The sequence below is a fragment of the Nipponia nippon genome, unplaced genomic scaffold, assembly GCF_047370975.1.
Source record: "Nipponia nippon isolate SJK-2023a ecotype South Korea unplaced genomic scaffold, ASM4737097v1 scaffold_2, whole genome shotgun sequence".
NCBI classification, from domain to species: domain Eukaryota; kingdom Metazoa; phylum Chordata; class Aves; order Pelecaniformes; family Threskiornithidae; genus Nipponia; species Nipponia nippon.
The window spans coordinates 16165294-16292553 of record NW_028262336.1 but is presented as its reverse complement, the minus strand read 5'-3'; the positions used below and the strand labels follow the sequence as shown (position 1 = coordinate 16292553).

Here is a 127260-nt window from a genome sequence, read left to right as displayed (position 1 = left end):
TTCTTCCCGGCCTGCTCACAGAGGTTTTTGTTTGCTGGGGGATGTAATTTCCTGTTTGTTTATAAAAACAAAGAACTGAGGCGCTGGCCTGCTCTCTAGTAACTTGGACGGTTATCTCCTCTTTCAGTCCCTTTGCCACGTTAACTGCAAAATTGGTGCTCTCCTTGTGTGCATTTTGCTGTTTGCTGCCCAGGCTCCCTTCAGGCTACCTGATTTTCTGCTGTTTGGTGGAGCCAGATCCATGTTACGCATTTCTCTGTGTGGGGAGCCTGTGGAGCCTATGCACAGTTTTGGGCTGCTGCTACCGCACAAAATGGCTGGTTTAGGCTTTATTCTAGTGTCTCCAGCGCACCTTGGTCTTGGGCATGCCTTGGCTTGGGCAAGTTTGTTTGCTCCCACTAGCAGGAAGTGCGCGCTGCGTTCGTAACCAAGCATGGTTATCAGACTGGATTTTAGGTTGGACTTTGTTATTCATGCTGTAATGCTTTACAGGAGAGAGGGTGTTGCCTGATAGGAATGAAACAAGACTCTCCTAAAATTGCTGAGGAGAACTTTCACCCTCTAACCACAGTTACCTGAGCTCCTGCACAGTAGGTCTCTTTGCCGAGCTGCAGCCACAAAGCACCTGGGGGACACTTAGTCCTGTCCACACTGAAGATCTCTGAGCTCCCAAACCACAAATGAGGCTGAATCCAAAAGCAGGACTGAGAAAGGGCTGCCCAAACAAAAAGACTGTCTTCATCTGTCTTTACAATACCCTCATATGCCTGTTTGTTCTTGCTGCCTGTTTCCGATCATTCTGCTCTACCTCCTCCTTTGGCCAGCATTCAAACACATTTTTTCTTCACTGGAAAATATCACTGCTGTAAACCAAGACATGTCCTTTAAGTCAAATTCAGAGAACAGGTTAGAAGATCTCTCACCCTTACTGGTCAGCTTCCGTCATGCTGGTTAAACTGCTGATTCTTCATCAAACTCTAGTCCTGAAGCTATATCCCCTTGTGCCTCTTAAGCCTTGCAGTGGCGATCCCGATACGTACACATGGATGTAGTCATGGGTGCCAAGTTCACTGTACGCACAAGGCCACTGATTTTGCAGGAGCCCCAGTTCCTGTTTGCTCTGTGCTTCCTATTCCTTGTGCTCTGTTGCTAGTTGAGGATCACTGATCTGGGACCTGAATTACAGTGCTGAAAAGTTACAGCAGTGACTTGATGATTTTCGTTACGTCCTTGGAAAGATTTTCCTTACGACTGTCCATTTTGGAACTCCCTATTGCCCCTACTGTAACTGCCAGATACCAGCACCTACTTCACCACTGCTACGCACTGTTATTCACACGGGTGAAAAGAATAGGTAAACCCCTGCTATCCTGAGCTGTGGTGTGTGATATTCTCAACAAGCGTCATCTCACTCTTCTACTTTGTATTTAGTAAGAACCACTTTCCCTCCAATATAGTCAGACTTCCAGACAGAAGGGGCCACTGTAACCCATTAATCTGACCCGTATACACAAGCCGTAGATTTTTTTTCCCAGCAGCTGGATCAAAGTGAGTTTGAAAGACAACACATCTTGTCTTAAAGACTCCAAGTAATGGCAAGTGCCTTACTCTATCTACTAATTTATTTCAGTGTTTAATTATCCTTGCTGCTAGGAAATTGCTTCTTTCAAGGTTGAATTTGTCTAACTTCAACTTCGAGACATCAGAACTTGTTATGCCTTTGTCTACAAAACTGCACACCCATCCCATTTTCATGGATAAGTAACTATACATGGTGCTCCTAACACCTCTCCTTGCTCAACTGAATAGATTGTTTTCTTTGAAGCCTCACATTATAAGGTTCGGTTTCAGCCACTGCAGCATTTTTCGGACTCTCCAATGTTTCTAAGTGCTTTTTGACTCACAGGCACCCACCCTGGATACAATGTCATTGTGGTCTATACACACATGCTGTGCACAGAGTAAAAATCATTTCTCGGTCATTGTTTGGTTTTCCCCTTCTCACATTCCTAAAAATGGAATTAGACCATTAACCGCCTGCACTGCACAAAAAGTTTGTGGAGTCCATTACCCATGTTGGATCCCCAAGTCTCTTTCTGCATCTGTGTTTTCTAAGAGAGCATCTTTATCCTGCCATTCATCACCAATGTTCTTCCTTCCTCACTACATGGCCTTGCAGCAGGGTGTGTTAAAATACGTTTCATAATGTTGTGACAATTTAAGCAGGTGTTTGAGATCCCTCATTCAATTTGAGAACCGTTTCTCTGAGGCTGATAAATCGCCAGCATAGATGACAGAAAGAGCAGGCCTGAAGCTGACCGCTGTGTTAGTCTACCTTCTCCTTCAAAGCCTGTTTTCTTCTCTTTTTTGTGTGTCCTACTTTCAATGGATTGTTATATGTATGTGATTATGTCATTTTTCCCCCTTGCCAATTCCATTTTGTATAGTTCAGCTATGAGAGCCAGAGTGAGTCAAAAGCTTTCTCCGAGTATAAAGTCGAGACAAATATCTTCCTCTGTTTTTGTGCTTTCTCCATGTTTATTTATGAGATGCAGAGTAAATATGTGGTCAGTTGTTTGTTTCTCAGGAAGGCATCCCATTTGACTTTCAGTGTTTAGCATGTTGTTGTTGTTGGGTAGATACCACATATAACTCATTTATTGATGATGCTGCAGAAACGTTTGCCTACGTTTCTTCATACCTAGATTTCTGCATAATGCATAGGCTGAAGACATCTCTCATTTGCGGGTAACTAGATTAGCCAACAGAATCTCAGGGCAGGATTGAGATTGAAGGGTTATATTAAATAATAAGCATGCACGTATCTGTATGAACATGAACACACGCTGATCCTAAAGAAACCCCTGTGGAACCACTCCCTACTTGCACCATGCCTCCAACATACACTTGCTAGCTTTTGCAAAGTTTCTCTCGTGACAAACATGGATAAACAACTCTTGTTCTCCCCACCTTGTTGCCTGAGCATCAGAGGACAAAAGCGAGTCAACTGCGTAGCAGGCCCGCATACAGCGTGGAGTGCATGGGTAAAACAGCCTTCACAAGTCCCACGCATCTCCGACCAACAGCAGAAGGACCCACCCTGACAAGGACCCGGCACCCTGTTTAGCGGCAGGGGTTGCAAAAGTGCTGCTCACATGCAGTGGAGATTGCTGGCTGCAAACCTTAAGCAGGGGAGAAACCTTTTGGTCCCATTGCCTTACCTACGTGAGGCCCCTTGCTGCTGGTGTGTGGCAGCCGTAAGCTCTCCACAACAAAGGAGAGGGATAGGCAGACTGGCAGATAAGGCCATGCTCAACTGCTCCGTCAGCAACGCACCAGCCACTGAGGGCAGGAAGGGGACTGTCAGCGGCTTCCAAACCGCTTGCGTGAGAACCCTGGGGAAAGGGAGCCACAGTGCAAATGTTGTTCTGGAGACATCTACGTGGGAACGTGCCGTCTCGTGTCTTGGCTGCTCATTAAAGACCCTTTTCTCAAGAGCTAGGGATGTTATCCCTAGCATGCCGGCCAAATTCCACGTTGCTTGATTTCATTCTGCCTCTAGGTTCCCTTTGTATTTCGGAGCGGGCACAATACTCGTCTTCATTTCCTCTCCTCAACTCTTGTTAAATTCCGCCTTGCTCTATTAAACAGCTTGCATGTTCCAGCCAAGGGGCTGCCCCATCACGGTTGTGGCTGACGTGAGCCCTACGCCCTTGAAGCTGTACGGTCGGTTTTGTGAAATGCTTCCGAGCATACCTGGATGGAAAATATATGCCCCCCTGTCATTCCTCTCTCAGTAGTTGAACAGAAATATGAGCAATAGCAGAGAGCTCACAAAGAACTGTGAAAAACTCAGCTTACCCATTATGTATTATGCATTAAAACCTGTCTCTATTGAGCTGTCCAAGATAAAGTCCTACTGGCATTTGATCAAAAGAGTAGGAAATTACCTTGATTTGTCCTGGCTAGAGCTGGCTGCCTCATATAAAAAGTATTTGTGAATAAATTATTTGCAGATTGATGGGGGAAAAGTGAGGAATTTATTTGATGAATATTGTTCAGCTGGCTATTGAGCTAACCAAATCATGAGGAAAAAATATTGGTGAATGATTTATTTGAAAATCTAGTGGAAATTTGACAGGAGAAAATGGTCAAACAAACTATTTGCCACTATTATTCAAATTCCAGTAGACCTGGATAGTGTTCATGCACTAGTAAAGCACACCCTGATGCTTCGAGCCGTGACCCTAAGAAAGGTATTGGAATATGAATTCAAATCTTCAAATCTACACTCACCTTCTCCTTAAAAGAGATTCTCCTCAACCACAGCCCAAAAGATACCTATTAATGAGCACAGAACAGATTCTACATTTGCAGGTATTTATTCTTATTTATTATGAAGACACGCTGGAAACTATCTTGCCTGATATAATAGCACTGAAAATTGAGTACCTTTTACTCCTCTACTGCCTCCCTTCAGTGGATCTCTAAGCACTTCACAAATTTCAATGGGTTTAATGTTACAGCTGTTCTGTGAGGCAGGAAAGCATAACGAAATCCAGGAAAAGTAGGAAGCACACACCGCGTGCTACAGGTTTCTTTACATCATAAACTCTCAGACTTCATGAGCATTTTTAGACTAGACTCCTTCCAATAGAGCACATCATTTAAAGACTGACTACATTTTTCAAATCTGGCTGCCTGAAGTTTGGTTCCTAACTACTTAAGCACTCATAAACAGCTGCTTTATATTATATGCTGAGCTCTCGTTGAATTTGATGGAATTTTTGAGCACTAAACACATGAGGAGAAAACCCCATGTATCGTGGTATTTCATAGAATCACAGGAATCATAGAATCATTAAGGTTGGAAAGGACCTCTGAGATCACCGAGTCCAACCATTAATAACAAAGCATATTTCTGTGCATACGTATAGATTTAGCAGCCTACCTCTAGATGCTTGCCTGCATGATGGTCTACAGGTTAGAGCCATAATAACTAAGAAACAGGCAGGTTGCAGAGACCTGTCTGTGGCTGTGGATTGTGTATCCGTGTCACTACACCACATGAGCGAACCACATGCAAAAAAGTTACCTAACCTGTTATGCAATAAATGAGACATCCTCCTACTTCATGCCTCTTTTTTGCACTTCCAGCAGCAGGGCTGCAGTCCCTCCCTCGCTTTTTGGTTAAAATTGTGAATGCTTGCTATCCAATACGAGGGGCTGCACTTCAAAGCACTAGATAGGTATTAAAGATTTGGTGTTAGATGTTATGGCAGCTCCCACTATGGGATGAACAGTAAGGATAAAATCAACACCCTATTCAAACTATTGGACATTTTCTTGTCAACTTCAGTGCAAACAGGATTTGATCTCTAGTACCAAACTGAGCATCAGCAACCAAAGAATTAGTGAACAGAAAGTATGTGCTAAGGCAGTATACGACAAAATTATCCCCCAACAACTTGCTGTCTGAACTCCTACAGAAGTGAATAATTAAAGAACTGATCTAAAAGATAGATATTTTTATGTAAGGAGGACTGAACATCAAATTAAAGATCTGCCCTCAGCTTAAACACAAACTATAAAACCGGAAATAAATATTTGTATGATTGCTGTTGATCATTAGAGGCAGTTTAAAATCCAGATTTACTTGGCATGATCTTTCTTCTCTTCCCCACTGGCATGTCTCCTCTCTCGAACTAGGAAAAATCAAAAGGAGTCAATTTTGCTTTCAGGTTTTCTCTCTTTCTGCGTTGTGACTGCAAAAAATCATAGGGGAGGATATTGCTCTGTTTTAAAGGAACAGTTTTCATTAGAAACAGAGAAGGAAAACAATAGAAACATTTCTGTTGGCATTTGTTTGTTTTTATATGGATTCTCCTAGGCACAATTGAAGTCAGGAGGGAGGGCAGAGTCTCTACTTCTAACATGAGCAGGTACAATTCTCGCCCTGCTCCAAATTCACCCTCTTGGTACAGTCCAGTTACGCTCCATTTTGGGAACTTGCTTTTTTTCACTAAGGTCAATCTGAGCTTAGCTCTTCTTTGTGTTTTTTACCTGTGGGACTGCTGTCTTCCCACATCAGAAACAGGCTCAAATCTTTTTCTGACCTTGATTGCAATGAGTAGGACATCCATGCGATGAGGATAAATCAGATTAAATCAGAAGCAGTAACAGCGCGTTTCTCTGGCAGGTCCCAGTACCTCACATATTGTTACCTTCTACTACACAAGGTGCATAACCCAACCTTGACTTTAGGCTATTCTGAGACACAGAAATTACAGAAACAAGAAGCTAGGAGGTCTATGCCAATGCGAGACTGAAATGCTACACACAATATACACTGAGCTGTCACCTATTATCCTGAGTTGATTTAAAATAACCTGTAATCCAGGGATAAGAAGGGAGCACCATAGGATATGGCAAATCCTTCTCATACAGCAAGACAGTGTTGTCACTAGACCGAACCATGAAAGAAGAAACATGCTGTCTCTTCAAGAGAGGACTTCTAATTTCTTGAACACTGTGGCTAAAAGAATCTTTCTGAGGGCATTTACATTAACAGGAGTTAATTAAGAGATTAGGCTGGAGCTGGTGATCATGACCCTGACAATGTGGGCACATTCTTTATTAACGAGAGCCTAGAAACAGGAAAGAGGCATGATATGAGCTAGTGCAGTCACTGCATCCCAAGGAGCGGAGATCTCAATCCAAAGGGCGATCCAGAAGTCAGTCTTCCAGGGGTCTTCCCTCCCCCTGATGGGACTGGAGGAGATAATATGAAGAGAGCTTTGTGTTCTCAGACAAAAACCAGGGAAAGTCAATGAAGTCTCAATGTGTGTTTTTCAGGTCCATTTCTAACTTGCAGTGCTAAGCAAAGAGATTAGAGATGCAAAATACATGCAAAATAAAACCAACAGAAAAGTTCAATGACAACTGGCAAACTGAAACCTCTGCTTTTAACAGAGTTCCAGAAACTAACTCCAAGAGCTTGATGCACAAATAATAAAGGAGAGCAAAGCAACCTGTGTACTTCTTTTATTTCCAGTCCTTTTAGCATCCTAATAGTCCAGCATCTCCTGCCTATTGCAATTTGCTGTCTTCCCTCTGCTTTGTTTTCACATCGGATGACCAGCTAACTAGCTATTGAGCCAGCAGAGGGGGAAAAAAAAAAAAAAAACCAAAAAAAAACAGGTCAAAAACTGCAGATGACTCAGTGTTTGTGCCCAGGGGACATCAGATAACAAGCTGTTACAGTCTGTCTGCAAATCCACTGGTTGGCTTGTTATTCTTGAGTGTCTACATAAGGCCTCATTGCTTCTAGTTTGGCACTTTGCTCTTGACCCTGCAGCGTTTTGGGGGTATCTGCAGCACAAAAGGCTCATCAGTGCATCCAGCAATTCTTCTCTGAGTCTTGGAAAACAGTCAGGGAAGCAACTCAAGATGATGACTTCTCAGAGAAGCTGTGTCTCACCCCAGACCTTCAGATGAACCATCAGCTGGGGGCTCCTGCAGTCTGCTAGGACACTGCTCCATACATCTGTGCCTTTGCAAATCTTGCATCCTTGAGGACATTCACTTTTAGAAGGCGCTCCTGTACTGGCAACACAGGGAACGTGTCTGCCCATCATGTAGTTCACCAGGACAGCTGAAAAAAAACCATCACAAGGTAAACTACAGCACAAAGTCTCCTTGCCTACTCTGCGACCACAGGGACTGCAAGCAAGGAAACACATTCAGATTCAAATCACGGCATATAAAAGTCTCACTAATTTAGACCCAAGAGACTTCAGAAGAGGGCAGATTTTGGCTCTCTGTGAGAAAGCAGTGTCTGCATATAAAGTCACTGGAAAATGTCCAATAAGGCTACATATACTGCATCCCTCAAAATAAACTTCTGTGACTGGGGAGTAGTTGCTATTATTCATGAATTGGATGTCTTATAGCAGAATAAGAAGGTTTGGTAAAACCAGCATGAATAAGTACTATTAGCATTGTTTTTAAGAGACCTTCGATCCAGCCTTTGCACAGATGAGTGAGCAAAACCAGGCAGGGCAGGGCAGGTCTGCACAGGGGCTCTGGCTATTTTCTTCTGTCCCCAAGGAAATCAGCATTTCTCCGTCGGTGGAAGGGATGACAGCCTGTGCATTCCCCACAACTCAGACTTCCCACGGGCTTTCAGACCAGCTCTTCACCCACCACCATGGCAGCAATGCTGTGGAGCAGTGTCTCCTGCGAGCGAGACGATCCAAGAGTGACGGGGCTTGAAGAGTGAGGAAGGACTAGTGCAAAAGGATGTATCACGGCATTTCCAGAGCTTGTCACGGAGGATCAGGGCAGCCGGGTAGCCTTGGAGACAGAAATCGAAGGTGTGTTACGGGGATTTACATGCTGTTTTTGGAAGCCCTGTTTCAATTTAAGATGATTAGCAATATCTGTGAAAGCCCTCAGGAAACTGACTCCTTTACATTTTTATAAAGGCATCAGACAAGGCAGAGCCCCTTTCTTTTAGCAGGAATTCCCTAGTCAGTGGCTGGAGAAATGTGTTGCTTTTCTCCTTGTTGAGACTAGGCAGCTGCTGTGTTCACTAGATTATAACCCAGGCTTCATGGGAAGATTTGATTTAAGGCAAGCCTGGCTGATGACTCTCTGCATGTAAAACTTCCAAACAAGGAGGAGGGAGCAGCTGCAATTACAGTTTTCAATTGGGAAGTGAGAAAATAGAGATAATTTCCGTTTCTACAGCAATGTGAATAATTATCAAAAAGAAAATGGTTGACTGGCAGCTAGAAGCCTTGCTCCTACTACCTAGAGCAATGGGCCAGTAACAGCAGCACAGATGAAATGCCTGGAGGGATCCACTTCTAAATGTTAAATCTCCTTTCCCCATTCTCATGTTTGTTTGTTTTTCATGCTCACTTACTTGGAATTTACGTTTTTTCCCCCAGAAAACACTGTGTTTTACAAAGTTTGCACATGGATCTCTCTTCTGTGATTCCATGTTGCCTCTGCTTCCACCTCAACAGCCGATCGAACAAGACTGCAAGCCATTCAGGCACTAAGCCTCTATTAAACCCTGCATCCGTTTCTAGATTAAAAGCAACAGTGTTCATTCTCAAGAACATTTGAAAACCAGCCATATTTAGCAGGTGATGGGCACTCCCCACGAAGTGGCTTTCATGCAGAGCTAGTCTTCTGGTGCTGTCTCAGACAGGGACTCGTAGCAAATTTCATATATCCGCAGACTGACAAATCCATGGCAATAGCCTTCTCATGTGTTAATAAAATGCCAAGCCAATTCTGGAATCACCTTCTGGCATATGAATCTGGACTTATTTATCTGAATGTTGCCAACGCTTCTGCTGCCACCTAAAAGAAGGTGGTGCCCCATGTGACGAACACCAGCTCAGCTGAGCTACCTGAACACTGCAGAACGAGAAGTCCAGTAGTGCTCAGCAGGTCTCACTGAAAATCCACTGAAACCCACTTAGCTACCAACACTGAAAATCCACAGGATCTGAATTAGAATGATCAAGCAGTCAACTTTAAAACATCAGTACAATCTGCTAATGAGCCCACGGGCTCTCAGAAATAATGAGCATTAAAGAAAAAACACCCTTCAGAAAGGAAGGTCTCACTGATATCTTACATAGCAGGTAATGCCTTCTGCATTTCTTGTTGAGCTTTTGTAGCCAGTCTTCTCCGACTGCTCCCGTCAGCACATGTTGGAGCACATCTCATGCCTATTCAAATGAACAAAAGAGGATGCCTCGTCTTTCACTTTCTCCTTCCTCCATACTGCAGGGAATTACTGCTCTTCTCTTCTCCATTCTGCTTCTCATGTGGAGAGAGTCATCTTTAATTTTTTATTGCAGTAAAAATAATACAAAGCTTCATGAATGAAGCTGGCAAAATACAGAATAGGGCTTTACTCTTCATGCACAAAGATAAAATGGTAACATAATATTTAATCAGGGAGTGAAAGAAAGAGAAGTGAGTTCATTAACTTTTCCCTTGAGTGAAAACTCCTGTTTTCATTCTTCTTTTATTTTTATTCAAATAATTTGCAAGAGAACACCATCCGTATGCAAATGCGTATGTGTTCTCAGAATACAGCTTTCTTTTATATAGACGATCATGAACTCACTCCAATAAAGGGAAAGAGTCAGGATTTTTCCATAGAAATAATTGGCCAGGCAGCCAGCAGTAAAAGCTCTATTAACCTCCAATTATCTCTTCCACATTCCTGAGAGCTTGTATACTTCAGTGGACAGTGTTTTACAGCACTGGACATCACAGATCCAAATTGCTTTTACCCAGGTTAATTTCCCGCCCGCAGAAGAGGAAGAAGCAGCTTTTGCATTTAATTCTCCATGAAGCAAGATTCATGGTCTTGAGACCTTTGGCGGCTCCGTACTGGCTCTGTGAAGACCTGCGTCTTCACTTCTGGATGCCAACAGGAGCTTTGGATTTTGCGCTTAGAGGAGGGGCTGAAGGACAGACACAGAAGGACAAGGGAAGGGCAAACAGGCTTTGATGTTGAATGATGGGCAAACATAATTCAAAAGATGACGTTTGAATTGTGCCCTCATGGACCAGAGACCTGGAAATGGGAATGCGATTCATTTTACAACCAGGGGCCAACAGCAGGGGAAAGGCTCCGGGTGACAGCTTCCAGCCACGGTTTGGGGGAACTCTGAGCCTTGGCACGATGGCTCACCTCTACTCCCCTGACCTGTTTAACAACCACCCGTTACCAGCTTCCTGACTCAGATCAGGCATCAGCTCTGACTCTCGTTAGGCATCCTCACCATGGGAAGACATGCTCTTGTCGAGCAGGCATTCCAGTTAAAAGAAGGCACGCGAGAAAGAACAGCGAAGGTTAGCAATAGGAGTGCCTGTTCAGAGGCACTGATCTGGACTGTCCCACTGGGCTCCACCCCGACAGCTTCCCCGCTGGACCCTGATGGCAGCGCACTCCAGCCCTAAAGCACAGAGCACAATGACAGCACCGAAACAACTCCAGAGTTAATACGTCCTGAAGGTATGCTACTTTGAGAGGAGCCTGTGTTGTGTCTCTTCCAAATGATCCCTCTTATGGGTGTTGCCTCCAGATACACCCACTTGGAAAGCAGTTTGGTTGAGCGAAAGTTTTTAAAGAGATGCAAACCCGATCATTAAAATAACCTAAGCAATTCCCACACCCCTTCTGTGACATAAAAAAAACGTACTTGTCTCCCATCACCTGGACCTGTTATTTCTGGATTCTTCCTGCTGTTGTTTCCTTTTAGATAACTGCATTATCAGAAGCCACTAATTTATGAGGAGCAGATGAAAAACAGGAGAGCCAGTCCCTTCCTTGAAGACATTACTTCTGTCAGATTAGTATGTGAAAAACAACCAGGAACTTCTCAATGAATCTTTCTGGAATATTTCCTAAGCAGCTGCTGATTCTTTCTGAGTAATAACAGAAAAGAAATCTGAGAGGAGAAACTGCAGCTGCTGCCACAACAGAGAGAGCTTATTATGAGACATTGCGCTCTTTTGTTTTTTTCACTTCATTTGTTTGGGTTTTGTTGGGGTTTTTATTTTTGCCAGAGTGATGAATTACTATGGAAAATCCACACCAGGAAATTGATATATACCCCCACTGACAGGCAGGTTCCCGTACAACTGCAGATGATGTCAGCTATTTTGGTTAGTAACAATTTTGTCCCCTGTGGCATTTCCATTCCCTTGCTACTCAAGGGAATTTACTCAAATTTTGCGCTGGAGGCACCAAACTGGGATTCGAGTGATTTGCCACCAGTGCCTGCCTCTTTCCAGTGCACGCTGGCTCAAGTTATCTCCATTTACAGTGCCACAGTGCACCATAACCATAGGTATCTTCTTATCTGCCTCCATGGTTAATGTGTTTCAATACTATACCTTTCCGAGAAAGGATCATATGTGCATTGGATTTTTAGGCCCTATTATAACACAATAACTGAAAACAGGGAACAATGTCTGCAGTAAAATGTGATTCCCAAGGCTGCACTTAAGGCAACCTTTCAGTCCTTAATTACCCAACACGGAATCAGAGAGGAAAGAAAGAAAACCCAGGAAAAAACGGAGCTCCAGGCATCTGCTCCCACAGTCCCTGAGGAGGAAACCCGAGCTGCCAGCCCGGAGTCCACCACCGCGCCCCGCTCCTCCTGCTCGGAAAGCGCGGGGGTCTTATGCTCGTCTTATACCCCGGGCCAGTAGGAACCAAGAGATTATGAAATGCGATATTCTCAGGGCAGACCTAGCCCAGCACTACCGAGAAAGGAAATTCAGAAAAGCTCAGCTTTTTGAAAAGAATTACCAAAGCTTTTTGAGTTCCACAAAATGCTACTTTACATTTGCATTACAAAGCCACATGACACTGAGGCCAAGAACCAAAACGAGGAGGAATACCTCATATTGTAATATAGATGGACTTCAGGTGGCTTCGGGCATGCTACATGAAAGTGAGGAAACTTCTAGTCACCAGCAAATTTTGCTGAAGCACCTCTGACATCCTCCAACCTCCTCCTTCACTGTCAAGCACCTAAATAAAATAAATGATACCGTTGAGCAAGTAGGTTATTTACCCCCTTAGATAGTCCATGCTTTTCTCCACCACGGTTCACTTGCTGTGCAAGCTCAGTTAGGCATTTGTCAAGTCCTTTCCAAATCTGGAAATACTGATGTGTCACAGAAATATTTCTTTGTTCAGGGGTTACTGAGTGGATTAATTGCAGTAGCTCCTCAAAGAACAACTTAATCTGCATTAGCAACTCACCTGCTTCTCAGTGCAGCTACCATGCATGTGTTGGGAAGGATGGATGGGAAATTAGGAGGTTGAAATCATTTTTACTCTTCATGTCGCTCGACATGTCTTAAGCAACTTGCCTAAATGGCTGGCAAGTATTTGCCACAGCGTAGTTAAATGCATTATGAAAGCAAGTCAACAGAGAACCTCAGGCTGGTTTGGGGATTTTTTTTTTTTTAAACTTTCTCAGGCAATCAGCTAGACCATATCCTCCTAAGCAGCTTAGTCCCTAAATTATTTGTCGATTTAAAAAAATGTAGTTTTAACCAGCAACGTGACTTTGCAAACAGTCCATTGTATGTCTTGGAATCAAAACTGCTCTGTGACACAGACATGTTTCATTATTGAGTCAACAAGTTTCAATTCCATATGGCTTCAGTTACAGGAAAACTAACCGGAGCCTTTCTTTTCTTGCACAAAAGCATCGTCAGCTAAACTCCAATAACAGAAGCTTTATTTCAGGCATGTGCAAGGGCTGGAAAGCGTCTAATTGAATCTGATTTGATAGCTTTGCCAGTTTTAAAAATTAGTGTGGATTGCCATTTCTTCAGATGAAGGGAGGAAAAAAATAAAAGAGGCCAGATTCTGAGCTAGTGCCTGGGTTGATGACCTGGTCCCATTTTACAACTAGGAAAATAGTAGTCCTAGAAGGGTGACTCCCTAGGGATGTGACAGGATGGTGTGTGGGTAAGCGGTGAGAGTTATGGACCGGCAAGCAACTCCTCTACAGATCAGAAGTGAATGGGAACACCGCAGCACAGGGGTTTTGATAAATCCGTGCTCCTGATTTTGGCAGCCATGGGCTCTCAGTTCTGCTGGCTCTGACACCAATGATCTTCTCGTGGAGGCAAAGCCATCCCTAGAGTCCTGTATGGGATCACAGCAATTCAGTCTTCCTCCTGCAGCTTGTGGTCCTCAGCCAATGCCCACTCAAGTCAACAGGAATCTTTTTGTTGACTTCAAAGCATACTGACTAGGCCCCAATTTGTCATTAGATCCTTTGAGTGTAATTAAAGCCATATTGTGTACAAATGGAGGGTGAACACTGTTCCTAGGATGATGCATTTCTCTACCATTGCTTGGTTAGTAGGACTGATGATGATAATAATACCGGTAACAGGAACATCCATTTTGCCTGTGCTGTGAGCCTGCCAGTAGCTTCCAGGTATTGGGTAATTTAAGGAATCATGGCCTTGCCTCAGTCCCAGCTTTACAAAGATTCACAAGGAGAGAAGTCTAAACCTTCGCTGCCTTTGGCATCCCTTCCCTTAATTGCACGGTCCCCTTCTTTTCACTAGATTGTCTCACTGTTGCTTGAGCCCTGGCTGTAAAGTAGGACATTTCAAAAAGCTTGGTGCTAGGAGCCACTCTCTTGCTGAAATGTGACATTATTTGTCAGGGAGGCAGCGCGGTCCTGAGGAAGGGAACTGGGACCCAGATCTCTGAGAGTCAAACAAAATCTTTCTGTGGAGGGAAACGAGGTCTGAGGAGCTCCCTGCCTACAAGCCCAGTGTCTGCAAAGTTTCACCCCAGCTCTTTCCCTGATGACTCTTACTGTTTTTGACAAGTTACCAGGCAATCGCAGATCAAAATCAGAAGCGTAGCCCCAACTCCAGCTGGCAGTGCCTTAACTGAGACTGGCAGCAGCTGGTTTTTCAAACCAGTGAAAAGGTACAAGAACCTCACCAACGTATTGCTGGGAGGGATGGGGCCATGCCTGTGGCTCTGGCAGCCATGAAGCATCGCAGCTGTACGGCATGCACAGCCAAGTGTGGAGACACACATGGGCGAGTCCTGCTTTCAGGTCCTCCTCCAGTACAGAGGAAGCACCGTGGCAGCTCCTGCCTTCTAACCAAGAGGCACTGTCGTTGTTCCGCTTCTCTCCATCAGCCTGCAGGATGGGGTGACAGCAGATCTATGCATCCTTCCTCCTGCTGTCTCATGGCAGAGGCTGCAAGATGCTATTCCCGCCCTTGGGGACTGAGCAGCGTGCCCATTCCCATGAAGGACTGCTAACGCGTCCTGTGCTGCATCTTTTTTAGCTAGAACTGCCTGGGTACAGTAAAACGTGATAGGCTGTTCCAGTTGCTCAAAGTTGTATCTGTGTTTAATCAGGCCAGGTGCCCAGCTGTCTGCTAAAGGAAATCCTTCTGGAAACCACCGAGATGGGCTTTTCTTTATGAAATCTCATTACTGTGATAGGTGGTAGCAGTGTCTATTATGCAGGTTGGCATTATATTCAGTTTCTTCTAACGCTTCCTGACTTTAACTGGCTGGGCTGACATCTTCTGTGAGAGGTCTTGCCTCGGGCTGATGGATTCCTCAGCCTTTTGTACTACATGCTATTCAAATCCGGTTACTCTAGCCCTATTAATTTCCTCTTATGTCCTTCTGTAACACCATTATAATGCTGAAGTGCTTACAGCAACTCCTGCATTTATTATCACCAGCTCACCACCTGATGGGAAGAGGCAGTCATTTCTGATACCCTCTTTGAGCTGCCTAGGGTCTGCCTACCCAGGGACCAGCACGTTAGCATAGCATTCAAGGTTCAGTTCTCCATCACTGCAGAGATCAGCACCCCTAGGATTTCAAGACGGGCACTGGGAAACAAGAGCACACAGAGGCAGTGAATACCTGTGAACGCCTGGTTGAAGTGATGTCCGTGATATCCCACAGGCACATGGCAGCGGAGGCAGAGAAAGTCCAGCTCTCTGAGACAGCACTCCGATGTCTTGCCAATGAGACAGTCTCTTCCTTCAGCCTCCACCTCAATGACTACACGCCTTCCAGTTTCTGCAACAGAAGGAGTATAGGTCAACTGCAACAACCTTCTCCTTCCTCATGTGTTGCTGTTCAGTCCCTCCTCAGCTGCAGTCTGTGCACTAAGAGAGGCAGGGCTCCAGGGGCTACAATAGCAGGCGAGTTAAATGCTCATAGAGCCCAAAATAAGATTGCACAAGGCAACAATTATTCTGGCTGTCCTTCATTGCCTTCCTGTTTGTGGAGGGCTTGCTTTTGCAATCCTTAGCATTGTTCTTTTAGCATCGTTGTGCCGGGGTGCGTGCGTGAAAGATGTCTAACAGAAGCTGGCCATCTTTTGTAAATAATTCTCAGTGGTAGCTTGGGGCCATATATGCCAGGGTAAAGCCTAGGAGACAGGCAGTGGCATCCTTGGGAGGCCTGTCCCTCCTTGGGAAGCCAGGGTGATGGAAATCTCAGCTCTGCTTCCTGTGAAACTCCAGCTGAGATCAGGCTGCCAGACCCCAGGCCCCCAGGAGAGGTGCTCATATTTTAGAGCTGCCTGGAGAGTGCCTCGGATGTGTGCCATGGCTCTCCTCAGGGTCCTGGCCGTGCGGATGAGCACCCACTCAGAGCAACCACAGATGTCACCTGGAGCCAGCGTGTCCTCCTGCACAGAAATCAAGTGCAAGGAGGTGAGGACCATTAATCTCTTCTTACTGAAAAGCTGAGACATGGCCAGGATGGGCAATTAAATTCAGGTGCCAAAAAGACCTTAGGCTGAGATAATACAGATGTGGCTTTTGGTATCAGAGATCACATGCCCAAGAGTACTACTATTTATCCATCCTGGCATCAGGTAGCACTGGTTTTAGTATTTAAAACAATGTTTCAAGCCTAAATTCTTGCTGCAGCCATGAAATAACATAAATGGAGGCTCCCGGCTGACATGCAATCTCTTCCTCCTCCTTCCACTTGTGTCATGACTGGTCCTACTTTATCAAGCCTAGCACCTTCACCTTCCACTCAGAAATGCCAGTCGGGATTTTTTACACTTATAAAAAGGCATGAAAGCGGATCTCACAGTCTATCAGAGCATGTGGTGCTCTTTATCCTATGAGCCCATCTTCACTGCTGCACTGAGCAAAATGGGCAATTCTCCTTCTGCAAGCCAGCTATTCAGATTTCAAACAGGTTGTTTTTTTTTTTTTTTCCTGAGCTGCAGTTATTACAAGCTCTGCCTTTTACAGGCGTGTTGTTGTGCTCGATCAGAAATAGTGATGCATGGCCACTGAAGGTTGAGCCCTGTGTTTTGCTAACGCTTTGGAAGACGATGCCATCTGCAACATGATTCGGATCAGTGGTTTAGTGAAATTTGGTTGGCAGGGAGTTGTTCACCAGATTAATGTTTCAGAAGTTTTCGTGCTTCCAAAACGATGCTTCGTCTTCCCTCTCCCTCTGCTATTTTCTTTCACATCTCGGTAGGTAGGCCCTGTCAGATGTCACGGGTGCCTCGTTAGCATGTCTGTATGAGGCAGGAAATACAGTCTTTGCCAGCAGAAAAACATGATGCACAGCTTAGAAGGGTGCACAGGGATCCTGCTCCTGATGCTTTGAGCAGGGCATTGAGGTGCCACCAACGGGCACACAGCGAGCATCCTCCCCTCAGGCACCCCATCCCCACGGCATCCCAACACAGAGGGGATCCTCAGAGCATATGCAGAACACAGTGTGGAAAGAAAATTTCGTTCTTTCTTGAGAACCAAATTTTGTCCATCTGAAGACCACCATGGCGAATTGTCATGTGCCTCTGGGATGTGCCCCATTTGCATAAGTGAGAAGAAATTGAAAACACCTTTGATCTCAATACCATGTCAGTACTGTAGCTCCCTACATGCATCGGCCTCTTCTGGTTTACAAGCAGCTAAAGTAAGCTCGACACTCATGTGCAGAGATGGACTTTGCAGACCTTCCTTCAGGGCAGGACATCCCACCACTTTAGGTGCTGCTCAAACACCTACAAAGCCAGTAAAGAGCTCACAGCCCTATGAAACACCTCACAAACGTATACCAGACACTTTAGACATGGGAAATAAAATTCTGCAGTACTGTTGCGTGCACCTCTCCCCAGCTGTTTTCTGAGATACGTTTTTCCATAAAATAGCTCTTGCGGTGGCAATTTTCCTCAGCACGCAAAGGTGTCTGCTTACAAAGTGCCAGCAGTGTCAGACACCCTTCAGAGCTGCTACAGCATCTTAAGGACATGGGGGTTGTTTTGAATTACATCAGACCTTCTCTGGGTAAAACCACCTCCATATAGCATTATTTGTAATTGAGAAAAAGAGGTTAGAATAAATTAATTCTCATCACCATTGCAGATCTTCATAAGCTGCCCACTGCCACGGTAATTGAGCGCAACAATTAAGCAATAAAGACAGTTGTTTCTGAAGTACTTTGAACATCATAAAAATAGTTTTAATGGTTAAAAACCAAAGTGCTGGGAGCCATTACTGTGACAGCTCTGCAGACGAGAGCTGCGTCCCAGCAGCGAGATGCAGTAAATTCACTCGCAGCAACAGTGGATCACTTTCGAAAAAATAGTTAGGTAAACCAGAACATTTTCATACCTGTACATTTCTGGTTTGCTGTTGATTGGACAGTGTGTCTGATCATTTCGTGCGGCAGAGTGACAAATAACTTAAAAAATTATTTCCTTGAAACAGTTTGGAAATATACCTGTTCTTGCCATATATTTCATCTGGGAGGCAATTTTCCCCTGCCCTTCTCCACATCAGCCTGGAGTTTCTGTTAGAAAGATGCGGTAATACAGAGAGACATCAGCATCATTCACTGAGTGAAAATACTGAAACAGCAAACAGTTTCTAAAAATAAAAATATAGTGAATATGTCTTTAGGTCTCTAAGGCATTATACGGTGACTAATCAGAGCAGTTTTCCTACGAAAAAGGGACAGAAGCAATAGAGATGGAATCAAATTTAATAGTACAAAATGCGAGGTCGTGCCCTGAGGGAGTAATAACGAGAATTTCTGCTACCAGCTGGGAGCTCATCAGTTGGAAGTGACAGAGGAGGAGAAAGACCTGAGCGCACTAGCCGATCAAATGACTGTAAGCTGGCAATAGCATGCAGATGTGAGAAAGACAAATGTGAACCTAAGACATGTCAGATGAGGGATTTCTAATAGAACTAGCAAGATTTTAATGCCATTGCAGAAGTACAGAATATTGTATGACCATATAAAAGATGAATTAATTTAAAATTGCCTTTTCTGCGCCTTTCTCCCTTAGGATGACCAGGGGAGGAGAGAGCTTTCTTCTACAAGAAGAGACTAAATGAGCTTGGTTTCTTGAGTCTAGCAAAATGCAGGCTGGGAAGAGATATATTTGTTGCTTACAAATACCCCGGAGGGAAGTACCAGGAAGAGAGAAGAGCTATTTGAGTGAAAGGGCAGCGCTGGCACAAGAACAAGTGCCTATAAATTTGCCAGGAATACATTTCAGCTGGAAATTAGAAGTCCAAGAAGTGCATTTCTGGGATTGCCTTCCAGGAGGTTTTATCGGGACAAAAATCCCAACTTGTTTCAATGCAGAGGTGAGGCAGTTCTTTACAGATACCATAGCTACCCCAAACAGCAGGGGATTGGGCAATATGATACAGAAGGTCTCTTTCAGTCCTATTTTCCACCCTCCTCACATGTCTATCTCATTCAACAACCTAAGATTTTGCACTGATGGTATTCAGCTACCTTTGAGCTGTCAAAGCTATCTGTTTTTCCTTGTTTTGCTGACTAGAAGAACTCACAGCCGAGGTCTGGTACTGTCCCCTGGCTACTTTCTGGCCCATTTGTTGTGGAAATTGGTGACGACAATCCCAAGCCTGTTTCTAATGGACGCATGCCACGTGAGTCAGACTATCCACCACGTCTATGGGGGAATGGACCAAAGGCTCCAAGCTGCCTGCTGCACTGAGATCAGCTCTGCTCCTGCCCAGGGTGGAGGGAGATCATTTATTATCCAACCATTACTGCTGTTGCACGTAGAGACCTCACTCCTGCAGTGTGAGGTGCTACACGAGCACATCGTAAATGACTCTCTGTGTTGAAGAGCTAGAGATGAAGCTTGGGACAAAGGCATGGGGAAGGGTGGAAAACTGCAATTTGCAAGTGCCAGGTAGATGATGAGCAGCAGCTCAGAGCAGCTTGCTTGGCAATTCCCCAGCACTCTGTGCAGTGCTCACTCTTGTAAAGTCATCTGAAATCCCAAAGAAACCCAGGCCAGAAGCAAAAATTAGGGTGAACAGGTATGGCAGAGGATCAGGTGGTAGGGGCTGGGTGAGGTTAGGCACATGGCATTGGAGTCCTCATTTGAGACATTGGTATAATTGAAAGCTGAGAACCTCAGCCTCAGCCCCATGGAGATTACCTAGATAGCTCTGAAGATCAGTATGCTCTGGCCACCCCAGAGGTGCAAGGAAGTTTGTCCTTCCTCTGCCTATAACAGGAGACTCTAGGAATCAACAGATGATCTCAGAAAGTATCTAGATGCAAAGCATTAGATAAGGAAACCTTTTAAGTATGTTTCTTTGCTTTCAGACCTTAATATATCAGCACTGACCTTTGTTTTCTTTAACCTTCTCCCTGGCATATCATGGCCATCAGGTTGCAATACCGTTAGGGTGGTTGTTCTTTTCATGTAGCACTGTAACTTTATGCAGCAATTTGTCACTGCAGATAAAACATCTTTGCTGTCCCAGGCGGCATGCAAGCTGAAACAGGCATGGCATGCAAATTCAACTGAAAGTTAAGAGTTCAAGCAGGCGGAGGAGTGTGGAGGAGAGGAAGGAAGGGGGGAGTGCTTCAGGAGGATGATTTTGCAGAGGACTGCCAAGGAAGAGGAATAGTGGATGCACAGGCCAGAGCAGGGAGTGCTGTCCAGGCACAAGAAACGCAGCACAGAAGGGCAAAAGTGGGAGCAAGGGATGCAAGGAGCCATATGGAGAAAGCCTAGAGAAATGCAAGGGAAGGAGGTTGGAGGAGGAAGTTAGAGAGAGCTAACAACACTGTGTATGCACTGCAGGGCTCTGAAAGGAGGAGAAGGTGCCCAAGGGCACTGTAGATAAACACAGAATGGCTGCTGCATTCCACCCCAGAGCCTCCCCTTCATTGCTAGGCAAATGATCATATGTACACACAGATCTACAAAGCATTTGGAGACGCTTCAAGGTGAAAAGCACCTATAAAATGACTTATTATTGTTGACATTAAGAAGCTGTGGAAGTCTTCACTCGGAAATGCACCTGGGTTTTCTCTCTTCCCAGCACAGATGTTATTCAACTGCAGATCTGCACAGGAGTTTCTTAAGCGCATATCTTTGTATTTAATTTGGCCAGTTGGTTTGGGTTCACAGCAGCAGAGTCCTTCCTGTGTGTTTGGACAGTACACACATAAAGCCCTTACTCTTAGCACATGTATACGTTTAGTTCAGTTTCATACTCCAAGCACTAAGCAAACCCTCAACAAATGCTGTCTTCAAAAACTGGCCGTGCACCCACACCAGTCAAACTTTCCATGGAGTCAGAACCTCAGAAATGCCTCACCAAGAAGGAAACATTGGCCTGGCCTGAACTCGTTTAAAGAGAGGAGGGAAGAAAGAAAACACATTCATCAAGTTTTGTCTAGTCTCATGATAGTGGCCTGAAACTCAGCCTTCTACTTTTGTTAGATTTCATACCCTTGCTGACCAGCTACATCTTACTCCAAAGCCCTACATGGAAGCAAACGACATGGAAGTACGACTAATACAGTAATATTATATTATATTATTACAGTAATATTAATTATATTCTTACTGCATCCTTACGGGTACAAATGCATCCTCCTGAAGTGAGCTCCCTGTCCTCAGTGCCCCTGAGGAACTCGGGTCTCCAGGGGACCTGGTTTATGAAACGAACAGGGATGGGGCAGCCCTTCTTCTCAGCAGGGCCTCAGGTAGTGCAAAGCAGCTCCTTCCCTCCCTCTCCTCCCATGAGAAGGGAATTCATCAGAGAAGTTGTGCTGCCCTGCAGCAGGGCGGGTGATGAAGAGAGAGGCAGGCAGAGCGCGCTGAGCAAGGCATTTTCAGGACATGGGTGCAGGAGCAGGGAGGGAGCCACAGGGCAGCAGTGCAAGCAGGTAGCTGGCTGTGCATGGCTCCTTGCACACAAAGAACCTTGAAAATCTCTGTAACTGAGTACCCAGGGATAGCCCAATGAGCACAGTGGCAGCTTGTGCTGCTCCGTCCCTCTACTGCTCTTGTGACTCCAGGCTGGCTGGGAGATAATTAAAGTTACCTTTAGGCTGGGGATAGGAGGAGACGACTGCATCAATGCCTTGTTGTTGGTGCTATCCACTGGGGAGCCCACTGTGCCCTTGGAGAAGCCTCAGCTCTCCAGGGAAGGCAGTTTTTTTCTGTAAAGGGGCTGTGTCGGGGCACAGAGCAGGGCTTCGTTTTCAGGCAGGCTATACTTGAATGATGCAGCGCAGAGCAGATGTCCAAGAGACAGCCAAGAGGTGGGACCGAGGCAAGGCGCAGAGAATGAGTCACCCACTGCTGAAGCCAAGCAAGGGCTGAACATTGAACCAAATTGTATAAGGCAAGAACAGGGCCAGAGCAGAGTGGGAAAGAGGTCATCCTAGCAGGGAAACGACCAGAGAGACAGAAGGAGGGTGAACAATATCAGAAAACTGCAGGAGAGCAGGACACAAGAATGACCACACTTCACCACTGGTGGGCAACCAGCTTGGCACGCTGTCTGCAGCAGTGGCCAGGAGCAGACGTTTAAGGAAAAAGTGCAGAAAGGCCAGGAGAGGCATAGAGTGTGACTTTCCCCAGAGGACCCTCCAGGCCTCTGGCAGTCCACAGTGTAGCAACTCCTCCAGCCAGGGGCTGCGCCTGCAACTTTAATAGCCTTCAGGGACCTTTTCTCCTCTGAACCTAATTGCTTTGCAAACCCCTCTGTGCTTTTGGCCTCCATCCTAACTGGCAGCAGTGAGCTCCACAGCCTGAGGGCGCACGGGGGGAAAGCACCGGGGAGGGAGGGATGGAGGAAAGCTGCTGAGAAGTGAGGGAGGATGGAGGGGATCCTTCTGGGAAAGGATCCATTGCATCAGCCAGTCCAACCGTTTGCACAGCACTCCTAAAATGGCAAATCGAGGTCACATCACTGTGGTGCACTCCCAAGCTCTCATGCCAGCCCCATGGAGGGTGCAAGACATCAGCAGTGCATTCGAGTGGACTGCCCCAAGCGTAACATTGTCAAAAAGGAAACTATTTCTGAGGAAGAAAATGCCAAAACCAATGACTTTCAGCACCAGGAAGTTTCTTTCTCCTCCAGAGGCACGAGGAGCCTGCAGTCCCCACGAGGCCAGTCCGTCCCTGAGAGAAGAGCTCCAGGCACTTGAGCAGCCTGCACTGGAGCTCCTTTCTGGTCACCTCTGCACTAATCAGTGTTGGAGAGGCATAAACCTGCCCTGGGAGCAGCAAGAGGAGAGGAGAAAGGCTTTTTTCCCTCAAATGGTAGAGCATTTATTTTCCCCTCCAGGAAAGGGGCACCAAACGAAGATATTCTGCCCATTAAGAGAGAGAGGGAGAGAGGAGGGTGCAGGATTTGAGTTAGAAAAGAAACTGGTACATTACAGCAAGGGAGGCTGCAAGGCCACAAGTGTAAAAGAAAAAAAAAAAAAAAAAAAAGGCATTCAAAGCCTTTACAGCATCCATCAAAGCGATAACGTTATTGCATGGTACGTTTATAGCTCCCTTGCAGCCACGACAGCAGCTTTTCAGTGGGGCTGGGCTTAAAACGAGACCAGAGCCAGTTCTCTGCTGCTCCAGCACCAGCAGACAGGCCTTTTTTTTCCCCTGTGCACAGACGTTTCCCAGCCCTTAGCAGTGACTCCAAAATTCATTTCACCCTTTAATTGGATTTCATGGAGGAGAGTGAGGCGCAGAGCGGGGCTGGCCGGGGCTGTAGGGGTGCCTGGCGCCCATCAGGGTGGCAGCAGATAAGGAGGGTTGGGACGGGGCCGCTGTGGCGGCATGCTACCTTGTGGACCCGCGCATATGTGGTGGGCTCGGTGGCTCCGCTGGCCAGGAGTGCAGCAAATGCCCTATTTCTGGTGTCAAATTTCAGCCAGCGCAAGTTGCTTCCATTTCATCGCACTCAAAAACGGCTGGGCTTAACTAGGTCACATTTCCTAGCCGTATCGGAGGCGAAGGCTTGTCTTGCTTGAGTGATTTAACCACTCGAGAAGAATTTTACGAAGTGGTGCAGTGAGCACCTGTGTTGAGCGATGACTCCCCTTGCCTTGCTCTGGAGGAGTGAAAAAGACCTGTGCAAGGGACCAAATATTGTTTACAGCCCCACTTCTTTAAGATCCTACGTTATGAACAGCTCCTTTTCAGTGTTACAAATATATGCATCTCTGAGACGAGCTATTTCCAACTCACATTTTTCTCTGTTAGCTGCCAAGGCCCAACCTTTGCACGCTGTGTTTATCCGGCAGCCGTCTGCACCAGGCAGCGAAAGCCCCGCGCAAAGAGATGCTGCCACCCCGCTGCAGGGAGAAGACCGAACCTCAGTCCTGGGTGCCGACGGGTAGGTGGAGAGGCAAGGATTAGCAGGCATTTTGATGAAAACCCCAATCTTCTCTGCCTCTTTCCCCCAGCTATGTTGGTGACACAGCCCACCACCTCAGTCCTCTTGTAAAGAAGTCAGAGGTGGTGATGGCTCCCACAAGCTGGCTGATGGCCTCGTCTCGCTGGGGGGGCCACTCACCTGCCCTCCCAGCTCAGCATCACCTTCGTGCTGTGGCTGCTAGCGTGCCTCAGGGAAAAGCTGCAGGGAGCCTCAAGGGCAACTCGTAGGAGCTGCATGGCGGTACCTGCCATGCCAACTCCTAACCCCGACACAAAATGTGAATGTCTCTGTGATTCACCGGCACGTCCAGTCCTACCCTGAATCACGCTGGACTCTTGGCGTGCACAGTGCATCTTGCACCATCTCATCCCCCAGGCTGATGATGCACTGCTTAAAAGTGTCCATCCCTTTGCCCACATTAGCCATTTTGTTCATCACTGTCAACGGATGTCTCTTTGATTGTGGCTTATTTAGGAGGATAAACTGATTTGTCTTTATTTTTCAAACACCTCACCACAACCCTCCTCATACAAGTGGGAACAAGACAGGTGCTATTTTCAGTTTCTCTGCCCATTTTCTTTGCCCATTTTTGTTCCTCATCTACCTTACTCGTGCAACAAGAGGATGACTCCAGCCCATAATTCACCTGCTCTGCTTAGACAACAGAAAGGTGGTATTTTCAGCATGGGGTTTTTTTTATCCTGTTCTTTATATAGCCAACCATTTTGTTGTCTTTTGAGACGGCTGCTGCAGACTGAGCAGATGTTCCCACTGAACTGTGTGCAGTGACACCCAGCCTCCCCCTGCCGTCACCCAGGCGGCTGCGTTCAATTGAGAACCCTGCGAGGCAGCGGCGGCGCGGAGGCAGCCTTCTCCAACATGTTTGTCAACAGCGAGGTTCGCCTGTCCCTTCGCCTACCTTGGGTAAGTCCCGACGGGTGCCTGCACAGTCTTCTCTAACCTAAATAATTTCATGCCATCTGCAAAACTTGCTGCTTCGCTGCTTCCCCCACTTTTTCAAGTCATTAATAAATATTAAGCACGAGCAGCGGGCTCACAGCTCACTGCCCAGCCTGCTCTCCCCAGCCCCGGAGGGAGAGCGTATCCCCATCTCCTTCACTCCCACCGCCTGGCCCGCCACCAGCGAGACCCCGGCATTGCCTCCCATTGCCCCCCATGTCCCCACCTCGCTGTGGGGTGCTCCAGCCTGCACACCGCGGCTTTGCTGACCTGGAGGGGTGTTTTGGCCCCCAGTCAGCCAGCGTTTCTAAAAGCGAAGCGCAGGTTGCCCGACCTCAGCTGGCTCACTCAGCTCCTCTGCATTGCAAAGCACTCAATAATTCACAACGCTAAATGGCCCCTTTGGTTCAGACCAAGCTTCCTATCCCACGGGATGCCAGACACGGCACCACCAGCTCCTGTTACCAGTCCTGTTCTACAGCCAGACCAGGACTGCAGCACACGACAGGGGCCTCCAAACTGAGCTCCCGAAGGTCTTGAGGTGCTACCCAGCCCTCTGAGGATGCTGCTCCCCTTCCCATGGGGAAGGAAGCAGTGGGTTATTGAGGGAAACAGCATTCAAGTGGTCCACAGTGGTGAAGCAGCCCACCCTGGCTCTTGGGGGTCACCAGCGGGGCACCCACCTCCACTCCACACACCAGCAGCCTCCGCGTAAAGCCCAAGAGCAGGACGGGTTTGTTTCTTGCCGCTCCCCTCCGGCCTTACCCCCGTTTCTGCTTGTCCTGCCAGCCATTCCAGCAGCATGCTCTTTGCCTCTAACAAGCACCAAGGAGCCGTGGCACAGGGTCTTCTGTCCCTCTCCAAGCTTTGCAGGGGGGTCAGACTGGGGCTCTGCATGCATTTTGCACAGCCCACGATACGTTTAACCAGACTTGCCACTGTGCAGGGAAATCAGCCACTCATGCAGACTGCAAAGCCTTGTTCAGCTGCTCACTTTGAGAGCTTAGTCACACAAAAAAGTACCGTGCATGGACAGTACATGACTTTAAAGCAATCAAAATGTGCTCAAAAGAAAGCCAACTTTGCAGGCATAAGCTGAAAGAGCTCTTCGTAGCAGAGGTTACTTCCCTGCCTAATTTCAGCCTTTCATTCTCCCAGGTTTTGGCCAAAAGGCTGCTAAGAACATCCCTCCTTTCTTCCTGATGATTGGTCAAACCATGTGTCTTCACATTTTCCAGAGAAGGGAACCTTTCCGCACAGACCCAGGCTGGAATAGTGACCATTGCTTGAAAGATGAACATTTTGAGCAACTGGGGAGCAGAGTGTTAGAGAGAAAACGAGTGCCCCGGCTGCCCCTCAGCACCCACCACTGCCGTGCCCTCGCAGCCTGCCTGTCCTGCAACAGGGCACACCGCAAGCCACTCGCGGGGGACATCTTTCTCCTTGGAAGAAGGACTGAGGATGCAAGCAACAGTAAAGCCTGTTTTCCTAAACACAGAAGGGAAACAAAGGAGAGATTTCCCATTCACTGTTTCAGGCTCGTTTCCCCTAAAACTCTCTAAAGTGATGCTACAAGCCCTTCTTTGATGTTTGCTTGCATCCTCCTTTATCTGCTTCTGTGATATTTTTCTGGCTTTTCTGCACAAAATGATGCAGCTCCCTCCCTTGCCCCACACTGGCCTCCCGTGCATACACCCAGTTACTGTTGTCTCTGGTCACAACTCTCCTCCCATAGCTCAAATACCTGACCCACCTTTTGTACCGCTTGCAATTTGGATAGCAGCTCCTATCATTTCAGCTGTATATTTCATAAAGGGAATGTGTTTGGGGTTTTTTATATGTATCTTGAAAGAGAGTGGCTATTAACAACAGCTCTTGCTGACTTCCCTGCTGCATCCAATTCATTCTTAAATAGCACAACTAGCAGGACTAAAATCTATATAAAAACAATGCATGCTACCCATTCCTGAACGTCATGGTCTGAGGTTTTCTGTTGCTTTAACGTTTTTTTCTAAGGTAGGGTCAGGAATGGAAGAAGAGCTTCTGAGAAAGGGTTTATAGATATTGTGTTATTTGCATTACAACTACAAATCAAACAGGAGAGAGAGAGAGAGAGAAAATGAGTGAAAACTCCTTTCTTTTTCCAAATCAATTTGTAATGCAAAGGCATTCATTATTTCGGAGTAATCTCTTTCTTACTATTAGACCTCGCTATCAAACTTTTCCTAGACACATTCCTCCTCCATTGGTTAATGTTCATCAGATTACTACTAATCTTATCACAGACTTCGTGGCACTCTTTGGAGAAAGTCATGCCCCCATCCCAAGGCCCCCCCGTTCTCCACTGGTGACGGGCTGATGCTGAACCTGAATACAACTGGTAATGCTTTCTCCAACATAGATTCAGATCTGATGGCACCAAAATCTTCATGGGCTCATCACAGCCTGCATAGCTGGGAGACCTTATTGCTCTCTACCACTACCTGAAAGGAGGTTGTAGCGAGGTGGGGGTCGGTCTCTTCTCCCTAGTAACAAGTGATAGGATGAGAGGAAACGGCCTCAAGCTGCGCCAGGGGAGGTTTAGGTTGGACATTAGGAAAAACTTCTTCACCGAAAGGGGAGTCAGGCATTGGAACAGGCTGCCCAGGGCAGCAGCGGAGTCCCCATCCCTGGAGGTATTTAAAAGAAGGGTAGATGTGGTGCTCAGGGACATGGTTTAGTGGTGGACTTGGCAGTGATAGGTTAACAGTTGGACTTGATGATCTCAAGGGTCTTTTCCAACCTTAACGATTCTGTGATTCTATATAAAACACAAAAAAAGAGTGACCAACCAACTCTTCAAGCAGCCAAAAGGTTTCATTTCAGTACTGTCAAAATGAAGCATTTGGAACAATTTTTCATTCCTTTCTAAGCCAGAAAGGCTCAAATCCTCATAGATGGAATAAAGAAAATGAAATACACGGCTTTTCCTCTTCACTTTGCCATGTTTTAAGTTAGTTCATGTTTTCTTAATTTATTGTCCTGCCAGGGGGTTGCCAGGAATTGCCAGTTGCAGCAGACCCTGCTGAGTTTCCAGAGCGGAGGAACGAGGCACTCACAACTTCCCTACCCGTGGCGTCTGCTGCAGTCCACACTGCCCCATCCAGGCAGCCGCCCAGCCTTCTACCAGTGCTTCTGCCCAAAAAGTGCCGTTCTTAATTTTCCACGGATGCTCTCTGCATTACCAAGATCCGTTCCCTGCGTGGGGAAGCCCTTTAGCCCATGCTGCGCTGCACAGAAAACTGTTTCCTGGGCAGGGGTCTGAGCAACGCAGCCTTCTGCACTTTACCAACGGGTTATTTCCACCAGAATGCTAATCTAACCTAGCAGCTTTGCTGGCCTTTTCCTCTAGAAAAGGCTAGCAGTTTGTCGAGACGGAGCTGGCCCCGGGATGGCTGAAGCGCACAGCGTTGTAGGTGCCGCCCCACAGACGCATCATCCCTTGCCCACTGCAGCAGAGTCCTCCTCTGCCCTCTCTGTAGCCCATAATCACCCAGTGCTGCTGCCAGCATCTGAATTGCAAGTTTACAGGCCGACTAAATTGCCGTTCGCTCCCCACAGATCTCATTCAGCATTTCCACTATCACCCTCTGACTGGATATCCGTTTCAGATTAATTGGCCCGAAGATGGGGCAGCCTGCATTTGTCTGGATTGTTTCCTGCCCAAGCTGCTAACCTCAATAGATATAATTTTTTTAAAGGGAACGTGTTGGCAGAGCATCAGAAAGGAAAACTCCCTGATGGTGCAATTATAGTTTAATGTGTAATAGCCATCCGGGAGACGCCGGGAAAGCCCAGGTGTTTTGGGCGTACAAAATGCAACTCACTGCTACACACAGAAAAAAACCGAAAAGCCCACAGGAGAGGACTTTGCAACAGCCAGAGGTGAATGGACTCTGTGTGAACCGATAGCTTATTTCCCTCTCTGCCTTTGACACCGTCAGCAGGGAAGGCTCACGAAGAGGAATGTAGGCCAGTGCAGGAAAGGCGGGGATACCTGCGGGCAGGGAGAGCCGTTCCTCCTGGCGATGGGCTAAGCAAGAAAATAACACCAACTCGCCCTGATCTTCAGTTCGGTGACATTGATGGAGGGATTAATTCTAACTGATTGACCACAACTTTACACTTCATATTGCTGTCACGTATGATTAAAGCTGATCAAATTGCTCACTGCAGATAAATCCTCCGACAAACACAGCCCCGTTACCTGTCCCTGAATTATCAGCCAGCAGCCTGTCTACTTACAGACGGGATTGCTTTTCGGATGGCTGTGGCAAGCAGTTTGCGTGAAGGCATTTTAACATATGGCTTAGTTGGGACCCTTTTGCTGAGAATATCCTGCTCCACACTCACTGTTTACCTTATGCCATTGGTCACGAAAGTCATCCTGTACCGCTTCTAGCTAGGCGCCATGCTTCATACACGGGAGAAACGTCCTCTCCTCGTCGCAAGTTATTTGCAATCATGCCGAATTGTTCCACGAGCCTATTATGCAACTGATAGGGCTCTTCAAAAAGGCTTTGAGAATAACGCCAGCCTGAGCATTCAATTATATTTATTCACATTACTCTAAAAGATAGCTTGCTTTCGTGAACATCTTTGTGGGTAGAAAATTTTTTTTCAACAGAGTGTTTGGGAATAAAATGGGTCACAATCGCTAAGGAAGACAGTCTGCATGTTTTATTCACAAGCACATTTTGTGAACGTTTATTGCTACATACGGCCAGCTCTAGTGAAGATGGACATCCCTAGTTTTCCTTCTCATTTGCCCTCCCTTGGTTCTTATTTTTGTCTCCATGTATTAACTGCAACCTATTGACATTTTCAGCTATTAACTGAAGAAAAAAAACAAAAGAGTTTCCCAGAAACTATGCAAAAGAAAAAGTTTATTCCCTCCTAAACCTTTTCCTTAAATTCAATTATATTGCTCTCATCCGCAACAGGCTAATGGCCATTTACAGAGTCCATATCAGATGCAGCCACACAGTTTCTGCTGAGCGAAAATTTCTCTGGAAAAATGCCACTTCATTTACCGGCGAGTTGGTTTGCTCAGTGCATCTCAGCTTTGATAGATTTTCACCAGTTACCATGCAGGATTGCCAGGATGAATCCCTGGCCCAGCAGCGGTGCCAGCCCTGTCCCTGCCTTGCGGGGAGCTGCCAGGGTCCCTCTCTGGCACTGTCAGCCCCAGGAGCTCTCCCAGCCATTTGGTTTCCCTGGCCAGGTAGCAGCAGCTGGGGTCCTGGGGACAATTTCTTTGTGCTGCGTGCTTACACTTCCAAGTTTTGAGGCCATACCGAAATGTTGGGAGACACAGTGTCGCCCTGACCAAACGCAACCACCACTGTTTCTCCGGTGGCTTTGGGCACCAGAAGGACTTCTTACAACCCCTGCCACAGAAGACTGGAGAAGACCTCCTGTGTTATGGGAGCCCAGACTTTTGCTCTTGAAAGGTCTTGAGCCTCAAGCTTGTCACATCAGCATGTTGGGCTCAGTAGGAGAAAACAGACCAAGAAAATATCAACCAAGCCGGGGGTGGGGAGGGGGTCAGAGCCTATCAATCAAGAAACAGAACGGAGCCGATGTCATCCTCCCCTAGAAACCAACGTCAAGAGCGAGGGATGGAGGGAGCGAGGACGCGGTGCCCTGGATGAGGAGGAGGAAGAGGAGAGGTTTCTGCCTTACCCAGCTCTCTTCTCTAAAGGCTGTTCCTTTCATCTGCTTCAGAAAGGTCAGTATGGAAAAGGAAAATGATTTTTTAAAAACAGCTCTAAGATAAAGGTAAGTACTGCTTTCCTTGAAGGCAAAATAAAAAGCCTCACTTTATTTTTTCCTCCTCCACTTCCTTTTTTTTAAATAGTCCCTTGACTTTTACTTTATGTTACTATCTGGGGAAATATTCTTATCTGTGGGGACTTTTTTCAATGCTACTGCTCTTGGAGTCAGCATCTGATGTAAAGCACACGTGTGCAAGGATGGTTGCATGCGAGCGTACCAGTTTTCCACGCAAGCAGTGAGAAACAGACCCAGACGGCTACAGGCACAACAGGGCCAGAGAAACCATCCAACGCCCCCCCCCCCCCCCCCCAGGTGGGACTGATCTCGCCTCGGGTACTGTCGCCGCAAGGGCTGCGGGGTGGCCATCGCGCAGATGGACACAGGCGGGTCACTCTGCTGCTACGTCCCCATCCAGTACAGTGGGACCCCCAGAGGTCCCCGTGTGGTCAGGCGCCACCGAGCACACTGAGCGCCCCATGCACCACGGCCTGTCCCTCAAACAGGCCACCCAGCATCTCCTTTCCATCGGGTGCAAGGGAAGGAGACAGACTGGCAATGCTCCTGCAATTAAAAACGCAACACCCTCCCGCCGCCCCTTCTGGATGAAGGGCTGCGAGCATTTCGCAAATCTTAATTTGTTAAGCAAGCCCCACAACTCTTCTTTAAGCTACTGAATTATTATTTCCATTTTACAGGCAGGGAAACAAGGATGGAGCGAGTGAGGGTGTTTGCGTGAGATCCCATATGTTCTCCATTACGAACCATTGTGCTTCCTGGCTGCAGCACGACCTGACTGAAGTGCTAAATAACATCCAACATTTGTTCCCTTCGTACGTCGAGACCAACCAGTAGCAGGAAGCACAGTTGCAAACTCATGCAAACCTGGGAGGTCTGGGTCCCTGAGAGCACGTGTTCAGAGACCCAGAGAGAAGAAACGCCAGACACATTAACCTTCTGTGCGACAAGATACACCTCCTACCAAGGGTTTGACAGGGCATGACTGCTTCTAGCTAGCAGGAACATTTGTTTTTTAAAGAGGCAGTTTCTAAGCACCTTCCTTTCTTCCCCTGGCTGCAAAAGGGTGGGAGGAGAGATGTGTAGGACACCATCAGGAGAAGGGAGCAGCAGCAGCAAGGCAAAACCACCACCCGCATGAAGCTGTGGGACATCAAAGCAGGCCTCCTCCCAGCTGCTCTGCCTCTGGGTCCACATGTGCCTGCCCCACACGCCACGTTCCTACCATCCTTTCATCAGGGGGTCAAACCAGCATGCAATGCAGCCCTTGTGCTTCCCTCAGTGCACTGACACATAGTCACTGCAGAGGGGGAAGGAGGCAATTATTTACCCAGCCGAAGCAAGGGGAGCACAAGCACGATGACAGGCACAGAGCACGCCGTCCCAGCCAGATACAGCAGAGAATGGCAAAAGCAGCAGTGTTTTCCACAATGAAGTGAGGGATCGTGCCTGGATGAGCACCACCACCCTTCTGGAGGGTGACGTGGGCATCCAAGAGTCTGGATGCGATCCACAGCCAAGCCAAACCTCTGACCCCTCTTACATTACTGCAAAAGTCCTGCTAAATCCCAATAAACCAAGATTTATTTCCAAAGTTTCTCTACTCAGCAACACACCGATGCCTCACAGTCTACCTGCTTCGTTTGGGGGTTCATTGGGGCTTGGACTGGATGGCTTCCAGGGGGGTCCCTTCCTGCCTAAATTAAGCTTTGATCCTACAGTTCTCCAATTTTCAGGGAAGAGGTCTGAGCCAAAGCACCACTCAAGCGACAACACTGCTCCTTCCAGAATAATCACTTTTATTCTCGGTGCTTCTTCCAGGGAATTGTTCTTGGTTTCAGCTTGAAAAAAGAACATCCCTGTGGAGACACAGCTGCAGCTGTGTTAACATGGCTGGTCACTCAGAAACTTCTGAAGGAAAACAGGACCATTTCCACTCACTTCACAAAGAGGATGCTGCCTCACCCTCTGCTTTGAGTCTCAAAGCCATGGCAGTGGTATGAGGGAGGGCTTTCAGTGTGTGAGTCCAGATTACCCACACACACACATGCAGAGCCCAACTGGATTTCATAAGGAGGCTAAAAAGCTGTGGCCTCCCCATTAGCACCAACCAATCACCCTGCTTAACGCACACATTTCACAGTATCTGTAGCCACATCCAGCCCAGACCCCAGAACATAGATTATCCTTGAAATAACGTTTTCAACCTGAATCACATCCTCATGATTCAAGAGATATTTTCTCTCCTTGGGTAGTCTGGATGCTTATCTGTCACACAAAGTCAGTCCAGAAGCAAAGGGAGGAGCTGTGCATCAGACAGCACGTGCGACTGCCTGCTTGGTGGGTTTGTGCCTTTCACTGTGAAGATAAGACTGCAGGCAACAGTAAGCTTGTGCAAAGTCCCAGCCAATGGTTACAAATAGAAATACACTGCGCTATCAGCCTCCCGGGGCTCTGGGGTTTCCAACATCCTTTTCACAAGAGCTGACATGTATGGCTCTTTCAGCTCGCCTTGGAGGTCACTCCTCAAAACGTGGCCGAGTGCCACTCACCCACATCCAGCCCAAGCCGCTCATCTTCTCAGCCACGAGACAAATAACACGCTCCAGCTCTGGCTTGCCTTTCTCCTCTGTGTCTTCTGGGCTAACCTCTCACCTTCCCACTCAGAACAGCTGGCTCCATCCCAGCTCACATGTTTCCTAAGGACATTCTGGGGACTGTACCAATTTTCCACTAACACTGCACTTTCTTTATGCCCAGAGGTCTCCAGGTCAGTGAGTCGCTGGGGATGGGGAGCTGGAGCCATTGCTCTACACAAGATACATTTGGCTCCTGTCTTTGGTTTGGCTGGGAACCCTGTGCAAGAGGCAAATGGAGCAGCGGGGCAAAATGAGCTGGAGATGCTCCACACCATGGCAGCACCGCCTGCAATCCCCTGACTTGAGCAGATGAGAGAGCTCACAGAAAAATAAAACAACTTACACAAAACCTGGCTCTGTTAGACATAAATATAACTGTTGTGACTCACCACAAGGTTGCGATGAAGGGACGAAAAGAGGGAAGCGAGTGGAAGTAGTGCCGGTGTCGCTGCTCTGAGGAGGTAGGCTGTCCTGAGACGACCATGCAGACAGGCAGCACAGCTGCTGGACATCGCTTCCTGCCTCACGTCTGTTCTGAGCAGAAAAGAATAAATAAGAAAGGGCAGAAAAGCAAAGAGCATGTGACCAGTTGAGGACTCTAACCCCAGTGAGACAGCCAGGAGACTGAGACCAGCAGGGGAAGAAAATTGGTTCAGCATCAAGGGGGCTGCTGGCACAGCACTGCTGGGACAAGCCAGTGGAGGCCAGCTTCTCAGTGAGATGTCTTTGAATGTATTTCATCCAAGGGTCTGCCAGCAGTGTCACTCTCAAGACCTCAAGGCTGTTTAGAGCAAGGTGCTACTGCCCTCAGGGGCACCACAGAGCCTGGCCGTGCCTTCCCCAGGGGAGTCGAAGAGGCATCCTCAAAAGCAGGACTCGCTCCCTCCCACACCAGGTTGCACCACACCTCATCCCTTTCAGCTGAGTTCGCACCCATTCATCCGCCTTCAGCAGAGCCTCCCACAACACATGGATACATTTGGGGTCAACATAGACAGAGAAGAGGGATAGACGCTTGGCACAGCTCCATTTGCTGGGTATCACCTTAGTCCTGGGACGGGACACTGCTAGCATTCAGGTACACAAATACAGAAGCTATTTTTGCACCAGGCAAATCCCACAGAGCCAACACATACCTCTCAGTACCACCCCTGCACACCCTTACAGCCCCAGTCTCCCAGGCTGAGGTCACTCACTCTGAGCAGCAGGAAGCTGTTATTTAAATGCAGAACACACCTGGGAAAGCACCTGAAATCTGGCTGGGGCTGAAGCCCGTTCCCTAGGGCGTGGGCCTTGCCCTACTGCAGAGGCTGGCAGTCTTGAGGGTCCTGGGCAGACCAGGCAGCAGCAAAGTTGCACAAAAGCTCCCCAGGAACGGCTGAAGAGCAGTGCTGAGCACTCAGCATGGGGGTGAGGGGAGACTTTCACCACCTCTCCTTCCCTGATGCTGCAGTGCGGCACAGCCTGGCCACCTGCCCCTACTCCAGCAATCGGCACCCCCTACCACGAGCTGTGCTCTCCCAAAAGCTCCAAAAGCTGCAAGCCTTTGCTGATGCCAGCAAGCCACCCTGAAACCCCTCCTGGCTGCCCGAGAGCCCACATCGCTCACCCCCGCCACTTGTTGCACCCCAGCTTTCTGCTGCTCCCTCAGCTCCTCCAGCATGTGAGCAACCCAGCCGTCAAACAAACGGGGCGGCAGCGCATCGCTCAGGGCCGAGGTGCGTGGGCGAGCCTAGGCAGGCTGGATGTGGCCACCCGGCCTGCCCTGGCAAGAGCAGGGTGTTTGCAAGAGCGGTTGTCAGGGTTTTTGCCATTGCAACAGTGATGGAAGAGATATTGCACCTCCCGAGAAGGAGCCCGGTCCCTCGCCCTGGCAGCACAGAGCGTCCCACCAGGGGGAAATGTTTTGTCAAAATGCTGCATTTTGTACCCTTAAACTGGGGTAGGGGGGGATTCACTGAGAGAGCACACATGGAGCCCGTTTTAACAAGCCACACGTCGCCCCAGGAAAAAGCCTTGGACAAACACGATTTGAAGCGGCTCATCTGCAGCACCTTGCAGCTTAGTTGACAGCCTGAACAAGCAGGAGAGACAGGCAGTAGGGAAAATACAGTCAGAAACAAGGGGGGAAAAAAAGACCAGAGGAGCAGAGACAGCCTAACAACAAAGGCTTGTCTGTTCCAGAGAAAGGAAAGTTAAGTGTGGGCATGTGTGTCTGTGCAAAGAAAATGAGCACATTTATACTTGGAGTTCTATGGGCTATGTGGAAAAGGTGCCTGTATATATACACAGTTTGTCGTATGAATTTATTAGAGCAGTCGATGTGTCTGTGCTTAAAAAGTGGAGATGTACATGTAAGTGTGAGTTATATGTGGGTTATCTGGGCACGGCTATAGAGCATGAAATGTTCATTGTGTGCATGCACTGACTAAGAGAGCAAGGCGCTCACCTGAGGAAGGGAGTTGCAGGGAAGTGATGCAATTAGGGCATAAGCATATACAGCAAAGCCACGCAGCAGAGCATGTAAAAAGCATTTGTTGGTAGAGATTTCATGCTTGAATCTGCAAGTGCCCATGAGAAGTGAGGAGGAAACAGCGCATGTTTGGGGGCTGGGGGTGAAAAGAGTGCATATCTGCACACATGAGACAGGGAAAGACCGTGGGATACTCGCGCTCCCAGAAGGGAAGCATGGCAGGGATGCTGTGCTGTGACTGAATGCATCAAAATTCACTCTGAACAAATCCCGGGAGCTTTATAATCTGGTTGATACTGGTGTTGCACCCCGCCACCCCTCAGCACAGCTGAGCTCTGTACATTTCTCAGGCCTGGCACCTTTGATTTGAAGTCTGATGTGCAAAATCTCTGGCTTAATGTTTTCAGCCTTTGGAAAACCAGGCTTTTCAAGGAGCAACATCCAACCAGTATTAGCACAAAGAGGGCCAGCATGTAGTGGCATCTCAAAAAGGCAGCCAAGCCTGGCGCTGCTTTCAGCTTGACATTCTTGCTTGCTGAGGTGGGGTGTTTTTTCCCTTCCTCCAAGCCCCACTGTGGTTTGAACACAGGTGCTGCTTTGCTGAAATCTGCATATTTTAGGGAGCTTTTCAGGGGGAAAAAAAAACCAAAAACAAAAAACAAAACAAAAAAAAAAAACCAAAACAGATCTGGTTTTGGTCCCAGAATTGCTGTGTGGTTACACTATACTTGCATGTGCCCGTGTGTTTTGCGGATGAGCACATTGCCGGGCGCGGGCATGGGCATGTGTATGGAGAGGGGGAGAGAATTTGGGGTGGGAGGGGAGGGGAGGGGAGGGGAGCGGTGGCTGGATGCAGGCGGGAGAGGCGCAGCCCGCTGCTGCCCGCACGCCGAGCGGGGCTTTGGGCGCTCTCCTTTCATCCCACAAAGCAGCAAATTCCCAGGAAGCTGAAAACGGCTCTCAGGGTTTGCGCAAAGGGCGGGGGGCGGGGAGGAGAGGGAAGGGCCCAACAGCAGCCACAACCCTGCCCAAAACAGTTGTTTTCAGGTGCCCTCTCCTGGCCTTGCCGGGTTTCTCCTCGGGTCGGGCCGGAGCGGCGGCGGCTCCCCCGCGGCGGCCGGGCAGGGGGCGGCTCGGCGGGGCGGGCCAGCCCCGGGCGCCCCGACGCGATGTTCTGCCTGGGTCCCGGCTGCCCTCTTTGGCACAGCACAGCCACCTTTCGGCAGCTTTCACCCAAAACACACTTCTAGGAGCAAATGTGTTTGGGGCCTCTTTTTTTTTTTTCCTGAACTCCCCCCCCCCCCCCCCCCAAATCATCCCCATGTGTGGAAAGGGAAACCCACCAGGACCTTCCTCTACTCGCCATCAGCCTCGCACCGCCGAGCTTCTGCAGCCGCTGTAGCTGGCCCTGTGAGCTGGAATAGTTAACCAGGGGGCAGGGCGTGCTTTTCACAGCAGAAGAGAATAAGAGAAATTAAACTAGGAGTCCTTTAGAAACCGAACACTTACTGTACTTAAGCAGATGTAACCTGTCAATTAATGTGCTTCCTGAAAAAGACTAGGAGAAGGGTGGGAAGGAAGGGTAGAGAAGGACAGCATGAATGGGGACCAACAGAGACACACACCTTCATAACTGTATTTCCTTCGGGACACCAAAGATCACCCTCCATCACACAAGAACAGAAGTGTTTCAGAGATAGAAAGATGAAGGATTTCAACCTAAACCACGAGGAGCCACATAAAGAGGACAAGGGGTAATGGGTACAAATTGAACTGGGAGAGGTTTCATCTTGTTATAAGAAATAAATTTTTTACAGTGAGAAACCAACCACTGTCACAGCCTCCCCAGGGACCTGACGGAGTCCCCATTGCTGGAGGTTTTCAAGATGCGACTGGACAGGGTGCCAGATAATCTCATCTAGGCTGCCTTTCCCACAAAAAGGTTGGACAAGATGATCTCAGAGATCCCTTCCGACGCGGGCTGTTCTACGGTTCTATTTAGAATACGGTTAAGAAATCCCTGCATCTTTAAAAACAAAAACACGCCAATGCTTCTCATTTGGGAGACTGCTTTCGGTTCCCTGTTGCCCCCTGCTCAGGCTGTGGTTTGCATTCCAGTTCCTCCACCAGAATTAGCAGCATCAGATTTTCCAGCATTCCCTTTTCTGTGAGAGGAACGAGGAGGCGCTTACGGGATGAAACCATTAGAGGCCGGGAAAGACGTAAGATGAGCTGCAAGGCCCTACTCCCACCTTTGCCCTTCCGTTGCTGCTCAGCCTTGAACACATCCCAGATGCTGTCTCTGAGATTGGGTTTTGTCTTCCGGAAGACAAGTCATCTCAATGTACCCTCTGTGAAAGTTCGGGGCAGCCGACAGGGAGGTTTGCCACGTGCTGTGTAAGTGGCAGAACATGTCTGAGCAGCTGCAAGAGGAACCAAAACTTGAACCTGATCGTAGCGGAGCTCACCAACAGAAAGTAGCGACTGATGTTGTGTTTTGAATACAAATCACAGAAATCAAGTGCTTAAGAGATGTCTCTAGCCTTGATCATTCAGATTTCCTTGGGTGCAAAACAAGATCCAAATTAGATGGGCACTTAACCATTATTCTATTTGTGCATTGGGCTGAGCTCTTTCACAGGCACAAAATACACTCTCCTGGGGGGAGGTACGTGAGCGCCAGCTGAGTTCATGAGCTTGGATGAGCTCCCTTTAAGCCTAGCCTGTAATACGCAAGCCTTATAAAAACTGTGTATGAAGGCTGTAACAATAACAGCTTTCCCACTGCCTATTCTAGGGAAAAGCTTTACGGCCCCCAAATACTCCCAAGCCTATTAGTCAGGATGTAAATTAGCCCAAGAGAGGAGTAAAAGGCAGGGGAGGAAGGGCACAGAGCCATGGCCAGGCCATGCTCATGTTGTCCCACTAGATGACAGCACCAACATGTTCTTCTGCACCCTGCGCTCACACCAGCACCAAGCAGGCGGCCGCAGGCAGGGCACCTGCTGCCTCCACTTCTTGTCCCTGGAGACAGCTGATAGCACTGCTGAACGAAGCACTCGGGCCAAATTCCGCAGGACAAGGCTTCGTACAGGAGCTGCTAGGTAGAGCTGCGCTGTAAACTGCCTTCCCTGCCTAGAGGTGTGCTCCAGAAGCTGCCTAATAGGTGCTGCGCTTAAATAAAGCATCCCTAAACTGTTGTCACCATTGTATGGCCAGCCCATAAATTCTCCTTCTCCTCCAGCGAGACCAAGCAGGCATCAGTTCCCTGAGCAGCAATGGGCTAGCTGCCCCTTGAGCGTGGGTCCGGCTTTGTGCCCCCTCCTCCAGCCATGCTGTTCACCACCCAAGGTACAGACTTTAGCTCAGGACCAGTGGAAATGGCCAGCTCTGGGTGTAAAACAGGCATAGCACAAAATTCCCATGCTTCATGCACACAAGTCCCCCCCCGTACCACAGTGAAGCATCATCTGTATCATTTCTTTCATCCCACCTTCTTACAGCAGTTTTTTTTTTCAAAAGGATGCAGCATCTTCTTTTTATACCTTAGAGAAGCAGAGCTTTTCCTTCCCTTCTGATCAATCTAGGCCTGTAAACCATTCTTCTGTACTATTTCTTATTAGGGCTTCAGAAGCATGTGTCCTTCAAAACTTCAGGGGAGGGAGGGGACTAACAGTTCTCGCTGCTTAACATGTGTGTACACATGTTGAGTCAGTTGAGGCAGCTGCTTGGGTGCCCACTGGTAGTGGTGTTTTTTCATCTCTAGATAAGACATCACGCCTGCACTTGCCTCAGGTGCTCTGTCACAGATGTCCTTCTCTAGCACAGATGCTTTGAGAGAAAGGAGATTCACGGCTACTTCTTCTATAGTTGCCATCTTGAAATGCCTCTCCTCACTTGTCGACATGCCCTCTAACCCTGGCACCATCTGTGGCTCTTCAGAGCTGCGGCTTGGTGGTTTTCCTAAAGCTGACCCAATTTTCCTGATGTGATGTTCCCAACATCAACAGGGAGGTCTACTGCAGGTAACATTTGACATTCAGAAATGGACGTATCCAGCCTCTTTTCCCTAGAAGATACCCCGGGCAAGCCTTCCCTGTGGTACAGGGATGCCAAGGAAGAGGGGCGGGATGGACAAGAATGAGCCCGATAAGAGAGCGTACTTTGGCAGCAATAGCCAGGGACATATTGGCTGTTCTCAGCAGTGTGAGACTAGGCAGCCCATGTGTGGCCTGAATTTCTAGGCAAGGTGAGATGTCTGATAAAGAAAGAGAGTGGGGACACCATTTATTTCCACCCCGTTTTCCTTATTAAACAGACCTTCCTTTGGAAGACCTTGGATTTCCAGCAACTCCTCCAACACTCCATATTTAATTTCCACTACAGGACCTAAAGGCTCCTACGAGTCACTTGCTGTGCAGACATGTTTTCTTCCTGTCAGGGCTTTTTAAAAAAGTTCACATTACCTGGTTCCTCTTTTGCAGTGGCTAGCTTTTGACTAAGCTTGTCTTTTTTTTAAATAGCTAAAAGAAAAACAGTCTATAGAAATTGTAAGTTCAGCAGAAGGGTTTTGGAGGTTTTGCTGGTTGGGTTTTGGGTTTGAGACACGGGCACTTCCCCTGCACTAGGAACCTCATCCTCATTCTGCCATTCACTCACACTGGCCCTGGCTACTGAAATCACATTGATGCCAACTAAAATTGAAGTTTTGGCTACTAGTGACCGGTGTGCCTGCAGCATGCAGGCCTTGCAATCGCCCGTATGTTGTAGAGCCTGTTGGCTGTACAGCCGTTCATACAGCCCAGCGTTGCACAGCCATTCTCAGAGACACAGCTCCCTCAGGTGGTGCATTTAACATCTGTAAAACCTCCAGGAAAGTAGAAATGGAATAAAACAGTGATGCTGGCATAAAACAGTACCTCACGATTACTCCCTTCTCAGACAAGAGGAGAACTCAGGACCCCATCCCCAGCAGGAGTATGAACAGGAGCGTTACAGTAGCATCCCAAGCCTACAGACTGCCCTCGCTCTCCCAGGTTTGCCATCTCCATAGTGCTCAGGGCAGGGAGAGCCACCAAGGGGTGGGACACACCACCAGGGTGAGATGAGAGGTCAGGAGTAACAGCAGAGCAGGGCAAGCCCCCAGCCTCTGGCACAGAGCTCTTTTGCAGGGCAGGGAGCTCGGTGAGCTTCTGCTTAGCAGGACATCCCAGGCCCTCTAGTGAACCTGCCAGCAAACACAGGGGGCTCTGGGGCACCCAGCCAAACAGGGAAGGGACAGACGCGGGCTTTGGGAAGAGCCCATCATGGAAGCAAGCAAGGTGCACGCGTGTTTTGTGTAAGAAAAGCCGGAGACCAGGGCACCCTTATGTAGGAAGTCGTTGGCAAACAAGCACCCCTCCATTTCATTCTCATTCTTCATGGGAAAGCTCACCTTGCCTTTAACAGAGGAAGAGGGGTTTGCTGGACTCCGGCTGCTAACAGCAGCGGTCCCAGACTGTCCCATCAGGCATTACATTTCAGCGTGAGGCTCTTCAAGGGCTAATATATAGTTGTCCTAATATACCGGCCTTACCGCCTGTCCCCATTCCACTGGTGTTCAGCCAGGGAGCGGTGAGCGTAGAAATGCAGTTCTGGGATGCCTGCAGACAGTTTTGTTTCAGAGCTGTTCCCCTCCGGTTGTCCGCAGTGCCCGTGCCACGCACTTCTCTGCTCGCACCCCCTTGCCTTTGCACCGCGCTCGCTCACCTGCCCCACGCCGCCCAGAAGGGCTGGAAGCGAAAGCGGGTATTTGTGTGGGAGGGCAGGCAGCAACCTGAAGTGCTTGCCTGCTGTTATTATGTAGGCAGAGAAAGCGCCTGGGAAATGCAACCAATGAGCACTACTATGCGGATAGCATCTCTGTTGTGGGGTTATCTCTTCCTGTTATCTCAAAAACTATGTTTCAGAGGCACCGGAGGCAGAAACTGTCTAACAATAACACCCAAAACAAACGCACTGGCATCGTATTGAGGTCGGTGCTGCTGACAGCCAGGTGGGCAGAATCAAATGTCGCCTTAGTCATTTGTCTACCCTAACTTTTGCCCTCTCCTTCCCTCCACGTGCACTTCGATCAAATCCCCAGCTGACACCGGTGATGCACATGCCAAAGGAGGGAGAGCAGGGCCTGCTGGCACCACGGGCTCTGGGTAGACAGGGCTCACCATGTGCCCGGAGAGACTCGGGTAAGGGAGAGTCAGCAGCAGCTCTGCACCTCTCATGGCACGCGACAGCAATACCTGCCTCCTCTGCAAAGAGGTGTACCCCTCTTCGATCCTTTCGGAGCCAGGGATCGTTCCCAACGGCAACAGCTGACAACAGCAAAACGACCTGGAGCAGCGCCTCCTGGGGCAGGCATGATGAAGAAGAACCATGCTGTGAAGCCACAGGGGCACCTTGGAAGTCCCCTCTCGGCAGGCACAGTGTCCTTAGGCTGACGTGTGCATAGGTGGAGTGCTGAGGTATCATTCAAAGAAGAAAAATAAACCACCCAGAGTGGGTGTTTTGTAGGAAAGGAAAGCTAGAATAGAAAGTAACACTGCAGTAGTGCTGCCTGGGGAAGCGTCACAAGAGGTGAGCACAAGGCAGCTGGTCCTGGGATTGAAAAAGGAGGGGGAAGCAGGAGGCCCAGCAAGGCATGCAACCCTTGCCCCCTGCCCAGAGTGAGAGCTCTGCACAGAAAGAGAAGCCCCATCCCAGAACTGCAAGCATGATAAAGTTACGTGACTCAAATTCTGCTGCGTAGTCATCCAGTTCATCTTCTCAAGCAAGCATTTCTGTGCTTGCCTTTCCCTCTCCGCCTGCCCTGTTGTCTAGTGTGCTACGTGCACAGAGCCTGGCTTATTCCCTGGACGAGCTCAGCTCGTCCCTGCCCTCCTCTTCCTCGCCAAGGAGGAGAAGTTCTGGCGAGGGGGCTGTAGGTTTGCATCCTCACTGGCTTGGGGTTGCTTGCCTTTGCCCTGCCAGGAGAACCCACAAAGGGTGAGAAATTTTGCTCGGTTTCTTGCTTTCACTGCCATCCTGCCCTCCAAAGGGGAGCTGGCAGGCAGTCAGGATATTGGCTCATTCCTGGCCTTTCAGGACAGACATGTCAGGGGTGGCTTCCTTCTTGGCAGATGGTGCCTGGAGCCCAGCTATGGCAAATCAGCCCCAGCTGTGCTGGGACAGTGACTTCACCCTCTGCCCACAGAGCTGCAGCTCTCCCCCTCTCCAGCACTGGAGCAGAGGGGGATTTCAGTTTGGGGTGAGCATCAGAGGCCCCTTGAGCAGCTGCTCTGGCGACCCTCTGCAAGCATAAAGGCGAAAGCTGCATCCCTGACAGAGGGAAGCGCTCCCATGGCCTCTGCTGATCTGTGGCTCAAGGCAGCAGCCCGAGCTGCAAGGATGGGAAAAGGCACTTTCATAAACTTCCATCTGCAGGGAGGAAAGGATCACTTTGCTGGGGGAGAGGGTGAGGAGACAGCTGGATTTGGCATCCTTCCTCCAAGATGAGGGTGGGAGAGGATGCCAGGAGGCCACTTCGCTGTCATAGGGCCTCTTACTGTGCTCTCCTTCAATTAACTCATCTTTCTTCCCACAGCACAAGATAGGGTTAGTTCACAAGCTTGATAGCTACTAGAAACTGATCTTTCTTACCCAAAAGTCTAAGGCCCAACCTCTTAACATTATCACTCGCAGCACATGAACAAGCCCCTCGGTCCCTCTGGCCCAGGGTGAGGGGATCAGAAGGCGACAGCCATGCCAGCCCGCTCGCCGCACAGCCGGCACCTGCGAGGAGTGTTGGTGGAGCACCTCGCTCGCCCAGCTGAGCTCTGCTCCTGCCTGTCACACGTAGCACACCCCATGGAGGACTACGGTTTGAAAGACAAACCCAGCATTTCTTAAGCCTTCTGCAAGGTTTCGGCATGGCTGAGGAGGTGATGCCCTGTCTGTCAGAATGAAGAAGGGAGCTGATGGGCAACGCAGTCCCAGCTGGGGTTTGTCTCTGTATCACAGCCTGACGATCTGTTGCAGAATAAGGATGAAATTGGTCTCTTTTCCCCCATGGCATCATTTTGGCAAGCATTCCAAGAAAGACGTTTGAACAAGCCGTGGTCTCCTACTTGACCTTTTACAGACTGAAGGTTTTATTTTAGAAATGAAATTATCTAACTGGCTCCAGCACTGCCTGTGCCAGAAGCAAGAGAGCCTCCCTCTGGACTGGCTAATGCCCAGCTGAGATACAAGCAGGTCTTGTATACCTTACTAGAAAGGCCAAGTTTGGGCAGCAAGTGCTGCCGATGTCAAGCAGATTAAGACTGGGATAGAAGATTTTTATATTCTATACAATCAACCATTGCTCTTTTGGGTGCCTACTCAGACTGCACAACCGGCAAGCACTGACCACAGCACGACTACAGACCTGCTTGGATCACAGGACTGCACTTTCCTCCCATGCCTTCAGTGCTGGCTCTGCAGCACGTCACCAAGCAAAACTGATCCCTGCTAACACCCAGGCAGCATAAGCCGTGCCTCCCAAACCGGGGAGGACAAGCCAGCGTCCTTACAGAGCACAGCTCAGCACGTCAGCCCTCTCGTCTCATTCCCCTTAACAAGAATGGGAAAAAACACTACATCTTGTGTGACTCACTGGTAGATGTGTCTACGAAAGAAGAACCAAGAAGGGTTGCAGAAAGTATCACCAGAGCCAAACACTTCCTGTTATTTCTTAGGTCTCGCTGTCAGCTCATTTTCCAGAACTGAAACACCCTCTGCAGCATAAAAATCTGAGATTTGAATGCTCCATGACACACATTCAGAAAAATTGCTGACTTTCCAAGTAGGCACCAAGTAGAACTCAGGACCGTACAAGCAGCATCCATTGCAGCGCATCAGAACAAACATGAGACATCACAAAAACAATGGTGACTATCAAAAAAAGGCATCAATCAAAAATAAGTATTGCCCTGACAAGACTCTGTGCTCATAGTATTTTCTTGTCTGCCTGAGGGAGGACTGTTCTGGTGCAAATCCACCCAACAGGGCTAAATTCAGCCCTTTTTACTTAGCTTTGAGCCTCTTAGCACCTAAGAGAGAAACATTTAGCTGGAAAGCAACAGGGCAAGAGTCTAGTAACCCAGAGGAGACCTTGGTGGGTGGCACAGAAGCTAAGAGTGCTTCTCTCATCCCATGGTTACAGCAGCCAGGTGAAAGGCAGTACTAAAGTACACACCTCCACACTTTACTCATGCCCACTGTCATGGACTCTGGCCTGCCCTGTACTCAGGGTGCCCGCTGGCAACCCCGATCCCCAGGAAGGGGAACCAAGGGCAGCTTTTGGGTGTGCTCAGCCCTCACATGCCTTAAGCTGAGACAACAGAGGTTCCCACAGTTCACAGGGTGGTCTCAAGCCTGGTCTTCTTGCCTCCCGTTCCTATACTGGGCATGACTTAGCATCGTGCTGCCATTCCTTGCCAGAAGAGTGAGCACACCTCTGTGCTGGGTCAGAGTCACCCCGGCACCACCTCACGCACGCACCGGTGCCCTCCTGCAATGTCCTGTGGCCAGTGCCACCCCACCAGCACCAGCCCCAGGCAGAGGGGGGCCCGGGACAGCAGCTGGTGGGAAGCCCAGGAGGGTCTCTCAGAGGTACGACAGAAGCTCTCCAAGCCTCTGCAGTGGGGAAGGAGCACCTCCAAAGCATTCCTGCAGCTCTGTTAAGCTCAGGGTACAGAGAGCACTATTCAGTGGCAGGGGGTCCCAGGAGGACCCCGCTCTCCTCCTTAGGTCCCAGTAACCCTCCCTCTCTCCCAGGAAGGACCAGTGCTCCCGTAACCACAGAGGAGTCCCAGCTCGGCCGCTTGCTCTGGAGAAGGCACCGATAAAGCTCTGGCCACGCAGGACAGGCAGAGCGCGCTGCCACAGCAGGCAGGCGGGCACAGTGGCTGTGCTCACCCACACCAACCCGAGCCCACCAGCTGCCAGCACTCAGGTGGCAGCCGCTGCCTCCTGGGGATCGGTGTGAAACCTCCTGTGTCCATGTTTCCGTGGCTCAGAGACCAAAACATTTTTCTTGTCTCCTTTGTACCAAAGTGAGATACAGATACTGAAGTACCAGCACAGGTGTGCAGGTGTGAACTAAGATCCTCTCCACTCACTCTCATCTTTATTCATTCACTACAGGGATATAGCCTATGTTACAAAATAAACCATGAAACGTTTACCAAATGCAACTTTAAATAGTGAAAGCCCTAAAACAAGCTGCAGAAAGCTAAGGCAAGACCAAGTGACACTCCCAGGGCTGCGTCTGCTGTCGGAGTTCAAGCAAAGTGACTGAGCTCTGGAGGAGGCAGAGACCTCCTTCTCCCTGACAAATTACTTCCCTGCCCTTGTACCAGAAGATAAAAATAGTCACACTTCTGAGGAGAACAAAGGATGGCCATTTTAACTCCCCTGGCGTGGGTAGGATAGTCAAGCCTGAAAGAGGTACTACACGTTCTTCTGCCTAATGCCACAACGTGCTAGCTGGATGTCTCGTGCTCTGTGGCTCTCACAGTTCTCTCCTCCTCCACCTGCACTGCCTCTTACAGCAGGTGGGCCGGTGTACCCCTTCAGACATTGCTCTAAAAAGGTCTGTCCTCTCTCGGCTCCTCAGCTGTCCCATAGAGGCAGTTACAGACATCTCCAAGGACCAGAGGAGCGAGCAGTGTTTGTCCAGCACGTGGAGGGCGATGCAGGCACAGTTATTGCAGTCCAACCTCTCCCTTTGGGAGGGAGATCTCAGCAGTTCTGTATCATCAGCTGGTTATACATGAGGTGCTTACCAGCAAAATGAAGGGTCATGGTCCCTCACCATCATCAGGAGGCCCTACGATGAAAAGCCATGTCAATTCAGACAATGCCACTGGTAATTAGACTGCTTGGCAGTTTGTAACACTTGTTTCATGAGCCAATGGATACCAGACCTCTTCTATGACAAAACCAATTGTCTGGATAGCCAGACAGACCTATGCTGAAAATAAAGTTTCATTTTATTTGCCAGCAAGGAGTCACAGAAAACTGAGCTGAAACAGTCCTTGGAGAGGCCATGTAGCACATTCCCCTGGCCCTCAGCAGGACGAGGATGCCTCACAGATGGTTGCCTCATTCACCCTTTGAAACTCCCAGTGCTGGAGATCCTCTCCCAGAAATCTATTTTGGTGCTTTGTTTGAGGAAAAAAAAAAAAAAAAAAAAATCCTGACCTAACTCTTCTTTGCTGCAATTTAAGCCTGTGGTTTCTTGTTCTAAACATGGTAGATAAGCTGAAAACTTTACTCCTTTCCCACTTGTGTTTTTGCCACACGCATGCTTCAGGGCTCTCACATCTCCTTTCAGTATTTTCTTCTCTGCGTTAGATGACACCAATTCTTTCAACTTCAGACAAGCATTTAATTACATACAACTATTTTTTGATCCAGGAGGTCATGCATTTGATGCTGAAGCCAGAGGGCTGTCCTAATGTGTGGCAGGAGAAAGGAAAGAGATGTGACAAAACTCTTTAAGATCCTTAGACCCATGTTGCCTCACTAGAGTTTTAACTTCTTCTTGATATAATCCATCCAAAAAGCACGAAGACAACAAGGTGTGGTAAAAACAAGTGAACCACACTTGTTCACAGAAAGACACAGGTTTCAAGACTCAATGCTCCGTACCCTAATATGGAGACACTTGAAGAAAAATGGCCACAGGGATGAATGCCCATCACCTTGAATCTCCTCCACTGGGTCTCTTCATCTCCATTTGATGCTCTCTCTAATTTTCTGCAATGAAAGCTGCCGTTCCATAGCTGAGCGTTATGCAAGGCTGGGCGGGAGGGGTTCCTGACTATTGGAAACTTTCTTTTCCCAGTGAATGGTGGAGCAGAGAGACCATCGTCCCTCCCAGGGCAGATGTTCAAGGTCTTTGTCTCGGGTGGTTTGTAGGCTGCTGCTGAGTGCGGGGCCTGGGCCGCGGGGGCACTGCTTGCTGCTGCACCTGGGGCTGCGGCAGCGGCCGCTGCTGCACGCGCAGCTGCTTCGGGGTAGGGTTGCACAGCGGCTGAGGGAGCTCCCGCACCACCATTTCACTGTCCGCCCGGCGAGCCTGTGGCATTCGCTCCTCGTCTGCAACAACAGAAGGACGTGGCAGTCAGGCACTTACTCGAGTCTAAGCAGAAGTTGAACAGCCAGGGAAAAACGCTTGGCCCAAGCAAGAAAAAGACAAATATTGGTCTTACCTCAAAAGTCACTGTCACTCTCAGGTGTTCCTGCTACTCCAGTGCAGCAACGAAAATTACCTCTGCCTGCGCACCCTGGGCAAACCCAAAGGCTTTTTGGTTCGCTGGCTGAGGTCAAGGTACCTGGGGGCTTTTGGGGCAGCTCTGCCCTGTGTTGGGAGAACTGACTTTGCCAGGGCAGCCCCAGCAGACACCCCCAGCCTGAGCTGCTCTGTCCTATTTTGGAAAGTGAGTTGTAACCCCAGGAGGCAACATCAAAGCACTCTGCTCTGCCACTATGTGTGCTGGCATTTCCAGGCACCTGGAAGCCAGAGCTCCACTTTGCCAGCATTCCTTTCCCCACATGTAGAAGAAGTAAATTCCTGCCAGCTGACTTTTGATCACTGACTCACCATTTCTGAAATGACAGTCAGCTTAGCTTAGGGATTGAGGGATTTACCTCTTGGGACACTGACATGGCCTTAAGCCCACACCAAACTGTTTCAGAGAGGCTAGTCATCCTCTTATATCAGTTCTCATTTTCCCATACTTCTCTTTTTCTTAATTCTTGCTGAATCCAGACCCAAGAATTGAGGATATGCTATCACTGCACAGTTGAGGGAGTCATGTATCCCACTCAAACACAAACAGCCATAATGTAAAATAACACTCAGATGGCTAGGCTCACACCAGCGTTGTGCTCACAAGCTATGGCAAGCCTTCTGCGACGACATCCTGTGGTTGCATTCTGGTGAGCTTTCCCAGAGAATGGGGAAAGCGGTTGCCTGTTCTTCATGGTTGTAACTTTGGGGGGAGCAGGAGGGCCATGGCGAGTTACCCACACTCAGGTGCGGTGAGGTTGCACTCCCCTCGACCATGGGACTGGTCATGCTTACCCTTGTTGTCAGCCTAACCACTAGCACCTTTGAGCTGTCAGCTGAGGTTTCCTTCAGGCATTGCCCTTGTTATCTTGACAAAGACTGTTGTGGTGTACAAAGGAGCTTTTACTCCCATTTTGTAAGTTGAGAACCGACTCACACAGAGACTAGCTGTTATTTAAGACTACACAGGAAGCCTGACACAGTGTGTGGGGGCAGGACTCGGAAACAAGCCTTTAGCGGCAGAGGTGCTCCCCTGGCTGCAGGGTGACCTCCCTCCTGCTTTAGCCTCCCCTTCCAGGTGGGCCAGACAACTCTTCTTGAGTAGCAGCTCAGTATCCTCTGTCCACCCAAACTAGCAGCAATGCCCAGGGTTGCGCTTCAAGGCAACCTCGACTGAGAGCCCGCTCTCAGAGAAGACTCTGGCAGAGTATGGTCTTAGAGAGGCTTATGGTCTTAAAGAATCTTAAAGAAATCTTAAAGAAATCTTGTGGTCTTAAAGAGGCATGTATTTTGCACAACAGACAAAATCTCTGCCCACTCTGAAAACCTCAACTCTTTAAAGTACCCCAAGTTGGACCTCCAGTGGTGACAGGCCTCCAAGGACATTGTTTTGTAGAGAAGGTAAATTCTGTGAGATGCCTTAGGAAACTCACAGAAAAGCTGAGTCCTTCTTGCCCCTTCTCACTATCTACAGTGTTTCCAAATGTGGCTAATGATTTCAAGGATCCTAATTTTACACCGTATAAATTTAATGAAAAAAATCTGCTGCCGGGATATCTAATTGTGTATTTTAGCCCCACGGATGCTCATGACTGGTGGTCTTGGCCAAGCTTTAGAGGAGCAATTCTTCCCCCAAGAATAAACAAAAGGGCTTGAGAACAAGAAGTCTTTTGTTCAAAGCATGTATCAGAAACCGAGACTGGCAATGCCAGTCAATCTGCTGAGATCCGCCATATGCCAAAACCAGGTTCTTGCTCATGCCAAGGCAGAGAGCATGCTCCTGCCCACAGGGGTGCTGTCAGCAAGGAGCTCTAAGATTTTAGGTGGCTGGTTAGCAACATAAAGTCCCTTAAACACTTACCATCATCTTCAAGTCTTTCTGCTTTCTTCTTCCTGATACAATAAATAAGCAAAATCACGAAGATGACAAAGAAGATTGCACCTCCTGCTATGCCTAAGATGAGATAAAGGTCCAGCTGGCCTAGTTAAGAGAATGAAAGACGCTGTTAGAAAGAAAGAAAGAAAAAACTTCCGCAATGTCTACGTAGAATTCCATATCTTCTTCCACTGACTGTAAAGGCAGCCCCAGCGAGAAAGCCCACCCTTTGCCTTTTCTCTGTACACAGCAGATAGTTGCTGGTCCTCATTGTGGAGAACTTTGATTGCTCCCTGATGGATTCAAGTTCTGCAGAAAACTGGAACCAGAGCATTCATGTGTGACAGCTCATCTTATTTGAATTACCACAAATGCCCTGCTCCTGCTAGCAATGGACCCTTTTAAGGACAACGAGCATCCAGGCAGTGCTCAGCATCTAAAAAAAAAACCAAAACTTTTTAAATACTTCCTACTGAGCTGAAAACACTGAGACTAGCTTGCTTCATAGTATTTTGGTACTTCCTCTTCAATTTTTGGCTGTACGCAAATTTAAAAAAGTAGTGAAAAGGAAAAATATCCCACAGCCTCAAAACGAGAGTTCAGTTTGCCCAGTGAGCAAAAATTTATATGAGTGTTCCTTATTTTGGCCAGATAAGGTTTGCCGGACGCTAGCCTGCCTTTGCCACCTCCTGCTTGGGCTGTCCTCCTGGCACTCAGTGTTCACGCTCAAGCACAGGCACTGTGGAGCTGAACTCAGCAGAAGTGCACCTCCCTTGGCTTTTTGGGGGACAAAGCTCCCCAAAATCTGAATTTTGAACTGAACACCACATCCAGTGTCATACCATTATGATCCGTCCCTTGGTTTTGCCTTAACTTTCAAAACCTTTACAGGGGGGAGCGATGACTACTTTTGCCTATCTAATAATTTTCAGCATGACCCTGTCCATTTAAAATGCAATTGCTTCAGTTGTTTTGCTCCATCTGTGGTTTAGAAGGCTGTTGCTTCAAGTGAGTAAGAAAATCCATGGTACATTTGAGCCATGTTCATCTGAGCCATGCAACCCCAAAGCTCAGCTAAGTTCTCCATAACCTCCCTCCTGATTTCTAGGCCAAGCTGGAGAGTCCAAGCAGCTTATTCTTGCCCTTGTGAGAGCACCCATTCACATCTACAGTTAGCGGGCAACAACCACCTTCATAGGTATGAAATGGAGAGGAGAAAAATAATGTGCAACTGATTTCCCCACCATAAGAATGTAAATCAAGAGCAAATCCCCTGAAATCAATGCCATGGCTTCATATACATAGGAGAAGATCCCAAGCCATATTTTCCAAAAATAAGCTGTTCATTTATGTCGTGGTAGCTTGGGTAGTTTTATACTATCTTACTGAAGTCAACTCCTTGGCTTTGGACAGATTGACTGAAGTCAACCTCTGGGAAATACCATTAGTTTTAAAGGAATAAAGGAGGATAAAAATGAGGGGGAAGTGCTTTCTGCCTTTTGCAGATGGCTGTGTGGGATTAAAACACTTTCAAGCCCACCTCCCCACTTGCTCCTTTACTTCACTGGTCTACCAATAGTGATGGTTGACACCACTTGAGTCCATCAGGATGCTGACACCAAAAAGTCTGTCAGGATACCTCTGGCAACTTTTGGAAGAAGACTCGGCAGTGATGGAGGGGAGGAAGAAAATTACAGGATGAGCAAGAATCTCTCTCTCATTCATGCACCCCTCAGCCAGCTTGATCTCGCTGGCAGGCTGCAGTTTCCCCCAGAAGACTTCACTTCCAGTGGAAGCAGCATTGCAGTGCACCCCTGGGGCCTCTCTGCCACCCACAAGGTCCTTGACTCCAGAAAAACCTCTCCTCCTCTTCCAGCGATCCCCAGACCTCACTGAGCATCGGGCAAAACACGGCTGGCCGCAGGAGAAGAGGTGGAGCATGGCCCACCTCACATCCCACTGTCCCCTGCTTGGCCTCCCTGCTGCTGGAGCAGGGGTGCCATAAGGGTAGCAGTGGGGCAGGCAGCAGCAGGGTGGGGAGGGTGGAGATGCGACAAGGCTGGGGAACGGCAAGCAGAAAGCACGACTCACGTCCTGGCTACCACAGCAGCATTGGCTCCCGATAACTGCGGCAGCGTTAGACTCTCAATACTGGGTACCCGGAACCGTCAATCCTCCCCCGGCACCTGGACCAGTCCTACAGATATGTGCAACTGTGTCAGGCTTTCTGGGTCTGCCCTAGAAGATTCTGGCAAAAATAAATTTTTTACCTGAGCACTTAATTACTTTTTCAGCCTTTTTTTTGCTGACTTGGTTCTTAACAACACATGTGAACGTCCCAGAATACTGCGTGCGCAATTCCAACTTTGTTGCATTCTTTTGGATTTTTTTGCTTTTATCCTGTGTCAGTTCTATTATAAATGTTTCGTCTTTACTCTTCTGCTTCACTTCGCACTTGACAGATACAGTTTTATTCATGCATTCAGCACTGAGGATTGGCTGAGGGACAGGCTCTGAAAAAGAAGAGAAGGGACAGGCACATCTGAGATGGTTTCTCCTTTTGAAAACCTCCATTATTAAGCAGAACAGAGCATCAGCCCCCAACGAGCAGTAAGGGAGTAACAGCAGCTAATGAAACCAGAGAAAAATGAAGAGCAAATTAGACCCCTACTACAGAAGTAACATGGCAATAATAAAGGAAATGCAGTATATTAGCCTGCACGTTTGGCCGAGCAAAGCATAGCTGCACCGCCACGCCTGGACTACTTTCAGGCTCAGCCTGGCTCCCAGCCAGGCGGGCGAGGGGAGGAAGCTGTGTTTTCGGGGGGGAGGCGGCGGATGGGAGGGACTGGGAGCCACAGCCCCCTCCCACTCGGCCCCAGTGTTTTGGTGCAAATGAGGTTGACTCTGATGTGCCTGTGGCCGTCAGGAGAGATTTCTTCTAAGGCAGGGCAAACAGCTACTTACGATGCTTTAGGTACTACCAAAGGCACTCAGCTAGCACGACAGCCACAGCATGAAAACCCATCAAAACAGAAGAGAAAACACAAACCAGACACCTCTTAGCTTTCAATGAGCTTATGACAGAGAGAACTGATTTCGGTCTCTTCTTATGTCCTGCAAACCACCAGCTACGTTTCTGTTCCAGATTCTCTATCACTGGTGGCACTGAAAGAGCCAGAAAAGCCTGCGGGGCCTTCCTCAGCTAGGGGCAACTGGCAGGGACATCATGCCAGAGCCACCTGTAGTTAGAGACAGTGTAAGTTATAGAGAGCATACATTTTAAAGCCAATAAGGGTTGCTTGATAGCAAATGCAGTCTAGGTTCACACTGTGACATTTGCAGCCACCCTTTCCTTGTTAAGCCCACTCCTCTTCTGCAAGTTGTAACCTATCAGTCAGGGGAACACCCTAGTGTGAAACACTAGAGTCCAGGTCCTGGTGATGGACTTCTGTGATGATATCATCTAAACTATTATTTTTTTGGAACAACTGTTTGTCCAACCCTAGTAACCAAGTATAATCTGGCTGACAAAGGACTCTAGCACTTGACAGTTACTAAAGGACTTTACTTTCAAAACCGCTATCAGACGTAAGGCAACCTCTCTGCTGCACGGTAGATGAAATGATGCAGCACATAGCTAGGTTGCAACCTTAACCTGAAATTGAACCCAGGACACCCAATGACAGCCCGGTGCCTTAAAGCTTAAGTAAGTAGCATCAGGCCCTGATGACTTCCTGAATTGGTAGACAGTTAGCAATAATAATTCCCAAGGCAGTGAGACACCGTCACTTTTCAGCAGTCTGTTAGCCACAGGGCCTCCCCCTGCGCAGAAGCCATTCCAGCTCTCTTTGCTGCTGCTGCTGCCTCACTGAGGCATCATTTCTGTAGAACCACTGGTGCCCACAAACTCAAGAGGCTCGCAGAGCTGTGCATGCTGGCTGAGGAAGGACACAGCAAAATCATCTTCTTGCTGGGAAAAAAAAAACACGCTGCCCAACAGCTGAGTGGTCTGGAGAGGTGACAGCGGCCATAAAGGACCAGAAGAGCCACCACCTTCTTCCCTAGTCATCCCAAAATCTTTGAGCTGCTACAGCTCTGATCTCTCAGGACGAGGTACAGCACAGGAATGGAAGCTGCCTTCGTGCTTTGAACCCATGCAGATGCAATCCCCAGGCGTCTGCTTAAGTGTGCTTTGAACAGTACAATCTTTGTATTTGTTGTGTTATGCTATGCTAGGATAGGGTGCAGGAGTCCTCTTCCCCTACAAATTCAACACCTATGATGGTGTATCTCAGGGGAGGTGACTGCTGGCTATTTTTCATGTTAGAACAAAAATGGAGTGGGGTCGCGTTGCCTAAATACAGGCATTTAGTGCCATCTGAGCTCTCCTCAGGAGGCTGGCAGATGCAACACAAGGTGCTCACCTTGCTGGAGCAGTAGCTAGAGACCGAAAGTCGTAACTCAGTGCTTATAAAATAGCACCAGAAGTGCCAGAAGTGCACAGTGCCACAGCCACAGGTTGCTGTGCACCCACAAGAAGTTTCTGGAAGCAGGGTGCTGCTGAGAGCACAGCTCAGGGCCCGAGGGGTCCCGGCACCACATGCAGTGCTGCAGTACGGCCGTCCGCACTCACCCTGCTGCCAACACAGACGTGCTCACGGCTGCTTGCTTGGGCACACATAGAAATCTGGTGGCTGACAGAGAGGGGAGCCAGAAAGAAGCAGGCGACCAGAGGGCATCAATAGGAGCAAGAGAAGGGAGAAGAGTGGCAGACTGCTGTCAGTGGCGGGAGGAAAGAGGTACATCTCACAGAAGTACCCCCAAAACAGAAAGGGGGGCAATAAGTAGGAAAGGCTGTAGGAGAGAATGGGAATACCAAGTCTTATTCAGCTATGCTAGGAATGGTATGGGCAGAGCAAAAACTCACCCTGAACAATGAACATTATGTCTTCTTCTGCCTTCAATTTTCCATCATCCTGATAAACAGTCACTGTGTACTTTCCACTGTCCTCTTTCACCACATGCTCTATTTGCAGAGTCCCATTTAGGAGGATCTTACACCTGCACTGGTCCTTGTTCACATAGTACTTAACTTTCTTATCTTTTATCTGAAGCAACCTTTGTCTGTCTCTCAGCCACGTTGCATCATATATGCTCCCAGCAGCAGCGATGCTGAGAAGAGCCGTCTCATTCACTGCCGTGTAAATCCAGTTGGTGACGGAGCCTGTAAAGGGAAGCACAACCAGCTCGTCAGTGTGTCTCCAGCAGACCCCACTGCCATGCTTGGCAGCCATCACGGTGACCCAAAAGGCTGTCACTTGCTACCCTCTCTGAGTTGCCTCTCTTCGTGACTGATGCTGTTTTCTTCCCCTGCTCCAAAGTGCCTCTTGATCATTCATTAGATGAATGTCAGCACCCAATTTAATTCTGGGAGGAGAGGAAGCTAAGAGTCCGGCTTTCAAAAGCTGGCTTTATACTCTGACTGACCTATTCGGAGTAATTTTGGATGCCAAGATTCATAGCTGCCTGTGAACTTAACCCTGAACTTAACCATTCCTGAAAATGAGGTCACTTCGGCATGTTTTGCACATGGCACCGGCTGGCTCTCAGAGCACCCATCACTGCAAACATCACTGCGGACAGCAAGAACACAAACTAGTAGTGGCCCTGGACAGTAGGATCAGTTCGGCAATAACAGTGATGGCAATAATAATAGTAATAATAGTGGCCCATGTCAAGCAGTGAGTGAGTGTAAGGCACTGAACTGGAGGCAGACCCGGTGCTGCCAGCTTGCAGTGCGCCCTTCTCACCCATCCCGGGCACCCTGCCCCGCCGGAATATATCCACTTGATTTTTCTAGCACAGGATCACGGTGGGGCAAGTAAGGTGGGGAGAAACAAACAGCTGACCACATCCTATGAACTGATCGGGCAGGCACTGGAGACATTGGGAGATAAGCAGAGGCCCCAAAAAAATCTTTTCTCTTTGCAAGTCTCCTTTGATGGCAGGTCCCCTCTCCAGAACAGGTAAGAGTAGGTGCATCCCAAAGGTGTTACCAGGACTGGGCTGCACTTAGCGTGTGGCTGCTGAAGCGGATATTCAGGAAAGCCAAGGCTGCTAAACATCACTCACGTTAGTACCAGTGGAGATGATGCACTCTTCGGGCTGTGCCTGGGTGGCTGCCCTCTCCCCTCCAGCCTGCCTTTGCAGGGCCCATCGCCGGTGAACCCAGACTTCGGAGTGCAAAGTTTGTCGGGAGGTCAGTTCAGGTAAGGTACTGTCTCCACCCCCGTGGCAGGTGTAAAATTTGCAGGAGGAGGTAGAAAAGTGCTCGCAGGTGTCAGGTGGGAGAAGCTCACTGACAACCCAATGTGCACTCAGAGCCACGGCTTATTTCATTTGCCATTTTCTTGTGTTCATTCCTCTTCAATTTACAGGATAAAGTTGATCGGCAGGAGGGGATTTCTCCTCACACCACCATATAGAGCTGATTCTGCTCTAATTTTATGTATTTTAAGCACTTTTTCCCCACAGTGAGAAAAACTATGTTTATGCGTATTTCTATTACAGTCCTTCATTCCTGGTATCTAGGACAATGATAAACTATATCACGGGGCGGGGGGGGGAACTGAAATCCATTTGCCATTTCATGAAACTAACAATCTTAGCGATAATTAAAGAACTAAAATAGTGTGCCTCTGCAACAAGAAAATTAATACTGAAGGGCTTCCAGCAGTTCACCCCCAGTCTAAGGAGAGGCTGTTATTTCACTATTGCATTTCTTACAAGGTATTTGATGTATCTAATGAATCATTCTGAAATCAAGCTATCCACCAAACAATCTTGGAAGCAGCTATCCTCCACACAGATGACACTACAGATTATACCCAAATATTTGAATTCTGATACTTGTTTCTGGTCAGTCACGCACAGGTATTTAGAGCTAGTAATAGGATTTACTTACTAACAGATACTATCATTTATTCCTTCTCTCTGGAAGTGAAGAAAAAAAAAAAAGCCAAGTTTTCAAGGATAATTCAATGGCATCTCTATGGACAGACCACCTAGACACATCTCTGGATGTTTATCTGATTTCCATAGTCTTGCTAATGGAAAGTTGAGTATCCCACACATATGATACTAAAAATTTGTTTAGCTAATGAAACAGCATTTCTCCTAATGCCAAATGAAATGCACCCCAAGGGGCAGAAAGATCTGAAGTGGCTGCATAGAGCTCACTTGCAGTCACAAGAAAGAGTTATAAGGACAAGCTCCCATAGTAACTTTAGAGAAGTAAGGAAGTCTTTGAAACAAGTTTTCCATTCAAGAGAATAATCTTCAGTTCTGCTGGGGAAGATGTTTTATATATCACATAAAAAAAAAAAAATCCTTATTTATCTATTAATTTTGTTCTGGAGGAAAAGAAAAGCATTAAACAGCCATACATACAATCTGTAGTGGAATGAACAGAGAAAAAAAAAATCTATGCATGATTGTATTGTCTCCATCTCTTATAACTCTCTCTAATCTATGAGTTAACACCTTAATTAGGTTTTTAGATTAATATTTTAAAAAATAATGAGAGCAATAATATGCAAAATATAAAAGATGTATGTATTTGCTTGCTGTTTTCACATCTTAGGCTTCAACTCCACTGAAGACACTGAGATATATCACTCTTTCTGTTAATATTTATGGAAGAATATAATTTGCACTTTCAAAAGATTTGCTCATCTTTGATAAGAAAAGGAAATTACATGCGATAATGCACTGTGAACTGGATCTCTAATGTAGTACAAGCTACCTCAAGGGCAGAGAGAAAACTGCATGCTGACATTTCTCATTATACATGTGTCAAATTAAGGCTCATTAACTTAAAACCAAAACTGTTTACAGCTTATTATTGTAACTGGAATAGGAAACTCAAGTTCTGCTCTCCCCCCCGGCTGAAAATTAAATCAAATAATAATAACAATAACCCAAAGGTCTTCACTCATTGGGAAAGTGGAACTAGTTTCTTATCAGTTGTAAATGGTTTAAAAAGCAATTTTAACAATGCTAGCCCAAAAGAGCAAAAAACGGTAAGAAAAACTCACATTTTACACGGGGAAACAAAAGCAGCAAGCACTTGACTAGGAAAATCCTCCTAAAGTTCATTTTCAGGGTAAAAAAAATCCAGTGTTGCCTTGTCTAATGATAGCTCCTGGCAGGTGAAGGGATTTTCTGCTGTGAGCAAGCCGTTGTGGGACGTGTCGGTACAGCCCTTGTGCCCTCCTCTCCTCCTCCCAGCTCTCACCCTAGCACTTCTTGTTTCTAGCACAGGCACAAAAACCACGAGCAGAAATGCCTCTCGATGGGGTGTTTTATCAGGATAGGGACAACATGCAGTGACAAGGAAAATGCACACTAAAATGCAGGAATGCCCCTGAGGTCTGTCTACCCAGCTGGAGGACCACCCGGGGCCCTCATCCTCTTCAACATTCACCCGAAGAGTTCAATCAACTCCAGCATCTGCACCACCATCCTAGCAGAACAGATGAGGTTTTTGGGGCGGGGGGGTGATGGGAATCCTTCTGCTCCCCCATAGCCTCAGCAGCAGCAAGGGGACAGCAAGCCCAGGATGCCCAGCAGGTAGCAGGTAGTTGACGGCTGTTGGACAACGGCGTAGAAGGGAGACACGCTTCCCCTGGAAACTGTCAGGATCAGCTTCGCTGTCAACGTCTGATCTATGTGGGGCTGGTCAGTGCCACGCAAAGGTGTCCTGCAGGCACCGCTGGCCATTTGAGCAAGCTGCGAAAGAGGGATGAGCATGGAAGGGGATGAAAACACTGGCTTAGGGTCTAGCCAGAAACCAGCCCTGAAGCTGGCTGGCGTGGGAAAGATGGCGAGGAAAGAAGCTGGGAGGAGGCATGGGAGTTAGGTCCAAAAAACATGTGAGAAGCTAACGAAATCTTTATTCCCGATTCCAATATGAAACAGATGGGGTGGTGAGGATTTTGAATCACATCATCCCCAGCACAATCCCTCTGCTACAGTGGCCACTGAAATCTTCCAGCTTTTTACCGCAGATGCAGACCAAGAAAGAAGACAGAAGAAAAGCTGTGGCACAGGAGATGTACAATATTAGATAAATCTTTCTCATTCATTCATGTCATTCTTCTTCCTTGAAGTTATAGGAAGGTCTTGTAAGACACCTCCCCTTCTCCGGCTTCGTCATCTTTTAACTGGTACTAACGCTGGTAAAAAATACCCCCTTTTTGCACGAAAGGGAAAAACTTACTTGAGGTAAAACACACTAAGGTCACAGTATTGCTGCCTCTCCACATTGCGGAAAAACCTGCCTTTTCTTCCTTCTTTTGTTATTGTTTCCTTACAAAGAACGCACAAGGGAGGCACACGCAAAAGGAGAGAGGAAGCAACAGCAGCAAGATGACATTTCTGTGCCTGACCTCTACCCTCTGTGGAGAAAAACAAGCAGAGGGCAGGGGCTGTCGTGCCCAGGCATCTCCCCAGCCAAGCAGACTATGCCGGCAGCGCTGGCCCTGGGGGGCTGTGGGGACCTCTCTCCCCAGCCACGCTGGCATGGACAAGGTCTGCATGCTTGGACATGCCTGCTTCCACCCTGAGCACCTACAGGACTTTGGGCAAAGGCAGCAACCCCGATCTCTCCTGCTTTTTTTTCCCCGCAGGGTCCATAAAACAGAGCGGATGGAGGCCCTTGGGAAGGAGTGAGGGAGAGAAGAGAGGTGAAGCTCCACAGCAGCAGAACAAGGCTTAAAAGGATGCCCTGTATTCATAAGGAAGGCCACTACTTTCCAGTTAATCAAGTTTGTCGTGCCCAGATGCCCACGCTCTTGTAAAATCACAGCTGAAATGACTCAGACTGGAAGCCCCTATGCTCCAGCAGACCAGTTATAGCACATGAAACGTGGCATCCTTTTTCCTGGTAGAGCAACAGGTGGACAGGAGCAAAAAACCAATCCTAAAGGATATTAGAGGTCTGTTCAAAAATGTGTTTGCTGCGAGCAGTAAGGAGGCACTCAAGAGAGGTGGTGAGGGCTCAGTAGCTGATGTTCCCTGTCCACTGTGCATCACAGAAGTGACACCAGGCCTTGGTATTTCTGAGTTCTAACAAAAGCACAGCCGAGCCAGCAAAGGCGCACACCTGCATCAAGGATTCCCCATGAGATCCTGGCATGTGCATGGTCCATCCCACTGAGCAGCACCTTTTCTAACCAGCTTCGGAAACCTCCTGCACCATCAGACCCAGCTGGACAAGGAGAAAGCACCCTGTGTCTCTAACCTCAGCCTTCCTGCCAGATGAGAAGTGGGGAAATGGCAATATCCTTGCGGCTTTACACTCCCTGTCTTGAGGATCAAGACAACGTGCTGCAGTCCTGACTGGGCTTTGATCACCATTTTAGAAGAAGGAAGGGATTTTCTGGATGTTACTGGGAGGGAAGCACTGGAAGTGCCTGCACTGATGTCGCTGCTTCCCCCCAAGGGAAGGCATTAAGGAGAAGGTGTCTGAAGGCAAATGGGTGTCTCTGGAAAGCACAGCAGCTTTGGCTACTACCACAGAGGATCTCTGGAGGCCAGCATGTACCTTCAACAATGCAGCGTGGGATGCACGTCCTGAAAACAGCTACAGCAGGAAGCACTGGCAGAGCAGCCCCCCGCACCAACCGGCGATACTCCCCAAGGAGTGGGACAGGCATGGCGAGAGCTATTGCTCGCAGCTGTGTGCTGCCACAGCCCAAACGCTGTCCCAGGTTGTGCCAGGCAGGACGAGGCGAGGTCTGCCAGGCCTGCAGATAACCATGCCCTCATGCTCTTCTGCTCACTGCAGACACCCTCTCTCCTACCCGTTACACAGGAAGTAATGCTGCTGGGCTAAACGCAAGCCAGCTAGAAAACCACGGCACGACAGAAAAGGAGATGTCTCCCAGTACAGTGGTGCTGGACCTGTCTTCAGTTAGGCCTGTCAGCCCATGGCTGAGGATGCTTGGCCTCCGGTTAGCCCACTGCATTGCTAGACATCTGCATCTTCTGATGCACAGTAGAGCAGAGGACGGAACGCAGCCATGACAATGGGGTGTTTCTTTGCAGCCACTGCCATCTCTGTGGTATTGTTTCCACTGCAAAAGCCACAAAGTGCTGTAGTCATATACATTTGCTTCTGTTGCTCGCTCTCTCTTTTACTCTTCTGTTCGTTGTAATACACTACGCAGTTTCCTCACAGGGAATGTAAGTATCATACTTGTATTTCCATGTAAAGGTGACAGACTCCCACACATCTGAAGGCAACATCTCAAGAGACAATATGTAGCTGTTCCCAGTTCTAAGTCTTCAACCTAGTGATAAGCCAATAAACATTCATGCCTGAGGCTAATAAGAAAAGAGAACATTATTAGATCTAGAAAGGAAGAGTACAAATATACTTAGCATGTTATTCTCATGAAAGTCACCATGCAATAAGCCAGTGTGGATTTGTAGCCCATCTGATAATTTGCACCATCTCCTCTGGTAGGAACCTTAGGTCATATTAAATGGCATTTGCGTGGGACTCACTTCTCTCCCCTGAAAGTACAGTCAGACATACTGCACTCGCCACCACCTGAGACCCTCACCGTGAAAAATGACGAGTATTGCGAATTCACACCTCTAAATTTCTCACAAAGACAAGCCTTTAGTTACGCACAGTTTGTGGCGAGAACTGCAAACGTGATCTTGAGTGAAACACCAGAGGGGTAATATCCTGTGGAGGGGAAGCTTTGGATAAGGCTAACCTTATTCTTGGGAGCAATCCTGAGTTTGCACCCTAGCCTGCAAGACTAACAGCTGGGCTCCATCTGGGTTGCCCTGGATGGTAGGTAAAGGTTTCACAATGGCACATTTCCTTCTCCTTTAGCATAACTTTGCAGGACGGGGTGAATTGTGGGCAGTGGCTGGAGTGGGGAAGAAGCAAAGTCAGCCCTGGCAGGAGGAGGTGCCCCTGCACTGTGAAACGCCAAGGAACTGCTGGCTTCCACATACAGTTTCAGCCATTTGGCTGATGAAGGCCACATATCTCCTCTTCTTCACTTCTGCCTTACACAGAGCCAAGGCAGGAAGAAGTCCAGCTTGAATGAAGCGGTGCAAATATGAAGATCATGAACTCAAAATAAAGCTTTGGCCAAAGGTTTGGTGGGGATGCTGACTCAGTGGCTTGGAGCCTGTTACATGCAAACTGAGAGCACTGCTTTGCCTGTACGCAGAGGAAATATTCCAAAAATAGTGACAGGGTGTGCCCTGTCAGCGCTGAAACGGCTGTCTGCAGAAACCTGTTCATCCTTCTCTGAACAGAAGTAGATGGAAGCTTTCAAACTGTGACTCATGCAGAATAGTCCCTGGCTGATTATTTCAAGATAAATGGTTCCCTCATGATGTCCCTAATACCACAGCATCAGCCCCAGGTATTCTCTCTCAGACTCATTTTCTTCTTTTCTACCTGTGAACCTGTATCAACAGCCAAACCTCACAAAAGACGCCCAGCTCAAGTCTGGTCTGAAGGAACGTAACATCCTTAGACAGAGCAGTCTGCAATCTGTGGTTCACAACGACGACTGAAGCTAGAGCAGATGTCAGCATCCCATCAGATAGTTATTCTTGCAGATGGTGCATTTCAGTCTTCTTGTCTGACACTGATTTCCATCACCTATAATGATCCTAGATTTAGGATCTAACTTTCAGTATCTTATTCTAGTAATTTCAGTGACATTACTACTACTGCAAAACATGTTGCGGTCCAAGCCGAAGTTTGTTGGCATGATGCGGTCAATCTGCCTTCCTTACACAAGAAGCCAGATAGATGAACTGAACAACCTCTTCCAGTCTTAGCAGTGATAAGTACATGAAGACCTGTATTAACTACAATATGCCCCTTCATCACCGGAGAGGGGATGGACTAGCTACCCAAGGAAGATATTAGAAGAACAGCTGCTCTTAGAAATATATCCAGGAAAGACAACTTGTTACTACCATCTAAGTAATCTCTCTGCCAAGATCTGACATTCTCCAGAAATCACCAGCTTAACAAATGCAGGAATAACTCATGCCTTGTACAGTGTTTTATTCTATTATACTATTACAACTCTAGAGAGGAGTGAGGGACAGTCCAAAATGGGTAGGTGGGAGGATGAGAAGTGATCCAGGAGACTAAGCACAAACAACTGCATAATACATTTCAGTATTAAAGGCATTTGTTCCTAGGAGGGGCCCTGAATGGCCTTCATACAAGGCCCACACACAAAGGCATACAAGCCCTTTTGCTGCTCAGTGTGGGTCCCAACTTTGCAGCTCAGTTCCCCCCTCTTCTTCTCTGCTCCCACAACTTTCCTGTGCTCTGTGAACCTGGTTGTGGCCTCGCTGCTGTCTGTCTGTTCCTACATACAGCCACTTCATCTCATCGACCCATCCAGTCCTGCCAGCTGGACTGGCAGCTGTCAGGACAGAACGTGAGGCAGAAAAAGCAGCTGAGACCCTTGCCATGGCAGGTTTTGGCTAGTCAGTGCAGCAGGACACCCTGCTCCCCTCGGCAGCCCTGAGCAAGCACGGGTGGCACACCAGGACTAGAACCCGGTCCGGCCAGACCAGGCAGCGCCCTCCCTCTCACCTGGGTGACCCGGCCCCACATCGGGGCTGAAAAGCAACAGCAGACCCAGGCAGCTACCTCCTCAAGGTGCAGAGGCCACAGGGTAGTAGGACGGGCTCACCCCCCGTCCCAACCATGCTCTCAGCTCTGCTGCCAAGATGCCACGCTTGCACGGGAAACGCCAGGCAGCTGCAGCAGGGAGCTGCATGAGCGTTAGCAAAGAGTGGGCCTTTTCCACAGCAGGGGAAAGTACAGGCAAAACGCTGCCCGTGTTTCAAAGTGTTCACAGCCCACGGCTCCTGTTGTCAGCCAGGAAAGGTAATGGCTAAGGTGCTGTGTCATTGCCTTTCTGAGAATGTTTGGTTTTTAAGATCTCAATAAGGCAGGCAGGCAGGGGATGTTCTGCATAATGCATCTGTGCACTGGGGGATTGGAGGCAAGCTGTGGCTTTTCACAGTACTTCTACCAAGGCAATACATGAGGCCCAACTCCCTCTATCACACTCCTGAGAGTCAAAAGGAAACCAGCATCTCACAAGTTAGCAAGGTTAACAGTTTTGGTAAACGTCCTTCCTCACATCTTGGGCAGTCAGACATCCTGTGGCAGCCGGACCACAGCGCTCGCTGCAGCCCAGACAGACCTCGCATGCAGCACCCCGTGGGGCCTCCCAGCTCTCAGTCACTCCAACACACAGGTGTGAGGCATTCCTGTGTGTCAGCAAGGCTTAAACCCATTTTACAGAGGAGGCCTATGTGATCACCTCAGCATTACAGATGGGGAAATGAGGCAGGGGAGGATGACATGACTTGCTAAGGTCAGCCAGCCAGTCCAAAGAAGGACAACAAATGGAACCATATGCTTCCATGACTCAAAATCCTGGCTCCCAACTACCTGTCTACAAAGCACCGTTTAAAAGCACCTTCCATTCAGAGCATCTATTGCCACAAGCAAGGTCTCAGTGGTCAGGGTCAGGATGGTGTCACCATTCTTTTCAGCCACCTCTTTTTGTTTCCATCATGGAAGAGCGGGCTTTTTGTTGCCTATGTTTCGCTCATGTCCAAATACACCTTACGTCCTACATACATCTCATACGCTCATGTCCTACATACACCACTTTCAGCAACTGAGTAAAAATTTGCTGAACCTTAGTGGCCACTTTGCAGAGCTGCAAGTTTACAGTGCAGCCTCAATGGAAAGTTACTGTGCATGCCTTGTGCCCACACAGGTAAGATGCACTGGGTTGGAACTACAGCTGCAGTGGTTATTTGTGTTATCTTGGAAGTTCCTTTAAGCTCTGCAGCATCAGTAATTTGGTATAAACACGGGCATCTGCTTTCCTCTCTCACTGAGGCTGTTTAACCATTGGGTTTTTTTAAGATAGATGATATCAAATTCATGGCAGTGTTGACTCCTACTGATCTTCTCTCCAGCAAAGAAGGGACTCTCCATCTACAGCTGATTCTCCAGAGAAAGCTGTAAACAGACATTTGTATTTGCCAAATAACAAAGCCTTAAATTCTCAACAAAAGTTAAGGAAACAAAACTCCCTATCAGAAACTAAATCTCCTCAAGAAAAAAAAAAAAACAAAACCTCAACAGCTGGGCAGGAATACGTACAAACAGAAGCTTAAGTTGCACAGCTTTCACTGTGGCCTTCTATGGCAGCAAGAGAAATCCTGACCCAGCTTGTACACGGGAAGGAAAGGGAACAGGCAAGATCTTACCTGTATTCAGGGTACTTAGAAAGCTGGCCGGGGTCCTGCCTTCCCACCACCCTTCTCCCATCTCATACCCAAAACCCATACCAGAAAGTGAGTTCAGGAGAAAAATCCTGAAAGGGCTGGCTAGAACTAGGGAACGGGGTGGTGGGCTGGAGAAAAAAAAGAAAAGATTTCCCATTTGCTGCTATGGGAAAATCTGTGTTTACTTCCCTTGTCGGGCTTATCAAAACTAGCACAGCACGTTCCATGCAAATGGCTCATGAGAAAGGCAGAGAGGAGTAAGGAGTCCTCGGTGCCCCAGGCTCAGCATCACCAGAGGGGCTCAGGGGAGCTGTGATCTACCACCAGGAGAGAAGTGCATCCACCTAGGGAACACAATTCATGCCAAATGTCAGCAAGAGTAGGTGTGAGGAGGAAGCAGCAGCGACTACTGCTTTCTGGAAGACAACGTTTTATATTGCCTGAAGAGCTGACAGGATGATGGAGGACAGACCTTGCCTGAGGCCCCTGCAGCCTCCCCACCCATTTGACAGAAGAAATAGCATCTATGACTGGCGTTACTCACCATCACTTCTGTACCCTCAGTCATTAAGCCCATGCACTTTCTTCCTCTTGGATCCTCCGCAGCGGTCACTCTGCTCTCTTCATCATCCTCCTCCTCTCTCGGTCCTGCCACCGTTCGTCCTGTGAGGACAGAGACACCAGCAGCAGAGGCTGTCCCACCCAGCAGGGAGCTCCTGCTCCAGGCTCCGTGTGCCACCTCGGAAAAGCCTCAACCCACCCCAGCTTCTGTAGTCAGCTAGAGGTGAATCCAGACCGACTGCCAGGCAGTTGACTACCCATTCACACATGTCACTGAATCCCATCCCTGTTGTCTCGAATCCCCTAACTATAGGTTTGTCTGTTGTTTCAGAGGAGAAATCTCTGAGGCCTATTGCTCTGTGGTGGAAAGCTTTCACGGGAGTGCAACATAAACTCTGAATGGTCTTTGCTTCAAGTCATGCATTCAAAGTCGCTATTGCAATTCTTTTCACATAGACAAAAACACCATCACATCATCTTTTTCTTTCATTTTTTGTTTGTTTGAAGATACCTTATTACATGACTTTTAGTATCAAAAAAAAACCTTTTAAAACTGTTTCAGTCCTTAGTTTTGGGAAAATACGTTTTGCCCTCAAAGAGGGACTTGTATAAACCAGAGCTAAGACAGCAATGCTGGCAAGAGGACAGCCACTAAACTGTATTTCTTTATTCCATTTGCATATGATACAGGAGTAGATAATAATTCTCTTTAATGTACTATATTTGCAATTCCAAAAGATCTGCTGAAAATTGCCTCCAAGTAATTCTTGGTCTGTAACACATCTAGTTTCTATAGTGTTAGACAATACTATCAGTCGTTGTCATCAGTTTAGGTGAGTTTTAAAAATTCTGCATAGAATTCAGGTTCCAAGTTTTGCTTATTCCCTCATTTCCAATATTAACTATAAAATACACACTTTATACTATAGCCCCATCCAATATTTTATCATGGATACCGGCTATGTGTGACATGGAGTATTCTGACCAGAAAAATAACTCAATTAAAAATAAGCTGATATTAGCCACCCATATTTGCTACGTCTACAGCTGGGAACCTTTCCTCACCATTAGTGTTTGGCACAAGGGCACAATGAGCAGACCACAGATGTCCCCCGTGTGCCAGGACCAGCCCCTGACCCAAAATGCCAAGCTGCCAAGCACACATCTGTAGGTGTGTTGAGAGTTGAGGGGTATAGTCAGGTACCTAAACCTGCAAGCGTAATGAATGATTTCATGAAGTCAGGCCCCTCATGCCCTCATGGTTGACGGGAGGGTGGGGGAACCCCAGGGACGAGGAGCTGCCTGGGGGGTTGGCTGAGGTTGGAAATACCCCCACGAAGATGCCAACGATGCTGTCGGCATGTGTAGGCAGAACTGCTCTGGGCTGTTCACATGCTACTTGAATGTAATCGCTACCCAGCTCCTGAGGGGTTGGGCCATATATGAACACTTTGGGGGGGTGTCTCTGCACCACCCCACCCCCCCCCCCCGCTCTCATCTTCCTTATCCTTTGCCCTCCAGGCAGTCTGCTTTGGTACAGGAGGCAGGGAACAGTGTCTTTAGTCCCTATCAATAGTGGATGGCCGTGTGATTCAGCCACGTTGCTTGCTGGTGATCAAGAGGGCTGGAGGTAAGAGTCTCAGACCCAGGGCTGGCCAAGAGCTCCCCTTCAGCCCATCGGCCAGCCTGGAGCCACACAAGTGGCATTTGAGGGAGGCCAGCCAGAAAGATGCCACGCTTCCCCATGGTCTTGCACAGCCCAGAGACATCTCTTAACTGATAGTATCCAAGTTAAATTAATCTTGATATAATTAACACAACACCTGCCACCATTTTCTTGCTGGGAAAATACAAATATTTAGAAGGGTTTCGTCTAAGGGTTTTCTAGGTTCTTGGTAAAGACTGCTCTGCTGTCTCCAGCCACATCCCCTGCCTGAGAGATGGGTCACGTAATCTTGCATAAAGGAAACGCAGTGCTTGTTGTGAACAAAACCAACGCAGGATGCAGTAACTGGTCGTCAAAGGTCGCAGGGTCCCCACTGAGGGACGACGTTGTTTCCCAGCCTGTTTTACACCAGAGGACAAGAGGGCAGCATTGCATGTGCTCAGGAGGGACTACCACTAGCCTCATACAGGCAGGGTTTGATTGCACCCAGGCACTGAGCAGCCTGGCCGAAGGCACAAGCAATACCCAAATGCTAATCCAAGCCTCTGCGATGACACATCACCGAATTCTGCTTCCATCTCAGACAGAAATGGGTGATGCTGCTCTTCTTGCCCGCTTGTGTTACTGGTTCTGTGTGTTTGCCTATGGAAGTCCAGGGGGCATCTCACTCCTCCCTGCCTTGTCGTAGTCATACCTACACTTCTGGATCTTATAACACCACTAGAATTTGTTGGTTAATGTTAAGGAAATCATTTTGAAGATATCTATCAGTGACACTGTATCCGACATCTGAGTTACACAAGAACGCAAGAACGCTTCTTGTTTGCTTATTTTGAAATGAATTGCAATAATTCATAAAAAGTGACACAAACTTACTGTGCGCATGCCTAAAAATCTAGAGGTTTTTTTCAACTACACCAAGATTTTCATCAGAAGTTAACACAACCACTGCTCACACACATCTTCAGTACTTAGAACGAACGTTTCATTTGCTATTTTAAACTGGCCCGTTATCAGTTTTGTCTATCTGCTCGCAGACTCACCAACTTCTACTCTATTGTTTCTGTAGAGCTGATGTGGTGGGGAGGGCTGGTCCTCCAGCTCCCCACAAACTGCTGGCTCTTGCCCTGGTGCCTCTGCCCCCGCACTGGGCTCCAAGGGAGGACCCCAAGGGCTACATACACAGCTGCTGCGACATCAGGCATGGCAGCCTGGGGCAGAGGTTGGAAAGCAGAGCACAAACTGTTTCATTACTGGGATGGCGAGCTTTATGGACATTAAAATTTTGTGGGGATGAGTTCATCCTGAACACTAAAGAAATCTAAAGGGATCATTCCCCTGTCTCTGCTCACTGTTATACAACATGTTTCTTTTCTGCTTTTGCTTTCACCTATGTCTTTTAAGTCAAATAAGATCATTCTCTGTTCTCCTATTATATTCATAAACTGCGCTATCTAAAGGGATCATTCCCCTTTCACTGCTCACTGATATACGACACGTTTCTTTTCTGCTTTTGCTTTCACCTATATCTTAAGTCAAATAAGACCATTCTCTGTTCTCCTTTTATATTCATAAACTGCATGAATTACATGATGAAAAGACTACATGTAACATTTCATGTCATTTGTTGCTTAGCATATGCCACAAGCAGATGGAAATTTTTCTCTTCCCACCGCGAAACATTGACACGGATACAAATCTAAACATCCATTCTACACAATACTATAAACCACTGGTGGTTTGTCTCAGCTGGGAAGAAACCACGCCCCAAAACATCTGCATTTCCCACAGAGCAGAGCTCCCCTTGTCCTGCCAGCACTCAATGAGCAGAGGGATGGACCCTGCCCTACTCCCAGCCTTCCTCAGCCAGGATCAGTGGCCGGAGAGGATGGCGTGACTGGCAGCTCTCAGTGCAGCTCCGCTCCCCTGCAAAGCAGCAGCTCCCAACAGGAGGCCAGAGACACCTGGAGGCACCCCGGCACCAAGGGCTCCCTCAGCAACCCGAAGAGGGTAGGGCTGGCGTGGCACAGCCTCACCAAGGCCACCAGAAGCCCTGAAGAGGCAGCACAGCTCTGTTTCTTGTTGAATTTCTGATAGCATCATGTACATCCATGCCAGTTACTCTGCCAGATAGTCCCAGGACCCGAAAGTATCCTCACTATTGCCTGGGTGATGCAGTGCCATTGTCAGGCTGGAAAACAACTGCAAATGCAAGCGGGTGGCTCCTTGGGGTGCTGGGTTCACAGGCTGCAGGACAGGATCATCCATGTCCAGTCACACCACTGTTCCAAGGCTAACCCTGTAATGGTAAAGTCAAGGGATTTTATATGATCACAAACCATCAGGACAGTGGTTTCACCCACCATCTAGGCCCACTTGTCTAAGGGTGAGCATGACAGAGTCACCTCCTCCTTGCAAAAGGAGCTATGAGTCAAGCATCCTCTCTCACAGCTAAGGCGGCTTAGGTGTCACAAAAAAATACAGATAAATAGAGATGGATAAAGAAAAGTAAAACAAGACCATCTCGCTGCATCCCTTCCCTGCACCTCACAGTTTGGGCAAGGCACAGAGCAGGGTTTGGTGAGCTGCTGGTGCACACAGACGTGCAGGCACATTAGCACACACACTCCGATGGGGACTAGTGATACGCCACTCTCCTACAGCCTCCCCTAGACTGACTTACAAACAAATGTCCTTGTGATCTCTGTTCCCTAGACTACCCAAGTCATCTCTAGTCAGCAGTAACTTGTTATCACCTTTCCTTTATTTGGCTGGGTGAAAATTTGGAAACCAGCCTGTACTTTCAGTGAAAACCATAAAGAAAGAATTATTAAATAATAGAACTTAAACATTTTCAAAACAAGTTAGAAAACAGATCTTTTTATTAGGAACGAAATCATCACGGCAAAAAGAAAAAAAAAAACACCAAAAAAGAACAATAGCTGGGCGTGCACACATACAGTTAAAGGAAGAGAGCAGGTGGCACAACTTCTCTCCTGACCTCACAGTGACAGAAACCTTCGCCCCGTTGCTGAAGGGCATCTCCAGCAGGGAAGGACAGAAAACCAGCCACGTCCTATCTGCCTCATAAAGACATCTCGAGTCTCAGATTCCCATCTCAATGGGAAAAATCCTTCCCAGACTGGGGTTACACCAGTGGTGTTGCTAACAGCTGCCAGGGCACCCCCAGCCCTCCCAGGGCTGACAGCAGCAAGGCAGCACCAGGGCAAGCTGGAGCCGGGACGCACCAGCCCAGCAGGACACGGCTGGCCCAGCTCTGTCACCCTCAGCACCCGAAATGCTGGTATCTTCTCCAGTGCAGCTCAGAGCACCGTTCAGCCTTTGAAGCATGTACTGGAGTCGACTGTCCCCTACCTGCCCCTGCCAGAAAGTGCAGAAGAGAAGCAAAGCTGACTACGTCCCCCCATTTCGGTGACGCTGGCCCCCGTTCACCCAACATCACTGCCACTGTGCTGCCTACAGGCAGCTGCCACCCCAAGCACTCGGCGTCACATTTTTGTCATTCAACTCACAGCCTTTGAGGAATGTTTGTACTGAAAGGAGATAGCACAGCACCATGAGGAAAAGAATTATTATCTCCCTCTTACCGTGGAAAATCTGATTCCTACGGCAGCCTTAAAAAGCAGAGACAGGCTGAATCACCACCAACACAGCACACAAGATCCAAAAATCTTCTAAACAGAGTCACAGGACAAGGAAACAACAAGAACAACCACCTATGGCTGGGCGTCACCGATGCAGAGCTTTGCCATGTACACAGACATGAAGGGCTTCCAGGTAAGCATGCAGCCACTCCACCAGCTCCCCCGCCTGGGAGAGAAGCGTTCAAGTTTGGTTTTGGTTTTGCTGGGGCACATGCAGACCTCGTTGGGTGGCATTTACAAGGCACACCTTAAATCCGTTTCCAAGGGATTCATGGCACAATGTCGGCACATATAAAACGGACAAAATGACAAGGGAAGAGAGGAATGCAATACACATCTCCCCACCCCTTTTGGCCCTGATCTGTACCATCTCTGCTTTTACTCTACTACGCCTTTCTAGCCCACTGGGCTAGTTTAACAGCAACATGCCTGTCTTCCGACTACCAAAATGCACTTATACAGTAAACACCTTGCTCTGGCAGTGCACCCTGCAGCACTCCCTGTGGCGTGACAGCCCTGCAGCCCCTGGCAGCTTGGCGAGGGATTCAGCTACCTGCTGCCTGGGACAGAGTCCTTGCCCTCTCCTCACCTCATCCTTCTTCCCTCCTGCAGGTCTACCCCAGCTGCTCCACTCACAAACCTCCCCTGAGCAGAACAGGACGTGCGTAGCAGCAAGACTTGCCTAAGAGATTCTATAAATTGCTGCTGTCTATGCAAATAACACAGCACTGAAAAAGCCTACACGCACAGGCAGATGGCCAGCTCAATCAGCTTGCAGTAGCTAAACCATTACACTAAAGGTAATAATGCTTGCACTGATGAACGATCTCAGCGTTTTAATCAATGTTTCTGCCAAAATTACACACCCAAGCCCCAGGCACCCTTCTGCTGCAAGCAAGCAAGCTAGTGACAGAGCTGTTTTAACTCACTAGCAACCCGAGCAGTTAGGCTCTGGCGAAAAGTAACCGGCGGTCCCCTGCCATTGCAGGGCATCAAAAGGCGAGCAAGCCAGTATCACCTCCTGGGGTCTGCATGCAGCAGCCCCTACCACCACTCCTGGCCCCACGCAGCAAGCGGTGAGGGCCAAATCACAAAGGGTCTGGAGCTCAGAGGAGCAATTCAGATAAACACCTGGCACAGCAGATACCTAGCTGAAACCTCCATTGAGCTTTTTTTGCAGGGCCTGTGAAAAATGCCTTGAAATCTCCTGAGAAGAGGCTTTCTCAGGAGATTTCTGGCAGGTCCGTTTTTCTGTCTGGGACTGGCAGGCCACCTCAATCCTGTCATGCCTGCCCTTTGCAGGAACCACTGGCTGGCAAAGAGACGGCAAGGCGTGGGGTGGGCAGGGAGCAGGAGGAACTGCCCATCTCATTTCAGGCTGTCCTCTAGGGCTCTGCAGTTTAGCCGCAGGTCTATTAACAGGCAAAGCATCAAAGAGCTGCCCAGTTTTGTTAGCGAACCTGTCAGCCCACGACAGTGCAGCCTTGAAACCACACATGTGCTTTTCCTTATATTTTCTTTTTCTTTTTTTTTTTTTTTAAATGAGGTTAGCAGGCCTGACACCTCACATCTTTCCCCTGCTAAAATTTTCCGGACCAATTCTTACACACAATGAGACTATGGGATGCAAAGAACGGGTGTCGTAGGCTTCAAGACAGGGTGAAACGGCAAGCATGCCAGATCAGTCATCAACTGGATCCAGGAAACAGTCCGAGGCATTTTCCTGGCTTTCCACATCAACTATGACCTCTGGGTCTGGCATTTCCTCAGGCTCCATCTCCACTGGCAAGTTTTCTTCCACCAGCGGCTGGGGCTCAACACCTTGACCAGTCTGGGCAGCATCTGGAAAAGAAGGGAGAAATGGTTTATAAGTGCTCGCACTATGCTCACCCTCATGGAAATCCTCCCCCCAGTCCCCGATGCTGCAGGCTGCCTAACCTGCTCAGTCCCCTCTCCCCAGGCATCTGCAAGCCAAATTTCAATTTTCCTTGTAACTACTCATTTATTGAGTTGTCTGTTGTGGCTTTAGACACTTCGGTGCTGAAGCTCTCTGGGCTCAACTGCCCAAAATATACCAAAACACCAAAGCCAAATCTACTCAGTTACACCTGAGTAATTAAAGCTGGGTAACAGCACACATTTAATATGTTCTCACCTAAACACTTTCCACACATACCTCTGCTTTTTACTTATTTGTAGAAAACTTAAATATGGGATACTTTGTTAGTCAAACTGACAATGTGTAAAATTTTATTAAAAAAAAAATCTACACTTTAAGTATATTAGTATTAAACAATGACCTGAATGACCTTTTTTTTTCTTTCTTGCACTATGTTCATGAGTAGCATTTAATATTTTGAAAGCAGAGCAAAGCAACATCCAAGGTTAGACATAAAGCATAACTGAGCTGCTGAGAGGCTGTGCATGGTACAGTGAAGGACACCAGAAGTGGAGACGGCAGCGCTGAGTCCAGGCTGTGACCTATGTAATGTTACTCCGGTTCATGATGTCTCTGCTAGACCTACTTCAGCTGATGATGGTGCATTACTAGGGAAGGTGCTGCCAGCGTTCATGTTTGTGAAACGAAATTGAGGGAAACGTAATGCAAAAAGTGGAATATTAATATCAAGCACTCACAGAACAGGAGATTTCTGAAAGGTTTTTATCACTGCACTCTCTTGACCATACTGTGCTAAAGCTGTGGGGTTTTATTCTCAAATTTCTTTGAAGGATTTAAAATGTGACTGTATTCCCACTTCAGCCCCAATATAAGGAAATACACAAGCCTCTGACTTTGATGGGATTTAGCTGTGTTTATAGCTCAGCGTATGGGTGGGTGCTGTCCTAAAGATGACTGCTTTCGAAAACAATGCCGATTCTTAGAAAATGTTACTGATGAGAAGGGGGTGCGTGTGATAAGATTGCACGAAAACTGCTAAGTGTTGGGGAGTTGCTGGTTTTGAGATGTGTATTTTAGCACAGGAGATACTGGAACAGACAGTCTGCAGCCTGCTGGCGGTACCCTCTGCGGGATGCTTACGAGATGGATGTCGCTACATCTCATGGCTGGGTGAGGGCAAGAGCTACCCCTGTGCAGAAGCTGAGCACGAGTAAGGTACTGATAAATGACCTGCGGCAACTTCTGTCGTCTGGACAAGATGCAGCACCTTCTCTGCATCAGTGAGTCCCAGGGCCCTCTGTACAGTCAGCTCCTCCCCCATCAGCCACACACATCCATTTTGTCCTTCACCCTCCTAAACAAGCTATCTGTCCGACTTAAAACAAGTCAAGCTACCCACCAGGCTTTGGAGGGCAGTCGGTTTGGGCAGCTTGAGCCTCAACATGGTCTCCATTGGGGGGGCTCTTCACACCTTCACTGGAGACCATGGACATTGTCAGTCCGTCATCCTTCTCCTCTGTAAAACCAAAACCGGAGACTTGAAGGAAAGAGGTCCCCCGCATCCCAGCAGCCTCGGCACGTTCATTGCGAGGCCAGACCACCGACACATGCTTGCATCTCCTCCGCATGCGGCACTGGCTCCATTCCCAGAGCAGACAGATGCTGAGTACAGAGGGCCATTGCCAACCCGTCAGAGACCAGCTTGGCCATGCTGGCAGGATCACAGCTTGAGGCGGCCCCACTGGGCAATGGCAGATTGCACTCAGGGACTGGTGCTGACAAAGGACTGCCATCAGAAGCCTTCAGGTCATTTCAGGATCAGACCTGAATGAGGCTCAATTTTCTTGCCCATAGAAAAGGTTTTGCTGTGTTTCTTTCTGGCCAGGAGCACATGGTGGCAAGCGTGAGGTGAAAAAAGGAGGAACAAGGTTTAATTCAAGACCCCGCTTGTTGTTAACAGTTGCCTATCAGCAAGCAGGTTTCTGCTCCACCAGGTCAAGGGAGGGCTGGCTGTAAGACAAGTAGCCACCCAGCTGAGACCAGTTTATGCTGAGGCTACTCCAACCCCAGCCTGCACAAACACGCTCCTCTGTGAGGCTCGTTCCTGGGGGCAGCAGCACTCTCTGCTCACCTGAAGGCACTGGGATGAACTTGTGTTTCCTCTTCATGCAGCAACATATGACTGAGGACACAACCACCACCAGGATAACCGCACCCCCCGCGCACCCTGCCAGGATATAAATGAACCACGGGTACTGCAGCAGGTCTCCTGCAAGAAGGACACGGCATTGTTAGTTACCAGGGTGGGCAAGCTTCTTTCTCCAAACTGGAGAAACCGCGTTAGAGCATGCGGGCATTACTGTTGGTTTGGATCAGGGGAGCTGATACTGTGAACTGTGGCACATCATGATTTATGTCACATCGTTTATTTATGGTATGGAATTTTTCGTTAAGAGGCTTGTGTGACTAAGCTGCATGCATTTTTTTCTGCCTACTCTGACCAGTAACATCTAAGATAATTCCTAAGTTTTAATCAAATTTAACAGGGAAGGTGGTGGTTTGAAAGATACTACATTTCAACAAGTTTTATGAAAACAGGCAGCTGAGAAGAGGAGGGAGACCTAAGCTAGCATCTCCTGCTGAAAGAAAAGCTGCAGTCTATCCTCAGAGCTTGTATTAGGCCCCAGAGAATCTACTTAGGACAGCCACGTAACGACTATGCCGACCTCAGAGCCAGACTGATCAGAGCCTGCACTTCCTCAGGCACCAGAGACTCCAGCCACCCGAGTCGGAGCTGTAGGAAACCAGCTTCACTGCTGCTCGGAGAAGGATTTCTCTTTATTCCCCTTCCCAACCGAGATCAGGCGAAACGCCTAGCAGGAGGCAAAGGCTACAGATGGCTGAACAGAAGGCCACACACAAGTCGGTGGTTATTATTACCCAGCCCAGAGTCCCTTGCTCAGGGTTGCTTTGATGGGTCAGACTTGCACGTATGTTGCTGCTGAGCAGGAAAGCTGGTAGAGGGCATCACAGACTTGCAGAAAAGAGAGACCCATCCAGACTCGCTCCTTCACTGAGACAATTTGCTCCAGCCTGGGGCAGCCAGTAGCAAAACTCTTCTCCCCATATTAAAAAAACCATACAGCTCAACTATCGCTATTATACAAATTCCTTAAAACTCCTTAGGTAAGCCTATGCCATCCCTTTTTGAATCATTTGGCTTCTTTTCGGCTGCGCGCACGCCTGCACAGCACCGCACTGCAGAAACCAACAGGCTCATTTGGAGCTTGTTTTCGAGACCCCAAACGCACAAATTGCTGCGTATCCCCAGAGGCCGGGAAGTGTTTCAAATGTTCCAGGACATACCACAGGCTGTCATAGTCCACATACTCACAGGAACAGCAAAACCAACCGTAGACAGGTGCTCCTGTGTGTGAAATCACATATACTCAAAGTATTTTTTGAGTGCTTGTTCCAGTCTCTTTAGGAACAGTTACCAAGTTAAAAAAAAAAAAAATCTATACTCAAAATTAAATTTTGAGTAAATGAGCAATAATTTCCCTAATAATTTTATTTCCTTTTTGATTAAAGCTTAGAGAATATTGTCAAAGGTATAGATACATGTTGGAAATATTTTTTCCTAAAAATTTGTCATTTGTTAAAAAGATCTTTTTGAGATAAAATATTGTGTTAAAAAACCAGTAATAAACAAGTAAAAAAAAAAAGCCTTTTATATATGTTGACTTGTTAACTTCTGAATCCTCTGCCTTAGATCTTGTGTGATGAGATCCCTTTGGTGCCTGGGAAATTTACAGTATTTCTGCCAAATTGTTTTACACTAACAATTACCTAAAATTAATTTCATCAGCCAACAGGTTGCCCAAATAGGTGCTTTTACATAGATCTTATACCTACAGTGGAAAAACTATATTCATCCCTTTGCCTGGACATAATAATAACCCACAAAAATAAGGAATTAGTCTTTAATTAATTTAATTGAACTCATTTCTCTCTTCAATTCATTTTAGTAGTATTCGGAATTACTGTAGTTCACTTTTTACAAATGTGGTTGCATTTGGTGACTAAAAAGTAGAATCGCTGCTACTTTCTTGCTCTCAGACCCTTCCAAATACATGTTCACGTGCGTGTCCATCCCAACAGAGCTATTACTAAATTCCCCTGTGGGCTTTTCAAGAGGAAATGGGGAACCGATATTGCACCCAGGGGACTGGGCAGCCACCCAGAATAAACAATGGTAACTGCCAGCACTCGCGTGATTTATCACAGGGCTTGATTGAACGGCTCGTGGACGTTCGCATCCTCACTCCCCAGCCTCTCAGCCAACTTGGGTCTGACTATGCTCAACAACCTCTGACCAGTTTAACTGGACAAAATTAAGATCCCTGCTCCACGATCACAAATGCCAAACTTGTACAGATTGGCCAGCAGCACCAACGCAACCAGGCACGAACAGCCCATGGCATTTCTGCTGAATGCCAGCACACGATACTGGGTGTATGTCAGTAATTCGGCTTTCACACCAACCATATGCCAACCATAGAAGAAAAGACAGTGTCTGCTCTGGAATTGGAGCGTCTCAGACAATTTCTAAAATGCTAGGTGCTATTGCACAGTACTATTTCTTTAGTAGCAAAGGTGATTAAATTAATTACAGCTAAATTAGTCAAAAACCTTATGGTTAAATTATGCCACCCTGATGTAGTTTTCATTACCATCTTTGCTGTCAGAGAGGAGAAAAACCTTCACTCCTGGAGATGCAAGTGAAATCACACCCAAGGTTATCTAATCAATTTTTCCATTTTCTTTAAATAAATGTGAGCTTACAACACAGACCAGTGCTTTGCACTGGCAGTTTTGATCAGTCCTAGGATCCAGATTTCTGTCTCTTTAAACTATAGCCTCATTCAAGCAGAGTACTCAGCATTCATGGATAGCTTGCAAATGGATAAAGTCACAGCCTTCTCACAGAACTACATATCCAAGCAGGGACATGGAGGGAAAAAAACCTGCATTTCCTAAGTGAATGACTTGTGTCTTTACCCCACCTCTGATGGTGTGGGGGCTGATGGAGAGACATTTGCATAGACTGGTAAATCTTTGTGCAGCTGGCCTGGCTAAGGGGAAAAGAGACAAGGCAAACCACCTCAGCCGAGTCCAGCAGCAACAGGGCTGAACTAGCACAGGTGTTTTTACAGGGATGTTGGAGAAACTGGAAGGCCATTTGGGTAATGGATGAATGTCAGCGTAGGAAGCAGCTCGTGTTTCTAAACCGGCATAGGGGATCGGTGCACAGGAGGCTGCAAGGTCTCCATCACTGGAAGGTAGGAAAACAGATGGATAGGGATCCATCCTTGCTGCAGAGTTGGGTAAAAGGACCCCCTGAAAAAACTTTCATCACTTTTTCAATCACTTCTGTGGTTGTAGGCTGTGTCAGTCCGAGACACAGGAGGGAGAAGGAAGTCAAGGGGACACTTTCTAAAGGGAGGATGTGGTAAGTCTGGAAGGCAGCTGCCAGAGGACAGAAGAGTGTGATATTATGCAGACACCAACAACTCCTTAGTTTTCTGCTGCAAGAGACCAAAAAAGAGATTTTCTGGACACGCCGTTACTCACCATAGCTGCAAGACAGCACAACGGGTCTGGTCCTCGTGACACTGTTCCCGTGGTAAACCTCACATACAAATTCCCCAGGCACGGTTTTGTCCAGACGAACCTTCTTCCCACCGTCCTTAACACAAGCCTCAGGGGCGCTCAGTGCGGTGCCATTCAGCAGCCACTGAAAGCTGATGCTCTCGTTGCTGGCCACATTGCAGAACAACTCTCCGGTCCCATTAGGGAAGCACTGGATAGCAATGGCTGGCTCTGGTCACGCACAGCACGGGGCAACGGGAACAGGGAGGAAAGGGAGAGGTGAGGAGCAGAGTCAGCAGTGAACATGAGCTGGACAGGAGCTTCCCTTACTATCACTGCATTTACTGGTAGCTAGGGAGCACAGAAATAAGTAACCAGACTCTTCAGTGCCTGCCCCCAGCCCTGAAATGCTTAGCAGTGCCCACCCACCCAACCCTGCTAGTGACTCTTGGTCCCTATTTTGGGGATGCCACAAAAATCTGGCGTCTCTTCATTTTCCTTATTGAAATTCAAAAAGCAAAAAATAAAAGACCCTGATCTGAGAGGATGGTGAACCTCCCAAAGCATCTGCCAGCCAGAGGCTTCCTCTGTGATCAGCAGATAACCGTAGCTTCAGAGGAGACTCAGCCCTCTCCTCCACCCGAAGCTGGTACTTTTGCTGTCACTCTGCTGCTTCTTCCATTTTATAGGGGAACTAGCACAAGTCATGCCCAACATCGGTATCAACACCAGACACCCGCAGTTAGATAGGATGACCGACACTAGGACAATTTAAAACAAAGTAACGAATAATTGATCTTACTGCATTTTCCTGAATTTCTCTCTTTCAGTCTACTACAAGGAACCAACCTATTTCCTACATTTGCCACTTTGCAAATACAGACTACACAGAGAAGTGATATGGTTTTATGACAGTAAGTCTCACATTGAGAATGTCTGTGCAAATCATGTAAATAAGCTCAGAAATCACTTTCTTCAACCAAGACATCATTTTCAGCTAAAATTCACTGTCTTCAGGAACACCTTTGCTGTGAAATTGTTTCCCTGACTTAGGTGTGGCAACAGAACATAAGAGACAAAAGTTCCTAAAGCACATCCACTGAAATGGAGGTTAAACCCAGGACACTTCTACAGTCTTTGCCTACTTCCAGTCTAAGCCCCCGATCTTTGCACCCAGGAGTCACATCTTTGACCTACTCCCCGCGGCAGTTCCGCCTGTTTGCGCCCGAAAGGTGTAAGGATTCATTTGTCTTCACTGAGACCAGTTTGCTCAGACATTTTCATTACAATTTCATACGCTTGAGTTTCTCTTAGAAGCTTGTGTAAGTAAGTGAAAGCCCTGCAAAAGGACCAAAGCAATGGTCACTGGCTGACTGGAGCACTATTCAGCAGGGGGGCAAACCCATTTAAGCCTTCTCCATATTAACCAAAGCAATGATCCTGGATTCTGGATCCTGTACAGAAGTGACTTTCTTTCTGTCTTCTCACCCTGCAGATGGACGAGCAGGCACATGAAGGGGAGCAGCAATTCTGAGGCCACATGGAGGACAGTAGGGAGACTGGCATGGTAAGGTACCTATTGCTGATCTCTGAACAGACCCAGAAGATGCTGACCAAGCTGCTCGGGGGCAGCTAAGAATCAGAAGGTCACACCTGGATTCCTTTAGTACCTTTCCTCAGCTGCATGAAACAGGGGAAAAACCCAGCACGCCTCAACCCAGACCTGCACAGTTCAGTTTCTAGAGCCAAGTCAAGTAGGGTTAACTCCTTAAGGAAGCGTGTCCACAGGCAGCAAAATGCTGTTGGTCAGCAAGAGCTTTCGTGAGAGCCATCAGGAAGAGTACTCTGGAAATGGACTGAAATCTCCAGCTACATGTCTACATACTGTAGGCTGAAATTTACAAACACTTCATGTTGCTGTCTCTTACATCAGGGAAAAATAGCAGGTAGCTCAACTGACTGGTTACTTCAAGGAAGGCTCAACAGACAGGAGAGACTGACAACGTGGATGCAAAAAGCATCTCTTAGTTTACATTCACCATTACTGCTCCCTGAGGTGCCAGAGGCTGACAAAGCTGCTCCAGAGGCACCTATAGATCCTGCAAGCTCAAGCAGTCTCTTAGGAAGAATTTCAAGGCATCAGCTTCCAGCCAGGCTCACAAGTTCAAAAGCTATTTATTGCTAAGAGGGCCACTTACCAAATACTTCCAGTGTAAAAATTCTGGTGGTGTTGTGAAAAACAAACTCGTATTTTCCTTCGTCCTCTTTCTCCACACTCCTCAGCACTAGGGAGCCATTCTGCAAGTTCAGGCATCTGCTGGCAGAATTGCCACACTTGGCCAATAAAGTATCGTTTAAAACAGCTGTCAAGCAACTCATGTCCCTCTTGCTCATTCTGGAGAGGTTCTGCAGACTTTGAACTCCCACAGAAAAGACTGCTGAGCCGCCACTGAGCACACTGGTGCAGGTAACAGAGCCTGAAAGGAGAGGCACAGAGTATGGGCAGCGAGATTGCCATGTCCATCCATCCCCTCTCGGCTGCCTCCCAGAAAGGCAAATCATAGAATCATAGAATTGTCAAGGTTGGAAAAGACCCTTAAGATCAAAGGGTCTTTGCCCAGGTGAGACATAAGAGGGACAGACCCACCCCTAGTGACAGGCTGGGGTCACCAGTAATTGAAAATCAGAGGAGTGGGAAGCCTTCTATAAAGGCCAACTTTCCCCCCGATAACACGGGTGTGGTGTGCACACCATGCGCACAAGGTGATGCAAGGCTGAGCAGTGGTCTCTTCTCTCCCCAAATTTGACATGACCACCTACCACCCCCCCTCAGAGCTGAGAAACTGCACAAAGAAAGATCCTCAGGGCATCCATGCCATGGATCTTGTACAGAGGGTAGCAAAAAGAACTGCTGCCTGCACAGCTGCTTTTAGCCAAAGAGTAAGGACACAGTTATAACTTGAACAAGTCTCACAGTACCCTTGCACATTATTAAGTTGCTGTACGCAAATCAGAGATGGGTAAAAGGCAGGGTGACAGCAGCTCGAGGACTAACCCAAGGTCACACCGAGTGTTCGGAGCGCAACCACATTGCTGTCCAGCCCCTCCAGCCAGCGTTCTGGATACAAGGACCTTACATTCTCTGCTGAAATGCTTTTACAGACGCAGTACGCTGAGAAAGTACTATATTGCTAGTTATCATTCATTTACTAAAAAAATAATCTGTCTTACTTTGGTCTGACTGCCCCTTTCATGCATTAGAAGTTACACTATTTGATGCCTCCCCAAACCTGGTAGAGTCCTTAAAAGATCTTGGAGCAAAATTAAGGCGCCTGCTCACCTAGGAAAATCTGTGCCAACTTCATAAAGAAAAATCCCACTTACCATGAGTAACAGTTATTATCACCAGCAAGCACTGCAGAGTAAAAGGAGAGCTGAAATCCATTTTAAAGAGCTTCTTGCATCATATGCTGAGAAGACGGTCTGGCTACAGAGCTCAGTGAATATAGCGTTCAGGAAGTGATGTCAGAAGCAAGAGTGAAAAAAAAAGAAAAGAAACTCCATAGTGGACAGATTGAATAATGTTTCAAAATAGACCTGCAAGGTTTTGGGTGACTGAACTCGGGTTGAACCAATGCGAGCTACAATGTGCTCTGCAAAGTCCCGCACCTTGGAGCTAGCTGCAAGTGTGAGAATAGGGCTGAGAGGTGAGGAGAGACAAAAATATCTCCTGGTCAGCTCACACCGTTTAGGAAGATGCTAATGCTGAGATCGGGCAAAGGCGAAACACCTATTTCTTTCATCCTTTTCCAGTTTATTGAAGTACAGCATGCCTACTCAGGGAAGAGAAATCAGTCCGGTCAGAGAAAGCACTGTACATGCAGACCAGCCGATTTTCTGAAATACCAACAACGATCGCTCACAGAGAGTCTCGCCAGCAAGGAGGTGTGGGAGACGGCTCTCCCTCTGTACGCAAAGGCTGCATTGCCAGCCTGAACTTTGCTGGGCTCTTCCAGTGACTGAATGGTACCTGCCATGCAGGAAAGGGCTCCGCACAGCTGCCCCAGGCAAAGAGTAAAGGTTACGGGAGGGGGGAAGTTAAGTTGCATTGCAAAACTAGACTGAATGCAGCCTGAAAGCCACCCCAGCTCTGTTTGGAGTGCAGATCCCAGAGACGAGACTGAAAAGCAAATCTTGAACAACGGCTGTGAACCGGTTATCTACAGGGCCACACAGGGCCAGATACTTTGTTCGTACTCTTCGAGATGGCTTAAAGCACACTGGCATTTTGCACTGAGCAGCGAGGTGGATTACACAAGCAACGCAGCAGAAACCATCTCGCTCACTGGAGGAAGTAAACCACTATAGCATTAGGGCCAACATCTGGATTTTTTTAGAAGCACTTAGCAGATGTGCTGGGGAATAACTGTGGCAGCAGTTCAGGATGTGGCTGGGAATCTTATACTTTTATGCTGTTCTCTGGACACAGATATAAACACAGCCCGTTAAGGAAGCTCCACACAGTGGAATTACATGTACACACACATTTCTGAGAAATGATTAAACCCCTTGTGGTGTGGTCTGCACTATTTTTCAAACCATTTGGCTCTGCTTGATAATTCCACATTTCAGCCAGTGGTTTGGCCCCTCTGACGTCTTAGCAATGACAATTACATCTCACCTCCTGCTCCCAGTATCCAAAACTTACAAGTTTGTTCAAGGCTAACGTAGCACCACCCTGTCTTTATCATACATGCATAGGGCAGGCCTAAACTGATCTAAGACGTGACAGAAATAGCCTTCTCTGAGAAAAGCAGTGAAGTGAGTCTTCAGACACTCACAGCAGTGCAGAGGAAGGGGGAGAGAGAAAAGTATTTACAGTGAGAAACACTTTCATTTCCTTCTGTGCTGCTGAAATAACATGAAGAAAATCTCTCTCAAATGCCACTGCAAGACTGGGTCTAACCATCTGCCTCGGATGTGCACATTCAACTTCATTTCACCTTCATGCTTGAAGGGCAAGCTGGTAGAGCTTAGGGTTGCAGTGCTGTGGTGGAGACACAAGACGGACCAGACAGCATGTGCAGGGCCGCTTCAAAACAGCAGCCCAAAATGTTCAGAATCTCAGAAAAAACAACAAAATGCAAGAGGGTCTGCATACAGCCAAATCCAGAAAAAGTTCACCTTCTCCTCCAGCCAACGATAGCAGCCTCACAAAGCTCATTTACAGATTTGCAGTAATATCAAAGAAAAATACGGCCTTTCTGCTGTAGCTCTGTTGTTACAGAAGTGACTCTGCATGACTGTGACATTGCGGTGTCCTGTATTTAGTCTCCCTCTCAGTGACTCCAGGGCAAATGAGTACATTTATGAGTTCAATATTTCTGACTGCAAGTGCCCCATACATCACGCAGTATATGAAGTCCCATTAGGCTCCCTCTGTCCCTCACATCCTCACTAGCTAAAAAAGAAAAAAAAAAAAATCACAGCCAGGGTAAAGATGACAGCACATACACTATCTGTGTTGTCATCAATCAGCTGCCTCCTCATAAGAGCAACCCTCTCAAATTTCATATATAATCAATTTTTTAGATGAGATTAGACTAATTTCTAACATTGACTAATGAATGTTCACAACACCCTTGGCTAGCCAGAGAATTCACTTCTCCTTTTTATATAAAGACGCATAAAGTTTTGTGTGATTATTGCAGACAAAAAACACCTTGTGAGGCTTAACAGAAACCACAAGTAGAAGGGGGGGGGAGGGCGAGAAGACAAGAAATTGTAGTTGGAAGGTGAGCTAAAATCGTTTTTACTTGGTGAGCTGCAAGCTCACAGGGCCATTTTGTCCTTTCAGCCACCGATTGCATCGTGAAAGGAGAATGGAGACTCATTCCTTACATGACGTGAAGCATTGATAGAGCACAGGAGACTGGAAAACCTGAGCTAGCAAGTAAAGCAGGAAATAAGCTATGAAGTATTACGAAGAAATTTGTACCTACTAACTCTGCACATCTTCCTTTCAATAGGCTGGTAAGCATACACAGCGCACCTATATTTACTGTCGCTAATGCATGTCAGCGTTAACTGGGGAAATACACAGGCCTAGCTTCACACAGAGGTGGCAGAGCTAAATGCCAGAAACTCAACATGTGGAAACAGAAAATAAGCCTGCGGTTCCAGCGATGCACAGAGCTGGCTCTGCAGGCTGCTGAGGGCTCCCTGCCCCAGCACCAGCCCTGGGCCAGGAAAAACTGCTGGCTGCTGGCCGTCCACTTGTCTGTCCATCCAGCCCCCAGCTACACCGCGGGCTGCCGGGGCTGGTACCACCTGGACCGTGCACCGCTGGGAGGGGAGAGAGGCCGGCAGCCGTGTTAGCTTACCTGTCCAATCCACACCTGCAGCTATTCACGCATCAGATTTTTTTTTTTAAACATGGTTTGAGTGGCTCTTAGGAGAGTTTACTTGTGCAGCCACAAGGCAGGAATGGGGGGAAAGCCTGAGAGATGCTTCTGTGTGGGGGCAGCAGGACCCCAGAGACTGAGGAAGATGCAGAAGCTGATGAAGATTCGTATTCATAAGACTATGAATTCTTTCTTTGTTAAATGAAACTAGCCAGAGAGCTGTGCTTGAACTCCCACTCTTTGAAATAGCAATAGCAAGCAAAAAACAGCAAAGATAAACACAGAAAGGTGTATGCTTACATGGTGATAAAGAGACTGTCATGCACTTCGCTTCTCTAGCAGCAAAGCTGTGAAATTACAGCTACTTTACAACTTATTTAGGAATTGGACATGCATAATCAGGGTACTCCTGTAGATCACATTCAGAGCAAGTGACTTTTGGACAAAATAGGCTGTACTGGTGTAGCAAGAAGAGTAACCAGGACCCCTAGTCATAGATGAAGGCCTTCTTGTGTCAGGGACTCCACAGCCCTGCACAGAGCTGTAAAATGGAAATAAACCTGCATACTCCAGATTCCCAGTTACAGACAACCAGGAACATGGACATACATAGGATTTCCCAGGCAGCCCCAAAGTACAAGCCTGCCAAATACCGTATGCTCTGCACGAGACCGGCTCTGCCGGCCCTTGTCCCACACGCTGTCCTGCAGCACTCGTACTCCACAGGTTTGTGATACGGCACAGCAGCGCTGCTGCCTGGGACCCAGCACACCAGAGACAGCCCATCAGCCCGATCCGTGACATCCAGCCAGCCACAGCTGGTTTACGTGGTCCTGGAGGGGCAGGGAAACCAAGAGGCTGTGTTGCAGCTGTGGATCGACATAATTTTACCGACAGCAGCCCGTTCTCAAAGCTGACCCGCACCCCAAGCAGACGTGCCACTCACCTCAGCGGCTGCGCACCACGCTGTCTGCCAGCATGGCTGACAGATGAGAGGCTCTGCCCCGCCGCGTGAACCAGAGCAGAGAGGTCTCGTGTGGCAAGTCTTAGGAAAGCGGACAGGCCAGACACAGGTCACTGACGTTTCTCCACACCTCCTGAAATCGTCCATTTGCCACAGTTTCCACAGAAAGTTGCATTCGGGGAATTTCTACTGACCAGCTCTCACCTGGATGCTGAATAAAGCATATCAGGAGGAGAGAGGGAAAGTGGACTTTCGTTCTCATTCCTCCTATCTCTGCCTCAGAGACAACCTGCAGGTGATCCCCCTTTCAGTTCAATCCATCCAGCTTCCACGGGGATGGTCCTCTGCCCTGAGGCAACACCCAGCCCTGCCTGGCACCCCACAACCGCTGACCAGCTGCACAACGTGAGGTTTAATCACAGGCTACTGTGAGGGGAAAAGAGAGTGAAGGGGACACATTGCCACACTACTTTTCCAGCTTCCAGCACAAAGAGACCATAAAAAAAGATTGTTCTGAGTCAGATTAAAAGTTCACCTCAGCCATTAGCCTGTTTCCAAACACAGCCAGTGTCAGAGCCTCAACTAGAGACGCTGTCTCTGTGGCAGGGCCATTTAAAGTAACACACATTAAAAAAAAGCACATTGCAGAAACATGCTGAGATCAGGAACTGCTACAGAAAGGCTCTGGTTTCTCCAGCCTGTAGTACCTCCGGGGAAGGAACAGTCCAACACTTGCAAGAGCCAGGGCCAGGACTTCTGGAGCTCCCGGGATGCCCCCATGGGGACTATCAGATCTACAGTGACAGAAGCCCATGGGAACGCCCTCTCTTCTTCAGAGCATACATGCATATTTTCAGCTTTCCCTTGCCAAGGGATGGAAGGAACATCCAAGATCCTGCAAAAACAGATGAGGACTGTGTTGTGTTGGGGGCTTAGCAACTGGGCCAATAAAAGGAAAAGCTGTACGGATACCCTCTCTGAGCCACAAAGAGGAACCTGGGAGACCTCCCAGCAGCAAGTCTGCTGCACCTCAGACACCCCTCCGTGAGACACATGCCACTGGCCCTTGTCTCACGCTTCCTGCCACAGCCTTCACTTTTGCTACGGGACACTGAAGCTGTCTGGGACCCACCAAACCAGATGCTGCTGCTCTGTCTAAAACATACCATTCAAGGAACAGTGCATGGCAGGGACGATCCTGAAGGGGCAGAGAAGATGAGACTTTGCATAGTACCCAGGAGCAAATGGACAATCTAGTCCGCAGAAGCCCTCTGCTCAGAATAACCTAAGTAGAAAAACTCACAGTAGCACTTTGATTTTATGCACACAGTGCCCACCTGTCTCATGTTCTGGGAGAGCTGATCTCTTTGCTGCCCTGTAATGCACAGCAGAGCAGTCCCATGCCTTCAGAATACGGAAATAACAAGCCGGAGAGAAGTCTTCTTCAGCTTCCTTTTTTGACAAGTTAAAAAGGGCCTGTCACAGATCCCACAATTCATACACAAGCTCCCTCTCTTCCCAGCTCTCTCTCAGATGCTGAATGAGACCGATCAGGGTTACAGACAGCTCAGGGTGAATGTCATGCATTCACCTCTAACGCCACTACGGCTGAGCAGCTACGGGGCGGGGGGAACCCAGGCAGGTCCACCGAAAAGCAGACACGTGGACGAGGCACTGTGCCACACTGCTTTTCAAGGGTGCTGGAGCACAGCAAGTGCTGAGCTCCAGGTACACGGTCTGATGGCAGATATCATCGTGTCTCAACAGTTCTGCCACATACCCTCACCCTTCCCACACACCCTGCTTGGGGCACAGGCTCAGGCTGCGCCTCGTGAAGGCATTGACTCCATTGCTGTAGGTCCCAGCACCATCTACCATCTGCCATCTCACCTTGGCGCTCAACTACCACCTCGCTGCCAGGTGAGACGAACAAGAACATAAGGATCCCAGTTGTCCAGGTCAAGCACACCAATTGCATACAGTCTCTCTGACATAGCTCTCCAAGTTTGGCCCACAATGACAGAAGAAAAAGAAGAGTCCATATATGGAATAACATCTAGAAGCTACACAATTTATATTTAGTACCACTGTGTGCAGGGTGAAATGCTTTGCATTTGCTTTGAAAAAAAAAAACAAAACCAAACTTATTATTACAGAGCTATTCAGACGTATGGGTTCAATCATGCTGCTGCATAAACAGAACTTAACTGAAGGACCATATCAAGGACAACAAGCACAGTGCCTCTACTCTATATGCGTTGGCCAGTTTTGCTAGTCAGAGGAAAATCTGTTTCTGTGAGTGGACAACAGTAAGAGAAGTCAAGTTAGGATCCAAGCTGCCACAGGTTGGGGCAGGTCAACAGTGGTTTTATTTTTCTTTCATCTAAACTCAGAAGACTCAGGTGAAGTTCAGCCCCCAATCAGCTTCACCTGGGCATTGCTCAGAGGCTGCTGACGTGTCCCAGCTCACTGCCCTTGGCCCAGCCTGCTCTTGGAGGAACAGCCAAAATTGTCTCCAACAGATTCTCGGCTCCTGCCAACCAAGATGCTGCCACCCACTCACTCCTGAAGCACCAGAATTACGTGTTCATCTTTTCCTGCTTCTTCTTGCTTTGCCTTGCCTCATTTCGGCAAGGAAAAATTGACTTGGCAAAATCCCAACTTGGAAGAGGAACTTGGGAAATTTCACTAATGTTGCTGTCTTCGAACTAATCACATAAACATTATTTACAAAGGCAAAGAGATTTCATAGGTTAAAATCTCCCTGCAGGATTCACTCAACAATCTCTTAGTCTTACACCTGCTGTGGTCTGCTGCGGTTACAAAAAGGTTAATGCCAGGCTCATTTAAGAAAAATCTTTCAACACAGTACAGAATGGGGACAAGAGCCACCAAAACAGCTTTACAACCACAAGATCGCAGGTGGTTATGACAGGGATTCCCCACCCCATTACACTGCAGTACCATGGATAACCTAATGTGACAGTCAAGAGACTAGAAAAAGCAGCAAAAACCACTTTGTGCCTTTTGCTGAAGCTTTGCTACCAGACACAAGAAACTGCAACCACTGATACCTGCAGCAAATTAGAGCACTCAAGAGCTTTAAGAAGCTTCTTTAAAAAACCACAGATATACTCTTTGATCAAAAAAAAAAAAAAAAAACAAAAAAACCCCCACACACAACCAAAACAGCTCATCTAACTTTGTATTGCTTACTAGAATTGCTTAGCAAATGCAGACTACAGTATTTAGAAAAACAGTCTTGTCAACAGACTGAAATTCATTGTACAGGGACCAGAACTCCACTGAAAAAAAAAATTAGGGGTCCACAAATAGAAAGAGGCTGAAAATCAGTGTTTTATAGGATCAAAGTTGGAAATATGGCTTCAGCATGCCAACTACAACTTAAAAGGCAGGTTGAAAAGTCCTTGGTCATGATGCTCTTTAGCAAGGTAGCCCTGGATGAGGCCAAGACAGCAAATAAGTGCGGCCTTTTCAGACTGGATTAAATTCTTGCATACCCCGAAAATCTGAAACGAGTAAGATTTTCAGAAAGTGCAAGCATTTCTTCTGTGTATTTGGCAATGCCAGAAGGTTGAGATGTGTTTCTCCCCCACTCAGTGGAAGTAGATGTGGCCTCCCAGACTGACGGCTCCCTTCACGGCAGGGAGGGCTGGGTCAGATCTGCATGGGGGAGAGGGTGGAAGAGCATAACACCCAGCTCACTGCTGGTGGAGCAGTCCCTACGCAGGTCCAGACCATATTGTGACAAAGCAAGTCATCTCCATGGAAATACAACCAAAGTACTATCAGATCTAAACCTTCTGAAACTCAGGAAGGCCAGCCTGAGACTGATTTTTACACCCTGAAAGTTTAAGAATACGTAGGGATTTCTACATTACATTTTCCAGCCCTCTGCACTTCTGATCACTTGCAAGCACGGACAGTTATTGCAGTGGAGGCACATACCCCATAAAGCGAATCTTTGACTATGCTGGCAATGACCTTCAAGTACTCCCTGGACACAGAGGGGCGTACAGATCAAGCTGATACTCACCTCTGGTTCTTTCCTCTAGAGCCCTTCTTCATAAACCTTTCTTTTTATCTCCTTGGAGAGGTTTGGAGCTGGGGGTCTCTCCAGGACTAGAAGTCATGAAAAAAAGGCAACAGACCAGAATGACTGGTTTTCACAGCCATATATGTGTTCAGAATTTGAATATTCCCCCCAAGTAACACTTCTGCTGGGTCAATCTCAATTTATTCGGCCTTCACCTTATGTGCATTAAAGCAACAGGTATAGCATCTGGCCATTTTAGTCCCTGTACAAATCTTTGATATATCTTTAAGGCTTTGATTCATTCTTTCTGATGATTGAGGATCATACAGCTTATGCAACTGTTGCTCTATTCCTGTTTCTCAGTTGTAGGCCTAGGAATATCTTGGATAGTTTTTGTTCAGTCATCTGGTATCTTCCTGCCCTCTCCTGACAAAAAATATCCCAAATACCCTACCTTTTCTTTACAGAGTTGTAATTTGACTGGGGAGACTTGACGGCCTTTATCAGCCAAAGCAACCACCATTACTTGTGTCTTCAACACAATTTTTCCAAATTTGTACTTGCTACTAGCACATCATCCACATACTGTATTAATGCAGAGTTATTTGTTAATTCTATGTCATGTAAATCTGCCACTAGGATTTTCAAAAATAAAGTTGGTGATCCTGCAAACCCTTGAGGAAATCTAGTCCGCATTTAGTCTTTCCCTTCCCAGGTGAAGGCAAAAATGTACTGAGACTCTGGATGTACCGTTACACTGAAGCAAGCTGGGCACAAATCAATTACCGTAAAACATTTTGTATTAACTGGTACCATGGTTATAACTGTTGAAGGATCAGAAACTAGTGGATGCAGTATGGTTACCCATTTATTTACTGCTTGTAAGTCTTGGACAGATCTATAAACTGGTTTTCCATCTGAGCCTAGTTTAGTTTTTTCAGCCAGTAAGATAGAACTATTATTATTCTGCCTCTTGGCAGAAAATCTTCAATTATTGGTCTTATACCTTCCTTTGCTTCCTGAGATAATAGGTATTGTTTTAAGGAGGGAGGTTGGCCTCTCTTCATTTCTATCTGTACTGGATTAGCTGACCTTAATAACCCTACCTCTGCAAAACTTTGGGCCCATGAAATCCTAGGTACATCTTTGAGTTCCCAGGGTATTTCTATCCCTTCTTCAGTTGCTAGAGCCGTCATAATTTTTTGCTATATTATGCATCAGAAGTCACAATGTAATTCCTTGTGGTGTACACTGCCACTCTGCCTATAATTTGTACAACAAATATTTCCCCACCAAATTTGCTGGTGCCAATCCCAACAGCAGAAAAGAATGATTAGCCAACCATGGACCTATCTGTACCATTATTTCCTTGGTCCTGGGTACAAATGTAGATTTACCTTCTATTCCTTCAACATTTACTTTACCCTTAATTGTTGATCCTTTGTGGGGGTTTGTTAGTGTTCAATAAGCTGCACCGGTATCTGTCAGACATGGGTAAGTTTCATCTCCAATTTTCAAATCTATAATTGGTTCCTTAGAGTCCTCTGAGAGGACTGCTTTTGTTTTTCCTTCCGCTGCTAGGGCTTGAGGATCTGGTAACCGTCACTGTTCATCACCTTCATTCCACTCCCGATTGGTGTGATTTTCCCTTTGTTGCTGTTGTAGTCCCCTTCTCGGGCTCACAGGGCATTCTCTTTTCCAATATCTTGGTTTTATTGCAGTAATCCTTTGGTGTTGTCCGATTTAGATTTCTGTTTCCATTATTTCTATTATTATTACCTCTTTGCCCCCTAAAATTCCTACCTTGCAAGGCAGCTGCTAACAAGCTAGCCTTCTCTTCCTGCTGTTTTTTCTTCCTTCTGCCTAGCCTTAGCTTCATCCCTTCCATTATACACAAACGTTGCAATATTTACTATCTCCCCATCAGTTTCCCTTGCCAACCCAGAGAACATTGGTTAATATACTTCTTAATATCTGGGGCCGCTTGACCTACAAATAAGGAGACAAGCAAAGACCTATTCTGCAGGTCTTCAGGATCAATTGCCTGAGACATTCAGAATTGTTTCCCCTGCCTAGTTAATGCCTTGTCGGCATTCTTTTTCCTTTGTCCAATTAATAATTCTTCTAACCCTTTTCGACATAATCTTAATGCATCTAATCCTTCCTTGGTCTGATAATTCCTGCCTGGCTCTGCGTCCGGCCACGCAGCCCGACCATCCAGAGCAGCAGCCTATTCTCTATTTTTCTGCAAAATCAACACTCGCTCTTCAGAGGTAAACACAGTTTCCAGTAACCAAGAAACATCAGATCAAGCAGGCTCTAAAAATTCCCCTAATCATTTGCTGAACATTTTTCGGGTCTTCCTGGAGTCAGGGCATTTGCTGTTGCCATACCGCCAAAGCTGCCGGACCACATGGCACGTGTACACTTGTTACAGTGGTGTCTGCCCCCACCGCTGGAGAAGGAATGGTTACCTCCTGCAGCAGAGCTGGCATAGTTGTTGAAGGGAAAGCAGGAGGTGCAGAAGGAGTGATAGAGTCGACAGGAGGCAAAGGAGACACAGACACATCTTGCATGAATACAGTGATTAAGGAGATGCCTTGGTTTTGTTCTTATTCTTGATCTTATTTTTATAAGACTGGCTTATATAATCGCTATTAGATCTATCATGTCGCCAATTATTCCAGATGTACCAATAATCGATTTGAGCTGGGAAATGGTCTTCCAAAACTAGCTTTAAAAACTTTAGGCGGTCAAACTTAAAACTGCCCACTGACGGCCACTTTTGGTCTCCAGTCCCAAAAGTAGAGCCAGCCAGGTATCTTGACACAATTCCACAGCCCTTCTTCCTAACAACCCATGGGTATCCAGCAATTTTGCTCTAATTATTCCAGATTTCCAATAACTTTGACTACACCTTGTCCCGCTTCCAAATTAAAGGAATTATGTAGAATTACAGAAATGCAACTCACCACCACCTCACCTCTTTCTGTGCGCTCCCTGCGACCGACAGAAATAGATGAACTCTCCTGGTCCGCAGATCAGATGCTCCGCATGAGGCACTGGAGTTGACCAGTGGATGAGGGGCTCCCATCTGGGCTACTAGTGATGTGGGATGTTTGTCAACCAAGGAAGAAAGGCACACAAGGGTAGAACTACAAAAGGTTTATTTCATGATCATGAGACTCCTCCTCCATAAGAGGAGGAAGGTATCCAAAGGGATTTTCAAGGAATTTATATACAACTTGAAATGAAAAGGCTAAGCATAATCATCCAATAGCACACGGACACACTTTTGCCCTCTCCCATCACATTCAGGACCTTTGAAGAATTCTCAGACATCCAGCAGTGTGCTGCCTCTGCTGCCTGGCAGTTAACACAGGACCTTCTGAGGTCTGGATACTCCCCTTAAATTGCCAAACAAATTATTGTTTATTCTTCTTCTCCTTAGGGCAATTTGCTAATGTTCCTTCTCACGATTGTTAACTGTCACGCTAAGCTCAGAAGCTATCCCTTTAACCACAAAAGCCAACAAAAGCATCTCCCCCCAGCCAGGCAGCAAAAGCAAGTCAGGCCAGTGAGCCAGACCACCTGCACATAAACATCAAGCAAGCAAGAGCCATGCTGCCATGACCAGCAGCAAGACAGTCTCTCCCTGGCCAGCCAACAAGCCAAAACCACGCTCTCGTAAACAGCCAGCCAGAGCCATACTCTACCGCCGGCCAGCAATAGCACCTCCCATCAGCTGGTCTACCAGAGGTATGATCAGCAGCCACCACAGATAGTCTCTAAAACAGGCCATCAATAACCTCTATCCATGGCAGGGAAGACTTGATACTGGCCCACAGGACAGACAGACAGAACCAAAAACTCACCCAAGCACCAGATAGACGGAGCCCTAACCCTTACCCGAGCCAGCCAGCCAGAACGCTAGACGTCCCCTGTAAGACAGACAGAGAGCTACCCCACTTTCCCAGATGGCCACCCAGAGCCCTAAACCACTTGCCCCAGCTGGTCAGTTAGAGTCCTACCCCACTTATCCCGGTCGGACAGCCAGAACCCTGCGTCACTTGCCACGGACAGTCAGCCAGAGCCCTATATCACCTGCCCAGGCTGGCCAGCCAGAGCCCTAAACCATTTGCCCCGGCCAACCATCGAGCCCTACCCCACTGTCGTGGTTTAACCCCAGCCAGCAACTAAGCACCACACAGCTGCTCTCTCGCTTCCCCGCCCCGGTGGGACGGGGGAGAGAACTGCAAGGGTAAAAGTCAGAAAACTCGAGGCTTGAGATGACAACAGTTTAATAATTGAAGTAAAATAAAATAGAATAGTAGTCATAGAGGTAGTAGTAATAATGGTAATAATAATAGAATAATAATACAATAATAACACAATAATAACATACAAAGCAGGTGCTACACGATACAATTGCTCACCACCCGCCGACCGATGCCCAGCCCGTCCCCGAGCAGCAATCGCTGCTCCCCAGCCACCTCCCCCCAGTTCATATACTGAGCATGACGTCATACGGTATGGAACAGCCCTGTGGCCAGTCTGGGTCAGCTGTCCTGGCTGTGCCCCCTCCCAGCTTCTCGCTGGCAGGGCAGGGGAAGTTGCTTGATTGCAGCACATGTTTCGCATTCGTGGATAACCTGTGCAATAGTGTCCATGGTCAAGTCCACCCCTCGATCATGAGCCCATCTATACGTTGCCTCTCTTCCTTGATGGCCTGAGGTGTCATGGGCCCACCAAGCTAGAAGTAATTCACCCTTATGTTGCCAGTCCAGATCCACCTGAGCCACTTCAATCTTAGCAGCCTGATCCACCTGCTGGTTGTTTTGATGTTCTTCAGTGGCCCGGCTCTTGGGTACGTGAGCATCTACGTGGCGCACTTTTACAGCCAGGTTCTCTACCCGGGCAGCAGTATCTTGCCACAATGCGGCAGTCCAGATGGGGTTGCCTCTGCGCTGCCAGTTGCTCTGCTTCCATTGCTGTAACCGCCCCCACAGGGCATTTGCCACCACCCAGGAGTCAGTACAGAGAGCGAGCACTGGCCACTTTTCTCGTTCAGCAATGTCTAAAGCCAGCTGGGTGGCTTTCGCCTCTGCAGACTGACTCCATTCACCTTCTCCTTCAAAGGTGGCTGCGCCTTGTCGTACAGGACTCCATACGGCAGCTTTCCACCTCCGATGCTTCCCCACGAGACAACAGGACCCAGGAGCGAACAGGGCACGTTGCTTCTCATTTTCTTGTCGTTTATTATATGGTGGGGCCTCCTTCTCTGGAGATATTCCAAAATCTTTGCCTTCTGGCCAGTCCATGATCACTTCCAAGATGCCCGGGCAACTGGGGTTGTGTGATCAGCGCGACCCACTTACTCCACGTAGCATCAGTTGCGTGATGTGCACAGGGGACCCTCCCTTTGAACATCCAGCCCAGCACTGGCAGTCGGGGTGCCAGGAGGAGCTGTGCTTCAGTCCCAACCACTTCCAAAGCGGCTCGAACCCCTTCACACGCTGCCACTATCTCCTTTTCAGCTGGAGTGGAGCGGGCCTCCGATCCTCTGTATCCCCGACTCCACAACCCTCGGGGTCGACCTCGAGGCTCCCCGGCTGCGGCGTCGAGCACATTTTTGCCATCTTGTCCTGCCTGTCGTGCTGGTTGGTGGAGACATGGCTGTTCTGTTGTTGATCACCTCCATTGGGATCTGACGACATCCATCTTGCCGTTTTATTCCTCAAAACTGGATCTCCTGCGCAGGTCCCTTGACCTTACTTTCTTTTATGGCAAAGCCGGCCTCCGGAAGGATTTGGACTGTTTTCTTCCCTTTCTCAGAAACCACCTCTTCTGCTGTGTTGCCCCACACGATGATGTCCTCAACGCATTGCAGGGGTTCCGGAGCCCCACCCTGTTCCAATGCAGTCTGGATCAGTCCATGGCAAATGGTGGGGCTCTGCTTCCACCCCTGGGGCAGTCGATTCCAGGTGTATCCAGGGACTTCACCTGGATCTTTGGATAACTGGAAGCTGAAAAGGCTTTGACGAGTGTAAGCACTGCTTAGCAACATCTAAACCATCAGTGTCTTCTCAACATTATTCTCACCCCAAATCCAAAACACACCACTAGACCAGCTACGAGGAAGAAAATTAACTCTGTCCCAGCTGAAACCAGGACACCCACTTGCCCAGGCCGGCCAGCCAGACCCATACATCACTTTCCCCAGCTGGCCAGCCCGAGTCCTACCCCACTTGCCCCGGCCGGCCAGCCAGCCACAGTGCTACCTCCCTTGCCCCGGCCAGCCAGCCAGGGCCCTACCCCACTTGCCCCAGCCGGCCAACCAGAGCCCTACCCCACATCCCACGGCGGGTCAGTTGGAGCCCTACACCGCTTGCCCTGGCTAGCCAGCAAGAGTGCTAAAACACTTACCCCAAGTGACCAGCAATAGCGCTACACCACATGCCGCAGCCAGACAGCCAGATGCCTACCCCATTTGCCCTGGCTGTCCAGCAAGATGGCTACCCCACTTGCCCCAGCCGGTCAGCCAGACGCCTACCCCACTTGCCCCAGCCGGTCAGCCAGACGCCTACCCCACTTGCCCCAGCCGGACAGCCAGACGCCTACCCCATTTGTCCCTGCTGGCCAGCCAGACGCCTACCCCACTTGCCCCAGCCGGTCAGCCAGATGCCTACCCCATTTGCCCCAGCCGGTCAGCCAGACGCCTACCCCATTTGCCCCAGCCGGTCAGCCAGACGCCTACCCCACTTGCCCCAGCCGGTCAGCCAGACGCCTACCCCACTTGTCCCTGCTGGCCAGCCAGACGCCTACCCCACTTGCCCTGACTGGCCAGCCAGACGCCTACCCCATTTGCCCCAGCCGGTCAGCCAGATGCCTACCCCATTTGCCCTGACTGGCCAGCCAGATGCCTACCCCATTTGCCCCAGCCGGTCAGCCAGAGTCCTACCCCATTTGCCCCAGCCGGCCAGCCAGACACCTACCCCACTTGCCATGACTGGCCAGCCAGATGCATACCCAACTTGCCCCAGCCGGCCAGCCAGACACCTACCCCACTTGCCATGACTGGCCAGCCAGATGCCTACCCGACTTGCCCCAGCCGGTCAGCCAGACGCCTACCCCATTTGCCCCAGCCGGTCAGCCAGACGCCTACCCCACTTGTCCCTGCTGGCCAGCCAGACGCCTACCCCACTTGCCCTGACTGGCCAGCCAGATGCCTACCCGACTTGCCCCAGCCGGCCAGGGCCCTACACCACCTCGCTTTCCTCCCCAGGTGCCACCCACATTCCAGAACCTGCCAGTCAGCACGCAGGTAACAATCACCCACCAGCCAATCAGGAGGCGGCTGCCAGAGGCTTCTGGCACCAGCTAATATCCAGCCTTCCTAATATCCAATCTAATCGTTCCCTGGCACAGCTCGAGGCCGTTTCCTCTCATCCTGTCCCTTGCTGCTTCGGAGAAGAGACCGACCCCCCGAATACAAAGCCATAGATTTTTATCTACGGAAAGAACATGTATTAAGATACACCTAAACAGAAAAACAGATTACAAACAATCCCAGTTCATAATGACATTCAGGAATATCTTTTTAGTAATAGCAAAAAAACCTTTTATTCAATGTTCTGTAAGAAAAGATACTTCATGAAACATACAAGCAGCACCTTATAACTAAGATAAAGCCATCTTAAAGTTACTACACACCATTCAAGATAAAATTTAACACAGGCACTGCAGAAAATACAACATCCAATTACCAAGGCTGTTCATTAATGGCAGTTACATCTATGGCTATAGCTACTTGCTAGCAATGTTCCGTTTTCCTTCCTTTCCTTTTTTACTTCCAAAACAACAGTTCCTAAATAAAAGCTCCTGCCTGTTCTTCAGTGCAGTTCCTATCTCCTAATATACTTTGACCTGGCTCCCACCTAAGCGGCACGTTCCTCTAAGGAAACAACAGAAGTAAAATCATGTGTAAATCTGCTAAGTTAAACTGCGGTTTCATTAACACCGTATGTGTTAGATGAAGGGTTAGGCAAACCACCCATGTCCACAGAGCCGTTAAGGTGTTGGCCCTGTTGCCCTGTTCATTCAGTCAGGTGCATGGACCACCCAAGAGGAGATGGGGACTGAGGTCAGAGCCCTGATCCGGCCTCCAGAAATCCCCGAGGTCCTTCTCTTTTCAGAGTGACACCTCTCAGTGGAAGCAAAGAGAAGCAGGGGCTGAACTCTTCTCAGGATTAATTACCATGTCTGCTTTCCAAGGGGTTCCTCATGGGTTCTCCTGGAAAACCTTCGGCAAAGGGAAGAGAAGAGCATCAGCTCTGGAAAACAAACAGATCCACAGAGAGATTTCTCTTCAGGCTTCAAGCCAATTCTTCATAGCAAAGAATCAGATTTAGATGAGGAACAGCAGAATTGCAAGGTTAGCTCAAAGCCAGCTGAAAGAGAAGGAAGGAGTCCAAACCTCAAGTCCAATAATGTGGACCTCTCTCCTGGAAAATCTAGTGTGAAGAACTGCATACTGAATCTCCAGACTCACCTTCTGGGAGTCCCCTTTTGCTCTCCTTGACCGAAGCATACTTATTCAGACCACGTGCCTTCAAGACGTCTCCTTCACTGCATTTCCAGGACTCTATGGATCCTGAAGGCACATGGTCTGAAAAACACAAAACAACATAGTCATCCTTCAAGTCCTCAGATCCTGGAGGACTGCAGTAATTGAATTCTGCAGGAGCACAGCCATCAAATACTGGGAGAACAGAGTGATCAAAACCTGGTGGAAGGCAGTCCTCAAATCCCAGAGGACTGCAGTGCTCAAATTCTGGATGGGTGGTGTTCTCAACAGTTGGGGCAACACACATTCCATTAACTGAAGCAGGCAGCTTTACAGCTTTCATATCTTTGAGCTCTGGCAGCTCGGGTCTTTCTCCATCTGGAAGGAAAGAGTCAGTTGAGTAGGCATCTCTTTAATGCCACCGACTAGGCAAGATTATGATACAGACACAGGAAAAACACACGGCCACAAGTTGGCAAAGGCTAGACAAAGAATATGTGCAAAGCAGTCAAAGAATATGCAAAAGGACACCTGGCCCCTCTCCCTCCCGGGAGAGAGGGAAGCATGGAGGAGAGAGGCCAGGTCAGCCCCTCAGAGAAGCTGGTGAGCTAGAGGCCGCTGACCAGCCACCAGCAGACACGGGGGCACCCTGAGCCATGTCTCACAGCACACACTCCCTCACTGCTTGCACACAGGGCTGGCTTACCCACAGCCAGGCTTTCAACAGGTATGTGGAAATGGGGGAGATGACAGACCCCAGGTGAGCACTTGCCTGCAGAACAGCACCCGTGGGTGTGAGTGCTCGCAGCAGCTCCTCTATTTATATCGGCTGCTCCTTCCTGCCTCTCACCAGAGCAAAGTTGGAGTGGACGCCTGTGGCTGCAGCAGGGCTCAGGAGCAGCATGCAGCCTGCTGGGCCCGGCCTGCCCACAGGACCTCCCTCGGCCCCCAGCACCCACGTGGGCAGAAGGGCACAGCCCCTGCAGGCAGGTGGCTCTGCTCGTAGCTCCCAAGCTCAGGCCTTTCCCACAGCCCCCAGGGAAAGATGTGGGTGCAAGTGCAAAGGACATGGGGGCACCCGCAAGCACAGCCTGACCATCCCTTTGCAGGAAGGGGCACGACAGAGCACTCTGCCTGGACAGCCAAGCACTTTGGGGTACCAGGGCCTCGCTGCCCACTCCTGCTCCCCCATGCTCAGCTCGTGGGAGCAGGGCTTCTGGCCAACAGCTCGCTCCTGCCTGCACTGGCATCTGCCAGTAACGCTGGGCAGAGCCATCCAAGCATTTTGGATAGGGCTGGCTGCAGCTCTGCGTGCCAAGAGGTAGAACAGGGCCTGGGCTTTAGCTCCACTGGCAGTGCAGTCCCTGACCACAGCATGGGGGAGCACTGGCCGAACAAATGGGGGAGCACTGACCAAACAGTCCTAAGCACAGGCCAGGTGCTGAGCACAGCGGCCCTGCATGGGCAGTAGCACTTCCCCTTCCCCAACCTGAAGGTTGCTTCCAATCCATTGCACAATTCAACAGGAAACTCTGGTAAAGCTCTTGTTTGATATTTTATTCTAGTTCAGTTTTTGTTTTGTTTACTTGCTTTTGCTTCCGATTACCTTGGAATTCAGAGACAGAAGAACACGTCATCTTGTCAGCTGTTGCTGGGTCAGCCTCTTTGTTGCTTCTCAGCAAGTCTTTACTGCTTTGCTCAGTGGAGTTCGTACCATCTAGTCCTGGCACACTAGGATTTTTGTCATTTTCTGAAAGGAGAAAAAAAAAAAAAACATTTAATTGAAAACAAACTCAGACTATGGACAACAACAAAGAGGGAGTGCAGATGTCATGTCCTGGGCTGACTTCTGACTGCCTTCCTTTAGACACTCTTCTGAAGCTACTTCTGGGACAGGAATGGAGGTTTTCATAGTATAAAAAAAGAAAAACACTGGCTCAAGGTTCAGAGTTCAGACAGGCAAAATGGCTTTGGCAAACACACCAGCACAGACAGTTTGTGACCAGTGCCTACAGTTACAGCATCTTCACCTGAACATCATTACAACTCCCTCTGCAAAGTGTTCCCATAGTAGTTCAACATCTTTTTCTCAGGCACTGGTTGATGAATCCAGTGCTGGCAGGAAAGTAACAAGTCTGGGGACTCACATGAGGGCATAGCTACAGGATGCTCCAGAAGTAATTATGGGCATCTGGGCTAAGTAACATCCTCCATGAGGAAACATCTTGTTTAAAGCAGAAAGCAAACAAATGTCTATGTTTCACACCCAAAGCCAAGTTTCTAAAGTTATTAGATTTGTATGTTTACTGAAAACTCAGAAAAAAATGTAAATTGAAACCTACGTCTCTGCCATGCCTCTCAAGTAAAACATCTGAGTTTCACATCACTTTATCCACTACCTCCATCACTTCCTAGAACTACAAAACACAGCAGGAAAGGAGCCCCAGAAGATACATCTATTCCCTGAACCACCCAGTTCACATGTGACACCTCCAGCGTTGCAGTGCTCAGCACTCAAATGCAGGAATCACTTCTGTCCACAGGAGGAGCCACTGGACTCCTCACACAACCACCTTCGGGGTGACAGCAGGGTCTGCTCCCTTTGCTCCCTGCAGATCACATCTTGGTGTAGCGGGGACAGGGCCTCCAGGCTGATGTGCCAAACACTGTGCAATAGCCTGGCTCTGAGCTAGGGTGGAAACTCCTCCTAACAAATGGGAGGAATCGTGCAAGGATCACAAAGGGGAAAAGAGCACAGAAAAGGACAGAAGGACAGATGGAAGGATCACCGCAGTTAATATAGGAGAGATATTGTCTGCCCTGCACAGTCTGAACAACCCCCTCTGCCCAGAAAGCAGGATGCCTAGCAAATGTGCAGGGCAACTGGAAGGAGGGAAAGCACCAGCCATCCCCAGGCAGCGAGTAGCTAACAGCAACCGTTAGTCTCTGCACAGAGGTGAAGAGGAGACAGCCTGCTAAGCTAGGGTAGGAAGGACCTGAGACTGCAGAAAACTCATTATCTCAATAGTCCTAGTCCCGTGCATATGTGACTACCCTGGTATTAATGCTGTCAGCAGCTCGGAGTACTTTGAGTAATTTGGATCTTTCAAATTTCAGATACTTCTGTGCTAGAAAAATATCCCCTTGATTGCAACAGACAGTTTAAATAAGACAATCAGGCATCACTAAGCCACACTCAGACAAATCACACTCCTGGCACTCTCTCTGTGACCAACAGGAAGCCACACAGTGGTGGATACTCACGTGAACAAGGACTGTTTTCAGCCCTTTCTTCACATTCCTCAGGATCATCTGTCTCATCGGTAAGGGTCAAACTTGCATGTCGAATGCTTGGTACAGTGATCCAAACTTCAGCCAAGTCAAGTAAAAAGCAGACAAATACACTTGAAACATTTGCAGGAAGAGATGGAAGAATTCATACCCCACGTATCGCCCAGTTCTCTACAGCTCATCTCTTACTAGAGGAAAGTAAGGCTCAGGAGCACATAACTAAAGATAATGGCTCTGACTTCAGTGCGTCTCACCACTCTGAACCATGAAGAATATTCTACCCACTGATCTTGTATTTTTCAGTCTCTTCATGCACACCACCCCCAAGAATACACCCTCCCCCCAATTCTCTTTTCTCTCTGACCCTTCCTGCCTCTCCTCTGTTTAGCTTAAAGCCTTTCAAATCACTACCCACTCCTTCCCACCAAACTACCTTTTGTCTGCATTACCCATGTGCTGGACCAACTTTGCATTTGAACTGCAAAGTGCCTCCAGGCAATAACAGCTTCTTGTTAGAGAAGGCCACCATCTTCCATCCTCTGGGCTGCACAGACCCACCCGCTCCTCACCTTATGCCTTGCTGCAGGGACCTGTAATTCTCAAACCCATCTTGCCCCCATTTGGGTGTGAGCTACTTAAAACTGACAAATCAGAAGATCTTCTATTTGCATTAAAATCTCACACAGGCCTCGGAGCTAACGGGGAGCTCCTGAGCAGCAGCACAGCCTCCTGCATGCTGCACAACACTGCCATGGTTGAGCCCAGTTAACAAACGCTCACCCGCACGGCTCCAACCGTGACATGGTGGAGGTGACATGTCATTCAGGCTAGGGTCACTGACTCAGGAGTAAACATGGGTGTCCCACCACTGCCGGCACTCACCAGCGCTGTGCTCCCCAAAGTGACCGAACCCAGAGGAGCCCTACCAGGCAGAGATATGAGGCCTCATTTTACCAGCCAACATCCCACCTCCAAACGACAAAACCACCTCTCAGCAGACCACAAAAACAGGAAAACGGCAGCTGCTGAGACCTCCTAAGGCCTTGCCGCAAGTCCACCCTGCAGACACACAGGACCAGATCGGACGCTCCCAGCCCAGGACCCTGGCAGCAGGCAGGGCTGAAAGTCCTTCCATCAGTGTGGAAAAGCCTCAGGCAGTCAGTCCCTGCAGAGCCACGTGCTGTCACCAGCCCTGACAGCAGTGTAAAGCTGCAGCCTGCTAGTCTTAACTTAACTCATAGTAGAAACTGCACTGTCAGATATTCCCTGAAACGCAGGGAACCTCATCTACACATGAATGGCTATTTAAATAGGGTGTCTGTATTCTGAAAGTGTTGAATAGGATATCTTACCTGACCTGTCTTTGTGCTTCCGAAAATGCCATATCAGCGCAACCAAGACAGTAATAATTACAACTCCTAGTGACGCTATGACAATATAGAACAGTATATGAACAGGATTTCTTCTGAATGTCTCCTTTTGCTCTACAAGGAAAATTCAGTTGTAAAAAACACTTATGGTACCTTCTTCCTGCTGTACTATGTTAGCTTTATTGATCTTAATTGTTTTTGTAACATCCTGTAAGTACGTTATTGTCAGAAAGCTGACTTCTAAAATTAAAGGTTACCTTCTTTATTTTCTCTAAGGATTTTACAACCAAAGGGCCTCTTTCACAAAGCATATATGGGAGCCTGTAACCCATGACATTGGGACAGACCTCAGCCAACAGCCTGGCTCACTGGCTGTTCTTTCTGCCTCACACCACCAACTGAGAAATCTGTAAGGTGTGACAAAAATAGCTACAGAGATTCACACACTAGGCAGTTTAGTATCACTGTGTGATACTCAGGTACACTTGTAAGTCTCTCTATCGCTCTGGTTGGGTTTCTGTACCACAGAAAAATCCAAACAGTACATCAGCCTTGTGTTCCAGGGAGGCGCATGCAGCACTGAAGCAGCACTCATGCCGTTTCGTCAGGAAGCTAAAATGCCACTGCCCAGAGCTGCGCTGGCCCATGAACACATGAGCCTGCTGGCATTGAATGAAAGAGAAGAGGCAAGCAGGAAATGTGATTTTTTTTTTTTTTTACAATAATTGTTTTTCTCTCTCAGATGTGTCCCTTGCCCAGTAAAAAGGTTAATTTTAGCCCAAACCAAAAAGTTGTATCAATGTAGCTACACTAGTTATACCTCTTACACAGTGAAATTTAGAAAAAAAATAGAATTGTAGGCAGCATTTAATTAAAAGTTTCCCAGTTTCCCCACCACGGTAACCCTTGCAGATGTGAAAGTGGATCTTTTCCCAGTTTCGGGGATAGTCAAACTCATTCACCAGAAAGTTCTTCTGATACATCTAAACCAGCTATCATCTGAACAAAGGATATGGCATTTGCTGGCTAAAAAAAAACCCATCATTTTTGTGTCACAGCTCACAGTATTTTCAAAATATATTGGAGTAACAAGCTAAAAACAAAACGATACTTTCCGCCAGCCTAGGTCTTTGGCTGGAGCAGTCATACTGGCAAAAGAACGCCCAGGTTTACCCAACAAGGCTTACCCTAGCTAGTCTTTGCTTCATCCATCTGTTAATTAGCTAATTGCTAGTACATTTGAGGCAGTCTCTTACAAAATCCATCTGGGTTTGTGTATTAAATCTGGATTAAAAAAAACGACCTTTGCTTAACTGAGACCCAGAATTTTTAAGTGATACTCACCAACTTTCACATCAGCGATGCCTTCATAGACAGTTCTCCCATCTCTGCCATTCACTTCTATAGAATATCTGCCACAGTCACGTTCCTGAATCCTGTCTAGTCTGAGACTGTAATTAGACACGATCTCAGACCTGTAAACATATTCCTCATGGTACCAAAACCAAGAACCATTTGTCCAAGCAATTTCTGTGTTTTCTTTTTTCCAGACTACCTGGAGGAAGTCTTTCAGCTTTGTCTTTGTTAGATTCAAGAACACGGATCCACCAGTAAGTCCTGTGATTTCTTTAAATGTTTCCACTCCTGAGGGGAGAAGAACATATCTGCTCACTATTGGGATATTTTACATTCCACAGAGAGTGACCACAAGCAGGAACATTCCTTGTATCTCTTGTTAACTGGAAGTGTTCTTCCTTTGCTATAGTTATTTGAAATATTGGCCTGAAATCAATACAGAGATATTCACTATAAGAGTGCTTTAATATCTTAACTTGTAATAAGATAGCTTTTTTTCCATTTTAATAACATTTCTTCCATTCCATGTGCTTACACAGATTTTCCTCACTACAACAAGGTGGGCAAGCTACAGGTTAATGGGACTCTGCCCATCCTTGAAACATTCATTGGTGCCACCTGCACAAGACTTGTGTAAATTGAGGGCAGCCCCTTTCAGACTTTGTATCTCCGTTATGGTCTCTGCTCTTACTGTGGCTCACATACATACCTCAGGTAGTGGTAAAATACCACCCCCAGAATGTTGCAGCAGGAGCACAGAGCTTAAGGTGAGCTGCAAAAGCTCTTGGGTAGGTGAGCACCACTTAGCTCAGACCTCTGGGTCTGCATGGGTAAAGGGTCACTGGTACCACAGGAGCTAACCCTGTACCTGAGAGTAAATTGCTCTATGCCAGCTTAAAAATTGTACCCCACGTGCACCCTCAAACCACCCCTGCTCCCATCCTCCTCCCAACAAGAGATGAGGATGGAAAATGAAGGGCATTGTGTGTGTTAAAAAGAGCAAAGGCAACTTGAGGAAGGACACACACAGTGATCTGGAGCTAGAGCACTCCTTCAAAAAACTGGACATGGAACTGCTCATGCCTCTTTACTCAGGGTTTGGTTTTATATCACTCTCAAGAGCCAGGTCTTCTTGCAGACCACGGCACTTTGGAGAAGGCTTGACATGCAGCAGGACTTCCCAACATTAACTTCTAAGAGACTGCTTTAGCAACACGAGAACCACCCTCAGGCACATGATTGCCCCAAGCAGTCATTCCAGACATTAACCTGCACACAGAGAGACCCTCTCCCACCTATGCAAACTATTGCATGGCACAGGAGGGACAAGGGTGGATTGAAGCCCGGGTTCTTGTTATCGAAGGGCAATTTGAATGGGATTCAAACATTAGGCACACCACAGGAGTCTGAACCCTTGTAGGACCCTCTCCCAATTTTGAGTTTTACTCCTATACTTCTATTTTTCCCCATGCTGGCAAGTAAGCCATAAGCATGGACTGGCCCAGGGGGAAATGGACCACTCTTGGCTCACCATCTTGTTGGAATTCAGAAACCAGTAACCTTCTGAACACAGGCCCTGGATAAGGAAACCCGCCAGAGCAGCATACACCATGTAAGCATTGTTTTCAGGATCTGGCATACAAATGAGTTATCTCCTTGCTCTGCTACCCCCAGCCAAACTACACTTCTAGACTTATGTCCTACAACACAACTACACTCAGAGAATGGAAGGGAAGAAATGTGGGAATGTTTCTCTGGATATTTCATTCCTCTACAAAATACACCATTTGGGAAAAGACCCCAAAGACAAAACAAGGCATACAAACAGTGCAAGGGCACCTACTGAAAACAGATCATCACACATGCATAGCACACTCAGACTTACTGTTCAGTTCCAGGTTAAAAGTTTCCTGATGCAAATGCACGCCGTCCTGATCAAACACTTCTGCCACATACTCTCCCTCATCCCCCCATTGCGTGGGGCAGCAGCTCAAGCTGCCGTTGGGGAACACATGGACTCTTTCCCGGTAGATGGCAGAGACATTTGCTGCCTGTCTTGTCTTGGCCACCCGCTGGTTGTCTTTCTTCCAGGTGACATGGATGTACCCAGCTGACTGCAGGCAGTTCAGGTCAAAAGTAACACAGTCACCTACAAGCCCTCTGACAAGGTGCCCTGTTGAAAGAGAGCACATGCATATTTATTTCAGGAATGTAGAGGACATCATATATATTTGTTTTTTGAAATCTCAGAATAGGGAGGAGAGTCCTAATCAGCACTTTGTAGGTCCCTAAATCTCCACATTATTCCACTGTAGGTCAGGCGACATGGAGGCTAAGGCAGCTTTCAGTAAACCTCGCTGGACTGGGTTGACCTCAATAGCTATGTTAACACATTTCAAAATAAAGATCTAATCTTTCTAGCTCGTAAATTCAAGCACTGGATAAAGAGACAGAAAAAACAAGATTTGAAACAGAGTCTAAAATTAGCACGCAATAATAAACAAGGAAGCTCAGTAAGAGGTCAACACATTTAGGAGCTTAAACGATTGCATTTAAAAGTCTTAACTCTTGAGTTAACATCTTGTTTTTAGACTTGTAGCACAAGTGTAGATTCTAGTTGCAAGTGTAACAAACGTTTAATCAAAAATATAACATGCAAGCGTTCTCATCCAGACTATCACATGAACTCAAAAGCAAAGGCAGAAGCTGCCAACCATGAATACATCATCTATATATCGTAACATAAACAAGTGTCTTATCCAGGCACCCCAACACAGAAAGACAAGGACTTTAAAGTGAGAATTTACACCCACCATGCACATGTAGCTGAAATTTTCTTTGGTAGAGACAGTGCTGAGAGCTGTTGCACACCGTGGCCGTGTACCATCCTGCATCTTCTTTCCCGACCACGTGGAGCCCCAGCGTTCCATTAGGAAAGACACGAACTCGCTGGCCGTGCCCAGTGTTGCCATGTGTCCAGGGCTGCGAGGACATCTTTCCCTTGTGCCAGCTGATCCGAAAAGGCCGCTCCAATTGGGAATAGCCAAGGTCAAAAAGAACATAGTTGCACACTCTCCCATCTATCGTTGTCACATCACCGTAAGCTGAAAACACAGCACACAGAAAAAAGTCGTTACCAAACAGTTCAACGTAACTACAGCCATAACTCAGGCAACAACACAGGTTTGAGAACATCACCTGGGAGCTGGAATTTAAGAGCGAAAATTGGGATTCACTTCCAAATCCAGCTACTGAAATGTATGATCTCAAACTAATCACTAACTGCTGGCTTGTCCAAGTGCCACAGCTTATGCACAGATGGTTTTGTACTGGTCTTCCTCCTGAGCAGTTTCATAAAGCTTAAGTAAGAAATTTCTTTAAACTCCTGTTAGAGATTTTTGATGAAATAAAGCCACAAATGGCATAACCTGATGCATGTTGAAAAGTATTCCTGACAGCTAATGAATCGGCCATCTTTATTCTTTGTAAATATGAAGACACAACTCATACTCAATTATTAATACCTAATAAGCCAACTCTGTCAAGTTATATTTGTTTTATTAGTATTATCTTGCTAGAGTTTATTACAGCACTCCTTCAAACATTAAATCTTTAAGAGGAAGCTGTAAGCTTAATTAATATTCTATTTTAATTGCTTGGCTTTTTCATATTCCAAATATATTGACGTAATTCCATTAGCTGAGGTATTTTATTTCCCAGTGGAATTCATTTCAAGCAGAAGCTACTTACAGCAGCAAGTGCAGCTGTTACCTTACAGCAGCAAGCTAAAACACTTTGGGAACATAATTTTGTTTCAACCGAACACTAAAATTTTGTCTTGATCCTGCAGCCAATAAACCCAGCAGCATAAACCTCTACAAACACACCCACACCAAACCAGATTTTCCATCCCAGTTTAGCATAAAAGCATGCTGCTGCTAGGGAATTATTAAGAATTAAATAAATTTTCTTACCTTCAAGAGTAACAAGTGCACACAATGCAGCCTGGAAAATGAAAATAAGTAACATTTTAGAAGTGACCTTTTCTTTGCTATTACATATACAATTCTTTATGGGCTTGTTCACCAGGAAACCTTTAAATCCTGCCAGCTTAGATCCCTAATGAATGATATGGCTTGAAGTAAGAAGGTGAGGAGAAATATTTAAAGTATTCCTGCATGCTAATCATTTCCTTACCAAACCTGAACAGAGATTTCTCAGACAAACAGCTATTTTGTTTAAAAAAAAAAAAAAAATGCTGTGGTTTCAACCACTGTCAGAACAGTATCAGCAATGAACTTGTGGGTAAGCTTCTCTTTTTTTTCCACGCCACAAGTGCAACAGTGGAGGTTAGCACTATCAGACAACTTTTCACAGCAAAAAGAGATCCAGGGAAAAGGTGTAGCTGCCGGTCAAAGGAAGATTTGTTGCTGGAGACAGACTTGCATATCCATACAACTGCTCCTCTGGCCCTCTGCAAAAATACTCCAACACTGAAAAAGCTCTTATTTGTGTTTGGTAAGGTGCATAGCTCTGTCATCAAAAGCGTGAGGATGTCTGCAACAAAGAACTATATTACAGTTACCTGCAGTATCGGAGCTTTCCCCGAGGAAACAAAATTTACGTAAAATAGTGCAACACCATACAGCAACCCAAAGCAGTGTCATGCATCCTGCTCAGCTTCCACTTTTGCCTGAGCGGGTATGTGACTAACCAAATGAAGCCGCAGGAGACAGCAGAAAGCACTTCTTGATATGCCAAAGGAGCATACGTGAAAAAGTCAAACTCCAGCGAGTCTCTAGAGAAGTCCGTAGTTCTGATACATCTCTGCCAGCTGAGTGGTCACCTCAGAAAGTAAATTTATTTCTGGAGTTCACAGAATCTAATTTCCAGCCTGAGAGACAGACCATAAATTAGGGTGAAGTTTCCCTTTGCAGTACACGCACCACACCAATGCTGCAACTTGAGCAGCAAATTATCGATTGAACCTGTCTTTGCTGTCCCATGGTTTTCCCCAAATCACTGCCTCTGCTTCAACAAGGAACAAGGAAAACTGCATGTAGGGCAGAGCTGACACCCAGGATAAGCAACAAAATGGACAGAACTTCTGGGGAGGAGAGCAGGTTGCCTCTCTTTCTGCTTGTCAAGCAACACCTTGGACCCAAACTCAGCATGTACAAGGTCATAGAAGAGCATGCATGCAAGAGCCTTAAAATGAAACAAATGTCAGCTGCCTCACCCTGACTATCCAAAATAGCTGCTTGCTGTGGTTTACACTCATATAGAAATGAGAGATGCATCTCAAAGGCAACCGTTTGAAAGACCTCATCCTGACTAAAAATATATGCTGCCATACAATCAGCAAGTCAAGCACTTCTCATGTGCAAACTTTACCAGAAAGCCTCCATATGCAGTAAAGGTAGCAACAAAGGTTATGTGTTTGACCATGTAATACAGCTGTGTGGGTCATCTTTACTGCCTTGTTTCAGCAAATGTGGGGACTGTGAAAACCACAGCACTCTGAAAACAAACAACCTATGATTACACATTCAAAAGAAAAGGGAGGAAAAACTGAAAACTAGCTTCTTTCAACACAAAAGTGTTCAAATTAATAGCAAGAAACAAGCACAAAAAGCCAGCAAATACAAGAAGTCTAAACCATGCGCAGTCCTGCAGCAATTCAGAGATCTAAATGAATAGGGCGATTTCATGAAGCCAGATAAATAGCCAGATGCCCGTCAGTGCCATCAGCAGCAAACATCATTCAGCTTCAAAAGATCTCTGAAGGAGAGCAGCTACACCAATAATTAACATCTTTTGCCGTAACAAAGATGGACAGCACGCTGCCTCAGATGCGCCCTCCCCAGTATCAGTCCTTGTGTGGCAGTCTACATCTAGACTAATTAAATGAGCTGCACAAGCAGTGCAGGTCCCCAGAGGCACCATTCATCCTACTGCAGATTTACTGGTGATGGCACAGGTCCTCTTCCTTCCTGCCACACTAAACTGGTGATGTTCCTTGTTACATGGGAAAATGGCAGCACGTTTATTAGGTAGTCAGTAAGTGGTTGAGTCTTTACACAGCCCAAAAAGGCAGCAAGACTTGCTGAATAGTGGCAGTCGGTGTTTTAGCTATGGCTTTCTCCTGGGTTCAAAGTGGAAAGATGTTGACCTGCACCATTAGTCACACTGGTCTTGTTAACATCAGTGTGCCCTTCATAATTCTCATGCTACGATAAAGATGTGTGTATGTGCAGGTGTACATGTGTTTATACACATATTTACGTGCAGCTCTATTTGAGCTTTTGGTTTTAAGCTTTGTCTTGCTTGTTTGACCCTCAGGCAGTCGTTGTAATCAGAGAAGGCTCACAAGAAAAAGAGCTGAGTGACTCCAGCCTCCCTTTGACACGGTTGCTATGCAAAACCTTCATGGAGTACTAGCCTCCAGTATTCTCTTAATTACCTGAACTGTTTAAAAAGTCTCCTTTGTTAATCGTTTCTTCTCAACACCCACAGACCACTGAAGCCCAAATAATTTGCATATACCATTACCTTTGGGCAGATAAGGCACGTGCACGCAATTTCAGGTACGCAGTTTCACTTGGAACTTGTCAGCCGATCGGTTCCAATTGAAACGAAGCTGCAATGGCACCCGAGGCTGCTATCTTTTACTTTGCGTAACACAATTACCCTGATGAGGCCGACAAAATACATATTTAAACAAGTAACCACGTTAATATAGCTCAATTCCTGGATCAACCGTCACCTAAAATGAAGTAACCCAACACCGGACTGCCTGAGGGAAGAAATGGGGAAAGACTGCCCCCTCCTGTACACAAACATCTTGTTCCCCAGATAGCTGAGAGCGAAATCCAGCTTTCTTAGCACACCTTGGGACATTTATCTAATTGAAAAAAATTAACAGAGATAGTTAAAGCTGTACAAACAACGAGTTGCAGGTTCTCTCCGGAGAAAAACAGGCTTTCAAATATAGATAATAAGCACTTCATTCGTGGTTCTCCTTCCAATTCTTCCACAATTGTACAAGACATTTCACTTCACCCGTTCTGGCCGGCTTCCCAGTGCTGTTAACTGCCTGATGTGCCCCCGTACGCAGGACTACATCAGCACTATCCTGCTGCTTCCCAAAAAACTGCTAGAAAAATGAACGCCTGCCTGTCACTTCCTCTCGCCCAACTCCTGCTGCTCAGTAACGCTTTTTGCATGTGTCTTCTAAACACCTAATCGATGCCCTGATACAGACTCTACATCCCCAGTGAAACTGATCTCCCAGGTCACTCTGTCTGACACAAACACAAAAGAACTCACAAGTCACCAAGTACAATGTTGAAATATATCCAGGTATTAAAAATACAGTAGATGACTGCAAGCTTCAGCAATGCCAGACTCAAAACACTATGGCAGGGCATGATCTACGACTTTTGCCTTTTTCTTGAGAGCATTTCATCCATGACACTTAAGCAAGCCTTTTTTCTTCCCACAGACAGAAGTGTCCATTAAGTAAGAGAGACTGCGTTATACTTTGAGCAGTCTGAAGCGCCTCACTGTAAAACGTGAGGAACAAACTACAGTGCTTTACTGCAAACTTCCACATTTTAGGGGCACTCCCCCTATATACATTGAGGTCTTCCTCTAGACCACTAAGATTACATTTTCAGTAATTAAAACGGAGAAATAGCAGTATTGTCTGCAGGTACAGAAAATTCGAGTAAGACGTTTACTAGAATATCACGTTCAGACATTTGCAAATAAAACACTGTTAAAAAAGTACGTAAACCTGATGTAAATGGTAACGTAAGTTACACTGCCGAGGTAAGTGGGTCAGAGAATACGGCAGCTGCAACCACGTGAATGCAAAGTTGCAGATACAACCTTTCGGCTCAGCAGTCGGCCGGAGATAAGCTTGACTCGAAGGGTCACACAGAGGAAGCGTCGCTCCCCGCTTGCCTCTCTTACAGGCGGGCCTTTAGGCGGACCTCTAACTGACTGCGCGCGGAAACAAGCGTCATTTGTTAACGGGAACTGGCAGCGCAGACCAAAGGAAAGCCAGGGTTCCCGGCTTACACGTTGCCTTTCCCATCAGTGCCCCACAGATGCAAGAGATCCTTCGCCCTCTCCCTTGCTGCTCCCTGAAGCCTCGCACACGCGGCGACCCGCCCGCTCCCTCCCGCCAGGCTCCCTCGGCCGGCGTTCTCTTCCCGGGCCCCTTCCACACCGCCCCCTCCGCCTGTCCGAGCTGCTTCTCCCCTCCATCGCTCCCTTTCCTTCCAGGTCTTTTCCGCCCCTCTCCGCGCCGGGCCACAGCCCCGACGACCGCCCCTAACCGCGCCTCAGGGGGGGAGACCGCCACAGGACCCGCTCGCTCCCCCAAGGCGCGTAGAGCCAGGCGCGGCGGCAGGGACTACATGACGGCGCCCCGGGCCCGCCTGCCGCGTCCCTGCCGCGCATGCGGGACCCCTCCCGCGCCCGCCGCCTAGCACCGGTTCACCGCCTCCGTTCGCCGCCTCGGACCTTGGGTGCTGTAGTCCAGCAAGGGGCGGCGGGGCGGCGGCGGGACTCCAGTTCCCGTGGTGCGCAGCGGCCAGGCGAGCTGCGGCCGTTGGCGGTTGGGCAGCGGGCAGCTGCCGGCAGGCGGCGTGGCCGGGCCCCGCCGCCGGGCCCTCGGCCGCCGGTGAAAAAACGCGGGGGTTCGGGGCCTTGCTTTTGAAAGGGGAGGCGGGTGACCCCGCCAAAATGCGGGGGCTGGCGCTGGGAGCGCCGCCTGGGAGCCAAGGGCCGCGATTCCTCGCGGCGGGAAACGGACGTCTAGTGCTCCTGGTTGTGGGAAACGTTCTTTGGCGTGGCTAACGGCATTCGAGACGTCCCTTGTAACAGCTGCTTGAAAACTCCGGGTTATCCCTAGATACTGGGGGTTGGAGGGGTCACCAGTTACTCCTAATCCTTCAGTTAGGGGCACTAAGGGAAGACTGAACACGAGAGCGCAGAACTGGCCACAGCCCTGAAGCTCAAAGTGTCAAACGGGTCCTTGGGCACCGTCCTGCCAGCACGGAGAAGCATCTGCCTGCCACCATCTCACGGAAGCCAGTCTCCCTTTCCCATGGCATGAGGAAACAGGCTGCAGAGGGAGGTACAAATACTTGCACTATTTAACTAGCAAGCTATTTAAATGGTATCTGTCTTCTAAAGATGTGATAAAATTCAGCATCTGTTGAAAGACTCCTCGATGCAGTTTCCCAGTTGTTTTTCAGTCTTTGGGGTTTCTCCCGTTCTTAGCCCTTACTTGGCTTTGTAAGAGCACAGCCAAAGCAATAAATCCAGGTCACGGGTAATTAAGCAATCAGCAACTGAGATAAAGGCAGTCACTCCTTTAACTGACAAGTTTTATTGGGTACGTAGGTAAGTACATAAAACGCAGCCTCCGTTAACAGGCTTGCACTGGTCCGTTGGCCAGCTGTCTCAGGAGCCTTAGGAGCCTGGGGGTTGTCTCCAGTGAATTCACACAGAGATTCACGCAGGTGTGTTTGCTTGTTCTTCTAGTCCTCGCTCAAATTTTTTTCCAGTTACTCGATGCTTGGAATGCCTCTGCTTACTCACTGGTTGATCTTCCTCCCCCAGCTGTTACACTCCTTTATCTGTACAAGGGCTTTTTTCCTTATCTCTTTCTATTTTACTTAGGGAGTCTTAAAAATCACACAACGACAGCTACTCTCCGTTTTGGGTGAGGGAAGGGTCCATCACAGGTTCCTTACACTAACCGTCATGCATGTCAGCTACAGACTGCTGGTCTACAAGAGTGTACCCAGGCAAACCCCCAATGATTACTGTGTTTTACAGGGCAGATTAAACATCAAACAGAGTGAATCTCCTCAGCTACATGTTACTTGCCAAAGTAAGTGGTGAATCAGGTACACAAACATAACTTTGATTTTGCATCTCATGTGTAATTGGCCAAACACATTGAGGTCGATTTGTTCAAGAAGGGAGTGCGTATCATCATTTGTAAACAAAAAGAACATGTTAAAAAGAGCAGCTCCATGGATGCGCACCCATTTTTTTTTTAAATTTCTATTTGGAAAATCTGTAATTTATCCAGGCGGGGTAAGCTTGAATCAAACCTAGCAAGAAGTTTGTGGCAACAAAGGGTTGCTGTTCCTGGGCTGCCCTGATCATGTGTTTGTACCAGCTTTGATGGCCATTTTAGTCCCAGTCAGTCACAGGTGTCCTTGAGTCTCCTGGCAGAAAGCTTTTCTTTCTGCCTCCACTTTTAAGGCTGCTAACAGAACAGATCTGGTTCAATGCAAGATGCTCAAAGCAGCAACTACTACCAAGACACAATATGAATGCCTTAAGCCAGAATCCTCCCAGAGTACTGGCACATATTGTAGGCTGAAGAATGTATATCCCTGAAAGACAATGAAGTTGCCCTGAACGACTAAAAAATGGAACATGACACAGCGATGCTGCTAAGCTGTTTGGCAGTTTGCTTGTTTGCTTGTTTTTTCCATGAGCACATGCCTAGATTGGGGCAGCTGCATTTTAGCATTGATACAGCAACTGCTTGCTTTCCAATTTTTCAGTCAATCTGGTGTGAGTTTCCTTCCTGCCATTCTTTTCCCTGAAATGTAATGGAGACATGGAGATACTCAGAACCCGACTAGACGTCGTCCTGGGCAGCCTGCTCTGGCTGACGCTGCTTCAGCAGGGGGTTGGACCAGACGATCTCCAGGGGTGCTTTCCAGCCTCAACCACTCTGTGATTCTGTAATTCCCATATCAGAAACTATTTGCAGGGGAAAAAAAAGCTTTAAATACTTCAAATCCAAACCAAGGAATGTCATTATCTTCTTGGAAAGCACTGCACTTAACTTTTGCAGTGTTAACAAGCAATCTTATCCAGGCTATGGAAAACCGCATGTGTTGATGGAACTGAAATACTTCGAATAGTGTTTCCTGTCAAATGGGCTTGAAGAAGAGTAAGACAGCAAACAGCTCTCGTCGTTTATTTCTCTTTTAGCAGCTGTCCCGAGTGGCAGTGCTCTACATATGAGTGATTAATGTATCACTCCGCACCGAAAGCTCTTTCAGTGCAGATGAAAATGGTTGATCAATACGTAAGTTTAAGAAACACTCTTCACTGGGCAGCCGCAATCCTTCCAATGTCTTTAGTAATCTTCCTTCCTTCTGTGCAGGTGGCAGTGTGGCTGAGTGCAAATGAATTACTGTAAAGGCTGCTGGGCAGGTATGGCATTCCTTTCGGCACTACAATACCAAGAGAACAGTAAAGCTGAAGGTTTGCTAGAGCTCACTGCAAAATGGAAAAACAGTTACTCCCATACGTAGTACTTCTCCCTCCTTATCTACTGTCATTCTCAGCAGGGCTTTTTCATTGCTTTTCTCCAACGAGCTCTTCATTAGACATGGACCTTTGGTCATTTCAACTATTTAAGCATTGTGGGCTTTTTAAAGACAAAATACTTTTAACACTAAAAGCATAGGACCTTTTAAAACTGATACATCAGCTTTGTCAAAACAAACAAACAAACAAACAACAATACAGAAAGGGGACTTCCAAATCATTAGCCAGCTGAAGTTCAAAATCATCAAACAGTGAAATTGCTCTGAAGTAGTAAAAAATGGAGCCAAGGCTTGACATGGTGGCGTTTCTGGACTCGTACAGCTATTTTGAAATGCAGGAACTTTTCTAAGGGCATCTGTCTAGATTCAGGCAGTTGCATTTTAACAGTGATCCAGTAAATGCTGGCTTACCATTTTTATCAACCTGGAGACATTTTGCTTCTTTCCCTTTCCCTTGAAATATGTTCACATTAACCAATTAGTGCACTTTATTGCTTTATGCATTTTTAAGACAGCCAAACGTTTTTTGGAAGATTTCTTCCAACTTACCAACTTTTAACTATTGAATTGTCTGCAGGATGCTACACGTATGTTAACCCATAATCGCCCAGATCTTGGTCACAGAATCACAGAAATGTTTATTGGAAGAGACCTCTGGGGTCCAACCTCCTGCTCAAAGCAGAACTATCGCCAGCACCAGCCCAGGTCAGCCATGGCTTTGTCTAGCCAAGTTTCAAAAACCTCCAAGGATGGAGATCCAGCAACCAGGATTAATTGCCTCTTTCATTCTTTTGCATACATTTGTACTTTGGTTGTGAACATATTGATCTTCAGCCCTCCACATGTCTAAGCAAATGCGCTATACGCTACAAGCGTGAAAAGGATACAGCAGTGGGCTGTCAGTTGTACTGTTTTGTAAATTGGTGGGGCTGTGTTTTCCCTTTCATTCTATTTCAGTATTCCCATCTTATTTTGTTGACAACCATTTCTCCATCTGTCCACAGCCAGGGAAATTACAGACTGTGAGTCTAATGAGCCCGTATCAGTCATCACTTCTCCAACAGAGAAAGTCTTTGATGCAAATTGATGCTTAAACCTTGACAAACAAAGCCTCAGCATGACAAAACTGAACCCCGTTCATTCCTCTCTTATTGCAGTTCCCATACAGTTTAGGGCACACAGTCACTGAGGTTTCTGACTAATTCAAACCACTTGTGCCCTGCTAAGAATAGCTTGAAGTGGAAAGGGAATCAGGAGGCTTTGAGAGCGTTTTTCACTTTGTTAGTAGGAAAGATTTCCAGATTCCTGGAAAACCACTCCTTTCTGTGCCCTCATTGGAGTCCTCATCTCATGGCCAGCCTCTTCTGTACCACTGCTAAGCACGTACTCTGTATTTGGGTGTTTGAGCTCCTCGAAAGGCTGAGTAATCTTCTATGTTATCACCTTGGAGCAAGCGGTGGCTTGAAAAAAACCACCACCCAAACAGGCAGTGTATTTATCAGCTGGGATACAGGGGCCAAGGTGAAAAGCCACTTGTTTCTTATGACCTCGTGGAGTGAAGCACATCCAATGCCTCCTGCCTGTGTAGGTGTTCAAACCCACTCCCGGTCCCCTTGTAAGGTGGCAGGGAAACCCAAATGTCACCACGGCAAGAAAACAGCAGACGTCCAGAGCCATGCTGGGAATTGCCGGTGTGCAGATGCAGCAGCTCTCTAGGCAGGCAGTTGTGCTCCAGTGCCCTGAAGGGGTCTCCGGGCATGGGCTTAAGTTCAGAACTTCGAGGCCTAAGTTAACCCTTTCCTACGTCACCTACTGTGTAGGGAGAACTTCCTCTTATAAATGAGGGAAGGACTCATTTATCACCTCAGCTCTCAGGTTTCCTACCACGTTTCATGAGAACGTGCAGAGTCATCTACCTTCTTCCCTCCAGGTATGAGTTACACGGAGAAATCAAGGACAGCAGGCACTGCGTTGTAAAACCACGTGTACATTTCTTTCCCCTGGGGAAACTGCAAATGAGACAGACAGTAATTCCAGAACAGAGCGACCTCCTGTCTCCGCTCCCACCCCGCGCGGCCCGGTGTCCTGACAAGGAGCTGCTGCCTGCTGTTGCGTGCCCCGTTTTCCACCGCAGAGAAGCACTACGCGCCCCACTTAGCTGCTTCCCTTCGGCTCCGGAGTTAAGCTTGACAGTTCGATGTCAAAGCACCTGACGGCGCCAAGGGAAAGCGCGTCAGCAAACACCCGTCTCCGCACACGGGCCGCACAACACCGGTGCCGTTTCAAAACCCAGGGGTGCGCGGGGACCTGCCTCCGGGCAGCAGCCAGCTGAGAGGTGATGGAGGTAAGGCTCCGGAGCAGCTACAAACGCGAACAACCCGCCCCTCCTCCCGCCTGGCAGCCCTCCCGGCGGGCAGAGCCGCAGGCTACCAAGCCGAGGGGCCCGGGGCGGCGTAGCTCCCCCCGCAAGGAGCGCAGGGAGCGGGGCGCGGGTCCGGCCGGCGCTGCGGGGTGCCCCGGGCAGGGGGGCTGCGGGGGCCTCCCCGCCGGGCCGCCCCGGCCCCGGCCCCGGCTCGGAGCCCGGCGCCTCCCGCTCCGCCCAGGAAGCGCCCTTTGCCCGCGGAGCAGGAAGCTGCTGCCGGCGCGCAGCGGGGCGGGCGCCGGGCGGGAGCGGGCGCCCTGCAGGTAGGCACGGCACGGCACGGCACGGCGGGGCCGGGCCTCCCGCAGCCGCTGGGCCGGGGGACGGGGCGGCAGTGAGGGGCAGGGCCGGGGGTGCCCGCGGGGGTCCGTGCCGGCCCTCGGGGGAGGCCGACGGCGCTGACAGGCGAGCTTTCAACCCGTGTCGGAGCCTTTGTCTGTCGGCACTGCGGAGGAAGGAGTTACCCGGAGGAGGAGAAGAAATGCAGCGCGGAGAAGGGGAGGGCCGATTTGCCCCTTTTATAGCCCCGCTCTGCTGTAGTTGCCCCTTGGCAGCTTGCATCCCACACCTGTAATGCAGTCCCCCTCCCCCCCCCCGTTCCATCCCTTTTCACCTGCCGCAGAGCAAATACATCTCTCTCCCCGGTTTCCACCCAGTGCTGTTGCAGACAGGCAGCTTTGCACCCCTGCCCCTGCTCTGTGGAAGATCCTTGTTCCCGAAAGCCACGCCGCTCGGCCTGCGCGCCTCCCTGCCCGTTCCCCCCCCCCCCGCGCCTGTCTCCCAGTGTCCCCCCAGCGTCCCAGGCTGGGCGCAGAGCTGGGCAGGACGGCAGTCGCTGACAAGCGCTGTAGTTTATGAACAGATCTGACAGTACAGGTGAGGGGGTTCTCGTCACACCCGGGACAAGGCCAATACGTGCTGGGCAGATTTGTACAGCTGCATAATTAACTGGGTTTTGTGATAAAAACGTCTTTACCTTTTGACTTCACTGCAAGCATTATCTATCCCAGATAACAGCTGGGGAGAGGAAGATTTGAACGCCGCCTTCTGAATTGCAGGTTTGTGCTGTCGTGCCTGGCATGACCGTGTGGAGAGCGCTTAAGCCACTGACGGCACTTCAGGAGCAGACTGCAAGATCCCAAGGAGCACAAGAAGCTGAAAGTATGGTGCTCTGCACGGCGATGAGTCCCATGACCTCCACAGCTTGGTACAACTGCAGGAGGAATGCAGAGCTGAGTGGTCGGAAGAGAAAATAAGTAGCTGTTTGCAAATAGCTAAGGTAAAGAACATGAATTGTAGGACCCAGCTACAAAATCTGTATACGCTATCACAATGCTAAAGCCAAGGCCCCAGGAACAGTATGGTGTGTTTGCAGAGCCCCTGCTGGAGGTCCAAATTAGATACCCTTCATATCTGGCTGTAGGAAAGCTGTGGATGTTGCCTACAGTAACCCCAGACACCCACGTACATAGATGCTTCCTGTTTCCATTTCCACGTTCAAGCAATAACCCAATACGGCCAAGGATATATTCTTCTGCCAGTCACAGGTGAAATCCCTGAGGGAATGTCCCCTCTGTTGATGAGGTTCGTCCCCTCCTTTCACAGAGATTTGACTGTGATTGTGGGAAAGGCAGAAAGCCTTTCCTTACTCCAGACCAGCCTGTTAATTGTATAAAGGCTATCTATCTGCTCTCTGCTGAGCTGCCATAGCAAATCTGAGCGCAGCAGCAACGCATCAATGGCAACCCGAGCTACGGAATTTTTGCAGAAGGGACCTCTTCATTCTACCTTGTCTGCTTGCTTAGATGTTTTCCTGGGGTGGTTGTTATTGGACATTTGTCAGATGCTGCTACCACCTCTGAATTGCTGAGGGATTTGCTCCTCCAGAGTTCCTGTTTGTTGATAGCTTTCAGAGAGAAACCCTGCTGTTTGTGGCTAGCTGCCTGGGGGAAAGGTCTCTGCATGGACAGGGTTTTAACTCCTGCCCGAGAGCGGGGGTGGGCCATCTGGTACATATTGCAGCATGTGAATAGCTTGGTCGGCTTCTACTGCCAAACTCGCAGCAGAAATTCTCGGTAGCGGCAAAGTCCTGAGAGCTGTAGGGCTGCAGAAAGCAAACCTCCCTTTGTGTATCAGCTTGGAACTGCCAGAAAGGATCCATCTGCAGGGGTGTTCCACTTCAGCATTCAGCAAATATTCAAAGTAGGGACTCAGATTATTAACTTTTAAGGCTTTTTTTTTTTTTTTCGCTAAGGCTTCTTTTTTGCTTATCTGATTCTTTTTTTCTTATGGTTCTGCAGTTTAAGATTGCAGTCTTTCTCTTTTGCTTGCTCCCTTTCTTTCTGTCCAGCTTTGCCACATAGGATCAAAGACTTCAAGTCTGGTAGTTTTATAGTCACTGGAAAATGAAGTCCAAAACTGTTCCCTTCATCTGCATTGTCTCCTTGATTCTGACACTGTCTAATCCCTCATTACCCATTACCTGCCATTAAATAGCTGTTGGTGATGGATGAAGTGGTCCAGGACCAGGCACCCATCAGTTTGCAGTGTTTCTTTGCACCAGAGCCCATCTGTCCAGTTAGTCAATTCTGTCTGGAGCTTGGGTAGCTGTCCAGAGGTATTGGTTGTCCAGAGAGATTGGTAGCTTGAAGCAGAGTTCAGGGAGTATACTTTTGAAGTGATGCAAACTAGTACAAAGTAACTATAAAGATTAAAAGGGGGAAAACAAAGTAATGTCTTAAATGCTTTAAAAATATTCCCGTAAGTGATCTCGGCTTTAGCTGTGATGCACATCAGTCTCCGATCCTAGATTCATCCAGCTGGTATCCTTTCCCTGCCATCTTTGATTCTTACTTTTTAAAACAAAGTGGGATTTTTTCTTACCATTGTATTTTCTCTGTTCTTCCGCTTTTTTTGTGCAGCAACTGCTAATGCCTGCCCTCTTGATGCTAACTGCTGTTGCCTACTGTTTGGCTGGGTTTGGCCTTAAAACAGTAAATACTGAAGGAAAAATTCTTGTCTTTGGTGCTGATGGCGTTTGTAAGAGCACCTTGCCCAACAGTTGCATTCATGGCAGTTTTTGGAGCTCGGTAGGGATGCCAGGCAGGGAACTAACAGAATCCGGCCGGAGCAGACAAGACATTAAATTGCCTGGTTTCTTGCGTTTTGCTGCCTCAGCCTGAGAGTCTTGGAAGAGAAAGAAGAGATGAAGTAGCAAGTAAGAAAATCAGGTTCTGGTGACCAAAGAGTCATTTTCCATTTAAAATAATCTTAGGAGAGTCTTGTGGCTGTCATTATTAAAGAATTGTTAATATGGCTGGGTTTTGTTGTTTGCTTACACATGTATCTATGACTGCTGTCAACCAATTCTGAGTCCAGCACGTCTGGTGTATGTCCTAATGTATATCACTTATCAGAAGAGGGGCAACCTTGAATCTCCTTTAAGGAAAGAGAAAGTACCTGACACCAGATACCTCAGTAGTGCTCAGGATGTCCATAAATGTTTGCTCAGTTGATTCCATTCTTTTATGCAACCACTCTGCTTGTTCCCCATATTCAGCAGGGACAGTAGATTTTAAGACATATGACAAGCTTTTGCTGAATATTCAACTAAGATTACTTTTGTTTGCTTTCATAAGGATTCCTGATTGCTGAACCTGACGTAACTGCACAGATGGACCAAGAAGAAGAACAAGATCATGAGGCCTTGGAGGAGACATACATGGGTGAGGAATAAGTTAGATAAGTTTATAAACACAAACAAAATGCTCTTTGAGCTGCCTCAGTTTAAGCCACTTTATTCCATGCAGCTCGTATGGAGACCTGCGCTTTCCCCCTCAGAGCAGGCAGACAGCCTGCCTTTGTCAGCCTGCTGTTAAGAGTGTGTATAAGAAGACAGAATATTAAGAAGACAAAATGTGAAGATTTCTTGGGGGCACGGAGACACCTGTAGCATTGCCCTTGGCTCTGCTGCGCGTGGCACATCTGCTCTGGGTCGCATGATGACGCCATACAGCCTCTCCTGCAGCTAGGTTTCCATTTGCTCCCAGTCTTCCCTTTAGTGCTTCTCCTACCTGGTGCAGACCAGGCTCCCTAGGAGAACAGCTTGCCCGTTCTTTGCTGTGCTGCTTCCCAGTGAGATTCACAGTTAGAGTCGTACTTTTTTTCCAGGTGGTGAGGTAGGTCCCCTTCCAGATCACCTTGCAAGCACAGATCAGCAGGACATATTTGCAGCAGGGTCCAGAGGAGGAGAGGAACACTTGGGGGACAGCCATGGAAGTCAGCACGGTTCCCCAGAGGCACAGCAAGGTGACTGTGAGGAGGAAGAGGAGGCCAAGCTGCCTTGCTCTGATATCAGCCTGGTGAAAAGACAGGAGAGGAGGGTGGCAGCAGCCTCACGGCGAGTCCATCGTGCAGAGCGGCCCACCATCTGCTCTGAGTGTGGCAAGGGCTTCAGTCGGAGCATCCACCTCATCCAGCACCAGCGAATGCACACCGGGGAGCGCCCCTTCCTGTGCGGGGAGTGTGGCAAGGGATTCAGCCAGAGCTCCCATCTCATCCAGCACCGGCGGGTCCACACGGGCCAGAAACCCTACACCTGTGCCGAGTGTGGGAAGAGCTTCAGCCAGAGCTCCAACCTCCTCAAGCACCAGCGCATCCACACCGGGCTCAAACCCTACATGTGCAGCGAGTGCGGAAAGATCTTCAGCGACAGCTCCACCTGCATCAAACACCAGCGTATGCACACAGGCGAGCGGCCCTACAAGTGCCCAGCTTGCGGGAAAAGCTTCAGCCAACACTCCCACCTCCTTCAGCACCAGCGAGCCCACGACGGCGTCCGGCCTTATGCCTGCGGGCAGTGTGGCAAACGTTTTGGGCAGAGCTCTGACCTCATTAACCACGCTCGTACCCACACTGGTGAGAAACCTTACAAATGCAGCCAGTGTGGCCGGGGCTTCAGTGGCAACTCCAACCTGATCAAGCATACCCGCATCCACACTGGGGAGCAGCCGTACCGCTGCACCCAGTGTGGGGAAAGCTTTCGGTTCCAGCCCCAGCTGGTGCGCCACCAGAAGCACCATACCGAGTAGGTGGTGGAGAGGAGAAGGCCGTGTGGACCATAGGCAGCTACCTGGTGTTGGGAAGACACACAGCTGCTCCCTGGACACCTCGTACGGGGTGTGAATTCTGGGGGAGGGAGCCCTCAGAGCCTGTCCCCTTTTCTTCTGGGTAAATCTGTTTGTGAGCACCGCCCAGACAGTCGAGCAAAGAGGGAGGCCGCTGCCGAACAAACTAGTGCATGTTCACTGTGGTGCGGTGGTTCTGAGCCCCTCTTCTGGGGATGGGGAAAAGAAAGGTGCTAATAGTACGGTACGTTCAAGGCCAGAGAGGAGAACATAGAGACGTTCCAAGGATCAGTGCCTTTTTCTGTTATTTCTAGCGGGGAGTGACTTTTATCCCAGTAAAACCCAGCTAAAATCCGTACCTGTTTTCTGTACAAGCTGCCTGGGTTTTGCCCTCGCAGTAAGGCCACAGCCTGGGATGATCAGTCCCCTTAGAATCCACATCTCCCACTTGCCAGTATTCTTGGGTTTAGGTGGTGTTAGCATCTATTTATTTTAAAACCCCACAACACTGTGCTGGGTGCCTCTGCGTACATGTTGCGGGCCCAGCTGATGCTCTGTTGGGGCCACGTCTACGGAACGGTGTTTTTGATGGGTTGTATGGTTGTGAAATTGGCAGTTCCAGAAATGATGCTGCTGTCTGACAGCTTAGTCCTCAGCAGCAATTAAGTAAATTAACATCCTAATAGGTATTTCTCTCAGATTCTTGTTTAGGTGCTTTTGTGGGTGGCACTTTATGAATGTTTTTATAAGGCTTTTAAAAGTATTTAGGGTTACTTTTTTAATTGTGATCTTCTAATTGTCAGTTGATGAACAGAAAAAGGATGACATTTGAAAAATAAGCTATGTCAAACTTTGATTTTGTATTAAATGTTAAACATTTTTTCTTGCATAAAACTTTTTAACTCAAACGATATGGTTTTGAGTTGTTAATGATTACAAAGAGGTAATTATGACACTGATTTCTAGACTTCCTGTGATATTTTTGCAAGTGGTTTTGACATCCTTAATAATGACTTTCTAAGGAATATGGGGGAGGCAGGATTCTGAGAAAGCAGAAGGAACTGACCTCTGAAGAGATCTTCTTCACTTTGAGGAGCAGAATACTACTACTGGGAGTCTGTCCTTAAAAGGAATTCTTGCTCAGGCAACCGCTTGGTACGGGGGAGGAGAGAACTGGCAGTAATAACAAAGATGTTAATATCTCTAGCACGGAAGAACTCCCTGTAATGAACGTGGCAGTGTATACTGAAATGCCTGTTCCACCCACGGAGCCAAACAGGGGAAGAAATCACAGTATGCTTTAGGCAAGAAAATGAAGTGATCAAATCTGTTGTGCTTTAGAATTTTTATTTTCAGCACCGCATATAGGCCTAATGCTAACAATGAGCTTTCCCACAGAGATGAGCTCCCAAACGGGGGTTATCACTAAGGGCAAAGAGAACATCCAGCTTGAATTGCACAGGATCCCAAGGAAACAAGCAAGCTGTGAACGGAAGGAATGTGACTGGAGTTACTGGCTGAGTAAGGTGGATACAGCCATACCTCCCTTAGCCACCAGCTGCTATCACAGGGGGCACAGCTTCGTGCTCCATTGGCAGTAGATCTGGTTTAAGTCATTTGGTCTCTACTCCCACCTTCCCCCCTAGAGCCTGAATTAAAACAGCTGTGCTGATTAACTGTTCACATGGCTGTGCCCCAAGTCAGATCCATAAGATGATCCGTGTTTTTTAAATGACAGACTTTGGAGAGTTAATTTTAAACTGCATCAGTCCAGTCTAGACCACAGCCTCACAAGGAGCAGGGTACATAAAACTGAGCGTCTTTGTGTCAGAGAAGAACAGACAGGCCAAAAAGGAAATAAATAACATGGCCAGTATTGCTGTTAGTTCCCAAGAAACACATCATTTAAGATGCTTATTACTTCTCTTTTTTTTTTTCTTTAATGTTTCTAGGGAAGACTAGACCTGGCAAAGCCTGACACATTGCCTTTATTGTTTCTGCATTCCCCCAGCCCCATCAGGAAGACGCATACCCCCATTGCCACAGTACAATGGACACTACAATTCATTTCTGCAGTGCCCTTGCCACACATACTGTTACCAAAATATGTATTTATTCTGAACGGTAGTTCTCCCCCATAAACTGGCTGAAAACACGTCTCTTGCCTTAGAGCTGGCATACCAGCCTATCGTGTTCATTTGCAGAAGGAGCAAAGCAATGCAGTGAACAGAACGGTGACATCTGCACAGTAAAAGGTGCCAGTGGCACAGAAGCCAAGTGGTATTAGCCCAGGTGAACTCCTTCCAAAAACGCCAGGTTGCCATCTAGCTAGACGTGGCCCAGACCACGTGTTGGTTTTGGTGGGCCTGTGCCCTGGTGTCCTAGACGTGTGGCTCCTGCAGCGTACCCTAGTGGACAGCCTTCTTCGACTGGTGGTCCTTCAGGAGCAGTTAGTTACTGCGTGTGGGCTACTGCAAACAACTTCACTCCAGAATATAGTATAGAACATAGTCCACTAATACATTATGTAGAGTAGATGATCAGGGACTGGGCATCCAGGTTCGCTCCCTGGGGCTATATTACACCCTGGTATAGACACAACCTAAGGGTACTAATCAGCTGAGTCAGATGATCAGTATTCATGCAGCATTTCTGTGTTGCCACTTGATGTGTTGAAGCACACCAGCATGCTCCCTTCCATTTTGCTCCTGTGCTTGAATTTAGTGCTTATCTGAAGGCAGCTGTTTTCCTTTTCTCCTCCAAGCTCTCACTATCATCAGCTCCTTCACAAACACCAGTGTCCTCCCTCATTAGCTTAAACAGCTTGTCCAATATTTTGACCAAGGATTCTTTCTGTTTTTCCCATTAATCAGAACAAGTTTAATCATGAAATCAGTGTAATTGAGGTGCTCAAAGAGGAACTCAGTTAAGCTTAGCTGCAAGGGCTGCTTCTTAATTGATTTGCCTGCAAGTAAAGTTGAGCTTTTCACAGAAGTGCATGGATCTCAGGTCTCCCCAGCGATACTTGGGATGCTACCCACACTCTTCCTTTCAAAGATCTTTGCAGTAGTACAAAAGCGTGTGAATGCTTTTCAAACA

General features: G+C 47.9%; 5 protein-coding genes and 1 long non-coding RNA gene across 11 annotated transcripts; 1 reads left to right on the top strand and 5 right to left on the bottom strand.

Annotated features, from left to right (window-relative positions):
• Positions 1 to 7911: 7911 nt before the first annotated feature.
• LOC148055669 (uncharacterized) lies at positions 7912 to 41912 on the bottom strand. Of its 5 annotated transcripts, none has more exons than XM_087758594.1 (4): positions 41615 to 41912; positions 34097 to 34241; positions 15479 to 15637; positions 7912 to 8355 (listed from the first exon to the last, which is right to left on the bottom strand). In XM_087758594.1, exons 1-4 carry the CDS (start codon positions 41684 to 41686, stop codon positions 8198 to 8200), a joined length of 534 nt encoding a protein of 177 aa, XP_087614720.1. In that variant the 5' UTR covers positions 41687 to 41912; the 3' UTR covers positions 7912 to 8197. The 5 variants fall into 5 exon arrangements, 1 of the variants encoding a protein (XP_087614720.1); XR_015704984.1 differs by lacking the exon at positions 7912 to 8355 and adding an exon at positions 12444 to 12577 and having other exon boundaries at positions 41756 to 41912; XR_015704985.1 differs by lacking the exon at positions 7912 to 8355 and adding an exon at positions 12444 to 12577 and having other exon boundaries at positions 34097 to 34236; positions 41756 to 41912.
• A 4434-nt stretch (positions 41913 to 46346) lies between these two features.
• CD2 (CD2 molecule) lies at positions 46347 to 58635 on the bottom strand. The gene is made up of 5 exons (XM_009467670.2): positions 58508 to 58635; positions 55339 to 55635; positions 52679 to 52921; positions 50394 to 50513; positions 46347 to 48339 (listed from the first exon to the last, which is right to left on the bottom strand). Exons 1-5 carry the CDS (start codon positions 58566 to 58568, stop codon positions 48131 to 48133), a joined length of 930 nt encoding a protein of 309 aa, XP_009465945.1. The 5' UTR covers positions 58569 to 58635; the 3' UTR covers positions 46347 to 48130.
• A 12294-nt stretch (positions 58636 to 70929) lies between these two features.
• Positions 70930 to 82716, bottom strand: LOC104014982 (uncharacterized). Its single transcript, XM_087757779.1, has 6 exons — positions 82615 to 82716; positions 81429 to 81707; positions 79213 to 79461; positions 75710 to 75847; positions 74978 to 75094; positions 70930 to 73520 (listed from the first exon to the last, which is right to left on the bottom strand). Exons 1-6 carry the CDS (start codon positions 82673 to 82675, stop codon positions 73360 to 73362), a joined length of 1005 nt encoding a protein of 334 aa, XP_087613905.1. The 5' UTR covers positions 82676 to 82716; the 3' UTR covers positions 70930 to 73359.
• Positions 82717 to 98281: 15565 nt separating this feature from the next.
• On the bottom strand, positions 98282 to 113694 carry LOC148055668 (uncharacterized). Its single transcript, XM_087757520.1, has 12 exons — positions 113615 to 113694; positions 113132 to 113245; positions 109213 to 109243; positions 108052 to 108342; positions 107124 to 107411; positions 105227 to 105526; positions 103865 to 103996; positions 102486 to 102590; positions 100828 to 100971; positions 99441 to 99599; positions 99207 to 99323; positions 98282 to 98988 (listed from the first exon to the last, which is right to left on the bottom strand). Exons 4-12 carry the CDS (start codon positions 108230 to 108232, stop codon positions 98909 to 98911), a joined length of 1506 nt encoding a protein of 501 aa, XP_087613646.1. The 5' UTR covers positions 108233 to 108342; positions 109213 to 109243; positions 113132 to 113245; positions 113615 to 113694; the 3' UTR covers positions 98282 to 98908.
• A 927-nt stretch (positions 113695 to 114621) lies between these two features.
• LOC148055667 (uncharacterized) lies at positions 114622 to 119045 on the bottom strand. The gene is made up of 2 exons (XR_015704725.1): positions 118925 to 119045; positions 114622 to 118622 (listed from the first exon to the last, which is right to left on the bottom strand). It is a non-coding gene; the product is annotated as an uncharacterized LOC148055667 (long non-coding RNA).
• LOC104015003 (uncharacterized) lies at positions 118607 to 125333 on the top strand. Of its 2 annotated transcripts, none has more exons than XM_087757522.1 (4): positions 118607 to 118957; positions 120094 to 120314; positions 122674 to 122760; positions 123206 to 125333. In XM_087757522.1, the coding sequence occupies exons 3-4, from the start codon at positions 122709 to 122711 to the stop codon at positions 124123 to 124125; spliced, it is 972 nt and encodes a 323-aa protein (XP_087613648.1). In that variant the 5' UTR covers positions 118607 to 118957; positions 120094 to 120314; positions 122674 to 122708; the 3' UTR covers positions 124126 to 125333. The 2 variants fall into 2 exon arrangements, with proteins under 2 accessions (XP_087613648.1, XP_087613647.1); XM_087757521.1 differs by having other exon boundaries at positions 118607 to 119298.
• The last annotated feature ends 1927 nt before the right edge of the window (positions 125334 to 127260 follow it).

What these genes read in the sequence shown, in the direction of transcription:
- LOC148055669 (XM_087758594.1), bottom strand. Translation starts at nt 41,686, where the DNA reads ATGGGACAGTCTGGGACCGCTGCTGTTAGCAGCCGGAGTCCAGCAAAC. An exon ending in CTTCCTCTGTTAAAGGCAAG is followed by an intron (nt 34,242 to 41,614) that starts GTGAGCTTTCCC and finishes TTTTCTGCTCAG; the next exon opens with AACAGACGTGAGGCAGGAAG. An exon ending in CCCTTCATCGCAACCTTGTG is followed by an intron (nt 15,638 to 34,096) that starts GTGAGTCACAAC and finishes CTTCTGTTGCAG; the next exon opens with AAACTGGAAGGCGTGTAGTC.
- CD2 (XM_009467670.2), bottom strand. Translation starts at nt 58,568, where the DNA reads ATGAACTTTAGGAGGATTTTCCTAGTCAAGTGCTTGCTGCTTTTGTTT. An exon ending in TTTGTTTCCCCGTGTAAAAT is followed by an intron (nt 55,636 to 58,507) that starts GTGAGTTTTTCT and finishes TTCCCTTTACAG; the next exon opens with GCTCCGTCACCAACTGGATT. An exon ending in AGAAAGACTTGAAGATGATG is followed by an intron (nt 48,340 to 50,393) that starts GTAAGTGTTTAA and finishes CTGTTGTTGCAG; the next exon opens with ACGAGGAGCGAATGCCACAG.
- LOC104014982 (XM_087757779.1), bottom strand. Translation starts at nt 82,675, where the DNA reads ATGGATTTCAGCTCTCCTTTTACTCTGCAGTGCTTGCTGGTGATAATA. An exon ending in GATAATAACTGTTACTCATG is followed by an intron (nt 81,708 to 82,614) that starts GTAAGTGGGATT and finishes CTCTCCTTTCAG; the next exon opens with GCTCTGTTACCTGCACCAGT. An exon ending in TTTTACACTGGAAGTATTTG is followed by an intron (nt 79,462 to 81,428) that starts GTAAGTGGCCCT and finishes GTGCGTGACCAG; the next exon opens with AGCCAGCCATTGCTATCCAG.
- LOC148055668 (XM_087757520.1), bottom strand. Translation starts at nt 108,232, where the DNA reads ATGTCCTCGCAGCCCTGGACACATGGCAACACTGGGCACGGCCAGCGA. An exon ending in TTTTAACCTGGAACTGAACA is followed by an intron (nt 105,527 to 107,123) that starts GTAAGTCTGAGT and finishes TTCTCCCCTCAG; the next exon opens with GAGTGGAAACATTTAAAGAA. An exon ending in CATCGCTGATGTGAAAGTTG is followed by an intron (nt 103,997 to 105,226) that starts GTGAGTATCACT and finishes TTTTCCTTGTAG; the next exon opens with AGCAAAAGGAGACATTCAGA.
- LOC104015003 (XM_087757522.1), top strand. Translation starts at nt 122,709, where the DNA reads ATGGACCAAGAAGAAGAACAAGATCATGAGGCCTTGGAGGAGACATAC. An exon ending in CTTGGAGGAGACATACATGG is followed by an intron (nt 122,761 to 123,205) that starts GTGAGGAATAAG and finishes CTTTTTTTCCAG; the next exon opens with GTGGTGAGGTAGGTCCCCTT.